At 38.8% G+C, this 131596-nt stretch overlaps 2 protein-coding genes across 3 annotated transcripts; both read right to left on the minus strand.

Moving 5' to 3' along the window:
• Positions 1 to 31967: 31967 nt before the first annotated feature.
• Positions 31968 to 61456, minus strand: sertad4 (SERTA domain containing 4). Its single transcript, XM_088087727.1, has 4 exons — positions 60953 to 61456; positions 37012 to 37184; positions 36219 to 36337; positions 31968 to 35282 (listed from the first exon to the last, which is right to left on the minus strand). Exons 2-4 carry the CDS (start codon positions 37163 to 37165, stop codon positions 34380 to 34382), a joined length of 1176 nt encoding a protein of 391 aa, XP_087943853.1. The 5' UTR covers positions 37166 to 37184; positions 60953 to 61456; the 3' UTR covers positions 31968 to 34379.
• Positions 61457 to 65484: 4028 nt separating this feature from the next.
• Positions 65485 to 110677, minus strand: syt14a (synaptotagmin XIVa). Of its 2 annotated transcripts, XM_088087515.1 has the most exons (8): positions 110542 to 110677; positions 101714 to 101866; positions 97511 to 97738; positions 86219 to 86490; positions 85685 to 86134; positions 84288 to 84477; positions 80755 to 80811; positions 65485 to 73648 (listed from the first exon to the last, which is right to left on the minus strand). In XM_088087515.1, exons 1-8 carry the CDS (start codon positions 110645 to 110647, stop codon positions 73335 to 73337), a joined length of 1770 nt encoding a protein of 589 aa, XP_087943641.1. In that variant the 5' UTR covers positions 110648 to 110677; the 3' UTR covers positions 65485 to 73334. The 2 variants fall into 2 exon arrangements, with proteins under 2 accessions (XP_087943641.1, XP_087943643.1); XM_088087517.1 differs by lacking the exon at positions 80755 to 80811.
• Between the last annotated feature and the right edge of the window lie 20919 nt (positions 110678 to 131596).

Consider the following 131596-nt stretch of genomic DNA (forward strand, 5'->3'; position numbering starts at 1 on the left):
AGAATGAAGTTCTTATATTATTATATAGAAATATATTCATGGGATGTTGGGCAAAATCTAAGTTTATCTCCTGTGTAAGAGATATATCTCTTATTTGAGGGATGTTATCTTCAAGTATGGGATGTTGTCTCTAAAGTATGGGATGTTATCTCCTCAGTAGGAGATAACATCTCTTACACAGGAGATAAGGTTTTAGGCTTTATTAGGCTGTTTTGTGAATGAGAAGATATGCAAAATGAAGCGCTTATTAAGAGACATCAAAGTAACTAAAAGTTCAACCAAAGGCGACATTAACATAAGGTTTTACCTTCTCAGTCACTGCAAATGTCAAGTGTAAAACGTAATGGGACTGCACAACTGCAGTCTATTTAGCCATTAAGTGTGCAAGCAAAAGAAAGAAAAGTTGATTCATGTTTTTTTCTCACTAGCATTACCCATGCAACAACACTGACTAGCCTATCACAGACATTTCAATATCAGCCAACAGTCCAGGTTTTGCTTAACTGTTGTTTCAGCACCATGATAATATCTCCTGCATATGAAATAACATACTGTATGTAGGAGATAAGGTCCCTTTCAAAGGCAATAAAGTCTGGCCAACTTTTTCCACTGAACAATGTTTTCCACCTTGCCTTTTAGGGCTTCTGTATCTATGTAATGTAATGATGTCAGAATTCAAGTTTGTTGATTCACAATGAGAGCAAGCAAGCAATGCTGGCTAGGTTTCCAATACTTCAATATTCAGACTGTGGAGGCTGGACAAGGTTATCTTTCCAATTGAAGGCTTGTGCTTTGAGACTGAATAACTTCCACATTAACAAAGGCTATCTTCATCTATTGGAGGGGGCAACTGCAGACAGTAGTGAATCTGTTCTTTCAGTATCAGTGAAAAGGCTTTCAGTTTGACTGACTAACGGAGTGTCGCTGGATAGCAACACGAAAATCAACTGTTTGCCTATAGTGTTAACCCAGACAAGGAGGCTTCCTCACATCTTTCTTTTTGGCTTGGAAAACATATCTGCTTCATATTTTTTTTCTATAACTGTAACAATGCACATTACCAACACACAAGTAATCTTTGTTGGTAGTGTTTAGTGTCAGTTGGTTGTGGTGTCATTAAGAATCTGCTGTATGTCTACATCTCTCTCACACTGAACAGAATAAATGTTTTCGTCTAACTGTGTGGTTGCTATGTACTTATACTACCAGAGGAAAGTTTGGTTGTGGGGCTTTTGGTATTGTTTCAACGATCATCTTCCATAAATTTAGAATTGCGGTTAGAACTTGGACTTCTTCTGTCTTAATTTGTGTTTGTTTGGACTGTGGGAAGTTATTCTGTTTGACTCTCCTCGCCAAGATGAGAAGTTCTCTTTTTATTGGAAATTAAAAGCATGATTTGTGTTCCCAGAAAGGCCAGAAACTTTGTTTTGATTTAAACAAACTGCATTTGTATTGACTGTGCAGAGGGTGCTGTCAACAAAGTCCCCTTTTTGCTGTACAACAGTTTGTTGATGTATTTTGTAAAGCCACTGGAAAATCACATTAGAGCTGTTTTTAATCTCTTTCCTCTTTTCTTTAGGTAGCATTGCTTTTTAAATGCTTTCTCACTGGTAAATTAATACGTAGGAGGTATTTTCTCCATGGCTCGAATTCAAACCCTGGTTATGAGTGGGAGTGATAACAGTGATAAGAGTAGATGGCACATGTTCCCTGCCCTTTACTTCAAATAAATTTAAAGATAGACATTTGAGTTCAGCTTAAATTAGATAAAAGCAAGGAAAAGCTGTTGCAAAATGCTGTGAAAAGAAGTCACCTAAGAAAATCAGTAACTTAAGAACTATAATGACAACTCTATGTCATAGGGTTGTTCTCCAGATTCACTTTAATGCTATCATATATGGTTCAACAATGTACTTTTGAGGTATTCTGTACAAGAGCTATACATATGTCTGGACAGTAATTGGTTACACTGGGAACCATAATTCTTAACTAAACCGCAAAAACACAGGAGACAAAGAAGCCAGCTAATAAGAATTTAGCTTGCGTGCCAATTAGAGTGTGGAGTTTCAGGTTATTTGAGGCTGAGAGGAGCAGTAGAAATGACTCATGGGGCCATCTGAGTCATAGCTTAAATATGATAAATGCTGGCAGACTGAGAGATCTGACTGAGGGTTTATTTACACTTATTTGGATACAGCCAGTGGTGACTTGGATGAATTGTGTGTGAAATTCGTCAAATGCATGTGAAAAAAAAAGAACCTTTGTGCTGTAAATAAAAGCTGAAAAATAAGCTGAGGCGCTGTTCAAGACAGAAATATGGTCTTTGAAAATCCAAGGAGCAGGAAAGTGCGGTGGGTCACTGTCTCACAGTGTGTCACTAAAAGGGAGTGCAAAATTCAGCTAACAAGCTTTATGTTAATAATGGCAAACACTGACAAAAATTAACAAAATGTGCATAATGCATGGGATAAGCCATATAAACATGCCCCTCAACATTTTGAATTCTTGAGCATTAGCCTGTAAACATTCTGATGCTAGCTGTTGTGAAAAGTTCAAACAACACGCTGCAATAAAACAGCCTGTTCTCATTTCGAGGCCGTCAAATATGGCAGCATATTTCGTAGCGTATTACGGCAGATGATTGCGGATGAGTAAAACAAACACAGGACTTTCACTCAGGAGACTGGTGTCCCTGTCTTGTTTGAAACAGTGAGTTTTTTTAGCTACATTACATAACATTATATGACATGACATCAAATGACTTTCCTCAAAGACATCTCTTCATACTTATGAACTTACTTAAGTTATGTGAAAAACATACTTAACAAAACCATGATGTTTTTTTCTAAACTCAAATTGTTGCTTAAACTTAAAATAATTTTGGTGACTAAACCTACGTTTCCTGTGAACAGAGAACTTTATTTTGAAAAGACAGTATGCATTTAACAGGCAGAAATTGATATGATGTCCCTTGGCATCCATAACTGACGCAAGAGGAGTAACCAGAGCTTCGTAGTTTGAAGTGTAGGGCCACTGACAGAGCTGCCACAGTTGACGAGTTGGTAATGAGAACATGTCAGACAAAATCGGATCAAAATCTTGCTCCTCTTCTACACAAAGTATGATTTACCATTTAGCTAAATATGCCTGTTTGCTTTCTTGTTTAGAATTTGAGGGACACTGACACCACTCTCATGTGCGGGCTATAGCTAGCAGCCATTAACCTTTAAGTATTAGCAGATTTTAGTTTTTACGCATTGTTTTTGTTTAAATTAAACAAAGGAAATAGTGAATTTTATAGGTGCTAGTATTTAGATTTATTTTACGTTTACACATAGCCAGGCTAGTTTTTAACCTGCTACCAGTTTTTGTATCAAGCTACAGAAGTGTAGATTCAAGTCACATAACTTGGACTTAAGTGAAAAACTCGACTTGGACTTTAACACCAGTGACTCCTGACTTCACTTGGACTTGTGCCTTTTGACTTGAAAATACTTGATACTGGCCGCCAAGCTTCTGCAAAGACTAACTTTGTTTGAACAAGTCCATAAGCATCCAATAAAGTAGCAGTAGAGAACCATGGAGAACTTACATTACATGACTAAACGGCAGCTGGGAAAAAAATTAAAACATAAATATGTTGCATACAAAAACTATGCATAAATCAACAAAAAACAAATTTAAATATGGAAAAGGTGAAGGGCAAAAAATCGGAGATGCAACTTAGTATTCATGATTTTTATATATTCTATTTTTTTTTTTTTTTTAACTCTAGTTCTATAATATTGTAGCGACTCACACTGACGAGGCTACCAGGCGTTCTCTCTCAAGCCCGTTCTTTATTTCTGACACAGAACACAGGTTACTGTAGCGAATTCAACGCCAAAATAACAAAACAGCCTGTCTACTGCTCCGGTAACACAACTCATCAACTCTTAGCTTTTCCGCCGTCTTTTTCCGAATCACACACCACGCCTCTCCAGGAAGAATAACAACCAACCCTCCTAACTTTCTGCCAATCACAAGTGAGTCTTCTCATGCAAATCACTGTGATAGGCAGCAACAAGAGACTGACAGGCTTAACGTCAAAGCATCTCATATTACAGGCATGGTGTGTTCACTGACCTGAAGAAAACTGTTAACTCTGAACTCTCTAACTGATCCCTTCCTTAATTAAGCATAACTGCCTTAACACTGTGAACCTGACATCACAATTAACATAAACATGTCAGTCAGTCCGTTACACTACCCCCGCCCTTCAAAGTCCCTCGCCCCCGAGGGGCTGAACAAAGTCTCTCAGATAAGCAGGGGGCCTATGGGTCCTTTGTGGCCTCTGGCGCCTCGGAGCAAAGCTAGGACAGGGGGACAGGGATGGGTTTGTGGGGCAAGTTGAAGAGAGTCCGGTCTGTACAGGGTGGGTTAGCATGGCAAGGTCACTGGATGGGATTGACTGGGGGCCCGGTGAGGGGACTGGGGAGGAGCCTGATGGGGTGTCAGGGCAGGGGGCAGGAGACAGGGCCTGGAGGGCCCCGGGGTCAGTGTTCTGCGGGCTACGTGTTCCAGTCTCCGATCCTTGTGGGGTGCCCGTGCCCCGGTATGGGGCCAGCCTATCCCGATGCAGGGCAACCCTCCGTCCTCTAGGTGGCAGCTGGACCCTGTACACCACCTCTCCAAGTCTCTCCAAGACCCTACAGGGACCCACCCACTCACTGTCCAGTTTTGGGCACCTGCCCTTCTTCCGCTGGGGGTTGTACACCCAAACCAGTTCCCCAGCCGTGAAATGTCGTCCTCTGGCTCGAATGTCATAGTTTCTCTTCTGCCTCACCCCTGCACTCAGAAGCTGATCCCTGGCAAACTCGTGCGCTGACTCCAGCCGATCCTGCAGCTTCCGGGCATAATCAGGTCCTGGAGGGTCCAGTGGGGTATCAGGGGGTCTGCCCACCACCATCTCCGCTGAGTTCGATCTCCTGCCTAGCATGAGGGCAGGGGAGCAGGAGGTGGAGTCTTGAGCAGCAGACCGATATGCCATCAGCACAAGGGGAAGATGCGCGTCCCAGTCTTTTTGGTGTTTAGCTGTCACAATGGCCAGCTGCTGCGCCAGTGTGCGGTTAAATCTTTCAACCAGACCATCACTTTGAGGGTGGAGGGGGGTGGTGCGGGTTTTGTGAGTTCCCAATTTCGCACACATGGCTGAGAACACACGGGACTCAAAGTTCCTGCCCTGGTCGGTGTGGATGATCTCAGGTACCCCAAATCTACTAAACATCCCCTCCACCAGCACATCCACAATGGTCTCTGCTTCCTGGTCGGGCAAACTATATGCTTCTGGCCACTTTGTAAAATAGTCCATGGCTGTAAGGATGTACCGTTTCCCTCTCCCGTGGGAAACGCCCCAGGACATCGATCCCCACCCTTTCCATGGGAAACCCTGCTGGGAACTGTTGGAGCTGGGCATGGGATCTGTCTGTAGGGCCTTTGCGGGCAGTACAACTGTCACAGCAACGACAGTAGTCCTCCACATCTCGCCTCTGTTGGCCCCAATAGAACCCTTGCCGCAGCCGTCGAAGCGTCTTAGTGACTCCAAAGTGTCCAGATCCTGGGGCCCCATGCACTGCCTGGAGAACTGTCCCCCTCAGGGTCCTCGGCACCACCACCTGCCACCGTGTCTCTCCTGTCGCTGGTTCTTTCCACCCTCTTTGGAGCACACCGTCACATAGCCGCAGGGCCTCAAACATGGACCAGAGGCCCTTCGTGGCTCGAGAGTGCATGGCAACCTCCTCCCACGGGGGCCGGCACTGTGTCTCCACCCATGTGAGCACTGGTCTGATGTCCGAATCCTGCCCCTGTTGGAGAGCCCACTCAGCTGCATCCACGATCATAAGTTCCAGTCCGGTGCACTGTCTCTCTACATTTGCCGTTGCACACTTCACATCAGCTCTCCGCCCTCCTCCTGCGTCTCCTTTCTCTCACAGTAGTTACAGCCCTCCGCGTAGCAGGGGCGGCGCGAGAGGGCATCAGCATTACCATGATGTGTCCCAGGCCTGTGGAGCACAGTGAAGTCATAGCCCTGCAGCTCCTCAATCCAGCGTGCCAGCTGGCCTTCTGGCTCTTTGAATGACATGAGCCACTGCAGAGCTGAGTGGTCAGTTCTGACTGTGAAGTGAAGACCCCCAAGGTAATACTTGAAATGTCGGATGGCGCTGACCACAGCAAGCAGCTCCCGCCTGGTGACACAGTAGCGGCGCTCTGCTTTATTGAATGTCCTGCTGTAGTACGCCACCACTTTCTCCCCTTCCGGTGTAACTTGAGCCAACACAGCGCCTGAGCCGACACTGCTGGCATCTGTGTCAAGAGTGAAGGGCAGGCTGGGGTCAGGTGGTGAGAGGACTGGGGCCTCCATGAGGGCTCTTTGCAGCGTGGTGAATGCTGTGTGACACTTTTCTGTCCAAACAAACATCTCCCCCTTTTTCAACAGGTGGAACAGGGGTGCAGCTATGCAGGAGAACCCCCTGACAAACCTCCTGTAGTATGAGGCCAGTCCCAGGAAGCTCTTCAGTTCCAGCACAGACCCGGGGGTGGGCCAGTCCTTAACAGCCTGCACCTTCTCATCCATGGTGCTGACACCACCGCCCCCCAGCCGGTGACCCAGGAATGTGACTTCACGCCTCATAAAACAGCACTTCTGGGGGTGTAGTTTCAAACCTGCCAACGCCACCCGCTCCAGCACACGCCTAAGGGCCCCCAAAGCAGTTTTGAAGGACCCACCATGGACAAGAATGTCATCCAGGTACACAACACACTCACTTTTGGGGATGTTGGCGAGCACCTTGTCCATCAGTCTCTCGAAAGTGGCAGGGGCATTGCAGAGTCCAAATGGCAGGACTTTGAACTGCCACAAGCCCCCGCTGGTGATGAAGGCAGTTTTAGGTCTGGCTTCTGGGGCAAGAGGGACCTGCCAGTAACCACTGCGCAGGTCCAGGGAGGAGAACCAGGAAGACCCAGCCACAGTGTCCAGAGTCTCATCAATCCGCGGTAGTGGGTAGGGGTCTTTCTTGGTCACTTTGTTGAGTGGCCTGAAATCCACACAGAACCGCCAATCGTCTTTCAGTTTTTTTGGGACCATGACAACAGGGGAGGCCCAAGAGCTGGTGGAGGGTTCAATCAGCCCTGCCTGTTGCATCTCTCTTAGTGCTTTGTCTGCTGCTGTCTGTCTTGCCAGGGGGAGGCGACGAGGTCTCATCCTAATGGGCTGTGCATCTCCAGTCTCTATGTTGTGCTGGATGAGATCTGTCCGCCCAACGTCGTCCTCTGACAGTGAGAAACAGTCTCTGAACTCCAGTAGGAGCTGCCACAGTAGACCCTGTTCCTCTGGAGAAAGTCCATCGCAGTTTTTCTGCCAAACTTCTCTTACTGCCAGAACTCTCTCACACATGGCAGGTGGTGAATAGAAGGCAGATTGTGGGCATGGGTCGGTGGTGGGTGGAGTAGAGGGTTGCATTGTAAAGACTGGTTGCACATGGAGGTCAGCATGAGAGGGGGAAGTGTGCAATGATGTAGAAGCTGGGTCTTCACATGCACTAGCCGCTGGAGGGCCAGAGGGTGAGGTACTGGGGACTGATGGTTGGTGCTGGCCAGTGGGGGGCAGGTCCGGGGGTGGTGGGCTGAAGGGTGGCTGCGGGTGGGGATCAGCAACAGGTAAGGTGCAGGTAAGTGCAGGCAGCTCGTAGGGCAGGGTGGGGTGAGTGGTTACTTCAGATGTGGTCTCAGCTGCCAGCAGTGACACCGTGTGGGCCATGGGCCACTGTGGTAGAGGCTGCCGCTTGTACATCTGAATGACATGGCCATCTGGAAAGGTGAGAGTCCCCCTCCTCGTGTTGATAACACAGTCCAGTGCCCCGAGAATATCCAACCCCAGTATACAGTCATCTATGGCTGCGACCCACACTGGGCAGCGAACTGACCTCTTCCCCACTCTAAATGTCACTGATGTTTCCCCTATCATGGGGGCCCGCTCACCGGTGACTGTCTGAAGCTTACACAAGGTGGGGAAAATGGTTGCTCTGCCGTCCAGCACCTCGGGTCTTACCAGGGTCGCTGAGGAGCCAGTGTCCACCAATGCAGAGCAGCCCGTTGTACCAACAGAAACAGGGGCGTACCAACAGTCTCCAACCCAAGTTCGACCCAGCACCACCACCCGCTCCAGCTGTCCATCCAAATCATCTGGGAAAGGCCGGGACATGGTGTCAGGGTTCCGCAATGTCCCGGTCATGCGGTCCCTTCCCCGTTTCCCTGTGTTGTGGGGACGTGAGGGCACTGACGGACCAGGTGGCCAGGCTGTCCACACCCCCAACATAACCGTTGACGGGGCCTGGACCGCTGTTCCTCCTTCAAAGTGGCGGCCCGAACCAGTTGTGTCAGTTCACTCACCCAGGCAGGCTTCGCTGTGTCCAACTCAGCCACACTTGCAGCTCTCACCTTGGTTGGTTCCCCCAGCAGGGCCCCCGAGGAGCCAGCACACAGCATTTCTCTTTCTGTTGCCAGCTCCAATGCTTCCTGAAGCGATCTGGGGTGAGCCAGTAATGTCTGGATACGCAGGTCAGCTGGTAACAGGGCTTGGAGGAAATAGTCCCGGGCTAACTCTCTCTGGATGGCAGGTGGCATGTGTGCATAGGTACGGTGAACTAATCCCTCAATGTCATTTGCAAGCTCCCTAAGATGCTCCCCAGTTCGCCGCTGACAGCTACACAGTTCAGAGCGGAGCAGGCTGGCTGTTGAGCATAGTCCAAAACGCCTTCTCAAAGCTCCCACCAGAGCATCATAGTCTTTTCGATCATCAGGGCTCAGTAACAGCAGGCTTGAAAGAGCATCACCGGTCAGGCACATGGCTAACTGGAGGGCTTTCTCTCCCTTTTCCCACTTAGCTGCAGAGGCCAACAGTTCAAACTGGGCGTGAAAAGCTTCCCAGTCCGTTTTCCCATCATACCTGGGGGTCTTTAATGCAGCTGCAGGAGCTCCACCACGCGGCCCAACATTGCCGATCACATCCGTGAGTGAAGCCGCAATGCCTCCTTCATCTGAGCGGCGCGCCGCGCCCAGGCCGGCGTCGGCAGCTAACTTCAAAGTCATTTCTCTCACCCGCTCTCTGTGGGCTGCAGTCGATGGAGCCGCGGCGGCGGCGGCATAGAAGTCCCGCCCGTCAATGTCGGCCTCCTGTTTAACCTTCGGTAAAGCCCCCGGCAGCATGTCGCTCTCTTGTCCCGGCAGAACACAGCCGAAGTCAGCCGACCAATTGTGGTGATACCAGGAGTCACACAGGCGAAAATGTTCGTCACTTCTGACACCAAATGTAGCGACTCACACTGACGAGGCTACCAGGCGTTCTCTCGTTTCTCCGTTCTTTATTTCTGACACAGAACACAGGTTACTGTAGGCCGTAACCAACGCCAAAATAACAAAACAGCCTGTCTACTGCTCCGGTAACACAACTCATCAACTCTTAGCTTTTCCGCCGTCTTTTTCCGAATCACACACACCACGCTCTCTCCAGGAAGAATAACAACCAACCCTCCTAACTTTCTGCCAATCACAAGTGAGTCTTCTCATGCAAATCACTGTGATAGGCAGCAACAAGAGACTGACAGGCTTAACGTCAAAGCATCTCATATTACAGGCATGGTGTGTTCACTGACCTGAAGAAAACTGTTAACTCTGAACTCTCTAACTGATCCCTTCCTTAATTAAGCATAACTGCCTTAACACTGTGAACCTGACATCACAATTAACATAAACATGTCAGTCAGTCCGTTACAATATTATTACATTTTATGAAGAGCACAACCTGACGTAGGGCTTGAATCTCATAGTTTAGGACTTTTCAGGACTTTTCACTTGGAAATTTACTCTGGACTTGCATGTCTTGATTCAGGACTTGCTTGTGACTAGCAAAGCAAGAACTTGTTTCCAATTTTACTAATCTAGCAGCCCTCTGGTGTAGTTTGTTGTTCAGTGTACAGACATGCCGATGTTGACCTTCTATCTCTTGGCAAGAAGGGAATAAGCATAATTGCCAAAATGTTGAAACAAAGTATGATGTTTAAACGCACTCAACTGTATACTGTCATAAGCTGCCAGAGACGAAGTAATAAGAAAACATAATTTGCCTTCTCAAAGGGAAAGTAAAGGGTGGACAATGAAATGTTTGGCAGTGATTTGACCATTGGACAGCATGTGTATCACTATCAAAAGATGTTTATAATCCAGTCATTGTTGTATGCTGTTAAAGTGCCTCGCTGAATTCCTTCTGTCTGCACCATCTTTCAGCTTGGTTGCACCACTCATACACGCTTCAAAACACAGTCGCTGGGATTCAAATCAGACCGTGCTTCGGGTCAGAGACAACAAGACGAGAGACCGGGAGAGTGGCATTAATCAGACACAGATGACCTGGCTCGCTTTATATGATAAATGTATCCAGAAAGAAAAAGAAAGGGTTGACATGTGAGAGTCAGAAGTGAAGAGGGAAAACGGTTTGTAAAAGCAGGAGACGTAAAGGGTTCGATGAAAGCTAACATCATCACACAGACACAGTTTTTCACAGTTCTATCTCTCCATCCCATCCATCCTATCTATTTTAAAATCAAACAGATCACGGTGCAGAGCAGGAAAGGACATGACTTGAGGTAATAGGACAGTGGGCCACAGTTGGAGAGATGTGAAGCTTATCAGCTGATCCCAGGGGTCGTAGAGTTGGTATAGAGGCAAAACGGGGATGCGGCAGGACAGATATAGAACAAGGTTATAAGAGGACATGTTGTAGATGCTCTCAGGCTGTTCTCTCCCTTCCTCCAATGTTTAACCTCATTCTTTCTCTCAAGTCCGTCAGGCCTCTTTGCTGCTACACGCTAAAATAAGGAGGGTGATTCAGGGCCTTGACAGGAAACTTGCGAACTGCCGCCAAAGATAACAGTCTTCAGACAGGGTGTGGTCTTCCACTTAGCCTGCTTCTTTTCATACAGCTGTAAGTCTCAAACCTCCCACCTGGATCATTGACTGCTCCCTCACAGTATAACATCTACTCACTGTTAAAAACCAAGCTGTAATGTCAACCAACAGCTATTATGAGAGGACACAGGGTCTGAATGTCAAAGTAGGTTTGTCTATATTTTCTGAAATGGTATTATGGCAGCACAAAGACTGCTAATGAGTCATGTTTAAATTTAATTATTGTTAAATCTTATAACTGTGGTCTTAAGCATGAGTTTGCATGACACTAAAAAGTCAAAAAGGGGCATAGAATGAGGAAAGTAACATACCACGCACATACTATCTCTCCAACTATAAACTTATTTGAAAGACAAAAATAAACAGGTATTAACATTTTGTGTCATTAACGGTATTAAAATAATGACGTCAATTTTCATTTCAAAGCCTTACATTTTAGCCGTCACCATCTTAGATTTTTGAAGCCAGAAGTGACCAAATTTGGATGTGAAGGTGGAGCGGTGGAAAAGTGAGGGGTGGATCTGACTGAGAAGCCAAGGACTCTATCTGCGTTCTATATAATGCTTAATTTAAAACCTTAAAAAACAGGTGTGTGGCTTCTGAGTCACTGCGCAGATCTGATGGCTGCTTAGGTTTTGGGCTCTCCAACAACAAATAACAGTGAAAACAACACTTTTCACTGTTATTTTGTTCATTTCACGCCAAACAAAACCCTCCTTTTTACTTAGTGCATGGTGACAATGTCCAGGCGCCTTGGACATCTGAAAGATGTAGATATTCAATCCATCGCTGATGTGGTGAGAGTCTTGCTACGCGAGGAGCTTGATGCTAGCCTACAGCAGCTAACTAGCTGGCTTGACACGGTGCAGTCTGAGCTGGCACCTGTATCCACCTGTGTTATATCAACAGAAGGGGGTCTAGCTGCTGTGAAAAGTGACATTAAGGAAAACTCTTCTGCCATTTCCACCATGCAAGTAAAGCTTCAGTGCTACGAGCAGAAGATGGCCATGTGGTTCCCCTCCATTAAGCATCCTGTAATTGGATGTGCCCATAGGATCTACAGAAGCGGCCCTCCGAAGGAAGGCGAATGAGCTTGAGCCTTAATTTTTTGCTGCCTGCGTTTCCCCACTTGCCAAGCCATCCTCCGTGAGGCGAGAATCTCCCGTAGACAACCAGGCGGTCAGATTTACCGCCGATTTCAGTGACTACACCACCAGACACCGCAGAGGCTTTTCACAAGCGATGGCTTCTGCAGGTGAGGGCACCGATGCTTGCCTTCTTTACCCTGCCAATCTGAAGATCAGGCTGGGACAGGCTACCAACCTCTTCGCCTCACGGGTGAAAGCAGAGAGATTCCTGGAACGCAGCAACACTGGTCGCGAAGTTGGGGCAGTGTCCTCACCAGCTACAACGGCTTCCCGAGATATTCCCTGTCCCTAAGCTGTTAGCCTGTCTATCAGAGGCTTGAATGTCTCGGCTGCCGAGGCTACCCCACAGACTACCACTAAGCTGTTTGGACTGACTGTTTCTCTTTACAGTTTAGGCGAACTTTGTTCTCTTGTCTCCATGCAGGATAACGTTACCGCTACGCCATCACCATGAGTTGATAGTTATTTCTAACAAGGTTTGTATGGTTAAAATTGTGTGGGAGGGGGGAGGGAAGGGTTGTGTTTCGCTGTTGTTTTATTTTTTCATTCTGTTGTTGCTCATTACCTCGCTTTACTCTGTTTTTTTGGTTTCTTGCGGGTGGGTGGGATTTTAAAGGACCTTAATGCAATATAGGGTTTTTCTCACGGTTTGATTGTAGACCTACTGACGGTTATACAACAGCCACTTTGATTCATGTCTGGTTTGAAAGCACTGGTCTGGAATACAGGGGGTCTTAACGCACCGCATAAATGCACAAGTGTTCTGGGTCTTTTGAAAAAGAAAAAACGTGGACCTGGCTTTACCTACCCACCTATTAAAGGCTGATACTCAAAGACTGGCTAATAGATTTTATCATGTCATAGCATCCTCTTCTTTTAGCTCCAAGAGTCGGGGTGTTGCCATAGAGGCTAAATGCAATTTAAGTATTAAATTAATTAAGTTGAATATTCTCACAGGTAAATTGCTTTGGTCTCTACATATGCCCCTAACTCATATGATGCTGTTTTTTATAATGAGCTCACTACCATAATGCTGGAGCTTACCGACCATGCATTTATTGTCGGTGCCGATTTTAATGCAGTCTGGGACCCAGCGGTAGATAAATAAAGAGCCACAGAAACATCAGACCAGAAGAAGGCCACCACTGCCCTGCAGGCATGGTCCCATGACACAGGTGTAACTGACCTGTGGCATCTGATTAACCCCTCTCTGAAAGATTTTTCTTTCTTTTCTTCTAGCCATAAGACATTTTCCAGGATTGATTATTTATTTGCAACTCCCCATCTTTTTGATAGCTTTAATGTTTCTTTTATGCCCATAGCTCTGTCCAATCATAAAGGTCTCCTTCTCACTGCGTCACTCAGTAAACTCACGTCTCGTGCCCCTCGATGGCGCTTTAACACAACACTGCTGAAAAATGACAATTTCTGTACGCAGTTTAAGACAAACTCACAGAGTTTCTGGAGTTTAATATAGGCGGTCATATGTTGGGAGATATTCATAATAACTATGGTCTCCGTTCATTCCAAGATTTATCAAGCTGGTATGATCTCCCTGGAACCTCTTTCTTCTTTTTTCTAGAAATTAGGGCAGCACTAAAGGCTCATGGGGTACCGCGGGACAGACCACTACAACATAACACATTTCCCAAATTCTTTTATGATAAAAGTACATCGAGAGGCTTTGTCTTGAATTTCTATCGTTATTTACTTGAGCCCTTTTATAAAGACCTGCCCCTGGATGCAATTTGGAGAGGGGATGTACCAGGGTTTGATATTGATTTTGACTGGGATTTGGTCTGGGATAATATTCGACTGTCCTCTCACAATCCAGGCCACCAACAAATACACTTAAATTATACCCACAGGACTTATCTGACTCCCAGAAGATTGGATTTGATGGGTCTTTTGCCTGATTGTCGATGTACCTTATGTCCACTTGCTCCTGGAATGTCCTCTAGTAGCATGTTTTTGGAAGGTTTCCTCTCAGTTATCAGACATATTTTCTTTGACTGTGCCTGTATCTCTTTCTGTTTTACTGCTGAATGACATATCTTAGTTGCCTGCTGCAGAAACTATTTGCCACACGGTGGAAATACCCTGATAGGCTCTCATTGAGCAACTGGATTCTTACATATCGCAATGTAATTTAGTTGGAGGTATCCACGGCTCACGTGATTGGGGTGAAGGAGTTCAATATTGCTATGTGGCTATCAGCTGTTGGGAAATTTAAGAAGCAAGTCTAGCCTTTAGATAATTATCATAAGTTACTTACAATTGGGGGGTCGGGGGGCAGGAGCGAGTGTGTTATTTAGTTGTTTTTTTCCTTTGCATTTATTCTCTGGTTGTTTCATTGTATGGCCCTCTTGCACACTACTATGTGCTATATGGTTTCATACATGGTAATGTCACACTGCTCTTTTCATTGCAATTAAAACATTTGACCAAAAAAAACCCCAAAAAACAGGTACGTTACATAAAAATTCAACCTCGTACAACTGTCATGAATGGGGGAATTAGCTATAAAGACCAAAACCTTTTTTTTTTGTAACAGAATGTAAATAGTTAATATCTTAAGTAAAATCAGGCACTTTAACGTGGGGATCTATGGGAATTGATTCGCCTCTGGAGCAAGCCTTCAGTGGTCATCAGAGGAACTGCAGTTTCTGGCACTTTGTGTCATTTTTCAGTTTCCCCCCCAACTGGTTGCCACTTGTGTTTTTTACAATCTGATAATTAAACAAAATCAGTTGCAGTAAAACAAATTCAGTCAAAATTCCACACTCATGCATAAATCTGCAGTCTTTCATTTTTTTTGGCCACTTAGAGGTAGCCCAACAAGCTGTAAACTTATCATTTAAATACCTAAACTCACTAGTTACCAAACAGCTGTCTGTTTACACATCTGGCAGACACAAAGCTACAAGGCAGCTATCAAAGTTTGTCAGTAAAAAAATGAAAATTAAACTCTTCTTTATGTTAAAAAAAATAAAACTATCTAAGACAGTTGGCAGGTGGGTTGTTTGCACTTAGTACAGCCTTTTCTAATGCTTATTATTTGCCATATAACAGCAAAATTCATAGTGAGGCCAATAAGACTATTTATTTTTCAATCCAGTTTTTAGTTGAGGATACCCAAAACCTTCAAATTCAGTTGTCATTGCAAATAACATACATCTCTTTCATCTACAGTCACAGTTTATGCAGCTTTGTCTTGGTCCTGTGAAAGATTCAACGGTGGGGAAAAGGAGTGTGCTTCGCAGTCAAGGATTGAGGACATCCTCCACATTGCAAGTGTTTATCAAATACCAACAGCTTCTTTCTGCACTGAAAAAAACAGGCGCATTATGCTGGAGGGAGAGACCCAGAAACATCAACAACAGCCACAGAGCTGTGGTTGTTATGTAAGCTGAATCAAATTGATCCTATGGGGATCGACTTGTTGGGCTTGAGCTGCAGTGACATGGATGAAAACTCAGGCATCATAATCAGTAAGCACTTGCAGAGGGCAAATCATCACTGTAGTCCTTGTTGTTTAACACCGCCGTGCATTGTGGATGTATCAAATCCTCTCTGATACCATCTGTTCTTTAATCTGATCCTCTGATATCACCCTGGATCTTCAGTTTTCTGATGACTGCAGTCATTTCTGCTTTTAATTCTAACAACAGGGCATGTAACTGTCACTCATCTTCACTCACCAGAAGTTAGCAACAATAGAGCTTGTTCCCAAAGATCTGCAGTATTCGCATATGCCATATCCTAAAGCAACATATCTCATAAAATGGTTTGCATAAAATCTGACAAATTGGCGGCCCATACATTACAGCCCCTACCAATTAGGTTAGGTTTAGGAGCAGAATCCTGTTTGGGTGCCATCATGTTATGTACTTCACATAAAGCTACATACATGATGTTTAAAAAACATGTGTTTTGTTTAGGAAAGTAGAGTTACATAGGTTAGGTATAGGAAAAGAGTTAGTGTTGGGCACTGTCAAGTTATATACTTACAGTAAACCTACTTATATAACGTAAAGTTACATTCCTTATGTTAAAAAAAAACATAGGTTAGGTTTAGGAAAGTAAAGTTATGCAGGATTGGTACAGGAAAAGAATTTTTGCTTGGCGCTTTCACGTTATGTACTTAAAGTAAACCTACTTATATCATGTAAAGTTACTTACCTAACATTTAGTTACGTAAGTTTAGGAAAATGCAGTTTTGTAGGTTAGGTTTAAGAAAATAATCATGGTTAGGCGCTGTTATATTACATATTTAATGTTTAGTTACGTAGGATAGGTTTAGGAAAGTATGGTTACGTAGTTTAGGTGAAGGAAAAGAATCCTGGTTAGGTGCTGTCATGTTATGTACTTAACACAAAGTTATTTAGTTAATGTAAAGTTACTTTAAGTTTAGTTTAGAAGAGTTAAGTTACATGGATAAGATAGATGTCGTCATATTACATACTTAACATAACGCTGCATACTTAATGCAAAGTTACATCGGTTAGGTTTAGGAAAAGAAACCCAGTTGGGTATCATCACATTACATTCTTAATGTAACATAACAACATAGCTTAAAATAACTAACTATAACTATCAGAAATGCCACAAAACATGGTTCACATACATGAAGTACTACCAGTGCCAGGATCATTGATGCTGCAGCTTTTTGCATTTACAGCTGCTAATATATCATAATGTACAATACTACAGAGCTATTTGTCATTATTCATGTGGCACCTCATTAACAGGCTTCTGAACACATTTTCATTAGCACGCAACAATTTAACAAACATTCTACATTTCCAATTTGTGATGAAAAAATAACATTTGCTAATTGTATACATTTTCTGAATATTGTTATCTCTGTGCCCATGTGCACAACAGCAGCAAAAATGTGCAGAGTTTAGCTCTAAGCAGAATAATTATGTGCCTAGAGTTTAATCAAACATTTTTATTTTGATATCAATTCTATCTCTTAACTTAGTATTGGAAATATTAAAACTGAGGGTGGGATCCAGCCTCTAGATTCTACTTTCTGGTGAAAACAACGATGCCAATTCTCAACTTAAGAGCTGGAGCTACTGCTCAGTTAACATAAAAAACTAATTGGTAACTATTTTTCAATTTTTAATCCTTTGATTTTCCAAGCAAAAAATGCCAAAAAATGTTTTGCTTAAGCATCTCTGATGTAGAGGTTTGCTGCTTTTCTCTGCTTCGTATCCTTTTAAATTAAATTATTGGTTACAGACTGTTGGATAGACAAAAGAAGACTTCTGTAGATGTCACCTTGGGCTCTTGGAAACTGTGATAAGATTGCCAAACCGACTGATCAACGAACTGAGAAAATCTGAAAGAATCTATCTATCTATCTATCTGAGGTGTAAGACAGCAGAACAGAGAAATAAAAAGGGGGGGGGGGGTGCTCTTTATTAAGAAAAATATGTTTGATGGCTGTGTGAGATGGAGGTGAGGCGGGTGGAGGAGGGGTGGGACCTCCGAGGCTTTGGAGCCAATTCGAGGACCTTGTGATGCAAAACCAGTCCTCAGCAACAGACAGTTCCCATGGCAACGGTGAGCTGCCAAAGTTCCTTGTTGACAAATGACAGCTCCCCTCTCCTCAGCACTCACCCGCCGATGTGTGTGTGCATGTTTGTGTGTGTGTGTGTCTTTGTGTGTCTGTGTGTGTGGTATTTGGCAAGTCCCCATCTTTGCCTTAGGCGTGGGGTGAAAAAGGGGTGAAGGGACAGGGAGAGAAAGAGCATTGTATTATGTATGCAGACATGCATACAGTATACAAACACACACACACATTCAGAGTTTCTATAACGGCCAACATGCCCTCAGTGGATTCAGAATAATTTGCTACATGTTAGTTTTATAACTACTAACGGTACAATTGTATATGTCTATTCACATAATAATGTATGATATTAAAGGTATTATTCATAGTGATGATGCATTGTGTGATTAAATAATTCCCAACCAGGTGTGCAAGCACCCCAGGAGTACTTGTGCTGTTGTCAGGGGAAACATGGAAAGATATATAATTGATTGTACATGATAGCTGGTTAATGAATGGGGTTGGGCCAATGGTTTCGTTGGTTGGATTGGTCAAGTTTAGGCAACAGGAGTGGGATTGATTAGGGTAGGAATGTCAGGTGAGCCAATCAAAGGCAGAGTAAGGGCCAGTTTATAGTATCTGTGTTCATGTGAGAGTACGGGTCTGTTTTGGTTCGTGTGACGTAAAATGTTGTCATCCATCCAAGTCCATGAGGGTCTGTTCAGACCTTATGCGGACGTCTGCGTGCAGCCCATTTTTTGTGACTTTTGGCATAACAAGAGTGCCAACCGAGCATGCTCCAGTCTCAGTAGACACTTAAGTCCAGTCCAAACATAAAGACATTCAGTACATTTACATGATATTAAAAAGAGTCAAATAATGGGGTTAGTCCGATTAAAACTGGACATATATCATACTAAATTGAATTTCTCAAAGTCTGATTGAAACACCGAGATATACCGTTGGCGGTTGATTTACTCTTTCATGTATACGTTTCAACCGGACCTGAACTGGCCGAGGCATTCTGCTCCTGCTTCAGTGTCCTCGCGCTGGGCTTTGACCCAGAAGTCAAGCAGCAAAAATTTGTAGAAGAAAGCCGAGAAAAACAAAAGAAGAAGGAGCGAAGAAAACAAACCAGGATGAAGGTACCAAGTAAAGCATAGAGTATGTACAAAAAGTACAGCGCCGACAAGCGCTGTACTTCCTGTTCAACATGCAAACTGTTTGCCACTTGCTAAATTGTTTGATATGTGACTTAATAGGTCAACCTGAAGAAGGTCCAATAGCAACTAGCTGAAAGGTGGCATATTGTTAATGACCATGGTGGACTCAGACATACTACTGTCCATAAATGGATTCTCCCCCGGTGCTTGTATACTGGGACAAGGACAGTATTCCAATTAAATAGCCTAATTGAGCTATAACCGTAGCTCCTCTTAACTGTGCTTTTAAACATACCGATCCAGCAGCATCATTAAGTTTCACTTTTACCCAACGGACCGTCAACTGTCAACCCCATAAAGAACCAATGTTAACATCAACATGGATATTTTACTGTGCTAATTCAGTAGACATTGCCCAACCCTACGAATGAAAAAGTTTGAATAGTGAGGTTAATGAAAAATTATTGGTACAATATCGACTTTTATATAATCAACAAACAGTAAATTAACTCTTTCAACTGTGGGTCTTTGCCTAATGAAACCACCTGAAACTAACAGCACTTTCAGACATCGATTCAAAAGAGTCCCTTTAAATCTGCATCTCAATATGTTGTAATATAGATATACATTTAAGATGATTTAAGGAAAACTGACATTCTGTCTGTTGTTCTTGCATTCAGTCCAGTAACAGTAAGTGCAGTGCAATGCCAGACGGTGATAGTGAGGAATGTGAAGTAGCAGCAGAGGGAGGTGGGGGCAGGCTGAGCAGCAGGATACACACACACACACACACACACACACGCACGCACGCACGCACGCACGCACGCACGCACGCACACACACACACACACACACACACACACACACACACACACACACACACACACATACATGCGAACATGAATAATAGGGGACTATCTAAGTGTACTATCCAAGAGGGAACCTTTATTAGCAGTCATTTTAAAATACAAAACTAGAATTGAAAAATTTACTTTTGAGGTCTTCTTTCACAATATTACTGCAATGTGATTTTTACAATTTTTAAAGAAATTGCCAAGAGTGGACCTGAAGCCTTGAGCGACGTCTGCCTATCAAAGGGGGGACATCCATATACTGCAGTCAAACTGGTTTATCCTGGTTCTCTCACCTATAGAGTGCTTCTTTTTCACTAAAACTTCATTTGTATCTTTAAAAATGGGTATGTAAACTTTATTGCTTGCAATATATCAACATTTTTTGTGATAATAAATATTACAGAAATAATACTTGCCAAAGCAAAGTATATCTTTTAAAGAAGGCTCCCATAATCCTGTGAATTCAGTTTTATCTTACTATTTACTGTTAATATCTTTATTGTTGTCTTTTTTTTATATATGTATATATATATATATATATATATATATATATGTATATTTAGACCAGGCCAATTGTAACTACCAATGTATCACCAAAAATTCAGAAAAATAAATCTATAAACGAGTAACATTATACATAAAATGATCAGCAATATAATTACTTATTTTAATAAATAATATATTTATTTTAATTAGTTAATCACTATAAAATGATTTAACACAAGTCTGTGACTAATCCTTAAAAGCTGTTTGCTTCCAAAAGAAAGAAATCAAACTGTGACATGACAGATGAGCTCAGGTCCAGAGAAGTCAGTGGCGTTTCTGGATTTTGTTGAATCTGGCTTTCACTTAGCATAGTAGAGTCTTAAATTGCATTTATAGATGCAGTGATGAACTGTGTTCACTGTCAGTGGTTTTCAGTGTCCCCAAGCTCATTTTGTGATATCATGTTGGTATTTAATGCAGTGCAGCTTTATGGGTCAAAGGTCATGGCCATTCATTTTGGTTTTAGCCTTGTCCCTTTTATGCAGAGATTTCTCAAGGTTCTCTAAATCTTTTCATGCTATTACGGCAGATAGTTAATGGATTTGAACAGCAAATATCTTGTTTTGTAATGTATTCCTTTGTGTTCACAATAGTTTTTCAGTGATGGATGAAACACCTGTGTTTGTTAGTGTATTTTAGCATTATCTAATCTAGACCCCATTCAAAGATGTTTGTTTTTTTTAATGACTACAGTCTGTAACACATACTACACACACTGGCATGCAGCATTGTCACAGTGCACAAAGAGTGTGCGTGAAGTGAAAGCACATAATAAATGTTACGATAAGTTCACAATGACACTCAGCTTTACAGGACTTTACATTCCAGTATTGTAAACTGAAACTTTTCTTTAGCACTTAAAGTTTAACTGGTATGTTAGTGTTTTTGATGGGCATTGAAATGGTGATGAGCCACCAACAACATCATCTCAAAACCATCACAACAGGATACACATCTATGAATGGGCCTTCATAAGTCGACTTCTGTTTGTACTCTTTGAACTTTGCACTCTAAAAGAAAAAAAATGTCCACACTCCATTTCCTTTTGTAAGAAAACTAAAAAGGAGTTTTAAATTAAAATTATGTAACATCAAACTTTGACTTGACCTTTAAAATTGTTCAATTTCCAAAATACTTACTCTGACCAGTTTTCACAAGTAGTGAATGTCAATCAAGTTTTCAATATACTTGTGTTCTCAGTCTGTACTTAAAGAAATGCAACTTGTTTGTTGGTGCACATTACAGAAGAAGGTCCACCCTTGAGTAGGATATAATGACATGAGTCCACTGTTGGCTGGTACATAATGTCACAAGTTCCTTCTTAGATAGCACGGAGTGACATTCACACTCAACCATGTAAAGCACATACAAACATATTTAATAATACTTGTGAAAAAAAATCTCATCTGAATAATGTTACATTTCTTCTTCAAATATGATTTGTTAGTATGTTTGTGTAACAGAATATAAAGGCTCAACTTTAGTGGCTGGCTTAACCTTTTTATGGCTTGATACTGTATTAATGGGAAATTATGCCCATTTCTAAAATACATACATATTATTTCTATGATCTAAGGCAGTCTAAAAACATTAGTAAACATGGGCAACTCTCCCATATCCAAAAAACTGGAGTGCTTGTGATGTCATGTGATATAAAGTGTAGAGTTGCTCCATTGATATGAAATTGTGAAAGATTTTCTAGATGACACTGAGAACAGCCAGAACAATGTTATAAGTATATGGGAACATTTTCTGTTACAGAACTGACAACACCAATATAATAAAGTTCATTTGGGTTTAAGGGATAACAAACATTCTGTTGGTCCCCCAAAATTAGGGCTCTCGATGAGCAGAAGGAGCAGCTCCAGACTTTATACTTCTATGACATTACAAGTCTGAGACTTCTTTCTCTAGTGTCTAGATCAGAGATATTATCACATACTGGCTGATCCCTTGGCCATTGAAAAAACATACTTGAATTCCTACTTTAGATGTTCACCTTTACAATGAAGGGTTTCCCAGAAAGGACCAAAACGATATAAAGGTCAGCAACAGTATTTGCTGATTAATCATAAAAATAGATTTATTATCAGACTTTTACTGGAAATTCCCATTAAGAGTTATTACAAGCACAGGATCTCTTTTACAATGTATAAAGGCAGCTTTCAATTTATATGCATAAGAATGCATTTTCTTTGTTGATCAACATTACAGAAAAAAGGGCCACACATATAGAATAAAGCTTATCGTGGTCCCAAGTTGGCTGGTACATAATGACACAAGTTCCTTTTGATAGGACAGAGTGATATTCACACTCCACCATAGATTAATGAAAAGAAATAGAAAGGTGCATTTTGTAAAGAGAAAAATATCTAATACAAAAATGTATCTATTCAGTAAAGCTTCTCATTGTTTAGTAAATTGGCACCAGAAAATGTTGCCATTGTAGCTTTTTAAAATAAAGGCTATAATGTGAACACAATTATAACTTGTCTTAATATTCACTGTGACGTGACAGATGAGCTCAGGTCCCAAGGAAGTTGGCAGTGTTTCTGGATTTTGCTGATATCTGGCTTTCACTTTGCATAGTTAAGTCTTAATTTGCATTTATAGATACAGTGATAAACTGTGTCCACTGTCAGTGGTTTTAGTGTCCCCTAGCTCATTTTGTGATATCCTTCAGTCATGTTGGTATTTAATGCAGTGCAGCTTTATGGGTCAAAGGTCATGGCCCATTCATTTTTGGTTTTAGCCTTGTCTCTTTTATGTATTTCTCAAGGCCTTTTCATGCCATTATGATAGGTAATGGATTTGAACACCAAATATCTTGTTTTGTAATGTGTTCCATTGTGTTCAAAATGAATAGTTTTTAGTGATGGATGAAACACCTGTGTTTGTAAGTGTATTTAGCATTATCTAATCTAGACCCCATTCAAAGATGTTTGTTTTTTAATGACTACAGTCTATAACATATACTACACACACTGGCATGCAGCATTGTCACAGTGCACAAAGAGTGTGCATGAAGTGAAAAGGCACAATAATAAATAATATAATAATACGATAAGTTCACAATGACTCAGCTTTACAGGACTTTAAATTCCAGTATTGTGAACTAAAACCTTTCTTAGCACTTAAAGTTTAACTGGTAGGTTAGTGTTTTGATGGGCATTGAAATGGTGATGAGCCACCAACACCTCATCTCAAAACCATCACAGCAGGGATACACATCTATGAATGGGCCTTCACTAGTTATCTTCTGTTGACCCCATTCAAACAGGTTTGTGCAACCCAGAACTAAGTTTTATTATTGTTATATCTATTTTTTGGTTGTTTTTGATAACTATAGTTGGTAACACATAGAGTTGTAAATTAGTTGGCAAACACAGGCTGGTATACAGCATTGTCACTGGCACAGAGAGTGTGCATGAAGGCATGTGAGATTGCTAAAATAAGTTTACATTGACACTCAGCTTTACAGGTCTTTACATTCCAGTGTTGTCAACTGAAACAACTCTTTAGCACTTAAAGTTTAACTAATGTTAATGTGTTTGTGATGGCCATTATGCTAAAAATTCAGGACAAACAGAGCCACTGAGAGCCAAGATGCCCTACTGCTTTAGAGGGCCACTTAATAAATAATTACCTTTCAATTATTTCAGTGATATTACATACATGTGGTTATTATGTCACTTCCCAGCAGATGTTTCTTCATGTGAAAACATGTTTAACTCCTTTTTTTGAATAGCTTGTAGTCAATTGTGCAATTGACTCTACAAATGTGGAATTCTGCTTGTATTTCTACTTACAGTTTAACATTATCTTACCCAACATCCACTTGTTTAACACAGGAAAGAGGAAAAAGCCATGTTTCAGTCAGATACAACATCTAGGATATGAGAAGTAAGCAACCCTGAAGCCCAATGTGTAATGTCCTCATGACCATAACGACTCATCGCAGCTAGAAGAAACCATCCCCCGCACTGCAGGGAATCAAGGCCTGACAGATTTTCACAGGCTGACTTACAGAGAATCAAACCCTCACTCACTGCAGGTCACTCACTTCTTAGTGGCAGCAGTCTCCACTGTTCAACACTCAAAGTTAGGATCTGAGAATCATATGGGTGCTGGTCACTCCACCTCTTCAGTGTAGAAGAAATTACATATTTTGTCCACTTCATCAACTGAAGGCCAAGTAAATATAAAATATATCTATAAAACTGTGTGTGAATGTAATAAAGACAGATTGCTTTCAAAGAATGCACAAAGCCATTGAATCAAATGTACATAGATCATACAGAGATGAATAACATTTTTTTCACATATGAATACTCAGCCTCTTTAGGGATGCATCTTACTCCATAAATGTGGTAATTTTACGTGGTCGGTATCATCTTTCTGAAGCTGGCATTACTGTATTATAGGCATCATTAATAATTTGTTAACTGACTGTTAATTATACTTTTGTCAATACTCCTTGATAACCAATGAAGAAATGATAACTAATTAACTTTACCCATTATAAGTAATGTTATAGATTGTTATTTTATTAGTCAAATACCAAGACTTATACAGTCTTGTATAAATACATAAACTAAGTATTAATGGTTTCTAACTAATTTGTAAACCTTTGTAAAAACAAAAAAGTAAATTATACAATATAAATATCTCTTGATAGATAGACCAAATATTTATAACACTTTGTTAACTATTAATAGTTGGTTTGAAAACTGTTTATAAACATTGTTTGGATGGTTTCTATAAAGTTGCAACTGCTAATGGTAATAAACTGTTAAACTGTTAACAAATACCATGTAGCAGATCTTGAAATACTATTTGGAAGACCATTATAAAGTTGCAGTTGCTATTTAAATCTTTTGAGTCACTTAATAAATAATGTCTTTCTAAGCACTTTGTAAGGTATACATACATGTTTGCCCTTCATTAAATTTTTAATTAGGTTACAAAAGTTGCAAAACAACAATAACCCACTACATTTATCTTCGGCTCAAAGTTGCATGTCAACATTGACTTTCTGTTCATATATGTGTTTAAAATGATAATCACACAATCAGGACACAAACATGTACTCTTTATGTAGCTCACCTATAAAACATTTAAAAGGGCCAAATTAGTTTTACTCCATACAATCAATAACCATTGACAACATTTTAACTATCTAAATAATGTTTGTAGATGCTTTTACAGAGTATCTAATTCTGTAGTATTGTTTTACCTCTTTAGTTAAAACAGAACCTTTATTATAATTAGAATAATGAAATGTAAACTTGAGGCAAATAACCAGCAACATCAAAATGGTATGTCATGAAATAACAGATGTAATCATTAGGTAACTGAATATGTTCAACTACTTAAATATCCATAATAGTACAAGTTTTGAAAAAAAAAAAAAAACAGTATTTAAAATGGGAATTAAAGTGGAGAATTGTATGCCTACCCCGGACAATTTCAGGGTGTTCTTCCCAATAATCCAGGGATGTTGTACTAACCAAGATAAGCAGTGTGCTACTTGTTAAACCCAGGATGGGGAATAAGCCACGTTTCAGTCAGCCTAAATCAGATACAGCATCTTGATATGAGAAGAAGCAACCCCTTAGCTCATCGTGTCATGTGCTAAGCACCCACTCGCCAGCTAGAAGAAACCATCCCCCGCACTGCAGGGAATCAAGGCCTGACAGATTTTCACAGACTGACTTGCACAGAGTCAAACCCCTCACTCACTGCAGGTCACTCACTTCAGTGGCAGCAGTCTCCACTGTTCAACATTCAAAGTTAGGATCTGAGAATCATATGGGTGCTGGTCACTCCACCTCTTCAGTGTAGAGGAAATTACATATTTTGTCAGCTTCATCAACTGAAGCTCATAAATCTAATAATATATCTATAACACCATGTGATTGCTTACTTAATAATGCAGAGCACCACTGAATCAAATGTTTAACATCTTAGAGAGATGAACAACAATTTTTTCACAAACAAATGAATATTTAACCTCCTTTAGGGATGCATTTCGCTCCATAAATGTGCTGGTAATTTTACATGTCAGTGTCATCTTTCCTAAGCTGGCTGTTAACAGACTGTTAATTTCACTTTGTCAATACTACTTGATAACTAATAAATAAATTGCAACTACTGATGGTACGCTTGATACACTGATACACTACTGATGGTATATTGTTAAACTGTTAAAAATACCATGTAGTGGATCTTGACATATTATTTGGGAGGCCATTTTAAAGTTGCATTTGCTGTTTTAAATCTACAGTCACTTAAAAATGCTTTGTTTCTCAGCGCTGTGTTAAGCATGCATACACGCTTGCCCCCATTAAATGTTTTATAGGTTAGAAAACTATTTATTTTCATATATAAGTTCAAACTGATTTATGACCAAACCTTTTAAATTTATATCACTGCAGCTCAAATGAAAAGGGTTCAGGAGGTGAAAATGGACTACATAAATTCAACATTACAGATCAATAACAAAACCTATGTTACAAAACTACAATAATCCACCATGTTTTTTCTTTTGGCTCAATGTTGCATTCTGACATTTTATTTCTGTTTCCTGAATATGTTTAACATGATGATCAGACCATCACTCTTACTCTTTAGTTTTGTTTTACTCCTATAGTTGAAACCAAACCTTTTATTATGATTAGAACAATTAAATGTTAACTTGGCACAATAAACTATGTAACATCACAATGGTTTGCCATGAAATTCATGTAATTATTAGTGATTAAATATGTTCAAATATTTAACTATCCAGTAAAAAAAGTACTACTTTTGTATCAGTATTCAAGCTAGTGGGAATTTGAGTGGAGAATTATATGCCCAATCTGTAAACTTTTAGGATGTTCTCTTCCCAATAATCCAGAGATGTTGTACTACTAAAATAAGCACTGTGTGCCACTTGTTTAACCCAGGACAGGGGGACAGACCCATGTCTCTCAGGCAGTCAGAGTTGGATGTAACATTCTAGCTAATATAAATTAGCATCTCTGAAGCTTAATGTGGAATGGCCTATTGACCATCAGCCAACAACAAAGAAACCAACCCCACACTGCAGAGAATCAAGGCCTGGCACAGAGCTGCACACGCTGACCCTCACCCTCCAAGTCACTCATTTCTCAGAGGCAACCTTAAAGGCACATGGGTGCTGGACACTCCACTCAGTCAATGTGGAGGATTGTTTAATGCTTACATCATAAACTAAAAACCCTTTTAAGGAATTTGAAATTCTTCATATAAACCAAAACTGTGTTGAATAATAATAAGTCCCTCTGGTCACTGCAGCATGCACACAGAGAGATGGCAAATCATTTAATCCAATACAAAATGAGTAGTCAGCCTCTGTTAAAGACAATAATCCATAAATGTGCTGGTAATTTTGCATGCCAATACACCCATTTAAAACTCTCAGTTCCCTCTCCTACAACAGAAGACTTCAAAGGTCGCACAGCAGACAATCCAATCCAAATCTCTCAGCTGCTATTTTTTATTTTACTTGAAAGTGAACTATTTTGATCCTAGTTCTGCAGTTTTTGTATTGTTGGCTGTTTTATATTTCTTTAGTTGTTTTAGTAGTTGTAGTTGTTTTGGTTTTCTTGAGATCTAGTAATGTGTATATACATTTATCTGTCTAATGGAGATTTAAGATTAATTTAAAACATTGGAGAAAATATAAAACAAAAAACAAAACAAAACAAAACAAGAAGTGTCATTTGTACAGGCCAAGAGGGGACAAAGTGTGGACTGACTTTCCTTTTTAGAATTTAAAGTTAAAGTACAGCCAAAAGTACAGCCAAAACCTATAGAATTTGAAATAGTTCATCTCAGCAGTTGAACAGAGGGTTTCAGAGGTTAATCATTCCCTCTAACTGACTTATCCCTGTAACTGAGACAAACTGATTGCTCACAAAACCTCCCATATTATAAATACCATTAAAGATTGCTCTAGTCATTTATATATCATGATGGTTGTCAATGTGTTTTCAACACAAGGTAAAAAAGGAGCACACACTCTTTTAAACAGCAACTCAAAAACTTATTCAGGTGCACGATTCAAAAAAAGCAATGTACTCTAAAAACTAAAATGATATTTCTATCTCCAATTTCCTAAAAAATAAATAATTTTATTATTACATTTTGTAAGATTATTTTCTTTGAACAATAATGCATCTAACTTCTTTTTTCCTATTCTTTGTCATTTATCCATGTTGAAATGGGAATGTCACTCTACTATATATCTAAGATGGAACTTGTGTCATTATATACCAGCCAACAGTGGACTCATGTCACTTTATACAACTCAAGTGTGGACCTCTTTTCTGTAATGTGGAGCGACAAATAAAATGGATTCTATAGATGGGCACACATACATTGGATTTCAACCATAACAATAAATGCCAAATTCAGCTGATTCCTGTGAATTTGGGAGACCCTGTACAATTTTGTCAAATCACTGCAACTATACAGAATTCTTAACTATTTAAACCGTTAAAATCTGATTTTCACTGTATGTCTGCCCACAACTAATCCACTCAGTTCCTCAGTTGCCCTCTAAGTATTTCTGAGTGGCTCTGATGTTTTACAAAGAAGACTTTGGGACCAGCAAAGCTATTTTTTAAATTATTTGCTTCATTTTATGCAAATATTGGCTCTGAAAAGGCATCATTCAATGATGATGAAACTTTATTCCTTTTTTTAAAAAAATAACATTTTTGTTTTAATATTCTTTCCCAATAGAAAAAAACTTTAAATCCTCAAAATAAAACCTAAAACTTGCATGCATTTTTTTTGCTTGTAAAACTGATAAATGGAAGTTTTGAGTACGTCCATCCATATTCTCAAGTGATGCTAGCTACAAGATGTATGCAGATGTGCCTCGTGTTGTCTGGCTGTCTACTGGACGATAATAACAATGTCATTGGCTCTGTCCGCTATGTTCTCATCTCACATCATCCTGCCATGATCCAGATTGATGCAGGTATGCCAAAAGCACTGACAGAGGGAATGTATTTGAAAAGTTAACAATGAGAATGGACTGGGGTAGCTCCTTTTTAAACACAGTGTCAAGCTATAAAATGGTAAAGACATCCACAACGCTGAGCCTTTTATATTCAGTTACAAAATACATACTTACAGATCCTTTTAGAAGCAAAAAAAAATTACATGATTTAGTTTAGATATATTTACAAGTAACTTGTGTCATTATGTACCAGCCAACTGTGGACCCCTGTTGCTTTATACTACACAAGTGTGGACTCTTTGCCTGTAGAGTAGATCAGCAAATAAAATGCATCCCTGTCATTATAGAGAAAAAAAACATATGTACATTGTAAGATTGACAGAAATCTAGTGCATCTAGTACATCTAAAAACTAAAAGGAGTTTTGGAGGATTGAGCTAATCTCAAGGTTAAGTTAAATTCTGATAATAAACTAATTTAAGCAATTCATTAAAATTAGTAAAGATCTTGCTGGTATTTTCTCTCCACATTTTCTTCCTACCCTTATTATTATTATTATTATTATTATTATTATTATTGTTGTTATTGTTATTTCTCCTTTCTTTAGATTTAAAATATTTCCTTGCCCTCTGGGGAAGTCAGATAAAACAGTGTCAAGCTAGATGGTTGCCATCCACTAAAACTGAGCCTTATAGTTTGTTATAAAATATTAGTTATAATTATAATAATCAGTCATTGTAATCATAGTTGAGGAATAATTTTGAATTATTTAGGTGAGATTCTTTTGTGTAAGTCTTATCTATCTCATTTTATTTATTCTTTACATGGTGGAGTGTGAACGTCACTCCATGCTATCCAAGAGGGAACTAATTGTCATTATGTACCAGCCAACAGTGGACTCATGTTGCATTATCCTATGTTTGGACATGTTTTCTATAATGTGCACCCACAAACAAATTACATTTCTATGCGTACAGACTGAGAGTGTATATTGAAGTATATTGAAAAACTGATTGACATTCAGTGCTCGTGAAAACTGGTCAGGTCAGTATCGTCAGGGACTGAACAACTTTAAAGGTCTAGTCAAGGTCTGATGTTACATCATTTTACATAATTAAACCTAAAAAGAAAAAAACTTACTGCTGATCATTTTATGTAAAGGTTTATTCTGCTTGGATTATAGTTTTCTTGCTTTTTTTAAGGCTCTAAAATACTGATTTCTCTCCTGCCTTCTGGGTAGCCCTTTATTTTAATACAGTATAGAGCTTAAAACTTATGAAATCACCTAAAGCCAAGCCTTGAATTTTAATGCAAAGACTAATAACAAATCACTTTTCAGGAGACTGGTGTCTTTATTAACCCTATCATGCTATTTGTATCATATTTGATACATTACATTCTGTGGCCTTCATGTCACCCACATTAACATTACTAAAGCCTGTTTAACGGCCCATCTGCAGTCTGAAAGGCTGCTGGGGAGAGGAGTGTTAAAAGCGACGTGTGTGAATGGGTCGTTCAAATACCAGCTCCAACCAGGAGGGAGAGCTCTGAATATGGATATAAACACTCACACACACTTTGGTCCCCTCTTGGCAAAATCTGAAAAATTTCACCAGAGGCCATAACACATGATTTTATGATGATTTAGAGCATGTCCAAGTGGGGACTTAAAAAATGTCCCCTTTTAGTTTTGCCGTTCCCTGTTGGTGACTGTGTAACGATGAGTATGTTCCCTGTTATATATATGCGCGAGTGCACACACACACACACACACACACACACACACACACACACACACCCCTGTGGCATAAGTGTCGTGAAAACATGATCTGCGATCCTCACCTCGCAACAGAGCTGTCAAGATGTTCAGACCCGTGATTTAACCCCCCCACTGTTGCATCTCTACACACACACACACAGTACAGTGTGCACCACAATGGCTTAGCTGCTTTCAAGCAATCCAGAGCAATGTCATAGAAACCCTGCACAGTATTAGAAATAATCCAGTAATTAGAGTGCACATGGCATACACTATTACTGGATCAAAGGAACATTTAAGTTAAAGCCCAGTGATGTCAGTGGATGACAGCACTGTGTATGCATATGCAGCATTATAGCAGTATATACAGTATTTTGAACAATCACAATAACAACTAAGCATGAGTGAGGACGTGTATTTTTTTAATGTGACTGGATTATCTTTATGGGATGCAGGTAGAAGTTTGTGTGTGTGTGTGTTTTATGAGTACTGCAGGAACAATAGATATGACAGCGAGTGCAGGGAGGAGTGTGGAGGTGACTGCTCTCAGCATCATGTCAAAAAGATTAACAAGAATTGAGCGGCAAAGTGACACCTGAGAGACATTTTGGCGAGTGCAATAAGCTGTGGCTCCGCACACCACTGAACAGCAGACAGGAAGGGAAGCAGGCGTTCACACACGCACACGCACACACACACACACACACGCACACACACACACACACACACACACATACTGTATGTCACGTGCTGTAATGTAAAGGAAAACAGGAGGAAGCACGATTTTTTTAAGCGTTTCTTTTACTTATCTTTACACTTGTCACAGAACATCACATAAAATTATCAGAGCAGACCTGCTCTTGTTTTTTTTTAATAACAGACAATGCAGTTACATTGTCATTGTTACAACAAACACTGCTTTGTCAATTTTTTTTTTTCATCTTTAAAAAATACCACCAATAATCACTGGGTTTTGTCGTTCAGGGTTTGGTGAAATTAAATTGAAATAGGCTGGTGCTCCGCTTGTCTAGTTGTAGATATGTCACTCACCGATGCCAAAACAGTCTGAGGGATGCAAACTGTTATTTTGTACATCCGCAAAAAAAAAAAAAAATCTGGGCTGAGTGGCGAGGCAGGAATAATGGCACCTAACAAACCAACTGAGACCAACCGATTCTTGTACCTTTAGGTACGTCACACAAAAGGAAAACACCACTGACTGATATAATCTTTACATTTTTTAACAACTTTGGCTTGGGGTTGTTATCAGTGTGAGGAGCCTAATCTGTAAAGGCGCCTAATGAGACACTGACAGACAAGAAACCATTGATCATGCCATTGTGACAGAGAGGCTCATAAATGGAGATTGGAACTGGTTTTGTGTTGAATCTGCCCATGATTAGTTTATCTTAGTTTAGGAGAAAATGTCTTGTGTGGTCTGTCTGCTCCTCCACAGTGTGGCATACATGTATATCTATACATGTATTACATGGTTCAATTTTATTTTAAAATGACACCGATTTATACCTCAACAGGCTGAGTTCAGTGTTCTGTATCCTCTGTGATTTCGCTCTATCACGCTCCGATCTAGACTATGAGGCAGGTCATACTGTTAAAAGGAGAAACTATTTTCATTCCCTTTCCTGTTCAAAGTGAGAGAGAGGATTATCAATATAGATCAAAGATTGTTTTTCTTTAACACTGAGCTCTTTAACAGAAACATTTCCTGATGGGTTGTGTTGTTGTTCACTGGTGCACAGTAAATATTCTTTGTTTTGTGAAGATTAGATTGTGTTGTTGATGTGCTAACTGGCTAGCTAGCATCAAGACGCTTCCTTTTTGGAATGATGACCACAGACAGCCACCATCTGCTGGTGAGGTGAGTTGTTACCTCTTAAGCAGGCACAGGAGGTATGCACTGGCTGGCTGTTGGTTTGGTCCGCTCCTGTGCAACGTTTTGGCTGAGACATGCAACATGAGGTGACACAACAGGGGGCTTTCGTCGCTGCTAGTTCTCTGGTGTTAGTTTGTTGTATCTGGCCCTTCGGGTAACAAAAACACAACAATTCTTAGCTTCAGGTTATTATAAATACATTTCAGTATTCCATTTGTGCCTTACATGCCCCTAAATCCTAACAGAAAATGACATTTATCAGTCTGACTTGTCCCATTGTGTTTGCTACACATGTAGATCTATGACGATGGTGGGAAAAGGAGCATTTTGATTTCATGGTGCCACATGCAGACGTAAAATCTCTTTTGGTAAGACCTCATCAATGGACAGACCAACCAAACCATAACAAGCCTTCTGTGGTTGTATCTAACTAAGGTAATGGAGGTTTTGAAAACTCTCTGCTTTTTCAAGGTTTACACAGCTGTCCTCAAAAGTTGGCTTTAAGTTTGTGCATTGTCAAGACAGGTAGTGCTAGAAAACATGCATTTTGAAGTAAAAACAAACAGAACACATTCTGGGTGTGGAGACTGAGTCTGAACCTTTGATAAACATTTGAAAAGAATCCCTGCATTGAGCTCCATGCCTGTGTCCTGTTTGAGTCGAGCGCAGTCGCTTGGAATGCAAGATACTTATTAACAAGAACAATTACATTAACACGCAATATACATGGATCTATAAAAACACTAAGGCACTTGAACTCGTGATTGAACATTTCCAACGTTTATGATCGTTGTCTCTTGGAACCGTCTGAAGGATACACGTGGTGCCGCCACTGCAGCACAGTCGCTCGCCATTGCCTGAGACAGCGTCACAATCAACAGGCACACATGATTATGCGTAACCCCTGTTTCATTAACACAACAGCTTGAAATCAAGTTTTAAGATGCTACATCATATCTTCCAAACACGCACACACATACACACACACACAGACGGTACACTCCCAAATCCACAACCCCTGCTTTCATAGGCTTGTTTAGGGTCCTGAAATGAGACCGTTGCACCAATACGAAGCCCCACTTGAGACCTTTTAGTTTTGTGCTGTGGGGCTTGAAAATGGTCTTGGAGACCCTTTGCTTCACCTCTGAGATTTAAGATCCCACCATATGTGACCTCAGCCTACATCATTCTTTGACTTTTTGTTTTTTTCCAGTGCCAACAGCGGCCAAGAACTATCTGTATTTTCTTTTGTTATTTGACCATAACACTAACAATAGAATTGAACTGTGTGCGAACCTGGAGTATATTTGACCATTAAAATAAAGCTGACTTGGCATTATTATAGTATAGGTAGCTAACACCTTCATCTGCTCTGAGGAGAAATTATCAACTGATGTCAGTCGTCGTTACATTTCCATTCTGACAGACTTAGAACGGAAGTCGTTTCTCAGAAAGCACAATCATTGTCTGTGAGCCCTGCGGTGCCAGAAGCTCACCTTGTGGAGCTCCCGTTCTGTAGAGTCCCACTGACAAGGTCTCACCTGACCCTCCTCTTCCTCCTCCTCCTCCTCCTCCTCTTCCTCCTCCTGCTCTCCCTCCTCCTCCTCCTCCTCCTCCTCCTCTACTCTCTCTGTCATGCAGCTGTCCTCCTCTGTCCTTGTATGTGCGTGACCCAGCAAGCTCCTAGTCCTACTTTTCAGGCTTGACTTATCTTTAACATCAAGGGAAGTCCCAGCTTCTCTTCTATCATCCTCCTCTTCCTCCTCCTCCTCCTCCTCCTCTTCCCTCTCTTCTTCCTCTTCATTTTCCTCCTCCTCCTCAACATCCTCATCCTCATCATCATGTTCTTCTATGGCCACTGTCAGCCCTAACTTACTATGGCTAGCTAGCTGAAAGAAAGAGGAGGAGTGTGGTGTGGACGGGCAGGTTGAGAGTGCAGCGTCGTACATGGAGAACGGGAGGTGGAGGTAGTGTCCCGCTGCGGCCGCTGCCGCGTAGATGCAGCAGCATGTCTGCGCACAGTCAGGCCGCAAATCTCCCTGTCCTCCGCGGACCATTCGGAAGCGCTTACGGAAGGGCGGTCCGGCTTGGGGTGCTAAGCAGATGCGGGTGGGTACTGCTCCGTGGAGTGCCTGGTGAGCCGGGTTAGCGCTGGGGGCCGGGACGCAGGGGCCAGTGGTAAATGCCGGGCTGGGTGGGAAGCACCAATCAGTGCTCTGCAGCAGAATCTCAGCCCGCAGGCGCCGCAGGAGGTTGTTGACGAGAACGGAGCGTCGGAGGAAGGCCTCAGGGTCGTCAATGAAGCGCATCTTCTCCAGGGAGAGGCGCAGCACATGGGCACGCTCCTCCAACACTGGTGCAACCTGAAGGACATGACATCCCATCAGATCTGTGTAACCTTACTCAAAAATTAAAAATACAGATTTTTACTCTAACCTGTAGTGCTATAGATCAGTCTACATAGTTTTGGTGTAAGTTGCAGTGTTGGAGATATTGGCTGTAGAGATCTTATTTATTTTATTTAACCAGAAAAACCTCTTGAGATTAAAAATCTCTTTTTCCAGAGTGTCCTGGCCAAAAATCTAATGCACAGAATGCATAACATAAGATAGAAAACAATACCCATTGAGATAATCATCAAAAATAAAGATTAAAATCGAGTGTATAAAATGCATAACATTAAGGAAAATACAACATTTTAAAGAGGTCCAGCTATAAATAAACCATAAAAACAAGACAATTAATGTAGGTATAAGATGCACCCTGATGTTAGCATGTACAAGATGACATACATAAGTCCTGAGACAGTGCTTTGAAACAGCCTAGAGGAACCAATGAGTGCAGCTTTAAGTCTGAGCGACGTCTGCATTATCTCCAATATAATGAAACTGAATGGAACTCGACTTGTGGTGCTTAAATTACCAAAAATTATATTTGAAAAACTCAACAGCAATGTCTTTTTTTTCTAGAAATCATGACCCGGTTCCTCTACTTCACTCTTCCTTAGATAAGCCACTGAAATTGTTGTGAGCAGTTTTATATAGAAATTAGATTCTTTCTACGAAACTATACTTGCAAACTATATTACTGTGCAGACGGAAGCGTGCATCTACGTTCATGGCGTCCTTGGCTGATCTGTAACATTAGCTTGCTCAGTGGTTCTTTCTTTCTTCTGCCTGGTAGTCTAGTATCAGCTCAGTTTGCACAAAACCTCAACCAAGGGTGATATGAAAAAAAAACTGGTACTATCAGCATCTTTTGCCAATGAAAGACCAAAAAACAGATGCATCAATACTTACAGTCTGGCAGTATGTCCTGAAGCTGAAGGGAGGCTCATCATCATCATCAACAAACTTTCTCTTGAAGTATGCAATCCTTGAAACTGAAACATGATCAGGAACTCGCCTGCAGGGAGGTTCTGCAGACAGAATGCATATTTAAAATTAAAAATGTGTGAAAAGTATTGCAAAAACAACATTAATACAGTATAAAATTCAAATGCACATCAGCATCCACAAAATTTGAAAGCATTAATAAAGAATTCAAAAAGCAGAGCACCTATTAGTCAGGGATAAATGTTGAAGTAAACACAGAGTTTCAGTCTAAATCAGTTAACTGTCACTTTGGTTGAACTTGAGTTGAACCAAAAGTCACCCAAACAGCAGCAGGCTATTCTGGAGAAACAGGCTTCTTTAGTAACTCAGTTGATACCGGAATGACTGTTCAACTAGCAAATTAATTTAATTAATCCTTAAATTGCAGCGACCATGTAATGAAAGCAAGGACACATACTGCTAATGTTAATTAGTTGATTGCTCTACATCATTAGCATCTGCTGCAGCCTAGATGCAGTAGCGCTGCATGCTTAACTAAGCGGTGCACCGAGAAAACTATAACAGCAGGGCCATGACAGAGAAGTACTGATGGATGGGTCAGAGTTTAATTGCCTGGTCTGAAGACTAAGGACCACTGGTTGTGTTGCAAAATTTTGAGTAAGCTTTATCGCGTAACTTTGTGGACCAGCATCTGATTAAACCAAGCTTACACAAATGATTCAATGGATACATGAACAGGTGTTTTTGGTGTGTGTACCTTGTGTAAATTGCTCCTCAGAGCTGCACGGTGGGGCAGGGCTCGACAGGCAGGTCTTAGTGCAACGCTCTGACTCCCAAATGGGCTGGTATGTGGAGAGTGGCGGGTCTCCCTCTGGGTCCAGGAAAGGATTCATGGACAAAACTAGGGTCATCTCTCTCTCTTATTCAGGTCTGGAAAAACAGAAAAGCAAATTAGTATGATAAACCCTTGTAAACCTGCAGCAGCATCACTCTTCTGATGATTTAAATGCCTTTCACCAGTATTTAAACCTTTCAACAAAGCAAACGGGTGTAATTACTTTCAAAAACATGGTAAAAAGGCAATGGGCAGCTTGGTAAAAACGGTTGCACAAAAACTATTTTAAAAATAAGAAAGAAGCACATCCGCTCCAAATCCATGCAAAAAACATTTTTTGTTTAAATGATTTTTGCATGGATTTGAATGTGAGATGTGCTTTTTTCACTGTTAATGATTCAGCTCCAGCACCTCAGTCTAAGTCCAAAAACCAGGTGAACAGTGTTTTTCCAAAAATAACATATTTAAGATTTTTTTTGAAAAAAAGAAGGAACTTAAAACCCACCGTGGTATAAAAGGTCCAGGTCCAGGCACTCAGGATGGTTTGAAAAGTATAAAAGGCCTTTAACTCATAGGTCTTAGGAAACATTAAAAATACACCAACACATTGTGCCTTCTTTAGTGGGTGTAGGTGTACTGCATTAGTGTAGGCCTTTCATACTTTTCAAACCATCCCGAGTGCCTGGACTTGGATCTTTTATACCACAGTTTTTTGGTCATTAGTTCCTTCTTTTTTTTTAAATTATTCCCTTCCATGAGCATTGGTGGTTTGAGGGACAACAGAAGTGCTCCGGCAGTCTCTCTTTTAATATTTAAAAAATGTTACAAAATTATTCTTAAAGCACTTCTTTTTGTTTTATTTTTTATTTCATTTCTTCTTTTTTTAAATTTTCAGGTAATTTTCTTGTATTTTTTTACTCATTCCTTGCTAATTTTTGGGTCATTTCTTTTTTCATTGCCTTCTTACCACGTTTTTAAAAGAAATCAAGCCAATTTTCTCAGGTTTTAAAGGGTTGAGTAAACAACAAAGCCAGTCAAAACCCTAATAAGTTGTAATAATAAAAAAAAAATAATCCTATAATATTAGTCATCTGTGCACCAGTTTATGCACATTAACACACATTATCTGCATAAATCTAACAAGCATTGTGCATATGTTCTCCTAATGATGTGGTAAATGTTAACAAGATGTTTGTCTATGATACTGGAAAATACATCGGTGTTGCGTGGAGGAGTAACCAGCTTCTGAGCAAGCTGCATGACAAATCTGAACGACAATAACTGCGGAGCCCTGAAAAAATTGGCAGATGGCTGGCAACTCTGCGATAACGCGTAGTACTGTTACAAGCGGGACACAGATGGAGAGATGACACCCACTCACACCATGAATTCCCTATTGATTAGTTGGTAGGAGAGTTAGCGAGATGTTTGACATGTGCTTGTTCGCTGAAATGGATCCCACACATCAGATCGCACGGGGAAGCTGTGTCAACAGTGTGGTGATCTACAAAGCAAAGGTGTGCACGGTGCCAGGAGGTCCAGAACAACTTGAGAAAAGGTATTAAACAGACTCAGTGTGGTTTTGATTTGAAGTCATGTTGATTTTTGTCAGTTTACAAATCAGACAGACAATAATGTATCACCTTGTGTTTTAAATGAAAGCGATACAGATAAGGGGAAACATGAGGAGGGCACATTGCTTGGCAGCGAGTAGTGTTAGCCAGCCAAGTGAGCTTTTTTTCAGTCTGAAAACAGAGCCCCACTGTGAAGACACAGAGAGCTAAAGTCTGTCTGTGATTCTTTGAGTCTGCAGAGAGAAACTCCATCTTCCTTTTGATCACGGTGAATGGCTGTCATTTGGTTCGCTGTTGAATCCTCCCCCTTCATGCAGAATGCAAAGCCAGCTGTTTGAGGCATCAGCCTCGGACCTCCTTGTCACCGCCTCTCCTCCTCAGAGCGTCTAACACCTCCCCTACCTGCCCACACGAACAGATACCATCGCCCACAACCCAGCTTGACAGACCAAACTGAGGCGACACCATCTCAGCCTCACCCCTGTTGGGTAGCTGATTAAAATGTCTGCCTCAATAAGCTCCCTGCTTTGCTTGGATGAACAGTTTTATTTCTGTGTGCTGCTTTTCTAGTGTTTGCTTTTAACTGACTAATCAGACACACCTAAAGCCACTGAAACATCACCTCAGGCGCTGCTGCTCCTGCAAAACCTATCTAGCCAGCCCCGGGGAGTAATGGATTACAGAGAACCGCATTACGTTTGATATTCTTAAGGGTTCAGCGAGCATGCTTTAATATCAACTCCAACAGCGCAGCACAATGCCTGTACCACTGCAAATGCTGCACCAATACATCTGTCAATGTTATGCTCCATCTTATAAGAACACGACCTCCTGTGAATTCCCACTTTATGGTGGTGGAGGGGTTGGCTTGCACTTGTGGGTTGTAGGGTCTCCAAAGACAAACTGCCCAAGGGACAGACAAAGAGTGGCTCAAGAATCAACAAAGTTAAACGAAATACACCCTATGGTTGTCCAAATCATGCTATGTTGCAAAAGATAAACGGTAGCACAGTTGCACGCAGGTCACTGGAGGACTGAAAATGCTTAGCGCCATTTCTTAAATCCAGTTTCAGATTGATGCAGTTGTCATTTTCGCAGCCAGTCTCGATAATGGTATTAATAACAATAACAATTTACGATCCCCATCCCTACCAAAATCCGTGGAATGACTAACATTAACAAGAATATAAAAAAGGAATAAAAACATCTGTGTCGGTATCGGCTAAAATGTATCGGCCCAAATTTCAGGATTGGTGCATCCAAAGTATTAACCTATAACGGGTGAAAAGAAGCAGCTGGTGACTCAGAGGAGACACAAGATTGTCTACATTTGCCTCAGGCTAACAGAGTGTGTCAACAGAGAGAGGGACTGTGGCACGAAATTCTAAATTTGAGGGGGAATGACTCTATTGTTTACTTCCAAAATTCACCAACATATTCTGATTCAAATGCACATGAGAGAAGTGGAGGAAGAATCTAGCTGACAGACATTAGCTTTTCTTCTGTCTGACCGTTGGAGCCCGACACTCAGCTGTTCCAGTTTTGGTTCTAATCCGTCGTGTTGCATTATGTATTCTCCACATTTTCAAACGTGTTGTCAGAGTCAGAGCATACTTGTGTGAGCTAGACTTCGCTGCCGAGGCCTCCCCCACCAAGGACCACCAACTAGGGCCAATTATGTCACTGTTATTGAGCGCTAGTGCCATGGTTAATTAGCAGCTTTAGCCCTTCTCATTTCCCCCCTGAGCTGCTTTTTTACCCTCAGCTATTTTCCTCTCCATCACCTCCCCTCGCTGCTGCTGTTGCTACGTTTGCTCGGGCACAAAGAAACAAGCATGCCATCACTCCCCCTGCCCTCTTTAGGGACCTCCATCTCAACATCCCTCCCTCCCTCCTTCACTGACTCTTTCATCCGCCGGTCTCCCTCTCTCTTTCTCGCTGACATCCTTTCAACAGCGGTCACAGTCGACAGCTCTCTGAACCAGGGGGGTGAAGAAAAAAAAAAACAAACAAAAAAAACAAAACAATGAGAATACAGACGGAGCAGCTTGCCTACATGTACAGCAATACTTCTTGTTCTTCAAAGACGAGGAGAAGGAGGAGGAGGAGGAGGGGAGACGGAGTGAATAAGTGTGTGTGCGTCTGTGAGAAGGAGAAACGGAGGGTTGAGAAATAAAAACAAGGAGCGAGGAGAGGAAAAATCTCCTGGGGGGGATATCATACCCCCTCTTTCTCCCTTTCTCTGTTTCTGTCTGCATCTCGCAGGAATGTGAGAGTGATTGAGTGTAGGCTGCGTGTGTGATTGTGTTTAACAGAGTGTGCATTTCAGGGGGAAAAAAAAGAACCTGTGCACATGTAAGTGTGTGTGCGAGACACTGCTTCACCTCCGTTCGCTCTCCTCTCATCCTCCCTCTCTCACAGCTTCCCTGCCTCTGTCTGACTCTCTATCTCGCCTTCTTTTTCATTACACCCTTTGATGATGAGAAGTTAATTGCAGTGCCAGGGCACAAGACAAAACAGTGGGAGGGAGACACAGAGTGATGGAGAATAAGAAGAGGTGGAGATGGAGGGATGGATGGATGGATAGATGGAGTGAGTCAAGGAAGGAAAGATAAGTGCCTTAGGAGCCTTGTCATGAGTGGAGACAGATCGCCCGCGGGGATGATTTCTGCCGCTGTGATTGACTCACTCCCTCCAGCGCCGAGATAGACACGCGCACACACTCTCAGACACACACGGCTTGTAGTGTCCTGAAATATTTTGGTAGGAAAGTCAACTGAGGCTACAGCAGTCAACTGAGGTGCTCCAGCTCCACATTACTCCTGTCAGAATCTGGATTCTCACGCTGTACACTTGGTGTTCAAAGATCTTCCTCAAACAAGGCTATTTTTGACATTCACGGTCTAATGTTAAAGGTCTAGTGTGTAGAATTTAGGGAATATATTGGCACAAATGGAATATAATACAGTAAGTATGATTTCTTTAGTGTATAGTCTTCTGAAAATAGCAATTGTTGTGTTTGCGTTACCTGAGGAGCTGTTTATATTTACATAAGGAGCGGGTCCTCCTCTACAGACATCGCCATGTGGCAGCGCCATCTTTTTACAGTAGCCCAGAACAGACAAACCAAACACTGACTCTAGGTAGGGTCATACATGTTTTCCTGTGAGTCACCATAGTTAGAAACCCATCTGCAACGAGCAGCAGCAGAATTACACTGCTTTGTGACGTGAAAATGCTTCATTCAGTATTTAGCAGTTTAAATTAGGGGTCGACCGATACCGGTTTTTCAGGGTCGATACCGATTATTAGTATTTAATGAGACAGATAAACTGCATTTGGAACAGATACATTTACAATAAAAATGAAAATCTTTCTGTCAAAATTTTGAATTTGTAATATAACAAACTCAAATGCAAAACTGTTCAAATGCCTTCAGCAAATGTTTTATCTAAACTGAAAAATTTAACATCATATACAGCAAGTTCCCATTGACTTTTTTATAAAGTCAAGTGAAAATTAAAATAGAAATGAATAAATAAAAATAGCTCCCATGCTGACACTTTCTTTGCACTTTTGCATCATTAAAATAAAATGCAGATACAGATAATCGGCAAAATGCCAAATATTGGCCTCAATAACCGTGCAGGCTGATAATCTGTCGACCTCTAGTTAAAATCACCTGGTCCGTTTGTTTTGAGGTGGAAGATACCTCTGCGGATAATTTGGCCACAAACTAAAGTGAGCACACATGAAGTTACCAGAGAAAAAGGGTGAGCACATACTAACGTGTTGGGAGAGCTGCCCGTATCCAACATGCCAAACAGCATAGGAGAAACACTTCTTTGTGGCATGAAACGGCTTCATTTAGCATTAAGTCACCTGCTCTGTTTGTTTTGGTGATGAAGAGATCTCTGAGGATAATTCAACTCACATAAAAAACAGAGAAGGAATTCTAACCAGGAGAAGCTTCAGCTGGTTGCAATCTGCGATTCACCACTCGACCCCACTAAATCCCCCAAAATCTTTCACAGTGGACCTTTAACTGGTGTCTTTCACAACTCTGAAGATTGTCCATTTTCTATCAAATTTGGGTGTTGATAAAGTACAGGTGCTGACATCTGCATATAAACAAAAGAAAATTTTGGCCTTGATTCTACAAGAAAAACATCACCTACACACACAAACACAGTACACAGTAGAGGAGGGACGATGAATGCAAACTTAAATGGATCTTGAGGAACTCCATTTTAGTTTTCCTCAGCTAAATTAACAGTGGAAACAGCCTAAATCCTGAATTCCCACACATTATGAAAATCATTGTGTCAGCTTATGCACGTTAGCTTTAGTCTCAGTCTGTTAGCATGTTGTCAAGTGCATGCTTAAAATTCCTTTTCAGGGTCTAAAATTTATTTTATATATTCGCTCCCTGTCACTGTGGCAGGCAAATATTATTTTAACTGCCTTTTTAGAATTTTATCTGCCACTTTTGAAATCTATGTGCTAAATGATGGAATAACATTTAGATCAGGGGTCGACAACCTTGGGCATAAAGCTTAACTAATGACACAATAGCAAGAGTTTTTTTCTAAATGAAATTCAGGGTTTCCCACACATTTATTTATTTGTGGCGTCTTGCCTCGATAACATCTGCACCAACGTATTGATTTTCTATTTTTGACCCTGAAGCATTCATTAGGAGCATTGTTGGAATATGTAAAGCCTTCAGTTTGGTTATTTAATGTACATGTACTCATCTGTGATATGACTGTAGGGGAGGAGCTATGCTGCTTAAAACCAATACCTCAAACAACAGAAGTTGAGGACACAGCCAAAGTTTTATAGAGCATTTTTAGGAGTGAGGGATTGAAACTATATTGATATGTCACACCAATTAACAAGACTATTTAAAAATGGCACTTCATGTCAAAAAAGGTTGCTTACCCCTGATTAAATTATTTAGACACCATTTATTGTAAAAAATGTTTGTCCTTCAATGTTCAATGTATTTATACAAACGCATTACATGCATGCTGAAATCCAGTGTCCATAAAGCTTATGGGAACACTGTTTCATGGGGTTTCACAAGCATGCATGCACTGGTCTGTGTACAACAACACAATATCAATACATTTCCATTCATACATAGAATTCTCTCTCTGTCTCGACCACACACTGAACTGAACTTTTCCCTGACACGAAACTGACACATGACGTAACCAGTGAAGATTATACAGCAACAAATAAAATGATAATAAATGTCAACGGGTGAGTAAAATTCTGCTGTAAAGTTTGGCACTTTTACATGGCTCTATGAAGTGCCCCGGGGATGATGTTTTTCTGTTAGCATTAGCCTTTTGATTATTGCAGAAAATAAGCTCTGTGGTAAACAAATGTTTCTGGTGCTAACATGTTTGATCCAGCCAGATAAACTAAATCCCTGCTGTCGCTCTTGCAAAAAATGTTTGGGAAGCCTGAATGCATTTGCCAAAAGTAAAAAGCTACTGTTTTGCTATAAACAAACTACTCCATGGTCACATGACTTAACATAGTCACAAGAATGTACCGCCGTGTTCAGCGCAGCATGGCATGCTGACATTCTGCAGTACCATGTAGCCACCGCCTTTTTTAAGAAACTTTAAGAAGCTTCAAAGTTCATGAGTGTGGTATTTTGTCTTAATGTTAGTCATGTTTACCTTGTTAATTGCTGGCCAACGTTCCTGTCTGTCCGAGGCTGTAATGGGCTGAGTTTACAGTAATGATATTGGTAACAAATCAAACTAGAGGACCAGTGGCACCAACCATGTCATGCCAGCTGCTCAGGAAGCCAGCTCAATAATGCTCCAAAGTTGGGCTGAATTTTGGCAATGGAAAAATGGCATGGCCATTTCACTGAGATCCCTTGACCTCTGACCTTAAAATATCTGAATGAAAATAAGTTCTATGGGTACCCATGAGTCTCTTTGCAGATATGCCCACTTTATGCTAGTCCCATGCAGTTTTTTGCTTTTATTTGATTCCTATCAAGACAATCTGGTCAGAATTGCTTCACCTTGTCAATAAGGACTTGGTATCTGTTTTGTAATGCAAAATAATGGAATTGAAAAAGTAATTTAAAAATGCAATTAATCTGGATTAACTACTGAAATTCTGCTATTAATCACAATTTAAAAGGATTATGTCTTTGCCAGCCTTAGTGTTTACTGATGTATTTTATGCTGCAAAAAGAAGAAAAAGTTACATTTTTTTGAGCTGGTGTTAACCACAGACCTTCTCTAACCAAAAACCCATTTAAACCTATTTAGTTCCATACGAGGGAACCGGAGGTGCTGAAATTTTTAGAACTCATTCTGGGGTAATCTATGGGGACTGATTTGCTCACACAAGTGGCCTGACATGAACTGCAGTTTTTGGCATCTTCACGTTGGTTTAATATTTTCAGCCTCCAAAGTTTCATGTTGGCCAACATTAACACTGGTACCAAAATATCTGCAATGAGCTAATATCAGCCGATATTAAGTGCAACACTACAATAAATCTGTCAGTAGACTTCGTCTTGTGCTCTCCAGTTCAACTTTAGCAAGTTTTCAGGTTTTCCAGAGAAGACATTTTGAAATTTTATGCACAAACATCCAACTGCTGCATGTTGTATCCTCAGAACCAACTACTTGTTTTCACATTTTGTAGCCCAGATTGCTTCAAAATATCCACAGCAGGTTGTTGTTGTTGTTGTTTTAATGAAAATGGTGCTTACTGTTGTTGTGGGAATTTATATTACAATATCAAGGTGGGATAAATATGACCTTAGTATGCTCTGCAAACCACCACCTGTGTTACCACCTGTGTTAAAAATCTATCTGAAAAACAAACAGCCCGTCAGGAGACGGTGACGGATATATTGGGGAGATTTTAGTTTATATGCTCATTATCTTCATTCCGTCAGTTGTGGCTTTTAAGGAGTGTTTAGAGGCTCCAATTACTTTGCTCTCTCCCTACGTTCAATAAAAAGCAAAAGCAAAGTAAAAAGTGGGAGGAAATTCGTTTGTTCAGTGATTCTGGGGAAGTATGAAACATGCCTCTAATAAACTTTGTGCTCTCTTTTTTTTTCTCTGCAGCCTCAAAAATGCTAATCGATCCAGCATGTGTTTGACAGAGTGTATGCTGTATCACTGTGTGTGTGTGCGTGCGTATGTGTGTGTGTTTGAAGTGTTTACTCCCTGTTCTTTTGGCCAGGTTTTTGCTAAGTGTTTCCGACCCTTGGGGGAAAAGATAGCAGTGAAAAGAGTTCATGTCTGTGGTTTTCACATCAAAACAGATCCCAGCCCGCCTGAGAGGGTCTTCACAGGCATGCAATGTGTCACGACTTAACTGCACAGAATCAACCGGAGAAATAGTGGAAGAGGGAATTCATGAGCGTGTTGGTAAGACTTTGTTCCGCCATATTCCATTACCACAAATGACATGAGCCCACACCCAGTGCATCAGCAACACACATTAAATCAAGACTAACAAGGTGCATACCCACACTGCATTTTTGTTTGTGCAACAATTTACACACACACACACACACACACACACACACACACACACACACACGCACGCGCACACAAAAACTGCTGTTGAAGCAACATATGGCTGCACAATTATTACAAAAACCTGCATGGCTTAACTGCGATTGCCATAATGAATTACAGTTGTGTCTCTGGGCAGAGTGAGTTTATGTCTTTTCCTCTCATATGTTGCAGTAAAATTAGCAACAGCTTGGAAGAATATGTACCCGTCATCTGGTTTAACCCTTTGAAACCTGAGCAAATTGGCTTGATTTCTCTCAAAAGCATAGAAAGAAGAAATGATCCAAAAATTTGCAAGAAATTAATATGAAGTAAAATGACCTGATTAGTTCAAAAAACAAAAGTTAAAAAAAAGGAAATTAACCTAAAAAAGTGCTTAAAAAATATAAGAATTCTGCAACATAATTTTAGATATGTAATAAAGATAATAATTAGTTTTTTTCCTAGCTTTTTTAAAACTATTTTCTAAATCTTCTTATTTTCTTGCAATTTATAGAACATAAAACATAACATAAAAGTCAATGTCAAGTCAAGTCAATTTTATTTATAAAGCTCATTATCACAAAACAGAGTTTGCCTCAGAGGGCTTTACAGCATACAACATCCCTCTGCCCTGACCCTCACTTCGCCTAAGGAAAAACTCCCCAAAAAGAACCCCTGGAATGGGGAAAAAAATGGGAGAAACCTCAGGAAGAGCAGCAGAGGAAGATGAAGGATCCCTCTTCCAGGACGGACAGATGTGCAATAGATGTCGTAAATAACAAAAAGAATTAAATACTTGTAAAAGGAATCTGAAAGCAGCACGAGAAAAGTGACCTCGCTCCAGGTTTCTAAGGGTTAACTGGAAAATCGTCAATCACTGATTGCAGTTTCCCAACTTATTTTGAGACAATTATTTTCCAACTTTGCACATTCTCCCAACGTTGGGCAGCGTAACATTTCTCTGGCAGATTCTCTCTCAACATTTGTCCTGGTTAAACTGATGCACATGAATCATTATTGAAGATTAATGGAACAAATACAGTTAAATAATGATATAGTATAGAGTAGCATTAACTGTGATTATATATGATTAACTGTCAAGTTAGACCAAATAAAAAGAAAGTAATACCAGCTGAATTTTGGTATGTAACCCATTTAACAAAAGGAACCCATAACTTAGGGTTCCTTTTGTCTTAGCAGAGAAACATATGGTTTCTCTGCTCATTTTAACATCAAATGCAGTTCCCTAATCCTGTAGAAGACTATGTGCATCAACTTTGACTTCAGGGTTTCCCACACATTCATTTATTTATGGTGGCTTGCCACGATCAAAACATTTCTATTTTTGGAGCTGGACCATCATTAGGAGCACTGTTGATGTATATATACCGTTTGATTATTAGGATGCTGATGCTGCCATCGATAAGCTACCAAATAAAACACAGCTTAAACATATCCAGAATAAAACGAGATTTCTTTAAGTCTGAACATTGTTGGAAATATTTGGAATAATGTTAGTATGTAACTCGACTGGGGTTGCAGCAATATACAAATTTAAATGTAAACCGTGTTGAAATTTGACTATTATCATACTGTGTGCCTTTGCTTATCTACAGTATCTCACTTATGGTTTTAAGCTTCAATTTATAGTAATAAATAGTTTGTTTAACTAAAAACTCTCTCCTGTTTTCATTCCTTAACGTGCGATTGTAACTGATAATAATGGTTCTATAATGCCTTGATACCATGATACCGTGACACTGCAAAATTTTCATACTATTACAACTTAAACTCGATAAAATATCTAACTTTTGTCCAGTTGTTTTTAGACAATTAATTTAGTACATGCTATATGCTTAGAATTTGTTTCTGGGAGATTTTTTTTTCCTCTCACACATTCAGACTACGAACAAAATGGGTCTTGAGAGACATCTGTACAGTCAAATGTTGAAGAAAACAACAAACAAGACAATAAACATATATCATTATGAAAGTATCTTAATTAGTGTTTTGTTTACTGACAGAAGTGGTGAATTTCTGGCATTTCTGGACGGTTTTCGAAGCCATTTTCTGTTTCTCAATCTGCATGCGAGACTCCACTAATTGGATTCCCATCGTGACGAGTTCAAGAAAAGGAATTTATTAAATTATTTAACTTAACTTATTTATTAACTTATTTATTTTTTTAAAAAATAGACGTTATCAATTATTTTGAAACTTTACAATGCAACATCATAAAAATAAGGATTCATGAAATCTTAAATCGCATGTTTGAGCATTTTTGAAAGATAAACTTAAAGACAATTTAATACCATATACGGCCTTATTTATGTTTAATGAATTCAATGACTTTCAAGACTTTTTAAAGATCTGAGGGGACCCTGTTGAAGGTAGAAACTGGCAGAAGTCAACTGGAATGTGTTGTATATGTACTAAACCCTGGGGAGGGCATCAACAGTAACCGTGTGCTTTTGTACAAAGTGAGACAAATCCTTTTTCTAAGTCACTCTTGACAATGTCAGCTCTTGAGAGAGTCAGCCTTTGTGCATGTCACTACTTATCCCTGTGCAGAATACAGACAGGTGTGTGTGTGTGTGTGTACAGTGACAGTTTGTGTGTGGTGGACCAAATCTAAGCAACACATCTCCACAGTGAGAGGAGCAGTGGGCGTAGCTGCCTGTGGTTGCCTTGACAGGAGCTTCAGCAGCGAGCTTCCTCGGCGCTCTGTGATCTCACTGCAGGCACTTTGAATCTCGCTGGAAGAGAGAAAACTTGAGTGCTGGCAGTGCCTTCCCTGCTCCCCTGCATTTCTTTTTTAGCTTGATGCCTGCTGCCTGTGCTCACGCAGAGACTGAGTGGTGATGTGATGTGACAGGGACAGGGCTACTGAAATGTGTCACATGTGGAGTACCTGTTGGACCTGTATAGTGCTACCTGGTCACCTGCATCACTTTGCTGACTAGCCTAAAAAATCCCTGTTTTCGCTCTTGCATTGCATCCAGCACCAGGGTCTAGGGTGGGCAGGAAAAATTGATACAGCATAGCATCGCATTATTTTGTGTGTCAACAGTGTCTCGATACAAGGACACCAAGTATTGATCAAATCATTAAAATTACAAAAAAAAATAAACATTTGGTAGCCTGTGAGAATAAAATCAATTGTTTTTTCAAACAATTAAGGCTGCAGGTATCGATTATTTTAATAATCAATTATTCTGTAGAATATTCTGAGATTCATTTAGTAAGCAATTTTTTATTTACTTTTTTATTATACTGGCATAAAACAAAACAAATACAAAGAAAATCTTGGTCCTCAAGACCTTGGTCAGGAAGATTTAGAAACGATGAAATCTACAATATGAAACTGGCCAACCTGATTGTAAAGACAGTGATTGACAGGAAAAATAGGCTACTTTACAGATGACGCAGATACATTTTAAGTTGAAATATAAATCCCTCCTCGGTGATTAAATATTTTTTTTGAAGTGTCTTTGCCGTTTTCTCATAAATAACCAACAGTCCCTTACGTTTCAGTAGGGAGAAACATATACAGTATCACTTGGGGAAAGTTTTCGACACAACACCAGATCCCAACCCCCAACAGCATCGGTGTCAGGTGAGACAGAGACACCGTGCGCCTGTCAACAGTTTGCTTTCAGTGCTGCACACCAACATCGAAATGGCTCGACTTAGTTAATAAAGTGTTAATAAATGCCAGGTAAAATTAGCCTTAACAGTTCTCTGTGTCCCCTGCACTGTGACTGTGACAGGCGCAGCAGTAGTCTCATTATAAACAGAGGGACAGAGAGACGGGTTGAGCAATCAATACTCCGAGCGCAGCTGTACAACGAAATGAGTCAAATTTACAGTAAAGTTGAGGTGATTTGAGAAAATTGCAAGGCCACGATGAATTCACGGGGATTGCCTGAATTCGCGTAAATTGTTGCAATCATAACATCAGGAAATCCTGGAGTGACTGATGTACAGGAGGAACATAATGCCAGAGAGCATCTCTCTCTGCAAAACATGTGAGACAGGAGAGGAGGGGAAGAACGAAGGGAGATTGTCTCAATTCAAGGCATCAGTGTCTCACAAAACTATTATAAGAATTACAAAAATGGGTTACCTTATGTACTTTAATGGCCACTGATACACCTGAGCCATCTACCTGTTTGGCGAAGAAGTTGTATGTACGCGAAAGACGAAGATGGAGGGAGGGGAAAAATCTGCGCAGTCCCAATATCTGTATATTTGGAAATCAATATGTGGTGGTGAATGGGGAACCCTGCCCTCGCTTTTCTGTCTTCCTTCATTATTCTACAATCCTCGCCTCGCTTCAGAAGCAAGCGCAATGTGAAACTGAAATAACCATTAGTGCAAACACAGTGAGCTGTATAGTTTTCACTGTATAGATGGATTAAACGCAGCCTGGAGGATTTTTTGTAATCAAGTTACTGGAGGAATTGTTTCAGCTGTAGATACAATTTCTGCAACTGCAATGACTGAAGTGGGGGGCTTTATCTTTAAAACTTTATCTAATTAGATAAAATGGATGTTATCCTTTTGGGACATGATTTACAGTTGGAAAAAAAACTAAAAAAAAAAGCCAATACATGTGATTGCAATACTCGGCTTATCACAAAGCCTTTAAACTCACAATAATATTGCATCATGACTCGAATGTCATGATAATATCGAATTGTTGGGACTTCTGATGAATTCTAACCCCTGATGAATTCTACTTGATATGTGACAAAACATTAAGTGTGGGTGTAATTGTGATAAAATCAACAAAAAATCAAATCAAATATGGCACAAAAACCTTTGCACCTTTTCGTATGATATCCTACAATAAATGCACACACAACAGTTTGTATGAAATTAACTAAAAGTTCACTCAGAGTTCACACAACACCCGTTTCAAGTCCCGAAGAAAAATATTATGTTTTACGACCCATCTACCGCCTCAACCTGCCTCCTTATAGTTTGTGACTGCTTCCTTGTTCCCTGCAGTAAGCGCATTGGTCACATGTTCACTGCCTTCCATTAAAACTCACTTATGCACAAATTTACTGGCTCATGATTACTTCAGATTTGTATGGATTCGGGTGCATTACTTTTCGAAGGGCAATGTATGAACAGTTTAAGAACACCCTGCAGATAAAGACGCACAGCGCTGAGCTGCTGCTCATGCAGGCTGTGCAGCCCGGGCTTAATAGACAAAAATTTACAGAAATAACAACGGTCAGATTTAAGAAACATAATTCAGCCTCACGAAGAGCACTTACAAGTTTTTTTCAATTGAAACAAATTGGCTTGATTGGCTTGATCTAAAAAATGGGAGAAAGGCAATTAGCAACAAAAGAAATGAACCAAGAATTATCAAAAAAAAAAAACCTGTACCTAAGTACCAAAAAAACCTACCTGAAAATCAGATTAAAAAAAAGATAAGAAAAAAGTTTTTAAAAAATCAAGTAAAGGGTGATTAAATTAAAACTAAAAAATAAATCTGTAACATAATTTCAAATATGTAATTATAGTAATTATAAATATAAATTTCCCTTGCTTTTTTTTCACTAGCTTTTTAAAAGTACATTTTTCTAATCTACTTATTCTTGCAATTTGTGGAACATTTACAACCAAGTTGCTCATTGCCTTTTTTCCATGAAATTTTATCAATTTGCTCATGGCAAAAGAAAAGTAATATTGCTCCGGGTTTCAAAGGGTTAATGTGCGTTCAATCACAAGAGTGCAACTGCTAGTTCAGTATCCTCTTCAAGTTTATGAAGCACAAAACTTCAAGTCCTGGAACTTTTTTGTGGAGTATTAACAAAATAGTCCCATACTGTGTCCATTTATACTGCTCCCTAACAATCAGTTTTTACTTGAGAATTTTCACTAATTCATATATAATTCAGTGAAAGGTACAGCACTATTGAAAACATGCAGCCTTCTCTATATTCCATGTTTACACCAAACCTCACTATGTGTCTATGTATCTTTATGGCCTACAAATCAGTGACTGCATTTCCTCCTCATAAAATATTTGCAGAGCTCTTTTCCGATGTTTTAAAATCTGCATTATTTACACCAACTTTCTGTCTTCTCTTCCACTTCTTCTGCTTTAGTGATGCTTTACAGTCAAAAACTGTCCATATGCATTAATGCCCTCCAGTTGGCAGTGATGTCTATCACACCAGCCCTCCCACGCCTGCAACATGTAGAGTATGTCCTTATGCAAATATCACTGGATGTGCTGTATGTCTTTATCATGGCTCAAAAGGCTCAGTTAAGGCTAACTATGTTTTTAGATGGAAAACACACTCAAAAAATGAACTATTTTAATATACTACACGTGAAGTAGATGATTATTTTTTGATTTTCATAGCTAATGTCAATGAATTACCGCAACACTGATTTTGACAGTGCACCTCATGGAAATAGCATGTATTTTTTCCATATGCCAAATATGGTAGAAATGACATCATCAGGTGGAAAATAGTAAAAAAAAAATATTACAAATTACAAGGCAAAAGCCCAGAATGACAACCAAAAATAATACAATGCTTTGGATGGCTGATTCAGTGGCGCACTGTTTGCACTTAACAGTATGAATGTAACTATTTAGTTTACACAATGTATTTTAGATTTATTATAGGAGCTAAGCTGGAAATTCCGAGATTTAACAAAAATACACAATGTTGCCAAAATTTATGATGAACAAAAATGAAAAATAAAAAGTGTGTAAAAAGTGCCAAACAGTCCCTAAGGGTTAATATTGACAGAATACTGCTGTATGATGAAAACTGCAGGTACAATCTAACCAAAAAGGCGGCTAATGACAGAGAGTAGATGACACAACATCTTTAGTTACCTAGAACTCAATGCCAAGATACAGCCCACTTGTTCTCAATATGGAGAAGCTACATCCCATCAATATGCCTGTTGGCGTGGGGGTGGAGAGTGTGCAAGTGCTGGCATAAGAGGGTGAAGCACACAGCAAGAGAGAACAGACAGAAAATAGATAATAGGTGTCATGACATCAAGTTCTCCCTCAGAGTAGCAACAACAAGGCACTGTTCGCCATGAATCAAAACTGAGACACTCAAATAGCAAGCAATTAGCCCCCTGCTAGTAGAGTGGACCACAGCTACGCAGAAACACTGAGAATAGCCATGCTGGGAAAATTAGTCCCAAAAGGCTAAAAAATGCTTTGTAGAGGCATTTTCACAAAAATCAATCAATGCAAAAACACACAAAAAAAATCTATGTTTTTTTTTTTTTTTAACTTTCACAAAAACCTTCATGCACTGACAGCCTCTTTGATATCAACAGCAGGATCAATGGAAGTCTCATTTACATATTTATGTGACATAAGCTCCTAAGAATTTGTGTAGGATCAGAAACACTAAAAAAAATTACAGTAGTAAACACATCCTCAATGTGAGAAGAGCAAGACTTAAACACCTTTATAGGATGCCAACAGAGCTACAAGTCTGGTTAAGTAAATGTGGCACTTGCCTTGTTGTGCACGGTAGCCATGAATATGTGCAAAACATGTTACAGGCTGAAACCTGAGCAAGCTGGTTTGATTTCTTTGTAAAACGTGGGGAGGAAGCAACAAGCAACATGGCCTAATAATTAGCAAAAAAAAAACAAAAAAATTACAAGAAAATTACCTGAAAATAAGCACACAAAAAAAATTAAAAATTAAAAAAAACAACTAAACAAGAAAATACATAAAAAGTGCTGAAATAAAAAGATATGTGTATTTATTTTAATGTGTAATTACTGTAATTATATAGTTTTTGTGACATTCTTCACTTTTTTTTTTATAATTTTCAAATAAACCTCCCCTCTTTTTTCAAACAAATTTATAGGTAATCTTGTCACATTTTACCAATTCATTACAATTTGTGGGACTTTTCTTGCCAAGTTGGTTATTGCCTCTTTTCCTACTATGTTTTAGAAAGAAATGTTACCAGCTCAGATTTCAAAGAGTTACTAATTACTAGCCTCATTATTTATCACTTATTCTACCTCTGCTAATACATTTATTTGTTTGAGCAAAGAACATTAAGGATGTGATGTATAATACCAAAGCTTTGCGCCACAATGTGAGGTATTCATAACAAAGCCCAAATTCAAACATGCAACTAGACTGTAAGAGGACGTAGGTGGTGCTGCAATACGTTGGCTTCTTACTGCCCTGTTTGGACAGGAAATGGATGAGTCAGTCCCAAATGGGGCTAGGCCAATTATACAGTACATGATTCAAAGGAGTGATGCATACAAGTTACTTATTTAGGTTTTCTGTTGCAGATCACATAATTTAAAGTCAGTTATTTAACAGTATGAATCTACTACTAGGACATTTTAAGCTTAAGGGGATGTTAAGCTCAACAGAAATAGTGGTTTCATGGAAATCATGATAAATATCAATATGGACTGATACAGTTTTTTTCCTTTTTACATACTGCACAGGCCTATAATTAATAAAGGCATGTATCCTTTATAGAATAACAATACCAGTACCAATACTAGGACCCTTAGCGTGCAGTTGATTGTACTACAAAAAATGAATGCCAGAATTCTACTGCAATCATGTGACTGATGCACTGATGGGAGTAAAGAAGAAAGTAGTATCAAAAGTGAAAGTCCATGAAAGGAGGTTTGTTGTTTCTTTTCCAAAACTTAACTTAACTTAACTTACTTGCTTAAACCTAAACTACCTAACTTTACACTAAGCATGGAACTTTATGTTAAGTACATATCGTGACAACACAAGAAACACAGGACTTCACCCCAGGAAACAAGTGCTCGTGTACCCTGTGAAACCAAGGCAACTTCTGAGTTATTTTAGGGTACGTCGTCACCATGTTCCCTTAAAATAAATACCTGAAAATACAAAAAGGGTAGGGTGTTGGAAAATTATCGAAAAGAAAAAAGAATAGGGAAAAATTTCCTGAAGACTATATTTTTGATCACTATAATTTTATATCTAAAGTTATATTACAGACAAAAAAATGTCTTTTTATTTTCAGAACTTTTTTCAGGATTCTTCTGTTTTTATGTTCGTTTGTTTTATTCTACTTATTTTCAAGTCATTTTCTTGTTCTCATCTTGCTAAGTTACTCATTACGTTCTCACCATATTTTTGAATGAACTCAAACCAATTTGCTTGGATTTCAAAGGGTTAAGTATGTAAGTATACATAATACGTATATATAAGTATAATTAGGAAGTATATATCATTTTATGTTAAGTAAACCATTCGTGGGGCATCACAATTAATCAATGTTTCTGCTAATCATTGAATTATACCAGGCTGTGATAATATTCAAAAAATCTACTTTGCATGTAGTATATTGAATATAATTCATTATTTTTGTTTGTTTTCTGCATCTAAAAACATAGTGGCATCGTGACAGAAACCTGGCATTTAAAGGGTTAAAATTCTAAAAATAAATGAATATTTGATATTTATGATTTGGACTGATGTTAGTTTAAAAACATTCAATGGAGGTAGAAAATTATATTAATGTAAAATATTTTTTAAAGCTTAATTTTGAAAAGTGCATTTTGTGCACAGAGCGATTCAAGTGTGTGTAATATTAAAGCGGGTCCAAAGGGTTAATACAGAGTGATTTGTCAACACCTGACTTCTCCTTTTAATTTGGGCATCCTGGATGTGAATCAAAATTTGTAAGAATGATAGAAACAAAACAAAAATTAACAGCTAACCAAGAGGCATCCTCCCCTGCCCTTTCACTCGGATGCTGTGTTGTGTCGGTATTTTCTTTGGGTTGCATCTGAGATTGTGTTTGTGCCAGCTTGCAGCCTGTCAGGAGTCGTCAGAGCAGCTTGCAGTTGGTGGAGGGCCGTCTTGGCCGCGGTGGCGTGACTAAGCCGGGCTCAGGGCCCCGGGGTTTTCGCCCAGCGCTCTTCTTGCTGAGTGGTGACACATGTGTTGTGGCAGGGCGGCAGCACGGGGCTGCATTATGGACTATCTGGGGACAGCTTGTCGTGGCTCTGAGGGTTAACGGGCCAGGGGTCTGTGGGTGCGTCACTGCCAGAGGTGGATGCAGCACATTAGAGACAGACAAGGGCATCGTTATGTGTTTATAAAAGCGAGCCTTGTTCGTGTCATTACAGCATGATGTAAATCCATTTCACAGACATTGTTAAAGGGATGTTTTTATATGAGAGTATGAAAGTGAAGGTCATTTTCAACGCTAATGAAAGGGGTCTGAAATCCACCACAAATATGTTACCACTTATGAAAAGTAATAAACTTTTTACTTTCTGGAATGTGGGGCGTTTTGAACATTTGTACATGTTGCATTAATTCTGTCTCGTCTAAATGATGTTCTTATGCAGGCCTAAATTCATCACAGACTGAGTGAAGAAGTGAAAGGATTCTATGAGGAAACATTTCTTTGGACGGGATAAAAAAGTAGGATCTCAGGTTGTAAACGCTGTTTTTTTTTTTTGGTGAAGGTGAAGTCATAAGCTCTCAGCTATAAATAAATGTCATGTCACACCTCTAGTTTTGCACTTGTGCAGAAACAAATTCGGCTTTCCCTGTCGAGTTGTCCACCTAAGCTGTGTGTCTTTCTGGAGCACAAAGGCGTATTCATGATGGGGAAGCGGTGCCTGAGGGGAAAAAAGAAGTCTGGGGCTACACCCTGCAGTCCACACACACACACACACACGCGCACACACACACACACACACACACACACACACACACACACAGAAGCAGCTCAACTTGTCTTGGCTGAGACCTCTTATACAAAACAGAGCAGAGAAAGAGCGGGACAAAGGGAAGGAGACGTAAAGCCGTTGCCAACTGTCATCACCAATGACACGCATTAGCATTTTGTCTTTCACTGGTTAACTTTCCTTTGTGCTGAAATATAGCACTGCATGATTATTTGAAAAATAATCTCAATCTCGATTCACAACTCTATGCAATCTAATTTCTAAATGACCACGATGGACTCCGCTCCCATTTACGTATGCATTTGTCACTGCAGATGAAAACCCAGTATTTCCTGTTTTGGCTGCTTCACTGCTTCAATAGAAACTATGAAATTTTAAAAAAAAAGTGGAACTTTTATTGTAAAGAATTTCTGGGAAATTAAATTGTCCACTGATTTACAGCTGCTAAATCTCAACTAGCCACTAGGCTAAAATGCCAAATGACTAAGACTGTCAGCATGTTGGTTTTTGTGTCGAAAACGTGTCCAGTATGAGACAAAAGTTTTGTCTGGTAACTGTGCGAGTTATAATGAAGCCGATATGTGTACTTGTATTGCATGTTGTCGCTATTAAGCCACCTCACAGAATCTCCACCACTCCACTGACTAGTGTTTCAGACGAGTAACTGCAGAGCGACACAGACACACACGTATAAATCGTATAAATGCTCATTGCTCACAGCAGTGTAGGCCATGTTGGTAGCTTCAATGTGTCATAACTGTCAGCGTATGTGTTATTTATTCTAAAGCTGGAACTTTACGTTCTATTTTTTACATTCAGCAGCATTTAAGTTCATCAGTTTCATTTTCTAAACTAAGAGACGAAAACAGACTTGAGGGTTGTTTTTTTGTTACAGGAGACTTTAAAGTTTGAGTCCAGCACTTAAATATATGTTAAGTCAATCACTTTGATATGTCTTATGTTAGTCTGTTTGAAGCTCTGTCTGAACACCACACACACACTCTAAAAACATTTTTTTTGGCTCAACATCAAAAAATTAACCTAACAGTTTGCATAAATATTTTTAAGTTACAACAACTTCTACTAAAAATCACGCGCAACAAGCACACTACATTGAGTTTGGGGAATTAGCTTCTCATCTATTATCAAAGGCACTTTTAGGTATAGTACTCATTTAATAACTGATAGCAAAACACAAGTTTTCAAGGAAGAATTGTCCTTTTTGTCATAGCTGTTTGGCCTGCAGGTGCCTAACACAGTCTGAACTGTCCGAGGATACGGATACAGATCATTAGTAGTTAATGAGACCGATATTTGGAACCGACATGCATTTACAATAACAATGAAAATATTTCTTTCAAGGTTTAGAATTTGGAATTTTGAATATGACAAATGTTTAATCAAAACTGAAACTTTCAACATTAAATACAGAAACCTCCCAGCAACTCTTTGTTACAGTCAAGTGAAAATTTTAGAAAATAAAAAAATTAAAAAGATCTCTTTGGTTTTTCAAAGTAAAAGTTCCTCCCATTCTTTGCACTTGTTAATTGATTAATTTTATCAGTTATCATTAAAGAAGATGCAGATACAGATAATGGGCAAAATGCCAAATATCTTCCCCAATTATCGGTCAGGCCAATAATCTGTCAACCCCTAATTTTTATCCTGCAACCATGCATTTCATTAGGCAGTGGTGATAGGTCCCCTGAATTACATTTAAGACATATTTTTGCACTTGAGCATCTAAGAGTGCAATAAATGTTTTTGGTTGAAAAAAACTAAGAATTGTGTGAGAGAATTGTGATCTCAATTCTTAGGGAGAAAAATTCACATTCTAGCAAGAGTCATGCAGCCCTTCAGTAAAATATATTATCCACTTCACCTGCTTTTTGCCTATTTTAGCAAATTACAAACCGTTACGTGTCTGTGTACGAACAACGCACTTCAAGTTCTGTTAATTTTATGCTTGGAACCACATCTGCTGAGAGGTAGCCTTTAAAAATGTATTGGATTTCCTTCAGCATGCATGTCTGCTAAGAGCTATGTTTTGAAATGCTGCTCCAGATGTGAGTCTGTGCGCCCCACTGAGAGAGATGAATGGCTAGGGGGGCTGCAGGCTACCTACAGGTTCACATCCTTAATGAGCAGAGGAGTCTGCTGAGAGCAAGATATGATTGATAGCGCCGCGACAGAACTGGAAGAGGGGGAATCGCAGCGAGGGCTTTTGATAAAGACGACGTGGTGGAGGGCTTTGGCAGGCGGCAAAGGGAAGGAATCTGGCATTGGACTCAGCCTGAGCTGGATGCCAGGAACCTGTCCGCCGTGCCGCAAAAGCCGGAGCGCTTCCTCTTGTTATGGCCTCTTTTTTTTCTGCTGTCTGTTAGTTTAATCTGAGCTGGATGTTCCTCCCTGTTGCGTGCCTCGCTTATATTCCACGTAACACACTATTCCCCTCCAAGGGAAACAAAAAGCAAAGGTGGAATTCCTGGCAAGTGACTCCGGATGTTGTTGGCAGTGAGTGGAGGTGAAGCGCATCTAACCCTGTTACTCTGCACTTGAAGCCTTTCTTTTCCCAAAACAGCAGATAAAAAAAGAAGTATATTTATCGCCCTTACTCCTTAAGATTTTCTGTGCGTCTTATAATCCTCTCTGTGGCTAACAGGGTCCACTCTGAGTGAGTCCATGCTTGTGACACTAAGCATAAGACAGCACAGACATGACATCAAGGAGAGAATTACAACAGAAGCACAGAATTCAGCTAAATCGTCTAAAACCCGCTTCCTTTCAGAAGGCAGTCATAATACAGGCAACCACCACTTCAGGATTTGCAGCCAAGAGCGGTCCCCACAAAATAATGAAGTGAGGCTGGATGGATGCCAGGAGGGTGGCTGGTTATGTCAGCCTGCATAATGTGTTAGATCAGGGTCTCTGTCATGTCATACCAGTGAGCTATTGACTACCCTGATTCTCATAAATCCTACAGTATTACGTCTAATCACCCTACCACACGTTTATCAAAAAATATGTACTCAGTTGAGTTAAAATTGCATTTACCAAAGCCATTTTGTTCAATAAACAGCATTACCTTAAGCGAATGTTTAATTTCAGGCAGCTTATGTTCTACACGTCAATGTTCACTTTGTTTAACCCCTCGAAACCTGGATCGACATCAGTTTACTTGTGCTGTGTTGTGCTGCCTTTCACAAGCCAGTTGACTGTTGAAACCGAAGTGGTTTGTTTTCTTTCGAAAAACATGAGGGAAAAAAAGGCAGTGAGCAAGAAATGTCTCCTAAACTGACAGAAAACAGCAAAAGCTGACAAGAAAATGACCTGTTTTTTTCAGTATAGGAAGATGTAAAAATCAGAGGTAAAATGTTCAGAAAACTATTTTTTCAACATATATTTTAAAAATATATATGTATTTTTTTTATTTTTAGGATTATCACCTGTCATCATTTTCTTGTTTGCTTTTCGCCTTTCTTTTTTAGCTTATTTTCAGGAAATTTCCTTTTTTTAAAATGTTTTTTTGTGTTCTAATTTCCTGCTAATTTTTGGGCTATGACTTGTCAAATTGCTCGTTGCTTTCTATCCATGTTTTTGAAAAACTATTTTCACAGCTTTTAAAGGGTTAATTGAAATTTTTAATTACACATGACTACTCTGGAAATAATTCTGTATTAAGTCAATTTTTCAAAGTATCCTTAACTTAATAAGTTACTGTTTACCTCTCCGTGTAACCTCACGGACTGTTAAGTGAAGAAGGGCGTCAACAGCGTATGTGCACAGGCCAAAATTTAGTTTTTGTCCAAGAAAGGATGCTGTATGACCTTATTAAATATTGCATAATGGAGACAAAGACACGCAAACATTTGAAGTCACGTAAACAGCCACTGTGAGAGAGCGTTTTAACTTTGAGTGCCAAAAATGATACATACTTTTACTTTTCAAAAGCCACTGAAGCCAACGCGTCTAATCATGCGGACGCACTGAGGTAAAGGAGTGATAGCTTACCTGTCTTGACTTGTTTTGACCTCGTCCTCGGCTCCACACTTGCTTTGTGACCACGACTGAAATCCAAGGTGCGTTAGTGAAAAAATGAAAAAGTCCCACTGAATAAATACTACGGTGTCCTCCGCCGGCAGCGCGTCGTTCTAATTTTAGCCTACTAGCAGACACGCGAACCACACTGGCGGTTTAAACACCACTTATGCAATTACAAGCTAATTAGCTACTTGTCTAAATACTTATCATTAAGCGCGCGCGTTTCGCTCACTAGACCGGCGCGAAGCATGCCCACGCGCTCTCCTCGCTGGCAAACACAGACAGCTGTTGTTTTTCGCGTCCTCGGTGATGTAAAGCGGTGGTGTGGCGTTGTTTCGGCGGTGTGGTAGTCCATTCACGGCGGTTTCCTCGCTGGCAGAGAGCTCCGAGCAGCAGCGTCGCTCGACAGTTCACATGAATGTGCGGCGGAGAAAACAACAGCAGCGTCGCAGCTCCATCCTCTCAACTACTGCTGCCGAGTTCACGGACCGCTCGGAATTTTCACTATTCTCTTGGATCTCGAGTTGAAAGTGAATGGTGACTAATTTTAGGCATTTTGTATTAACCCTTTATGTGTTGCATTTGACTCAACACATCTCTATCACACGGTTTGAGCTTGTTCCAAATCCACAGTGTCTGTAAAAAGTCTGCCTTGTCAGTTCACCTCCTACAGGAAGTTTAGCAAGAAATGATCTTACTATGATTTGTTTTTCAACATTTCTGAGATGTTTTCAAAGCACTGAAATGGTAAATATGCCTGGAAATAATATTGCCATTAGTAATAGTACCAATAATTCTATACAAATTATTTAACTGTATTAATGCTTGTAAATTACAGGCATTAATACAGTTAAATAATTTGTAATATTGATTTTGTCTCTCTGCTTTGCTATTGCCATGAATGGCCACCACAACCATCTGGTAAAGATCTATATTTTTAAAAAATACATTTTTTTTCATATATATATATATATATATATATATATATATATATATATATATATATATATATATATATATATATATATATATATATATATATATATTCATATTTTCCACATAAATTGAGTAAATTATGAATGATATGGTCTGAATTATTTAAAGTGTTGTTTTATCCAACCTTTAGCCCCACACTGAAAATTTCATTTAGTTATGCAGGACCAAGAAAATGAGTAAATTATCTTATCTGAGAACCTGGAACCATCAAATGTTTGGCATTTTTGATTGAAAAATGTTTTGAACAGTTAACTTTTACAATTAAAACCAAGGGCTGCAACTAACATCATTTTTAAATTAAATATTTCCTTCATTAATTAAGTAAATTATTAATAATATTATAATAACCTTAGCACATGGCCCATGATTAAAAAAATCAATGTAAAGTATGTAATTGAAAGAAGCAAATTCTCATTTCTGAGAACCTGGAACCATTAAATGTTCTGCATTTTTTGCCAACATCAGTCAATTATAGAATTATTGTTGCTCATAGCTTGACTACTCATTGCAGCTCAAATCACAATTAATAATCATGTTTCATTACTATGAGCAATTATTATTATCATTGTTCATTATTAATGGGGGGGTTGCAAAACAGGGGAAGGCAAATTATTTTTTCAACACTGAGGAGGGACTTCTGTTTAATTTATTTATTTATTTTAACAAACAGCATTTAAAAAAATTCTAATGTTTTAAAATCTGTTCTAAATTTATTTTCAATTCCCTTTCAACCCTCAACCCCACTGACGTGTTTCTTTAAAAATCGCCAAAATCACTCCCTTTATCCCAGCCAGACGCTAGAAAAACTGAAATCGTCAAGTTTTCACATTCTGTGTCTTTTAACACCTCGTGTTTAAAGAGGATCTGCATTTTGATCAAGAAATGTGGTGATGACTAATTCTTGTGCTGATTGCTCGTTGCATTGGCTGCAACATTACCTATGTGGTGTGTATGTAAAAAAAAAATAAAAAAATGTTATTTATGGTAGGTCTTTCATTTTCCTCAAGTCACTCAGAAAGGCCCAAGAAAAATATTTGTTGTTTCAGAAAGAGTCAAGATAAAAAAAAAGAATAAAAAACAAAAAAATCACACTCCAGCCAACCCCCTTTTCTGATAATCTGATAAATTAAGTACAATTCCTGACAGTATAGGCTTCTTGTATTTTTATAGACCCACCTAATATTTCTCAACAATCACATATATCACCAATTCTACAGTGACTTGATTCTCAATATTTGTTTTTACCTTTGTGGTCATTTTCATATTTTATCCTAAATATCTCTTTAATACCCATTTGTTTTGACCTGTGCACTGAATTGGTATTTGTTTTTCCGACAGCACTTGAAGGCAATCTAACACTTTTTTTTAGAGGGGTTGTGTGTTGGAGATCTGCTCTGCAGGGATGTGACCGACAAAAAGAGGGGAGGGAGCAAGCCCCTCTCATCTGTCATGCATTTCCCCTTTGATTCAGCAGCAGCCACTGAATCTTATTTTCCAGCATTTCTCCCCCTGAGCGCTTTGTTCTGCGTTCAGCCGGAGAATGTGCTGCAGAACACAGTTAATTGTAAAAACCTACATCCCTGATCTTGTTTTCTCTCTGCTGTAACATTCAGGTTCGTGCCAAGATCACAAAAAAGCGAGCAGGGGCGTCGATTCAGTCAGTCTGAGCAAAGTCTCTGCAGAGTGGAACAAAAACCTTTGGCATGAAAGCTATTATCTGTCTGCGTGATCAAACACAGCTCGAGAAATCATCAGCCAAGAGGAAACACTTCTCATAAGTGCTCCCTTTTGATTTGGATGCTTTAAGAAAACAAACAAGATCCAATTAGGACTCAAATAAGAAATGTGTAATGTATAACTATAACCTGGTGACATACAAGTGCATTCGTGGCATTTTCATTATAAACCCACAATTCTACCAAAACGTTTTCTTTTAGAAATATTTGTTGGCCTTGTATTTCTTTTTTGTTTGTTTGTTTCATTTTTGCTTTCACCAGAATTAAAAAGCTCCTTCTACCCACAGCACAAAAATATTTTTCTTTTTTTTACACCCAACCTACCGTGCAAGTCAGCCACTCCTAGTAAGAAGAGAACCTCCTTTTAAACAAGAAAAATGAAAAGTTCAGGAAATTACTGAAGGTCAGATTTGCAAAAGAATGCCAAATAAGCAGTAAAATGCAATACTTGCTCCACCTGTTGGTTCTTTTGTGGCAATGTGACTATTTTTGTAGACTTAAAGGACTAGTTCTGATTTTTTTAAATTATTTTTTGAAGTTGTGTTTTATGCGGTACTTATCCAGACAGTTAAGAACGGACAACAGATTTGAGTCAGCACACCCCCAGTTTGGAGAAGCAGGCAGGAGTCTAACATGGAAATTACACAATGTAATGCTGTAGATGGGGGCCAGCACTAAAATACATTTTAGCTTACTAAAAACGTACAGGAAAATATTTCATAATTATTTTTGCTCTCTTCAAAGCCGGATTCCATTAAGAAAAATTATCATTTAACATTGCTGAATGCAGGAGCTAATGGCCTACTGCTGCCTTGATTGGTTAGCTGTAGTAGTTGGCTTTTAAAAGGGTTAGTTCAGATTCACCAAAGTCACAAAATCACACAAACTTAACTATCTAACTGAAGGTGCCGTAAACCAGCAGCACCTGTGTTCATAGAGCTAAAATTACTCATTTTCTCAATAGAGTTTGGTGGCTTTGATGTGAGAAAACACAAGTTGTTCACGCTGCTTTACTATTGGAATAGGCTGTCTGATGGAGAGGTAAAGGAGTGGAAAATACTCTCAATGTAGCGTACACTTAAACTGATTTTGATATTTTATTTTTGTGGTGGGACTTTGTAGGTGGCTAAAATACATTTTGTTAGTCCCCATCCACAGTAGTACATTGCTTAGCTGCTGTGTCGAACTCCAGTCTGCTTCTCTGAACTGGGGACGTGCCGACTGACATCCACTGTATCTAATACAATGACTATGTTGACTATGACTATGTTTAAAGACCACATCCGACCCCACTTCAAAAGATGTGAACTATCCCTTTAAAAAGCTGTATCTAGGCAGAGTTGTGTATAAAACTCAAATTAACCAAAAGCTAACATTTCAAGAGCGTGAGAAGAGTCAACACTTGTACAATGTGAAAAGGTTAAACACTGTGTACAGAATACAAAGTTGATGTTTGCTCACATCAACATTTGTGTAGTCGCTTTAGGGTAAGACACACATAAAAAATGATGAAATACAAACACAAAAAACTGCCCCCACACAAATTAGTTTTTTTTTTTTTTTTTAAATTTTGCTCTTTCTTAAACAATAATATCATCACATATAAATTCTATCATAAATCATTTTGTAAGACATTTTACAAATCAAAACCCAGCCTGAAGTACAGAAGAAAAGTACATTTACAAGTACATTAAGACACTGTGACACAAAGTCTCTGAGTGAAAAACAGTAAGGCACCGATGCCGTCTGTGGCATGGGTAGTTTACAAACTAGAAAAAAAAAAATCAGCAATTAAAACAGCATTCAAAATCAGGAGACTGTTCAAAATGTATCAAGAAAATGAAAGCAAAGGAACCCAAAGTGCAAAGCATAAACATTTTGTTTTGAAACCGTATTAGTGAAACAAATCTTGTAAAAGATTACCAGAACAAAGAGCCTGAAGATTGTTCTACTGATCCTTTGAGTTATTTTGTACAAAGCAATAAAGGCCATAAAAAGCCTGAATTTTGAATGCAGTTGAGTACCAAATTGTAAAAATAACTACTGCTGAATACTTGTTGTTGAAACTGAAATTAATAACATTTAAATTTAGTATTTCACTTTGAAAACCATCTGTTTCAGTTTGTGTGGTTTGAATTTAAATTATTTTTTACAAATTCAAACATAAAATTCAAATCCAGGGTTTCAAAGAAGAGGTACAAAATTTACAAGGTTAAAATTTTTCATTTGTTTCTTGAATTTTGGCCTCTTTACCAATCTCTTTTTGTATCAACTTGAAATTTTAGATTTGACATGAACAGCATAGAGTGCTGCAGAAATGAGTCCTAAAACCTAGAAATGAGTTAGCATTTAAGCACTCTAGGTTCCCTTATCTTAAAGTCAATGTTTTTTTTAATGGGTTTTTAAATTAGATGCCTAAAATAAGGTCTGTGGTTAACACAAGCTAAAGAGACTCTCTATGACATAAAATGCATCAGTAAATACACAACTCATACATTTTGAAGCCTGTATATGTTTAAAAAAGACAGTTGTCGCTACCAAGTGGCTACAGAACGTCAACACGCCAAACACGGCTCCTCAGCTTGGTGGTAGTGGTGACGTTAAGTAATGCAACCGTGGTGTAGTATTTTGATTACATCCAAACATTAGCTTTTTACTTCTGGTGATTTCATTTTTTTTTACCATTTTCTGCAATACTTCATAATCCAATACAAAAAACTCCTAGTTTTTTGGGGTTTTTTTTGAGAAGGGAACCAGGGTGAAGCTAACTGCTTCGACTTACAAAAAAACGTCATCCCCACACCACTCTATGCAGTTTTTCTTTCATCTAATCATAATTTTCTATTTGAATTTGAAACCCAAGTCAAATGTATGGCATGGCTCACTGCAAATATTTTATAGGGGAATTTAAATTAATGTGAACTAACATTCATGTTTCGATGCTTTAAATTCAGTCCTTCTGGCCTTTTTTAGCTTCCGTACGTTGGGAGCAATATCTAGTTTTAACAGAACTAATAACTGGATGTGTGGTGCTCTAAGAAAAGTGTATGTGTTACATACAGATTCAGTTTTCAGTTGTTAATTCTTTGTACCATTATTTTGTAGTCCAAGATGCACAAAAAAAAAATCTTCACTGAGGATTTACATTCCTGCACACCTTCTGTTGATTCAACAACAAACTCTCCTTTTTCCGCAGGTTGTTAAATGGCTAGTTAATTAATTTACTGAAGTCAAATCAAATGATCCTGGCTGATCACAAATATTGTAGATTTTTACTTTTGGTGAATTTGTGTTTGAAACAATATGATGTGTATGTGTACATGTACTGCCAGAGCTATCTATTATTACACGGTGTGTTTCACTGTTGTGCTGTAAAGGCTGTGCTTCTGTTTCACACTGTTAAAAAGCATCAAAGCTGAGAAGTCTTGACAGATTGTTTGGAGACGAGCTCTGCTGGTCTCCGACACATTCCCTTTCTGGTTTTAGAGCAGGGGATGTGAAGAGGACCAGAGCTATGAGGCATAGCTCCTCTAAAACACAAAGAAGAAACAATACCAATCCAGAACAGTATTGCTCGCAGAATGGGTTAAAATGCGACTCACTATTAAGCACAATCTCCTCCCAGTTATTGATACAAAAATAGATAAGAAAACATTTACCGTATATAAAGTATATGGCCGACAATCAAGAATTGGGTTACTTTGTTCTAATTAAAGTCAGAAATTGTCACGAGAAAATGCAACAACTACCTATATCACGACCCCCCACGCTCCCCTTTACTGTACCATTCCAGTCAACACACGCACGCACGCACACACACACTTGGTAAACACTGCACAAAGCTAGCTTTCACCACAACCACAGGCACAGTAAAGAGTATATGTATTTTCTGTTGTCTGTAAATGAAATGAAGTGAGAAAGTGGCCGCGGCTAAAAATACAACCCGCTCACTCGCTCGTTCGCCTGTAGACATTCTGCAAGTTTGTCAATGCACACTGTGGCTCCTGTGAAAACAGTCTGAATTCCCTCCAGTGAGGCTGAGTGCTGCTGTGTGTGTGCTTTCTGTAATTATGGATGCAGGTCTGTGTGCTCTGAGGGCGTGTACGTATCTGTTTTTCTGCAGAAATTTATGAACTGACTGAACCCATATAAGGCAAGGGATTGTGTGCGTGCAGCCGCAGCACTTATTAGCACCAGAGCAGGTCAAAGAGAGGAACAGGTACGTTTTTCTTCTCACCTGTTCGCTTCACTGCTGTGATGTGTGACCAAGTTACTTTTGTTTAAGAGATAAAAAGTGTCTTTGAATATGCCTTTGACATTCTGTGTGACTTTTGAATAGTGGATGGAAACTCGAGATCACACCACTGCCACAGTAACACGTGTCTATACAAAACATATCTCAGACTGTCAGTTTTCTAGAAAATATCTAATGAAATGCCTCTCGGAGATCACTATTGAACTGCATCTCAACATCAACTGTGACACTTCCTCTGTCGGTGATGTCAGGTTAAATGTCACACATTTTTATTTGCCTGACAAAAATACCTCGATTTATTTTAGTTGATGGTTTGTTGTTTTTTTTAACTTCGGTTCAGACAAAGGTGAAATGTTTTGCCTCGGCAGTGTCGACTGAGAGGGATTCAAGAAAGTGTAGCTCAAGTCTCCAAATAATTTCTTCATAATTTCTCTGGAAGCCGATCCAAAATGGCCAACGCTACCTTGGCTATTATAAAATATCTTTCCTTTCAGCCCAGAGACCCCTGCACGTGTGAATGCAACAAATAAGGACAATGAATTTGCAGTAGACACATTGGAATGTAGCGATTACACTTCAGCAAAGTAATAATCAGCAACAGTCAGTACGTTTACATGATGTCAGAAAATAGTCGAATTCTTGTCCTAGTCTGAATAAAACATTACTTCAAAAATACATGTAAGTACATTAGTCCGACTGAAATCGTACTAAGTCGAATTTCTCAAAGCTGGACTAACACACCGAGATATTGCAGTTGGAGGGTGATTAAATATTTCATGTATACGCCTCAGTCGGACTGGAACTTGCTTAAATGTTCTCCTTATGATCCATAGTCCCTGCGCCAGACTTTGACCCGTAAGTCGAATTGCATAAATTCGTAAAAGAAGGCCGGAAAACACAAATGAAAATGAAGAAAAGACAAAAACAAAACAAGATGAAGGTACAAAGTAAAGCTTAGAGTACGTATGAAATGAACAGCGCCCTAAAGTTATCCACGTTTTCACCGTTCACTCCGTTTGCTAAGTTGTTTGGAATGTGATGTAACAGGTCAACCGGACATACTTCCCTCAATAAATCAGTTCCTTCCCGGTGCTTATATACTGTGACAAGGACAGTAGTCCAATTAAATGACCTAAGTGAACTATAACTGTAGCACAGCGTAACTGTCATGTAAACGTACTGAGTAACAACATGGTGATTTAAACTAAATTGTATCCATATTCAATTTATGAAACTTGTTTCACTACTTCCCCAGTGACTATATATAAAGATAGACAATGCCTCTCCACTTCTTACGGTACAAAAATGAAGCCAAATACCCCAGTTACAGGTGCTACAATAATGCGTTAATTATGTCATTTGAAACCAGTCTGTTCAGTAGCAATCACCACGTTATCGAGTTCCCGCTGTCCGACAAATTTTAAGCAGCACCAATGATTGGCAAAAACAGCTGTCAGTCATGTCATGAAGTTGCACCCCCTTTTTATATGATCAAATAACTAATTAAAACAAAATGTTTCAGAGCTAGAATTACTGCCTTACAATTGTAAGCCCCCATGATCCTGTTATAAGTAACATATCAATTCTACAGTTCTGGCCACAGAGATGTTTTGTAAGGTCACAGTGACCTTGAACTTTGACCACCAAATTCAAAGGTCATTCTTAAGTCCAAGTGGAAAATTTAGCAAATTTGAGGAAAGTTCCTCAAGGCCTTCTTGAGCTCTTGCTTTCATGAAATGAGACACATACACAAGGCTACAGTGACCTTGACCTTTGACCACCTAATTCTAATCATTTCGTCCGTGACACAAAGTGGACATTTGTGCCAAATTTGAAGAAATACCGCAATGGCCTTCTTGAGATGCACAATAATGAGATGGATGCAAGGTTGCAGTAACCTTGACCTTTTGACCACCAAAATCTAATCACTTCATCGTTGATTCCACGTGGACGTTTGTGCCGAATTTTAAGAAATCCCCCATGGCCTTCTTGAGATATTCCATTCATGAGATCAATGCAAGGTCATAGTGAACTTGACCTTTAACTACCAAAATCTAATCCCGTCATCATTGAGCTGAATTGGAGAGAAATTCCATCTGGCTGTCCTTCATATATTGTGTTTACAAGAATGCTATGGATATATGGATGGAAAACTTAATGCCTCTGGCCTCAACTATTGCCAGCCAACAGGCATAAAGTTTAACAGATAAAGAAGCATCAGCATGATAAAAACTACCTAAAATTATAGAAACAATCTATCGAAAAAAAAAACCTAAAGTTTTGACTTCAATTCAGCCTATGTTCCATCTGCTAACATGAAGCATTTGGGGTTTATGATCTATACTGCAGCAAGCCAGCAGTGGGCGATCAGGATGTTTTGGCTTCACTTTTGGAGAGCTGTTGTATCATTCATATTTATTATTCAGTGTACAGTCTTTCCCTGAATGTAAGAAGTGGCGTGTTTCATAATTTTAGCCCAAAAGTAAAGATTTGATTGTGATTAATACATGATAAAGAGGTAAGCTAGCATAAGCAGTGATGGTAACCTCATGTAACCACACCTCTGGCTCAAACAACAGACATATGAAGAAATTTGAACATAAGAGCTAAGAAGAAAGTACACAGGTAGTGTTTTTTTTTTTTTTATTTTATCTCAGGCAGAGCATGCCACTGGTGCTGCCCTGTTTACTGGGCAAACAAGAAGGTAATTAGCTAGGTAGCCAAGGGGAATGTGGTTTCCTTTATGATGGAAATCGCATTAAGTCCATGACACCTTGGTTTCAAAGTGCTTTATTATCACATTAAATGGTCATTAATTACTTAAAAACTGTTTGTGAAAATGACTAATTTTGACTTAATATTTACTAAGAGTAAGTCACTCAAAAAATATGGGTGTGGTTTTTGTTTGAGGTAAGATAAGCAAACAATTCCATAAGTAAGATTTCGTTTCAGCTGTTGCCTGTCTAACTCTGCCTGTTGCATGGTAATACATAACATCACCTATTTCCAAGTAAGCCACTCCTTGGAATGGGAATCAAGAACTGGTTTCCAAATTGCCTCCAAGCTTATCAGTTTCTTCTTTCTGTTATTTTTTTTTTTTTTGTTTGTTTGTTTTGTATTGTTTTTTTTTAAATGCTGCCATGTTTTCCTAACAGTTATTCGTTGTTTTGTCCAAAGCATAACTTCATTTTACAATGAAAGATTACAACAGTAATGCTTGTAAAGTTTGCAAAATGATCATTCCAAATAAGAACAACATGCTGAAAGCATTTTTCTACGCAACGCAGCTTTAAATTCCATGAATGCCATGTGTTTGACAATCTACGCATGAATGCCACTGCTTCCCAACCCAGCAGTACCTCTTCTACTGAGGGTATACATCCTGTTAAAACATTTGCACCATGCACAGGGCCCAAGCAGATTTTTCTTTGACTAAGAAAGACATTAAAACGAATGCTGTACAAATGTTTCCTCATTTCATCTAATTTAAAAGATGACAGACTGTTGCTTACAGCGTGCTCTCAACCATCTCAACCTTCCCATCCCTAGGTAGCCAAAATGTCCTGGCCCAGCATCAGCCCAAATGCGGCATGCCAGAGAATGGTCGGGCCACATCCGATTACCCAACAAAGCTGAGACTCGGGATAAGTGACTCCTCAGAACCAGGCCAAATAAACTGTAAATGTCTGCCAACGTTGCCATCTCTGGGTTGTCAGAAATGACCTGGCCCAAAAACAGCCAAAACTCAGCATGCTTGAAGAAAGAAGTTGGGCCGCTTGCTGCACAGCGAGGGGAAAAAAACAAAGATAGAGGGGAAAGACCTACTTTTTTTCCACAAAGAATATTGATTAGATATCAATAAAAATTTGACAACAAATTGGACCCATAAGCAGAGCTCATAATGACATCGTTAGCAATAACAACTTCTCAATCCCCATCCCTAGCCACACCCACTTTAAACCAATAAGGAAAAACAAGAGCACAAATGTAGAAATCTCTTAACAAAAAAATTACCAAAGCTGTTCTAACTTTAATGGAATATTTTGTGTTTCTGTGGGACCAAGTGCAAATTCCACAAAAAGACACTGACTTAGAAAGTGTGTTTTTGAGGCCTTTAACGGTGGTGGTGCAAAGTCCAAATCAAAAATAACCAACTACTACTAATTTGAAAAGTGTACGTGCCTGTCATGTTCTGGCCTCTAAACTGAAAACTATTTCCTTGGACAAAGACTCTATTCATGACATGAACTTAATGTGCAAAGGCAGAAAAACAAAAAGAGAGGGGCCATGTTTTATGTTGTAAACCTTTTTGGTGAGATTAGAGATAATCCTGATGTCAGCTGTTTGAGCTGGAGGTGTGGATACACAAAATTATCAGACGATGATGTGCTTAACAATAGGCAGGTTTCCATTACAGATTTGCCCAAAACTTAAACATTATTTTTTAAATGTCATTAGAAAAACAACTGACTGCATTTCCGTCGAGTGATGTTCTGCGACTTTTCCTCTGGCGATACCATTCCCAGAAGCATGGTGATGGATGTTCAAAACATTAGCAGCTTTATTTCTATTGCAGCCACCACACTAGACGTCATTATTTCCAATCAAAGGCCACATAGGCGTGTTATGGAGCCGTAATGGAAAGGCGAGCCCCATATATGTGGGAGTGGCCGACTATGAGGGATTTCTGGGAGGTGATAGGCCATGATTTCATGGTTATGCGATGCATTAACAGCTCTTGTAGCTCCTGCTGCATCATGCCTGAGGGAGCCAGTTCCTACTGACAGGCACAAAGCCTAGCATCATGTGACCTAAAAAAGCCAAAAAATTGTTTCCATTGCAGTTTTGAAAAATATGGCTTTTTTGATATGGCCTGAAATACCACCTCATGCAAGCGTAAAAACTTTTTTACAGTAAATTGAGGGTTTTTTTTTCTAATTTGACCCATTTCAATTGGGCGTATTTTATATTTGCAATTAAATTTGTGCAATTTGAGGGTTAATGGAAACCCACCTATGTTATCCAGGACCTGATTCTTGGAACAGTTCCCAGTTCGACCAGTTCAAAAGATAAAAACAAAGTGCCATCTACAAAAACTTCAAGGTCATTACAAGGCAAAAAAAGACATCACATTACTCACTGCATAACTGTTTAACGAATCAATGGCTGCCAGTGATTTTACAAACAGTGCCATGGAAATGCTTCTACTGTGCAAAGTGTATTTTCCCTTACCTCCACTGACCCTGCTTCCCTGGACGTCTGTCACATTCCTCTACCCCAGCTGAGCATTTCTCGCCCATCTGGGTCGACAACTGCTCTGCGCAGTTATTCTCATGCACACTCCTCACTTACTGTTCTCTGGCCATTATGACTCCAACAAACTGTGCCAGCGGCAAACCTGCTGTCCTTTGGACTCTTTCATCTGAGTCCAGTGGGTGAGTTCCTCCTCTCCGGAGCTGTTGAGGCCGAGCGAGATCCAGCCGATCATCTCCTTGCGCTTCATGCTGCGCTTGTTGTAGACGGAGAGGATGAGCGTGACGTCCGATAGCTGGAAAAGAGCTACCTGGAAGACAAACGTCTCTTTGTAGGTGGGGTTGGGCTGACCTCGACAGATGGACGTCTTACACTTGGACATCTCGTGGCCCATGGAGTTCAGTAGGGTCAGCTTAACATATGTATCTGAGCAAGAAACAGGCGGAGGAGACAATCAGAGGGGAAATGATAAAAACTTATACAACTATTTTTAATTTACAGCAGACTTGAGTGCTGAATCATTTGTGCATGGTCCTTGTGTTTCTCTGGTGGATTTGCTTTAGAATATAGCATTGTAACACTCAACAACGTAATAACAGCCCACAAACATAATACAAATCTGCTTGTAAAAATATAAAATAACATTTAAAAAAAACGAAACAAAATAAAATAAAAGCAAAACAAAACAAAATAAAATACAATTAAAAAAAATTGACAGGTTTTGACCCGCTCTGCCCAGATATTTTCTAATGAGATGATTCATTATGGCAGGTGTATGAGTAAATAAACAAACAACGACCAGAGATTGTTTTTCATTTTCCTGTTACATTTGTGGGAAGTTATTACAATTTTGAAAGCTGAAGATTTTTTACCTTCCCATAAACGTAACAAATCTGTATTGTGTTTGTGGGAAATGTATGACATTTGTGGGGTTATTACATTAAAAGCTGCAGATTTGTATTATGTTTGTGGTTTATTACATTTGTGGGTTGTTATGACGCTGGCGGATGTTACAAGCATTGCTACCTGCTGCAGCTGTTTCCTCTGGCACAAAGTGTGACCCATTTTTCCAACAAAGCATTTGTTCCTGTAATAATGTCACTGCCGTCGATGTATAAGATCATGACCACATAGGATGCGTTTTTTTTTTTCTCCTGATCAAACACAAAGCACAGCTGCGAGTCTGATAACACAGAGCGACACCTCAAAGGGTGCGACGAGCGTTACTTCTGTCTTGTTGCTATGCAACTACTGTATGTCTAACCTGAAGGAGGGGATAATGTTGAAGATAAAAATGGACTAGAAAAAGTTAGTAATATGTCTGCCTATGCTCAGAGGCTGAGGAGCTTCTGCTAAAACAGATGGAGCTAAATTTAATGTTCGTAATCAGCAAAGCCCTAAATGGAGCTGCTATTATTTTCTCTGCCCCTAATACATGGAGTATCTTATAATCCACTCGAAAACTCACTTGTATCCATTGGTCATTTCAGAGCTCTCATCACCAATAATTCTGTCACAGTCTGCAACTGTCTTAAATGATTTTTTTTTAGCTTTTCTAATCTCACTTTAAATTGTAAATATTTTAATTTAAGCATTATGTTTTAATTGCTTTTCATTGGCTAGATTATTTAATTACTCTTCTTGTTGTGCACTTTTATTTTTGTATTTTTCTTGTCATCGTTGTAGATTGAAGCTTGCTCTCAATGATCCATTGGGACTAATAGATAATGTTAGCATCATAACATAACGTGTACAGTTTGAGAGAACAGTATTGCATCTCAAAACTTGCTCTGCCCAAAACATGATGCATGCCTGCTGCAGCAGCCCAGTGTCAAGAAGAAAATGTTGGCATTGTTCATTTCAGCAAACCACACATACATTACATTTCTACCTTTTATACAAATCATATTGGTATTTCTGATGTGTCATATTATAAGAGCTAACTTTGTCATCTGGAGGTGGATGGGATGGTGGATAGTGTGACACCTAGGGACCATTTACACAGCAAGAGTTCTTACATGCAACGTAAAACTTTTTTTTCCATTTGGCTTTTTGTTGACACGACAACAGCATTTGGGGGGCCTGAAAACGCAAACTTTTAAAACCAGGCTCCAGAGTGTAATTTTTTTAATCTCCTGTCACCGTGTAAACTGGCAATCTGCGGATCCTGTAAGAACAGTGACGTCACAGCCACATTTGACGCATGGCTGTGGTTTTCTTCTATAGTGTGTTATTACAAAGTTACACCGCCAACTACTGGCCTGACATGCATACTGTTTGTTTTTGTGGATCCATGTTCACAAGGATCGTTCCTACAATGTCATCATATGACTTTTTTTTTTTTTTAAACACAAAGGAAAGACTTTTCAGTTTGCAGTAGGGCCGTTCTCATTTTAATGTGGGCCAAGGCAAGACACCTGCCAAGCTGCAGACCAAAGTTTTTATTTTTTCTGTTTTTGTTTCAAGCAATGTTTTTTTGGCCACTAAATGTTAGTGGTTTGTAGCAACACATTGCGGCATCTCCAGCTGGGATTTTGCCAAAAAAGCAGTTGAATTTTACCAAAACATTGTTGTTGTTCCTGCCTGGATAGAACGATTAAAAGTTAAAAATGCCGTCCAGCAGTATTTTAATGGACACACGGGAGGTGCCTTTTGTCCATTCTTACACCAAAAGTACTGACTAAACAGAGCTATTTGACAAGTTTGGAATGAAAACTGGCTGGGATTGTGGCACAAAATACGGTGGTGTTTTTTTAATGAGACATTGCTGTGTTACCTGATGGATAAGTGGCATTAGGAACCTTATGGAGAAATTGCTTCTAGCTGAGATAGTAGCAGGAAAAGCACTTATATTTACCTGAGACATTGCTGCGTTTCCAGCCAGGATGGAGCCATAAAAAGCGTGTCTTGTTTTGTTTTTTGTTTTTTTTACCAAGACATAACTACATTTTCAGACAAGATACTGCTGAAAGAGGCAGTCATTTTATATCAAGACATCGCTACATTTCCAGCTTGATTAGCGCCACAAAAAGCCATTGTTAACTAAGACGTTGCCACTTTCCAATTGAATAGTGCCACAAAAGCGGTTGTTGTTTCCCAAGACATCACTGCCTTTCCTGCTAAGTTCATGCCACAAAATGCAGGTACTTAAAGCTGAAACTTGATCTTTGACTAACTACAACCAGTGTTTTTTTGTGCTGAAATCTGACTAAACTAACTTTGTAACTATAGTGTTTTTGAAAAAAAAGAAATCTAAAGTTTAAACCTATCCACTACATCATATAGCGCAAATGTAACATATTCATGGTTCACAAAAATGTTCAGCTCGAACATTTATTCTGGTGATTGAGTTGGCTGCTAACAAATAAGAATTTTTAAAAGCAGGTACAAAATGACTAGTGCAGATTTCTACAATGTAAAGTGACAAGTTGATTTTGCTTAAAGTAATCTTGGAAACCAGTTGCCTTGCCGAAGGTGTTGCAACTAAAAAATGACAATTGATATCTTGTTCTTTCTAAGCGTTAGCAACTTCAGCAAACCAAGTTAGTCTCATTTATACTACTACTACTGTTACTACCACTACTACAATTGATGCTCCTGCGACTGCTTGAAGATTTTTGATTGACTACGACTTCTGTATATCTTTAGCGACAGAAACCATTCAAAATGTTTTGCTTTTTAAGGATATTTAAATTTCTGTTATTTTCTTCTGCTTTATTGCTTTTCTAAAATATAATGCATTCATCTTAAAACCTTTTCTAATCATTTCAACTTCCTCCTATAACACTATTACTGTTTAGCCTCCAGGTTCTCTATTGTTGTATTTTAACTCTTCTTTCTTTATGTAACATAGTTCTGCTTCCATTTGTTTGACATTTCTGCATTTTTAGTTTGGGTTTAGAATTCATTTTAGCTGTCAGCATTTACAGCACTTTCTGCAAATGCATTTACACAAAATTTTGAGTAAATTTAACAACTTGATATAAAGTAAACATAAGTTAACATTAATAGTTACGTTTACTTACATTTTCAAGGTAATCGGTTTCATACATTTAAGTAAAATCAACTTTTCAGAATTTACTACGTAAGGCATCCAAACAATGAGATTAACCTTGCAGACACGAAAAAATACATTTAGCTCAAGAGCCAAAGATCCTTCTAATCAAATAGAGATCCTAATCTTTGGACAAGTTTCATTAGCAGTATTCAAGAGTTGACTGTACATCTAGTGCAGAGCAAGTGTGTTACTGATAATCTTCCAGCTGATTTGCTCCGATGTTATTGTAAATCAGTGCATATTCTAAAACACATTCCCAATAAATCTCATTCACTGAGCCACAAAGAGGAGAAAAAGGAAAAACACTGGCATTATCAAGTGATTCCGCATTCACCGCTTCCTTTTTCACCCCTCATTTCCATGCCAGAGATCATGATATAAACTGAAGCCACAAAATCCAACGGAAAAGTAAACGAGGCAAGACTGGCAATCACAATGGGTCTTTGAGAGTGTTTCGCCCCTCGTCTACAACCATACTCCATAATAATGCTGTGTATTATGTTCCTGTCTGAGAGGGAGTAGAAGGAATGAATTGCCGAGGCTTTCATGCTGTCGAGTGCCAGCTGCCTTCCAACGCCGAGCTCACCGCCTTGAATCACACATTCAGTTGCTCTCTTTGACATAAAAGCACAGTGAAAAAAATAGCCTTGATTTCTTTTTTGACTGCCGCTGAATGGGCTCTGTAGAGCTGTGGATGTCTTAAGTGGTCAGCAGCAGTGATGCATGGCTCTTTGGTATTGTTGCTGAATGAGAGGGGCTGCGACTGATGATTAACTTGACTTGTTGGCTTGGTACTGTTTTGAAATGATAGAGGAAAAAAGGAGCCCTGAAATTGCTCGGCATCTTTCACCGACGCTCTTTCCACTTTGTGAGACGCACAAAGTCAATCAAGGCCTCCGTAAGGATTTTGCACAAAGATTTTTTTTTTCCAGTGTTACCAGATGTGACTATTTTCTAAATGCAATTTGTATACAGTATACGCTTTTCAGGAGAGCACAAACAATATTGAAAATCTGGCAGCTAGTTATTAGTTACAGACATTCAGAAATACAAGGAGCACAGTAATTAATGGGAGGGCAGTGCGGTGTGTCTTTCAGATGAATATTTATGCTCTGTTCGGTCACAGAAGTCCTGTTTCTGTTCCGTATGCTGTGAGCAGAATTTAAAAAATGTAAAATTAAAGCATGCCGTAGTGTTTGAATAAAGTCAGCAGCGGATGCTGCGCAGCGTTTCCTTCAAGCTGGCCGTCAGCCACCGAGCAAACTGGATTGACTTAGCATGAAAAGTGTTACTTTGGAGTGAAAACATGAAAGACTTGCAGGCATCACGGGCACGAACACAGGAGTGACACGGCAAAGGTCGAGGAGAGCGGTTGCACGGCTGCATGCACACGACTGTACATTCCAAAAGGGAGGGAACAGCATTTACAACAAGCAGCTATCTTCATGGAAAAGTGTTTCACATTTAAAGTGTGTGTGAAGGAGCAACATTGAAATAATAAATGTGTAAAAGTTATTGCTTTAGTTAGTTCTTGTTGCTCTTTTTTGCAAGTAATGTTGATTTTGCACCAGATTTTACATTAGGGAAACAAAGCTAATCACCTTTTGAGAGAGACGTGATGCCTGAGTTGGATGAGAAGATCGCTATGATGCTCAAAGCGTTCTGCTAAACTGTTTGGTAGAGTGTATTTTGAGTCACTAGGTGGGTTTCCATTGTAGATTTGTGCAAAACTTTAGCAATATTTTTGAAATGTCAAGATGACTACGTTTCCACTGAGTGATGTTGTGTGACTTCTCCTCTGACAATAACATTCAAAGAAGCATGGCAATGGATGTTCAAAACATTAGCAGCTTTATCTCTATTGCAGCCACCGCACTAGCTGTCATTAGCTCCCACATATTAGCCTTATACATGTGAGGGGTCAGGTATGAGGGATTTCTGGGAGGTGATAGGCTAAGATTTCACAGAGGAATTGTGGATTCAAACTTCTGGATGATCCGCTCAACTTTTGAAGAGTTATGTGATGCAATAAGACCTCTGGTAACTCCTGCCATGACGGAGCCAGTTCCTGCTGACAAGCACATAGCCATAGCATCATGTGACCAAGAAAAGCCAAAAAAGTGTTTCCATTACAGTTTTGTGAAATATGGCTTTTTGGAATCACCTAAAATACCACCTCAGGTGAGCATAAAAACTTTTTTGTGATATGTGGGAGATTTTTCAAAATGTATGTGTTTCCATTAGACTTATTTTATATTTGCAATTTTAATTTGCGCAATTTGACGGTTATTGGAAACCCGTCTAGTGTTTCGTAATGAAAAATGTGTTTAGCCTAACTCAACCTGACTGAGCTTTCACAAGCTTTTTAACAATTCTCTTTAGGTATGTTATGCTAAATACAATTCACTAGATGGCGCTGTGCCTAAATAGAATGCCTTTTTAGTTTGCCTCCCACAAGAAGTTGGTGACAAAAAGTCATTCCAGCAGGCTGTTCTCACAAACCGTTTTCCTTTGATAAGTCATGCACCCAAATTTGTACATATCTGTTGATATTAGTACAGTATGATTTTCTTACAATTCCTGGAGTCAGTACTAGTACTAGTCATACCACTAGCTCCATATTGACACGAAGTGTGTATGTGTTGGTACACTAAAATATCACAGGCATTATAACAGTACTTGGTTTTTAATTTTGTTTTTTGTTTTTTTCAGTTTTCGGAATACCGCGAAGCAACGATTCATAGAGGCCTTTGTTTAAAAAACTATGGGGTCTGTTAAAAAAAAAGTAAAATCTACTTGTTTTTTTGATATTGCTTGAAGGCAATAAATGATGCAAAGAAAAAAAATCCAGTGTGGAGAAGTGTGAACATCAAATTATTACGAGGCAACAGCCAGGCGACCATCAGCTTAGCTAAAGGTTACGTGCTGCACTATTTACATATTACAGACACAGTACGAGCGAGGCAATAAGCGGAGCTGGAGCGGAGGGATTTTGTTACGTCTTTATGCTGAGCTAACCGGCTGCTGGCTTCAGCTTCTTATTTACCGTGCAGATATGAAAGTGGTGTTGATCTTCTCATCCAACTCTCAGACGGTTAAGTGAATGTGCTCATTTCCCAAAGTGTCAAACTGTTTGTCTAAGTTAAATAAACAAATCCCAGTTAGAAATAAAAGTGCCTGACAGTACAGTTAAGCAATGGCTCTTGTGCTTGTAAATTTCATGGTTGTCACATTCTTCTCATTCCCCAAAAATCAAAATTTTTATTTCTGTTTCTGTCTCTTGTGAAAGATGGTTTTCTGATATCACCCGGACAACCTGGTAACTAGAGTAAAATAGAGAGGTTAAAAAGGTAAATTGCAAATAGTGACCAATGGAAAATGTGTTGCGTTTGACCAAAATCCATGAAGATAGTACAAAAAGGTCCGGAATACAACTGCGATCACACGCTACTTTGCGGCAGGGACTGACACTCACCTCTGATAATATAAACCTGTCCACCTATCAAGTGTTTTAGACAACAGAACAGCCCATCTGACAACAAGGGTTGGACAGCAGTAAGAGAAAACAGCAGACCAAGATGTCAAAAAGGATAGTATAGGGTGAGAGAGTTTCAGGTGCAGACAGAACAAAAGGTGCGAGGAAAGAGAAACAGGGTCAGAAGACCAACAACATTCACACAAAGTTCAACAACGGGCAATTTTTGTTTGAACTTGCCACTCAGACCCCAGGGGGCTCATGTACAAAGGGTGCATACGCACAAAAAGGAGGCGTACGGCCTTTTCCACGCTCACGTTCAGATGTATCAAGAGTGAAATGACCGTGGAAATGTGCGGTGCTCCACGCCAACTTCATGGCTGGCGTACGCACATTTTTACTGCTTTTGATCCATTGGCGACACACGGGTGATGCTGGGAAACTGTTTATAATGTCAACACAATTCCTCCTCCTGACGTGCACATCACAGACACACTGATGAACTTTGAACACATCCACCTGTAGGCATTTATCTGAGTGTATATAAAGGCGTGCCCAAAATGGTGCAGACAATAACAACAATGGCAGCTATAGCATTATAAGAAGATATTGCAAATTGCGCAGCGCCTCTGCACATGGGGCGCTGCTCTATCCACTGAGCCACCAGCACCCCAAGAATGCAGGTTTAGAGACCAAGAGGATGTTATGACAACACGATGACAACTGATGGTCGGATTAACTGGCGATAGAGACAGACGTGTTTGTAGGCGCGGCCTCTGAGAACAGGCCGACAAACCAGGAAATAAACATTTTAAAAGTTTCGCCTCACTATCTCATTCATTTGACAGTGTCTGCTGAAACATCATGACATGAATCTATTGCTGGGCGATATTTTTGTTCCCAACAAATCCCAACATGAACCTATCAGCCGTCTTTAGTACGAAAATATCATTACTTGTCCAGAGACGACATGAACAAAAGATCCCCGCCTGGATTCAAACAGGTGATCGATAATATGAACAGATGACACGCACGATTCCATTAAGCCACCAGAGGTAATGGACAATAAAGCCAGCCAGGTGCTTACAATCCTCAGTACCAGTGTGATATCCTCATGAGGAAACGTTTTATATGATACAACTTTAATGCATCTAAAATGTGAGCGTATTTAAGTATACTGTGGCTATACATATAGCCTAACACTTTATAAAAACCCTTTTAACATTATCTTTGCCCCCGATCATTTCACTTTTCAAAACTCGCGCGAAAAAGTATAAATGAATACTGTAGAATGTAAATGGGATGAAATACATACATGTCTGTAGCCATTAATATAAGACATGATCAGTGATAGTACCCCAGATCACGTTACCCACAGAGAGCGTCACATTACACGGCAACACGTCTGTCTGTATGTGTAACTGTATGAAAGCAAATAGGGAAAATTGAAATGAATAATTCTTTCTCTTCCCAGTTTTACTCATCACTTATGTTTGTGTTATGTGATGGTGCAGAGAGGGGAATCCTACGTGCAGGGCCTATATACATTGATCTGCATATGTAAATGGGGACGTGGAGAGGGAGGAGTCTGGTACTGATAGACGTGCGCTCAATTCCATGTTGAGTGGGATGTACAAAGGAAATGTGCTTGGATTCATGCGTGCACACCGTTTCATACATCTTGACTTTTTGTGCGTATGACGTTTTCTGGATTTCAGCGTACGTCATGTTTCAGTAGCAAATTCACGCAAGCCTTTGTACATGAGGCCCCTGGAAACTGAGCATTCAGCAAGGGAAACCGAAGAACAGACCAGAAACTGAAAAGCAGAGCGCAGCTGAAACACATCAGATGATCTCATTTAGCAAAAAGTGCTGTTTTGTTGGCAACTGGACTAGTTTCAGTTTCTTAAAGACGTTTCACCTCTCATCCAAGAAACCTCTTCAGTTTGAACCAACTGGAAGGGAGCGCAGGCGTTAAACTCTTTGTAGGTGTGTGCTGCAGTTCAAAGATGGTCGTTCCAGTTTGGCATAGATGGCTTCAAGAGATAGAGGAGGCGACCAACAACACTACTTATTATCACCCACTTCCCTCCCCAGAAGGATCAACACTCATTTACACACCTAGACACATCGAGACCCATCAACCCACACTATCCGATTTGGGCCAATGACTCACAAGTGGCCTTTTTGACTCTGTAGCACACACCTACACAGGGTTTAACGCCTGTACTCCCTTCCAGTTGGTTGGAACTGAAGAGGCATCTTGGATGAGACGCGAAACGTCTTCAAGAAACTGAAGAGAGCTGAAGAGAAACTGAAACTAGTCTACTTGCCAACGAAACAGAACTTATGGATACCATGACCTGGATGACTGAGAACCTTCATCAACATCTCTCATTAAGAGAAGATTCAAGCTGTGCAAAGTTTCTCCCTGGTTCAGTCGGATTTATTAAAGCAAATATCATATATTTAACCCTTTGAAACCTGGTCAAATTGGCTTTATTTATTTCAAAAGCACAGGAAGAAGGCAATGAGCAACTTAGGAAGAAATTACAAAGTAAAAAAAAAAAAAAAAACAAAAACAAAAAAAACAAAAACAAATAACAAAATGGTTAAGTAATGAAACACAACAAACAAAAAACAATTACCCCAAAAGTGCTCAATAATAATAATAATTCTGGAAAATAATTTATATAATAATAATAATATATAATATATAATTATGGAACATTTCTTATCAAGTTTCTCAGTATTCAGGGTTCAGAGGGTTAAATAGTTGTGAAAGGTGTCTCAATGCAGCACAAGAAAAGTGATGTCACTCCAGGTTTTAAAGGGTTAACTAAGGTCTTTCAAGTCAGTTTTGATCACACATTTTTACAAGAATGACTCCAGATCTCATTTTCTTTAAGTATTTAAGTACCATTTACAATTTACACCTATTTAACCTTTTGAAACCTGAGAAAATTGACTTGATTTCTTCAAAAAAAATATGGAAAGAAGGCAACTTGAGAAGAAATGACTGCCAAATTACCAAGAAATTTGTAAAAAATAAATAAATAAATAAATAAAATGAGCAAAGAAATAAAATAAACAAACAAAAAATGAATAATTAAAACAATTACAGGAGATTTCTCGTTTCTGATTGCCCTTTTCCTGCCCCTTGTTTTTGAAAGAAATCACACCAATTTGTTCAGGGCTCAAAGGTTTACTTGTGAAAGCCATCAGAACGCAACACAAGAAAAGTGATGTTGATCCAGGTTTTAAAGGGTTAAAAGGACTGAATGAGCTGTATGTACGAAATGACTTAGCCTTAACACAAAAAAACCTGTAAAAGGCTTGTTTGGTGCGAAAAAAGATAACATACATTTGCTATAGAAACAGATCAGAGTGGCACTATCACATGGTACAGATTGTGTGACTCTGCCTCACACGCTCAACTTGTCCTTTTCCCATCCGAAATAGGCCGAGAAATTGTTCACACTCTTCACTGCTCTGTCTGCAAAGACTCAAAATAAACCTTTTAGAGTACTTACTGGGTGGCTTGTTGGCTGCCAGGTTTTTAAAATGGATGCCTTTGATGATCTCCACGGAGAGGCGTCCTGTTGTGGCGTTGTACACCAGGCCAACGAGGATCTCTGGTGTGGAAGTCTGACTGACTGACTGGAATGATGAGGCGCTTTCACTGCATGTCATATCTGAGAGGCTGACCTGGGATTCACCACCCTGAAAAACGTTTGCAGACATTCAGAAAAATCTTGACTGGTATATGTATGATAAACATTAGAGACAAAATCCTGCTCCAAAGAAAGACTTATTGGATACATCACCTTGACAACCTCAATCCTAATGGGTTGAATGAGGAAATTCCATTACTATCATTATGATTATTATTTTAAATCTGCAACCCACAAGAACAGACAATCTTTCCAACCACCATAGCTTCAAGGACACCCAAGATTAGTGTCGCCAACTAAGTATCTCACCAAATGACTCCCCCTCTGTCCCTGAGTTCTTGTACTGAATAATGGCCAACAAAGTGTGTTTTTTTGGTTATAAAATGTCACCATTTCATCATTTTATCCCATTAGACATTTTTGTTAAATTTTGTCATAATTAGCATATGAGTCATGGCCAAAAAAACATGTTTTGTGAGGTCAGTGTAACTCGACCTTTGACCCCAGCATTTAATCAGTTCATCCTTGAGTCCAAGTGGATGTTTGTGCCAAATTTGAAGGGATGTCTCAAGGTGTTCCTTAGATATTGTATTGACATGAATGGGACAGACATGAGGTCACAGTGACATTTGACCACTAAATTCTAGTCAGGTCATTCTTGAGTGCAAGTGGACGTTTGTGCCAAATTTGAGGAAACTCCCTCAAGGTCTGCTTGAGATATCAAATTTGCGAGAATGGGACAAACGAAGAGACGCATAGATGGAAAACCCAGAAACATAACGCTTCCAGCTGTGTCTGTTTTGGGTGCCGAAACATAAAAACAGAGTTCTGAGAAACAATAAAAAGGCGTGTAAACTTATATGTGACAAAATCGCTGAATATGTTAATTGTACCTTGTGGTTTGAGAATTGCATTAGCTGCTATTTTTAGGCTGCTTTTCCTCTTTGTAATGTATAATGTATTTAAATTGATGCAACATTTTAAATTCTAGCTAAGGAAAACAAACCACTACAACTCAACTGATTGTTGTTCCATTCCCTGTGTGAAATGAATGCAGTGTAACACCCTGAGATACATTAAAGCAACAAGGCAAACAGTCATAGCTGGTTAGATGATAATATTCTCTCAAACTAAAAGATATAACCTCGCTCTGAAAATGTTATCCAAACACATAAAAGCTTGATCAATGTAGGGGAGCAATTAGTGAGGTGCTGGGGGAGCGCTTGAATGCCAACATCTGCTTTGATCCTACTTACCGGGAGAGCACAGCATGGGTCTAATATGACCGGCACAGACATTTTGCCCTGAAGGTTGAGCTTGGTGAGGTAGAACACCTTTTCCCCGAGCACCTTCTCCTTCTTCATCCGCCGCATACTGTAAAGGCGGAATCTGATGGCGTAATTGCTGATCATCTCTGACTCTACATGGCTAAAGCGGAAGGTCTCGGTAAAGATTGGGCACGGGCCTCTCTGGATCCCCGTCTTGGCCCTCTGCTTCTTCGTGGGCAGCAGCACCAGGTGGACCTGCCAGGAGATGTTGCCAGTGCGTTTTAGAGCGGGGAGATCGGATACTGCCATGATGGTGATGGCCAACTGCTGGTCCTCTGAGTCGTAGTCAAAAACCACGTCCAGAGTTCCGTATTTTGCAATTGGATCTGGTTCATAACCTTTAGGGAGCTGAGCTGCTGATCCACGGGCTGACATGTCCTAAAGAAACCAATGAAATGTTTAACGTGCAATAAAAACCCTTAATGTAAGTTTCTAGTCCAATTTTGCATTGCTGACATTTACCTCTGGGCTGAGGACAGCTGTACTGTCACTGGGTACGTCCTCCTCGTAGCCCTTGTTGAGATAACTCTCAGTCTCGTGGCCGTCGCTGCACTCACTGGGGCATTTGCCAAAGGACAGATGGGGACTGCCACTGGTATGGGACAGATCACACTTGGCGTCTCCCAGGTCAGACAGCGTACAGGACATCCTTGGAGAGCCATTCTCATCCTGATAAGGAGGCGGCTGAAGCTCATCCAGCGGCGGCGTTCGTCTCATCCTCTGGATGCAGTTAGCTGGTTGGGAGGACATAAAGAGAGAGATCAACAATCACCATAATGTACATGTTTTATGTATTATATATATATATATATTTTAAAACCATGAAAAGAAAGTTAACAGATGTTAACATTCTTCTTTAATGACTAGCTACCTGACAAAAAAAAGTGGTCACTTTAATCGCAAATGGTCTCATTTGCTTATGTGTGTGTTTATATTTCATACTGTATTAGGTTGTACATTAAAAGGTAAAATTGGGTATTGGGACACACTGAGACAATTGTGTATTGGGTTGTAGATATAAATGGGATAGTTGTATTGGGTTTTGTATATTGTATAAGTGGGATAGTTGTTTATATTGTATTCGGTTGTTTAAGTAACTGGGATGTTTTATTGGTTGTATATATAACTGGGATAGTTGTCAATATTGTATTGTATTGTATGTATCTATTGGGGTAATAATAAATATGCTTGTACTTCTTCCTACTCCTTTTGGAACATGTGATAAGTTAAGTTTAATTGGGTTGAGTATTTGTAATTGAGATTGATGTATAGGCCTTTTTTTGTCTTTTTGTTTTTGTTCATTGCACTTGGCCATAAGGCTTATTTACTTTTACGTGTGTGTTGTGTTTTGTTTTATTTGTTCAAAATAAAGATTCATTCATTCAAAATTTTTCATCAGATGGACTGCCATAAAAACTGATCCAGACATACATGGTCCCCAGATAATGAAGCCCACTGACTTTGGCAATCCCTTGACTTTTCAGCAATAGCGATCGCAAGTCAAAGCTAACTCTTATCCTGTGAAATATCTCAGCCTATCACTGATAGACTGGCACAAACACTCATAGTTCCTACACTATGGATCGCTTTTGGTTGAGAATGTAATGTCCTGACAATTAGTGGACAAACTTTTTCTCATAAAAAGCTGGCTCGATAGCCGACATCAAATAAAGCAGAATGGCAAAGCAATGCACTCATAACTCGGATGCTTTTATGTAAAAAGATTTCACATTTCAGCAAACTGCCTTTCTTAGGATCAGAGTTCTTATTCATCCTAAACAAGGCAATTTGCCAAAACATAGATCTCTGTGGTGAAGTGAAATAAATGCATCAGAGTGAGGCTTTCCTCTTCTCCTTTTTAAATGGAATGTCATACTTAACATTTAGTTCAAAGGACACTGCATAAGTACAGCCTCACAGAGCTGCCGACACCTCAACTGCAGTTTTTACTCCAAGGCAAGGTGATTTTATTTGTATAGTGTAGTTTATACACAGGGTTACTCACAGTTATTTACATAGGACATGGACACAAAAAGAGCTGGCTAAGGAATACTGATAAGAAAGACTATGTATTGTGCAGATATAAACTCTAAGATACCCTGAATCTGAAGTAAAACTAATGGAAAGCAAATATTTTAGCTTTAATTTTATAAAAAATATCTCACTGCTGGGCAGGTCTTATCTTAATCCACCTTTAACAACAATGGAGAGAAGAGAGAAGAGGAGAGAAAGTGGAGAGAGCAATCATGTCATAACAAGTTTACAGAACTGACACTAGATTATAACACACCAAAGGCTGAAATTACTGATGGTGAAGTAGTCATTACTAAAGGTCACTAATGCATATGTACTTAGTCGTGTCATATGATATTTTATTCACTGAGGTTATATTAAATGTTTAATCTGTGGCTGCACCTCAATGCTGGAGTATAATGTAGGTTCTTATTTTCTGCTGAATGTGTATTGTTCATTCTATAGCACTGAAACACTTATTGCAATTTATTGTACATTTCATTCTCTGACAAATGGAGCTCATTCGGCCCGTCCTTGTGAGCATAATGTGCTCTGTGAGGGGGAATCTTTTGAATGCACAGCCTAAATAAAACATCAGATATGCACCATTAAAGGGATGAACAGAATACTTCTTAATCTGCCACAGATTTCATGCCTCTCACCTTTCTAAATGATTCAGTTTGCCTGCAAGACAGAGAATGAGGCTACAGCAAGAGTCTCTGTGGCACTTATAAAGAACCTTGAATAGTGTTGTCAGCTGCATTCTCAAAATCTGCCTCCCTTGTCCAATTTGGATTCACGAAAAAAAATTGAGCAGCCGATGATAATACTCCCATAGGGACACTGGCGAAGAGTGCTTTAAACCTCGGTCTCTAGCAAAAAAAAAGGAAAAAAAAGAAAGAAAACAAAAGATGAAGAAGAAAATAACTTGGAGGGGGAAAAAAACCCTCTTCTTTTTCTGTCTCCGTAACTTTTGGAAAAAGCCAACATTGTGATGACGTAATCCTCTCCGAGTCATTGTTCCAGCTTTCTCCCGACTTCTTGAAACTTTCACTCTTAATAATGTCAGTGAGACACCAGCTCAAAGTGGCACATAACAGTGGCAGGATGGAGGCAAAGGAGTCTTAACTAAGTGTCATGGAGGGCTTGATAAAAGGAGCAAATCCATTTCGAGCAGCTTTTTTCCTGCTGAGCCGGGGGCGGTTGATTTGATGGAAGCTGCTGTGTAAAAGCACTACTCTTTTCTCCAGCCCGCTAATTGGGATGGTTACCATTCCTCCTCTCGTCTCACCCACCCTTCCTTCACAGAGTTTCATCCCCTCTGTGCTGCCAGTCGCCTTGTTTTGCCTTCTTGTACCTCTGTGAGTAGGGAAACACTTTCTGATTTGTGAATCTTGACTGTGAAACTCAGGTATAAATATCTTAGGTGACAAGTGATTTACATGGCTACAAGGAGGGGGGTTGGAGGGGGGGCAGCTGCCCCCTCGCTGACTGACACCTTCCAGTTTTACCTCCAAACACTTCAAAGGAAAGGCCAGTTTCAGGTTATGTCTAAGCTACTGTCTAATGAATGTAACAAAATTGCCCTGATTTAAACACATCAATGTATGACTGAGGTAAATTCCAACAAGTAATAAGGTATAATACACACACTGTGAAATCTGACAAATTGATTTTATTTAAAAACATCTAAGAAACCAACTGCCTGGAAGAATGTAAGTAAATATAACTACTAATCTTAATTTAATTTAGTCTTGTTGAATTTACTAAATGTTGTGAAATTATATATTATATAATATCTCAAACTAGTCAATCAAATTTTTATTTTCCTGAACAGGTTAAAACAGAACTCGCAGATCTCCCAACTTCATCACTGGCCAAATCTCGACTAATTAGTTTACTAAAGTTGCTAATACTTAGAAAAATAAGGTAATTACAGTTTTGGTTTTTAAGTTGCAACAACTTCACAAGCTTCAGTAAATACAGCGGAATTTTGGGAAAACTTTTTTCACTAGGGAAGACCTAATTGTTATAATTACATATTTAAAATTATGTGACAGAATTAATTATGAGAAATAAGAATAATTTTCTGGTAAATTTCTTGTAATTTTTACCAACAAATTGCTGAGTTAATTTCTTCTTTTACTGCTCATTGCATAATTCCCACGTTTTTGACAGAAATTAAGCAAATTGGCCAGGTTTCAAAGCATTAAGATTAATTAATGTGGCACCCGGTCGCTCAGTTGGTAGAGCAGGCACCCCATGTACAGAGGCTGCGTCCTCGCCACAGCAGCCACAGGTTGGAGTCCGGCCTTGGCCCTTTACTGCATGTCATCCATTCTCTCCCCCCGTTTCTACATCTCTCCTATCTAATAAAGGCAATATAAAGATATCAAAAAATATAAATATAAAAATATAAGATATAAAAATATCTTTAAAAAAAGATTAATAATCATAATAACTAATTTTAAGGCAATCATTTTCCAAGATTATTTCAAGTAACATACGATTTTATAGTGTATTATAGTAATTTGATATGGATCTGTACATGGCAACGAAGTAATACATGCTGTGGAAATGAATTTAAAAGGTGGTACGAGATATGTTTCTCTGTGTGTGCCTTTGAGTAGTGGGAAAACACACTTGTTTGAAAATAATGGGAGCTTTGTGGCTCCCTTTATATCCATGGGCTTTATTTCTTATAGAAATATCCGACATTGAGGAATGTGCTCGTTATTTTAAGAGTGAAATGAGAAGGGTATTGCATGGAGCTGGAGTCAAGATGTAATTAGCTTAGCTTAGCATGGAGACCGGTGGCAAGAATAGGGGACATGCTGGAGTGACTGATGTGTTGAACCTTAACTAGCACCGCTAAATCTGGCAGTTGTATACCTATGACACTGTAATGAAGACTTTCATCAGTAAAGACATCGGCAAAGGCAGTGAAGACTTCCTTTCAGTTTTCTACTGCCCACAGTGAGAAATTAAGCTAAATCATGGCGCAACCGCAAAAGTCACTCAAGTGTCCCATAATGTTCCGACAATAAGCCAAGGTGTTTTAAAATATGGGCCAAGAGAAATAAAGTTAAAACTGATACCTGTTTACCTGTTTTCTGATTTGGAAACACACATCTCAAACACATCTCACTGACCGATAATCTCCTAATTACGCAAAGCAAAGCTGACACTAACTTGGTAAGAGAGAAATTGGAGTCCTGGAATTCAGATAGATGTTGACAAGTGGTGGTCGTAGTCTTTGACAGTTGTGAAAACTCCTTGTGAAAATAATTTTTATCCTCTATTGTCGACATTTTTCACACCTGCTGGCAAGTAGACGCTTGGCTACATCTGTTTTCAGAACGCACAGCATGGAAAGCCCCCTGGCTAGCTGGAGCCAGCAGCAGTTTGTCTGATCAGGCAGCACAGAACTTGGAACCTTAAAATGCACTCTTTTTATGTAGCTAATTTTAGAAAGAAAAGTCGTCACTAATTACTCTTTGGGAGCATTAATGTGCTGTATCCTTAAAATTCAGGATAAGTGTGTTTCCTCTCCTGAAAATGACCCCATATTCAGCAAGTATTCTACCTTATCTCTGTGAACTGGCATTAACAATTCATGAGGAATATTCAACTTTTAAGGACATAACCTTTTTCACTTTCTTGTGAGAAATACATGGGAAGATAGATACCACTCTCATGTCTGTCCATTATACATGAAGCTACAGCCGGGAGACTGTTAGCTTAGCTTAGCAGCAAGAGTGGAAGCAGGCAGAAGCACCTAAAGTAAAAACATCCACCTACCAGTACCTTGAAAAGTCACTTATTAACATGTTAAAATGTCCTTCTTTAATGACAGGTTATGATTATATGCTGTTATATTATATGATATATGTTAGTGAGTACCAAGTATTAGATCATTTTCTCCATGACTAAAAGTATTGAGATTTACAGTATTTCTGGACCAGTTGTCAGCTGGTGAGCTCAAAATCAGCAAAACTTCCTTACAATTTGTCATCTGCAGTAGTTGTCTGAATCCTTACTTTTAAATCCATAAACTCCACTGAGTTTGATTTGACTGATTTGTCTGACGTTGTGACACGAAACAGCGTTTTCTTGGTCAAAAAAAACAAAAAAACAACTGGATTAGCTAAACAGTGCCCCGGGGGAGTCTAACACTGTTGTCAAGCAGTATGCCGCAACCGATGCGGAGTAATTACAACATTGGCGAACACTATAGACAACTCAGCTGGCAGCTGACATCAATATGATGTCAGAAAGTCGGACACTTAAGTTGGACTTAAGTTAAATTTTGGTTGGAACAGAAATCCAGTTGGCGATATTTAAAATGTCTAACCATGTTAGAATTTCACGTTGCATAAACATTGACATCATAACATTTTGCAGATGTTGGGTTTTGTTCTCCATTCCTCAAGACTAAATGTTGTTATTTGAGGTCAAGGTTGATGCTGTCATGAGACTTTTGGAAGACGCTGAATTTTGGCTACTTTACACATCTTAAAAGCAATATAATTTCAATGTAATTTAAATTTAAATTTTAAGTCAAGTCAATTTCATTAATTTCATATAAAGCCTATTATCAAAACTAACAATTTTCCTCAGAGGGCTTTAAAGCATATGACATCCGCCTGTCCTTAGACCCTTTCGACAACTAAAGAGAGACTCAAAAAACCCTATAATGGGGAAAAAACTGGAAGAAACCTCAGGATTGAGGAGTGAGACGGATGTGAAATATATGTCGTAAAGAAAGGTAAAACTACAGTAGATTGTGTAATCTATAAAAGCAAAAAAAAAGTGTTTCTATCGCAGTTTTGTGAATTATGGCTTTTTCGAATCGCCTGAAATACCACCCCATGCAAGCATAGAAACGTTTTTGTGATAAATGGGATTTTATTTAAAAATTGACTTGTCTACATTAGGTGTAATTTTATATTCACAATTTCATTGTGTGCAATTTGGGGGTTCATGGAAACTCACCTATTGGGGATTTAAAATGATGTTAGATTTAGATTGATACATTGGTCTCTACTACTTGGTTAGGAAAAATCGTCTCCAGTGGACACAATGTCAAACTGAAGATGGAAACAAAGTGTAACCAGTTGACAATTCTATCTGATATCAAGCAACTAAAGTATTATTGGACAAAGCAGAGGATTAGTTTGAATCATTTTGACTGACACTGAAATAATTTATATGTATTGAGCCGTGTTGCCACGCAACAGTGTCCTCATGGAGCAGTCATGGCAGCACGCTAACCTCAAAGAAGACAGCAGAAGTTGGACCAGATAAACCTCTGATCATCTCTCTCTCACTGCTTACTTCCTTTTTTGGGAGTGTGTGCGGTGCCACCGGGGCGCCCACCCTGCCTGATTCTGCAGCCTCTGCACAATCCTCCTCATGTATAATACATATGTCCCGGGGATAAAGCTCTTCGTACTCACAGACAAACACGCAGCAGTGGGAGTCGAGAGAAAATAACACAGGCGCCTCAGAACTTTTACGACAGCTTGTTTGAGATGAAGTGTACTCTCTCAGCTATATCATGGAAACGACATTTCTAATGTTTTCTGTTGAGGAGGGAAAGAGTGGCCTTAACCCTTTGGAACCTGAGCAATTTGGCTGGATTTCTGTTAAAAATTAAAAAAAAGAAAACACTGAAAGAAGGCAATGAGGAACTTAACAAGAAATGACGCAAAATTTAGTAAAAGAAAAATAATGGGAAATAAAAAATTTAAAATTTAAAATAATTATAATAAATTGTTTTTTTTTCTGATATAGATTTATTGATATTTCCCCCAGTTATTTGATAATATTCTTTTGATTCTCTCTTTCTTTGCTAATTTTCAGGTCATTTTTTATTGTCACCTTTTACATAATTTTTTTGCAATTTGCGGGACCTTTCATGGCAAGTTGCTAATTGCTTTTTTTTTCTCATATTTTTGAAAGAAATGAAACCAATTATCAAGGCTTAAATGCTTGTGAATAATATATATATATATATATATATATCTATATATATATATATATATATGTATATGTATATATATATATATATATATATATATATATATATATATATATATATATATATGTGTGTATATATATATATATATATGTGTGTGTGTGTGTGTGTATATATATATATATATTATGTATTTATTTATTTAAAATTATGCTACATGAAAAAAATACATCTCTCTCTATATATATTTGTATATAAATACATACATGTTTTTTTTTATATTCAGGTCATTTTTGTTGACTTTTTATTGATTTCCTGCTATTTTCTTAGGCCGTGTGTTGCTAAGTTGCCCATTGCCTTTTCCCGATGTTTTTGGAAAAAATCCAACCATTTCTCTCTGGTTTCAAAGGGTAAACTACATTGCTGATTATGTAAATTAAGAGTCAGTTGTTCTATTACAAAAGCTTAATTGTCTTCAGGAATTTCTGTGTATGCGACCAAAATCACCTGAAAATGTTTTAACGTGTTTTCACTAAACATCGTGTCTGGCTCCATGTCTCAGAGCCCACTCTGACGAGGACAGGGACCTTCTAGTGGTTCTGAGGAGACGTACAGCTCTCACAGCACTTGCATAACGACAACCTTGTTCAGCGTGTTGCTTCTTTACTAATGGAGTCAGAAGCATGTCATGCGCTATTTATCCCTCAGCTACACATTCAAACATTGCTTTAAATAGATTGTGCCAGACACTCTGCCTTGGAACCCACTGTCTTATATAACACAAAGCTGGTTCAGACATGATTCACCAATTGAGGACCCTGGCAAAGATGAGATTGTTTTTGTCTCTGAGAGACGCTGTCAGACATCCACACGGCTGATTTGTGTCTGAGGATGTTGAACACGAGCGTGTCAGATGTGAATCTCTGCATGTGTCCAAACAAAACTGCAATCTTTCAGTCTGTTGCATTTCTGCAGGATATTCAAATCAGTCGCCAGAATAAGTGCTGACATTATACGTTTCAGCAAACCAGGGACTTGTAATGTTGTACAATTTATATGTAGCAAATATGTATGTTGAAACTTCATATTTCTTTATATTTTCATTTTTAATTTTCTGTTATGACAATTGTATTGTTAACCTATGCTTAGCTTTAGGTAAAGCAACCACTTTAGGAAAGCATCATGTTTTGATTTAAAAAAAAAAAAGGTTTGGTTGCCACAAACAGGGCAAGAAATGTCCCTGTGTCTAGTTAAAAATAATTGGTTTAGTCTCCTAAAATGTAGCTGGAACTGTCCTGGCGTGTCATTAAAAAATATGTGCCTTGGGCACCACAAACCTGGCTATGAATGACGTGATGTGTCATTAAAAAAACACATGGATTTTTCACCAAAAACATGGCTAGAAATGTCTTGAGATGTCATTAAAAAATACACAGTTGTCTTGCCACAAAAACAGCTGGTAATGACAAGATGTGTCATTAAAAAACACAAAGATTTGTCACCACAAACATGACTCAAAATATCCTGACATGTTGAAAAACACCTCTGTCGCCACAAACAACTGGAAGAGTTCAAAAATAGTTTTGTTGCCACAAACACGGCTTCAAAATATCCCGACCTGTCGCTAAAAAATACACTCAAACAAAACTGGACAAGTCCTGACTTGTCATCCAAAAATGCCTGCTTTTAAACAGCTGGAAATATCCCGACCTGTTGTTAAAAATACAGTTTAGTCACCACAATCAAGGTTGGAAATGTCCTGACCTGTCGTTCTTATCACCTCAGACACTGCTGAAAATGTGGTGCCACATCAAAAACAACACCCCTACGTCATTAAATAATACCTGGTTTTGTTGCCAAAACACAGCTAGAAATGTCTGCTGCTTGGTATCCACCACTCCTCCACATGATGAGAAACATGTAATCTGAACTATGTCACTTTATAAATGTTGATATGTATGAAACGTACAAATTTAACATACCTATGATTTGCGATCAGCGACTGGAATGAGGATATCACCAACTTTACAATTTTAACCCTTTGACTTCTGAAAAGAAAAAAAAACATGGAAAGAAGGGAATGTGCAACGAAAAAGAAAATGACCCAAAATTAACAAGAAATACGTTTTTTTTTTAAAGAAAAGAAGAAGAAGAAGGGGGACAAGTAGCAAATACAAAAAATACAAATTAAATAAATAAAAAACAAAAAAAGAAAAAGAAAGTTAAAAATAAAATATTTAAATAATTCTGTAACATAAATATAGATTTTGTATATCTTTTTCTTTTTTACTTAGACTTTTTAAGAATAATTTTATAAATAATCTACTTATTTTGTATAATATGTGGAATGCCATCACTGCCTTGTTTTGCAATATTTTTGGAGGTATTGCACTCATTTGCTCAGTGTTCAAAGGTTGAAATACCCGTGAAAGGCGTCTGAAAGCAAAAAAATTGCAGTGATGTTACTCCAGGTTTCGAAAGGTTAAATAAACAGGTGTATCTTAAATAAAAATCGACATCATCCCTGCTTATTTCCTTCCTTCAAAGGAACAGCTCTACATCTTGGGACACACTTTGCAATCGTGCTCTTGATGAAAACTAGGTGATATGTGTGGTATGTGTGATAAATACCTTAGAAAGGTGCAGCTAGCAGCTAGCTATCTTAGCTTAGCATTAAGACTGGAAACAGCTCACCTGTACCTCTATTGCTTTTGACTCAAGGGCTGCTAGTAGTCTGATTTTGCTACATTTGGACAGTCATGAATAATCCCCAAAATTTAAACTATCCCATGAAATACTAGATCTGGAATTATGTTTTTTTTTCATTCGGGAAACATTAAGGAAAACTTTTTTTTTTGACTTTGAGAATAAAGTCGGAATATGATGAAAAAAAAGTCAGAATACTAAGAGGATAAAGTCGAAGTTTTCCAAGAAAAATAGTCAGTAATTTTACGAGAACAGGGACGAGCTTTTTCTCGTAAAACTATGACTTTATTCCCGTAAAACTATGAGTTCATTCTCCAAATTAAATTATTAATTAAATAACTGTCGTACTTCTTATATGTTGTAGTGCCATCCCAACCGAATACATGAATTCAGCATATCAGTAATAACTGCAGTACATCACATGAAGTCAAATATGTTACACTCTAAATGATTGATTCATGTTCAGGGTGCAAATGAAGTGCGTTTGTCAAATAAAAGACGGATCCAAATAGGTCAGTGCCGGTGTTCTCCTGTGACTTGGTCTGCCTTGAAATAAAAGAGAAACCTGCCTTCCATCCAGCGCAGTAAACGCCATGTGATGGTGAGTCGGGCAGATGGGAAAAAGAGATGCATCAAAAAGAAAAAAAAATAAAAGAAAGTGTGAGGCTGCGGCTGAACAGATTATGCAGACAGTTGACTGTTTCACAACCCTCCCACGGAGAGTGTGCTGAACGGGAGCTTCGCTTTGATCACCTCTCTGGATTAACTGACAGTGTGTATCAGTGTGTGTGTGCTGCATGTGTGTGTGTGTTGCAGGGGAGTCTGTGCGTTTGGCTCAAGCTAACTGCAGTGACAAGGGGGGAAAATATCTGTGTTAATCTATTAAACAAGTGAAACTCCTCGTTGTGGAGGAATCCTTTGTGTATGTTTTTGGAAAAATAAACAAAGAATCAGAGTGATTATGAATGCAATGACCTCAAACCTGCAGCGTCTCAGTGTGAATATCAGCAGGAGGGAATATTAGTTTTTCTGTTGGGTTCACAGACAGAACATACCGTCGTCAGCCGAGGCTTCGCTGCTGTAGCCATCATAATCGTTTGTCAGAGGGCTGTACTTCTGCCGGCTCTCCCAGCTGAACCCTCCTGCATGTTTGATGTTGGCGGCCGCCTTGGCTCCTCCCCGGAGGCCTTGTGAGCGGCTGACCGCTTCCTGATACTGACCCATCAGTTCATCCTCGCTGTCCGATGACGAGCCCTGCAGGTCGGCGTCAGAGTACGCCTTGTCTGTTTGGGGTAAAGAAGACACAGTGTGGTTACTGTGGATGAGACTGAGAGGCAGAAGATGAGGTGAAGTGGCAGCCTCTGCTGGCCCCTGTCCTGTACTTCACACCAAATCTCATTCATCAACTGCTGTGTGAAAGAGAATAGAAAAATGATTTCAAGAACTATTCCAGATTTTTTTTTCACTTTCAGATCATATTTTTTCATTTTTAGAGTTCTGGCCCCAGTCTGGGGTGGGGGGCGTGACATCAACTGAGAGGGGCGTGGGATTGTGAGTGAAAGCATAATAAAGAAGGCTCAGGGCCCTCCCCAATTATGTTGCCTTCAGGAAATGTGGGCACTTTAAGAGATATTACTCAACAATTTCTATACACTGTTCCCACCTTATTAGCAGTGAATTAAGGATGTTACATTTAAGAAGCTGTTTCAGACCATATATACAAACATATGTATAAATATATAAAATTATCTGAAAAATAGGGGAATTTTCCAGAAAACTATAATTCTAATTATAACAATTCTATATTTACTTCTATATTTTTTTATATTTACAATTCACAGGGCATATTATATATACACACACACATATATACATATAATATGTCCTGTGACATAAATTTAATTGTCATAATTAGAATTATATTGGAAATATTAGAATTATAGTTTTCTGGAAAATTTCCCTATTTTTTGGATAATTATAATCTTAGAATCCTGCCTTCTTTTTCTTGACACCTTTTTCTAATTTTTTGCTTATTTTTGGGTCATTTCTCATTCATTTACTTGTTGCCTTCTTCCATGTTTTTGTGAGAAATTAAGCCAATTTGCTCACCTTTCAAAGGGTTAAAGTGTAAATTTGGAGTCACAGATATTTTCACATATCAACCACGAAAAATAAACATTAAAAGCAGAGTCACAGGTAATAAGTCACCATAGAGGAGGAGCAGACTGACTACAGGTTTGAGGTCATTTCTTTTCACTTTCAGACCATATTGTTAGATGACAAGTTGTTAGGTAACTATAACAACGTACAACAGAAAATTGATATATTTGTGAAACCTTAATATATTCAGAGTCTCTGTGGTGATTTTTGAGGCTATAGTTATATAAAGTTGTGGCCGTGATTTGGACTGCTACTGAGACAGATTTTTTTAATGTATGGCCAACTCACTCACTCTGGGAATCATTTGGGGGAAAAAAGTATGAAAAAATCTGAAAAACAGGGGATAAGCTGTTATTTTAATAACAATCTAATTATAATTAAAATAAAAAATCCAAAACACCATTAACGTGTCAATAAGAAAGTCACATCATCATCCTTGTTCTCACATTGAGCAGCCACTAAAACACCAGCTGTAGCTTCAGATTTGTTCCAGCAGGGTGCAGCAGAGCTTTAAAAACTGACTCCAGCCACAGCTCCGCTGCAACACCTTCCTAAAATTTCTCCAAACTGTATTTGCAAAGTGAGTTTAGATTCAGGGCATAAAGAAGGAAAGATTGAGTATCTCTTAAAAGTGTGAAAAATTAATAGATTTGTTTCAATTTTTACATACATTTTACAATACCAATATAATTTAACGAAATCTATTAAAATCTATTTTAAAAAAACAACAAAAAAAAAACACTTAACATCTTCTTACATAATTCCTTATATTATTTTCATCGTCTTTCATTGCATTTATTCTCATATTTTCCAAAACTTTACTCATTTAGTTCTTTAACTGTCTGTTTTATCACTTTTATTCCTTTTATTTGCTTTTTTTCTTGTTGACCTTTTGTATACGCATGTTGTTTCTGGCTTTTTGTTTGACTTTTCGAGACTGCTCTGTTTGGCATGTTTGTTGGAGTGTATGTTATTATTTAATTAATACCTGAGTTCCTAACTTTGCTTTGTCTGTTAAAGCATTTTGTGAACATCTGTTTTTTAAAAAGTGCTATATGAATGAAGATATTATTATCATTATTATTATTATTATTATTATTATTATCCCACATTGTTGTTGAAACATCAAAAAGATCCCCAGGAACAGACACGTGATCACCTCTGCTCTTCACACCGCCTCCCTTTGTTTTGAACTGAATGTTTACCAGGTGGCTCCTCAGGGCGGAGGCAGCTCCCTGTGCGGGCTCCCTGGGGCCACCAACCTTTAACACTTGTGAAGCCCTGTGGACGCATGACGGGTACACAGGCCTACATGTGTCAGCCACAGTAATCCCTCATGTGCTGAGAAAGGCCAGAGCTGGTGGAAGTGTCCCCTTGAGGTCAGGCTCCAGCTCCAGCTGCAGCCGCCTGCACGGCTCCATCACTTTATGGAGCAGCTGGACGCAGGGGAGTAATTACAGTGGGGACACAGGGGACATGTCCCCGCAACCTTTTTTATTAGTAGTAGCAGTGTCTCTACAGCAGAGATTGTCTTGTCTGGTTTAAATATTGTAAGAAGAGAGACATGAAATCTTGAATCTCTTTTTTTTCTTGTGAATTTTTGCATTTTTTTCTTTACATATTAACATGAAACATTTCATTTTATTCCTTACCTTACACATTTTGCTTCACTGCACCACGTTTACTGTCTGTTTGGGTTTTTCTTTTTTAGTTTTTTAATTAATATGATGGCCTGAACTGTGCCAATATACCATCATATATGACCTGATCAGATAATACGATTTCTTTTAAAAACATGGGGAGAAGGCAACAAGTAATGCACGGACCTTAAAATTGCAAGAAGTTAGTGAAAAGAAAAGAAAAAAAGTTACAAGAATATCACATGAAAATGAGCAAAAAAAGTAAAAAACAAAAACAAACAAGAACATGACCCAAAAAAGTACAGAACATTTAAAAAAATATATTTGTTTTTTAAATGTATAATTATTATGTTTACAAGTATAGTTTTCTGGAAATTTTCCCTAATTTTTTCTAATTTTGGTTTCCTTTTAAAACTGATTTTCAACTAACTGTCTCCTTCATCTTTTACTAATTTCTTGCAATTTGTGGAACATTTCTTGCCAAATTGGTTGTTGCATTTTTTCCCCTGCATTTTTAAAAGGCATCAAACTAATTTGCTTAATTTCAAAGGGTAAAGTAAAAGTTAATTTCTTTTATTTCTATTTGTTCTATCTCTGGCAACCTCTAGGCTCTAGTTTTGTAGTAAATACTTATTTTCATTTTCATATTGTTTTGAGATGTAAGACATATCAGGCCACTATGAGTGCAAATTTGAACTAAAGCAAACCAACAAGGAGAAAACCTGTATTTATGATTATCATATTTACATGTTTAAAATTATGCTACACAATTCTTATCATTTTTGTGCTTTTGTCTAATTTCTATCTTCTTTTTGTTTGTTTTTTTTCCCTTCTTTTGTGCTCATTTCCTTGTTTCCATGTTTTTGAGAAAAATCAAGCCAATTTGCTCAGGTTGCCTTTCTATTTATTTGGTATGTTACATAAAATGTAATATTTTTGTTGCATATCAGTGTATCTATTTTTGGTTATTTGCTGTCAGATGAAAGGGGGAAAATATTTGAACTTACATAATCTCAAATATAATATGTCCAAAAAGCCTGTTTTTTATTTTCTTTGCAGATTGCTGGTCGCCTAAAGTAACCCAAAACAGAGTCAAATGATGTAGGCCTAAAGCCCAAATGGCACACTTGTGTTTTGTAGCATCAGTTAAACCATGCAGTCCAACTTTTATAAGCAGTACAAACAGAAGAAACAGAAGTTGAGGGAACCAATACTAAACCAATTCAGCATTATAAACACAGAACACACAGTTCTATTGGACTATTGAACTACTATTTGAGTCCCAAATGGTTGTCAGTGCACTTAGACATTTTAAAATACTTTTTTCTATAACTGTCAAAATGTGTTCATTATGTCATCTATGTGTTTCTAAAGTTTTAACATGAAAAAGTCAAACAAAGTGGGCACAAAGTGTGGTCAGTTTTGTTCTGGCTGTCCTGTAAAGTTGGTCACACTCACCTTGCAGCTCGTTTTTTTTCCTGAAGTCATCAAGGCACTGAAGGCTCCCTGGGTTCTCGAGTGCCAGCTTGTTGTTGAGGTACCAGAACAGGAGGGTCATGAGGATGATGAAGAGCCCGATGGCGGTCAGAAAGCCCAGCACCTCTGGAGAGACTGAGACACACAGAGACGAGTTCAAGCTGCTACTGAGAATATTGGCACTCAATAGTAAAATGAAACAACACAAAAAAAATGTCAGAATTGTGGGAGACAAATGAAACCATGGATAAGTGTATTTCTCAAAATGTTGTAACAATCTTTTATTTTTGTAGGACAAAGGTTTGCTAACATAAAACTCATTGAGACCTGAGCAAATTGGCTTGATTAAAAAAAAATTTAAAAAAATAATACGACTAAAGAAATGGTCAAAAAATTAACAAGATATGAGTAAGAAGCGAGAAATGACTTTAGTAACTGATAAATTACCTGAAAATAAGACAAGAGAGAGCACATTTTAAAAAAATAATTGAATACATACATAAAAAGAAATATTTAAATTTAATTTAAAAAGTATAAAAAGAAGAGAATAAATTAAGAATGAACTTTCAAAAAGAAAAGTTAAAACAAATATCAAAAAATAAACAGGAAAATCACTTGAAAGAAAAACTTAAATGAAATTGTAGGGTTAAAGGGTTAAAGTAACCCCTTGAAGCTAGAGAAAAACAGTATTTATAAGTAAAATATTATCAGAATTAAAAAGAATTATTGGGATTTTTTAACACTTTTTCAGGTTGTTATTGTTTTTTTTAACTTTCTTTGTTTCCTTTTTGTTTTCTTTTTCTTCTTCTTTTTTTAAACTAATTTTGAGGTAATTTTTGTATTTTTTTTGTATCTAATTTCTGGGAAATTTTCTTCATAAGTTGTACTTTGCCTTTTTCCTATGTTTTTATTAAAGATATTAAGACAATTTGCCAAGGTTTCAAAGGATTAAAAAACACTTATCCCATTTTCTATAAACACCAGGTCAAGACAGATGAGAGAGAAAGAGTGGGTAGATTTAAAGAGGCCAGGAGAGGAAAAAAAACAAGTGGAGGAGAGCAATGAGAGAGAGAGAGCTAGAGAGAGACAGAGAAGTTGTGTCACTGTGGAGACACAACCAGTTTGTTGCCATAGCAACAGGTTCAGGTGCAGCGTCACTCCAGACTCCAGACACACAGGCAAGCCATAACTCATTAAACACAGCAGCGACTGCCACACATGAGTAGACACAGGTGGGTTTAAACCAAAAATCATCAGATTCGCAGACAGGAAGTATAAATCCGGCTGATGAAGATAACTGGAGAGATTTATTGACAAAAGAAAGTCATCTGTGTGACCTTCAACGTCATGTTTGACCTTTAACACATTCATAGAGGTGCTACTAGCTATATGTCATCATCAGGTGTGATCACAGGGGACGATTCCTGTCTTCGATCTGTCTTTGGTCTTTTTTTCTGGTCAACCTTGTGACACCAAAATGAGCTTAACGTCTTTATCCTAAACTGCCGCACACTATTTAACCTCCCCCTTTCACACTTCAAATGCTAAACCACAATAATTGAGTTTTCAGTTCACAGACCTCTGCAAAAGTTCAGCAGCAATCAACCTTTAATTCTGGTGATTGACTGTCACCTTCTGCAGGGGGGTTCAGGAAATTAATTTGACATTTTACACGGGCAAAAGTATGTGCTGTGATCAGGGAACTAGAGGATGAATGAGAGGGTCACCGAGAAGAAAAAAACACTCCATAGAGCCAATGTGAGACTCTATTTTCCCAGTATAATGAGAATGGGCTGCAGCGAATAATGCTAAGAGGAAACACGGAGAACAACATGTTAGCCAGCGGTGCAAAACGCTGTGTGTCTGAGTGTGAAAGGAGCGTAGCATCAGTGCTAACAGCTGTCATGTAAGAGCCGCGATACACACGCTGGATCTTGTCTCATGCTGTCAGTGGAATTTGACGGATAATTTTAATAGCTTAATAGATGAGGCACTGTCCATAATTCAGGCAGGGAAGTGGACCCATGCAGATCAGACACTGCTAAGGACTATGAGGCAATTACCAGTCTGTTGTTTTAGAAAATGCATCGTCATTAAATCCGTTTCTGTTGAGTTGTGACTCATTGCAGACTCTTCCAGAGTGAGTCTGTCAAAAAAATAAAATGCAATGGAAAATAGAAAATCTAAAGCATGTGGTTAGGTTAAAAAAATCATGATTTGGCTCAACATTCATACTGGAAGCCGTCAAAGTCATCAAATACCACCACTCTGATGGTGCATTTGTCAACTGATCCCAACACCAAAAGCCACCTTTCGCGTCCACATGATACGCCCTTGGACGGCATCTGCTGAGATCGCAGCCGGACAGAACCGGTCGTGGTGTTATGATACAGCACTGAACAGCTGGACGGCACCTGCCACTGCAGCCTGAAAGCTCCAAAATACTGGATCCTATAACTAAAGGCATCATTTTTTCTGACTCTCCCTGTCTGGGTGTCATGTTGTCTTTTATACGTGACATCATCAGGGTCATTTTCTCAGACTTTGAGAGCTCCCTCCAGAACAGGTGATTTAGTTTGACCCCCTAATCATTAATAATTTACATATATCAGGTCTTTAAATAAAAAACAAAATAATTTGCCTTTATATTGTTCTAAATCCTAGACACAACCAACAGTCAATGGTTAAATATGTCTTAAATAGGGGTCGACAGATTATCATCCTGGACGATTATTGGGGCCAATATTTGGCATTTTGCAGACTATCTGTAACGGTATTTTAATGATTGCAAATAAAATTACTTAATTAAAAAGTATATGCTGTATATGATGTTGAAAGTTTCAGTTTTGATAAACATTTTTCTTGTAAATGCATATCAATTCCAAATATCAGTTATGGTTCTCATTAACTATTAATAATTGGTATCAGCCCTGAAAAAAACAATATCAGGCAACCCCTAGTCTTAAACATTTACTTTGCAGTACAATAAACTACTGAGGGGTCATACAGAAGATAAAAGATAAAAGAGATACTTTAAAAGCAAAGGATTTTTAGTGCAATTAGGAAGAATACCCTGTTGAATCCTCAAATTATTGCCGAGCTCGTTTCAGATGAGGAATTCGGCTCTGTGCAACACCAAAATCACTATATAAAGTCCATTTTGCTCAATTATAGCTAATGACTGCCTCGCTACAAATGGAAGATAATGAGCTCATTTGGCTACAAAGTGTACTCGGATGGGATCTTACTTAGCGATCAATAACGGTGATGATGTTTTCTGTTATTTATAATGCTCATATAATGTCTGCAACTATTCAGTAGACTCAGCCAACAGTGTCACTGCAAACCACTTCACTGCCTGCACTTTTGTTTCAGACTGAAACACACTGTGACAGCCAGACTGAGTCTTTCACACGTTAGCAACTAAAGGAACTGCTTTTATTTCCAGCTCCTGTTTTTGACTTTTTAGCTGCGTTTTAGCAAACAAAAAAAAAGCTAGTTTGAGTAATTGTCTGTTAAAGGCTCTGGGCTATAATGGGAGTGTGTTATTGTTGTATGTGTGGTCACATGGTGAGGTGGGAACAGGAGGCGTTATCCCGCGGGAATGCCCGTCTGCTTCTCGCTGCTGACTAAATTATTCACAGCACAGATGGAGCGGGATCCTGCTCTGTATAATTCCCCAACTAGCTCTAAGAGGGAAAAGATAATTCAATCACAGAAATCTACGACACGTTATCTCTTTACTTTTGGCTTCCTGACTTAAGACTACAATTTTTTTTTGTTTTGTTTTACTCTATGATCAGAGTTTGTATTCAGGCTTCATTCTCCACTTTGACTCCTTTTACTGAACTGAATGATGCCAAAACTGATTAAGAAGTGCTGTAAAAGTGTCTTTTTTGAATTTTGAGACAAAAACATGTCTGGCCATGTGAAAAATTTATTTGACTTTTCAGTTTAAATGAAGAATTATGAGAATTTTGACTTTATTCTCAGAATTCTGAAAATACATTTTTTCACATGTGGCCCAAATCCTCTTCCATTCTAACCTACACAGGTCATGTTGCTGCTTATTTACAATTCAAACCTGCAGCCACTAAATGGAAGTGTGACTGCAAATCATTCTGATTTTAAAAAGTAAAATAAAAAGTAAAAGTGAAATAATATTTAAAATTAGCCATAGTAAAATGTCTTGACAATAAACTATGAAAAAAAAAGTAATGGGGCAATTTATATACTGAGAGTAAAGCACAGCAAAGAAAAATGGCAGAGGTTATTGTTAAGAACACACATACAAACACAAACAGCCTATGTTCAGTCTTAGCTAATAGACTTATTAAACCAAATGTATTCCATTAAAAGACAGACAATAGGCCTTAGATAATGTGCGGGGGACTGAATGATGACTCACAGGAAGATTAAATAATAACAGACTTTGTTATGCAAGAAGCTAGGAGCCCAATAATGTGGGAAAGCAACCTTGTAGTGGTTACAGGATGTACCACACACTTTTGCAAAAGTATTAAAAGTCAGTGCCAGGAGTGGATTTGGAAATGAATTCATCAAACTCTATTTCCAAGACAGAGATATTTGGAAAGAGCTCCTCTTTTAATAATATACTGCATGATTTGAACACATGAAAACTTGCAGCCTGCATAGTTTTGCTGACTGATAACCTGAAAGGGTTTGTGATGGAAGTAAGAAAATTGTGTTTCAGTTTCTGCCCCCATGTGCAGTACATCATTGCACATGTGCTGCACCACAAATGTGTGATGTCATTTGAGACAGCGACTTCTTGTGACCTGAGGAAAACAAGACCTAGGCAAAGTTACATCAGCAACCAAAATTACATGTTTCCCTGACGTTAGCGTGTGACTACATGTAGCCATGTATTTTCAACCATGGAATGACTGAGACAGAGAATAGCCACACTTTCCACTGTGAAATGGAAACATGGAACATGTTCCATTAGGAATATAAAATGAAATCAGGTAGAAATTAGCAATATCATCAACCTAGATTACATTTTTCCCTGATGTTAGCATTCAGCTACATGTAGCTATGTACTTGCAGCTGGGGAAAGACTGTAACTAAGTATAGCAGCACTTAACACTGTGAATGATCAAATCCAAATACTTAGAAATCGGCCATGCTCCAGCAGGAAATTAACAACCAAGTTTGCAGGTATTCTTGATATTAGCATGCAGCTACATGTAGCAGTAGACTTGCAGCTGAAGAATGACTGTAAGAGATTATAAGCATGAAAAAAATTAAAACGACATCCTCAAAACTACCCAAATTCCAGCAGGGACTTGATCCAAAATCGGGGCAAAGTAAAGATCAGCATCCAAGGTTACTTGTTTCCCCTGATATTAGCATGTAGCTGCATGTATCAGTGTACTTGAAGCCAGGGAATGACTGTAACAATGAGCTGAACGGCCGATCAGAGCAATTTCATGAACTGACAGCCTCCACAGCAATCGGCAGCCAATTCCACATGCTGAATGCCAAAAAGGCAGATAAGGGTCGACGAAGGCCAACGGTGCGGGACACACTGTGGCGACTAGGTACATGGGCACTTGCTGTCAGCCCAACCTGGGCAGAAGACCCACCGTTGGCTTGGTGTGTCATGGCCTTAGAGGGAATGATTGTTACCTGAAGTTAGCAAGAGATTTACTGAGTGGATTTACTGAACCCTTTCTCATTCAGTTCTACAGTAAAAATTAAAAATCAAAAAGAACTTTTAATCTGACATGGCTAAATGACAGGAAGAGGTGTAATCAGTTTTATAGAGCAATTACAAGACCGTCCAATCCACAGCTGCTGTCCAAGGACATAATGACCCTTCCCCATGTTTAACAAATGGAAGGTGTGTAAGTCATAAAAAGGTTTTTGCACTGCTCGCCATGAAAATGACATCGTGACCAAACCAAACAGAAGGAGCAGGTGCAGGCTGATTCCTTAAACTGCGTAACTTTGGCTGGGTCTGACGGTCATCATGTTGCTCCTAAATGAAACTGCATCTTTAAATGGAGCCAACAAAGAGCATAATTATAGCATCGCTATCATAATCCACACAGGGAAAACCACATTTCCAACAATGCTGTGAGCACTTAGAGATCCCCCAGGAGGGAAGAGGGGATGTTGCTGGGGAAAAGGACATCTGGGCTGCTTAGAATGACCCTGTTGCTATGGCGACCTGACTCAGGTATGTGGCTAAAGGAAATAGATGGATGGGCGACTGCTGATGCTGCGCTGATGCTGTGCTCAGAAAATTGTTTTGGTTTAGCTGTTAACCCTTTGAAACCCGGATTGACATCACTTTTCTTGTAGTGCGTTCAGACGCCTTCACAAGTATTTAAACCTTTAAACGCTGAGCAAATTTGTTTTCTTTCAAAAACTTGGGACAAGAAATGTCCCGCAAACTGCAATTGCAATTGGTAGAAAGAAAAAGCTAGAGTAAAATGTCCAGAGAACTATATATTTCTAGATATCATTATATATATTTTTAATTATTTTACTAAATTAACTTTTTGCAGTTTTTCAGGTCATTCACTTCATTTATTTATTTTTTTTACTTTTCCTTTTTATAATGTTTGTTTGTTTGTTTGCTTTCTTGTAATATCCGGGTAATTTTTATGTACTACGAATTTCTGCTATTTCTGGGCATTTTTCTTCTTAAAATCACCACTGCCTTAAAAAGAAATCATTGAAATCATTGAAAAAAAATCAAGTCAGTTAGCCCAGGTTTTAAAGGATCACTAGAGGTATCTGACAGTATTTGCACATACATATACTTTAAATAAAAACTAATGTAAATGTGATTTACTCTGAAGTGCTTTATTGTCAATGTTGACACTGTCACTGTTGGTATTTTGGTTCCTTGTTGCATGTCTCTATTGTCTTTGTTGGGTTCTGTCCGCATGGAAACTGTTGCCATGTTGAATGTCAAAAAGCACAAAACCATCTCAAAACCACAAAGTCACCCACACACTCCACAGGCAGCCCATAAGCACTTTCAACAGCACTCCTGTACACACTCCTACGCTTGTTCATACATTGCCCCGAAGCCAAACCTGTCCACACACACACATGCATACACGCGCACATGTGCACACACACACACACACATACACACGCCTCTGGAATCTCAACAACCACAAAACAAATAGGAGAACCAAAATTATTCATCATGCACAGCCTTACACAAGCAGACCACTCAGCGGGCTCACACACTGTGATGAGCCCCCTCTGGATCTACTTGTGCATTTATTTGCTTTAAAAGAGTCATCTCCATCCAGAGAATAAATCCTGCTGAGGCACTGAGTGCTCTGACTCAACATGAAAAATTATGCTTATTCTAACCTGCCTGATTAGTTAAAAGCTTGTCATTACAGAACTCTACCTCTACCTTTAATAGATGCAGTTACATAAGTCTATCACGTCTGCTCACTTTTGTGGCAGCATGTACTTAAATGTAAATGTAGCAAGGTTTAACTTCAGAGTTTACCATGTAGTGACATGTGGGTTACCCATTTAGGTATTTTTTAATGGGTTAATTAACATTAACCCATAATAATGCCACAGTTACAGAGCAGATTACAGTCTGCAAATTAGATTATTTACTAAAACAGGGCAAAAAGAAAAGAAAAGATAAACCACTTTGTATTTATTGCCTTGTGCAATAAATGCATGTGGTTATGTTTAGGCCACAAAAGCACATGGTTAGGTTTAGAAAAAAATAACATTATAATTTGACTTTACATTCATATGGGACGTGACCTGCGGACTCCCAGGTTTAAGTCCTGTGTTTGTTGGACCATTCCACCACCCTTGCTGCCCACCTTACACAGACTTTCTAGCTTCTTAAGTAACATTGTTGTGTGGCTGCATTTTCAAATTGAAGCCGTCCGTGGTGCATCATAGTGCTGTGAAAGGTGTCTGAAGTGAAAATCACTGACAAAAAAAAAACTGTATTTGACCACTTCAGAATAGAGACCCAACAGATAACTGTAATAGGTGACCAAAAAAAGGGAAAATGGGTAAAACAGTTTCACAGTAATACAGCTGGTAGGTGTGCTTCGGTTGAGAGAAAATAGTTCCTACTTCAAACTGCTTACAACAGCGTCTGTGGAATCCTGAGTAAGTGGGTCATAATTTCTGGATAGACATAGCTGATGAGTTTTTCAAAAGTACGATTTTGACAGTTTGAGCACCACAAGCCGAGTGCCATCTTGTTCCATTATATTGGAGGGAAAGCAGACATCTCTACGGGCGATATCCTCAACACTGCAACTCACAGCAACCATCTAGACTGATGAATAGCACTACAAGTAAAAAGAAAAATACAGATATTTGACTTTGGTGTGCAACTGCGCCTTTAACTTTATAATACGTTTTTTTTTTTAAATGCCTTTGCTTTTGTTAAAGGTATACGCTGTTATTCCTATCTGTTCCCTTAAAGACACCAAAATAACCTGTCTCCCTGACAACAACAAACTAAACAATCTACCAATCTTTCAAGCCTTAAAGTTTTTTTCTTTCATTTTGTCCAATTTGAGAGAATATGACTCAAATGTAAGCGCTTGTGAAGTTAATTAAAACATGATCAGTTGACAGTTGTAGAGAAACAATGAACAGAAGCGGTGAGCGCACACAAACACAAACACAAAGGCACGGCTCAAACAGACAGCACAGGCAGACAGCAGTGAGGGCGGTGAGCATATAGGAGAACGAGGACGAGTGTCAGCGGCTGCAGTCTAACAGTGATAAATGCTGATGGGGAGGGTGGAGTGTGGGGGTCAGAGGTCTACCTTTTCTGACGCAGATCAGCTCATGTACTCCACAGTTACGCTCGCCACCTGGAAAGACAATGCAGTCACAATGAGACACACCGTGATGGGGGGGAAGACAGAGCATGGAAACATCCAAATATGTCGGAGCATACAGACAATTTTTCAGAAAAGGACGAGAACAGCACAGATAAAAGACAGAGACTAGATGGCAACAGTCTGATGTGGGTGTACAAGCTGCTCCAGAATAAAATAACAAACACTACAGACATTAAAGATTTCTACAGCCTGGACATGCTGTAAACGCCCAGAGAAAGAGGCGAGAATACCGATATCTGCATATATCCCTCACTACACCACCGATCCCTGCTACCTACAATATTTGGTACATATAAGCATAGATTTTCATGACTTTAATCTGAATTTCATTAAAGACTTTGATGTGAGTTAAATAACAAGACCGATACAACTCTCACATCTGTCCATTAAATATGATGCTTCAGCGAGCGGCCGTTAGGCTTAGCTAAGCACAAACACTGGAATCCTGGAGAACAGCTCCTCCTCAAATGCTGTTTGTCACTCTGCAGCATCTCTGACATTTAGAAACCTCACAGCATGATTAAATCGCCATGCTTGATTGAGCATCTTTGTGTCCCTGTTTGCAGAGTTTGCTGATCACCATTAGGAGCTGCAGCAGCCAGTTGGAGATAAAGGCCTGACATCCTCTGATGCTATTTGCATGCAACCCGCTGGCCTGCTGATGAAACTGCCGGAGTGAGATGAGAAGGAGAAACAGAAATCTGTGTGTGATCTGACTCCACAAAACATTGTTCTGAAGTCGATACAGCTCAGCGATCATGAACCAGGGGACAATTCTGGATGCAGAGGGTGTCTTCAAATCTTCAACAATTTTTGGCATCCATGCAATCTTGCATCACTGTTTCATTGACAATTACATAAAAAAAAAGCAAACACAGGAGGGGAGTGATGACTGAATTTTGGAACAACATCAAAGTGTAAAGACTCCTTATTATTCAAAGATCTATTAACAGAACTGAGCAGCCTAATTAACAAAATTAACTTCAGGTCTTATCTAATATTGAAGCTCATGTTTGTACTGTATGGTGATATTTTATTACATTAAAGGAACACTTTACCCACAAAATGTTCATTTATATTTCAATAACTCACCCCATGTTACATTACATTTTTAAAGAGAATTGTTTTTCTCAAATGCCTTCACAATGAACAAAGAATCCAAAAAACCCAGCAAATATTCTGATGAATTGAAGTGGATGGGGTCCACGTTAAATAACAATAAAACTATATCTGTTTACAAACTCTCACACAACTTGTGCAGTATAAGCCAAGTCACACTTAATGATTTGTATGTTCAGTACTTCACAAAGCCAAAACGCTCTTCCTCAGTCAGTCTGAGGAAAAGAGTTTTGGCTCAAAACGTCACTTATTTCGCAGAATAACATCCTCTAAGGGGAGCTCCCCGGTGCGGACCTCTATCTTGTCACATTTTGGTTTATCTTGGATCCAGGACCCACTACGAGATGTGCGTGTCTTATTTTTGAATCTCAGTACTTCACAAACACACGCATTTTCACAAAAATCTTATTATTTAAGGAACTTTTGAATGAAGAAGGAAAGAATGCATGAACAGTTTAACACCCACAGTATGCATAAGTGTTTAATTGCAAAAGCTGTGTGAGAGTTTGTTAAAGGACAAAATGATATAGTTCCTATTGTTAAATACAGACATTCATCATTTTGGTCTTCCTGTTCACTATGAGGCCTGAAAAAAACTCTCTTCATGATTTCAACATATCACAGCGTGAGTAACTGATATACAAACACTAATTATTGGTTGAAATATTTCTATAGGAGCATAAAGAGCCCCCTCACACAGGAAACAATTGTTTGCTGTAGCATACAGCCAATATAGACAGATTAATAGATAGATACATAGATAGATACATAGATAGATAGATAGATATCACTCCATCCATACCTTTTTGCTGATGTGAAAATCATTTAGGGGAAACGTAAGGTATGAATTTGGCCTTCTGTAAATTGCCAGCAGAGCTTAAAGTGAGCTAACCCCACTGCTGTCTCATCTAAAAGGAAATGGGATTTAAAGGCTTTAACTGTGTTTACTGTAACAGTTTACTGTCATTAAACTGTCCAGTTACTGCTCATATTAGAACCATTTCTAAACTTAACAACATGGACTGACTTGAACATGGGACCTGCCAGGACTTTAGCCCATGTCTTTAGCCCACTTACTGTGTTTGAAATCAGCATGACATAATCATATGAACCTGAACTTGATGGGAATTTCTTTTCAATGCAAACAGACAATATACCCTTTTAATCCCAATAAACTCAACTAGAGAACTACAATGCAAGAGAAGCTGTATAATACCACTAAATGGAAACATAGTCATCTCACAATTGCTTTTTATCCTAATTTTGAAAATATTGCTTAAGTTTTGCACAAATCTGTAATAGAAACACGCCTAATTCCATTCACAGAGCCACTAAAGACAAAGACAGCTTAAATACAAAAATAATGTTTGACTATAAATTAGGTTAGTTAAATAAAGACAGTTATCAATACACATTAAAATGTGCTATGTATCACTAATAATTGTCTTTCTATTGTTTAAAAATCCAGCATCAACACCAATGAGAGCATATTTCTACCAGGTTTCTTCACTGATGTCGCTCTGAATTCTTATCAAGCACTGTGTCAACTGATTGGCCGAGACCCAACGGGCGGCAGCTGCAGGGGTGTGACCGTCTATCAGAGCATCAGGACATCATGAGGCAACTATACATATTATTATTCAGACTGAGAACATTTACAAAGAGCTTGCTCTTCAGCAGACAGGCTTCTAGGCAGACTGTAATTCAGATCTATTACTCACAGTTGCGCGGGCCTCCCAGTCTGAGCTCTGCCTCTGGGATCTGCCTACAGGTTGAGGTTTCTAATAGCTCCGGCTGCCTTCAACTGTGACACTTGTAAGATTTGCACAGCTCTGTAGCAAAGCCACAGAGGGCTGAGAGCACTGAGAATGAGGTGGTGTCGCCGTGGTGTAATGGTCGTCAGGAGACATGACTTTTACCTCGTGTCATTTTTCATACTGAGCTGACATTTGAACTATATGACATTTCTATAAAAGAATCAGTAATATCAGGAAACGTGTTTTTTTATTGGGCTGTTGGCAGAAACACATATCTACAGACTGAAAAACATTTAATTGGCAGCAAAAAAACACATTAAACCAGAAATTTAAAAAAAAAAAAAAAAACTGAAACAAAATGAATTGTATATGCTGTATGGAGCAAACAAAACGTAGACATTATCTATTATTAAATAGTTTAACCTTGTATATATTAACACACCCTGCACACAAATTAATTGATAATGAGAATAATTATTAGTTGCAGCCCTAAAGAAAAAAATGTTTAAATGTTTATGGGTGGATCTACAACCACTGACTGATTAACTGTTGAAAACTAACTTTTATTACATATAAGCTTTAAAGTAATGCCTCCAGCTCTGAGTAACCTCGACTGAATCCTGTGTTCTACTTTGCCGTTTCTATAATTTATTTTTAATGACAAGCTAAATATTTTAGATTTTTTAGGATACTGGAAGGTTAATTCAAACCTTGTGGGTATCTGGCCATGAGAAAGAATAAAATTCATCATGTTAAAAAACAAGGAGGCTAAAAGTACCACAAAAGAAGCAACCAGGCTGCATGTACGACACAAAAAATTAATGTCTGCCTGTGTTTTACACAGTCTGAGTTCAGGTAAAACCAATTACTCGTCTCAGTCTTATATTGTGTTTGTAAAAAGAGCACATTGTTCTTAGTCACATATTAATCCTTTGGGCCCAATTTAATATTACACACTCATATCACTCTGCATACAAAATGCACCTTTGAAAATCAGGCTTTAAAAAACATTATACATTACTATGATTTTCAGCTTTCATTTAGTCCATTTTTTAACCAATATCAGTCCTAGTCATAAATATCAAATATTAATTGAAGGGTAGAATTTTAACCCTTTAAATGCAGATTTTCTGTCATGATGCCACTATGTTTTTAGATGAAAAAACACAAAAAAAGGAATTATTTTCAATATACTACATGTAAAAAAGATTATTATTATTATTTTGATGATCAAAGACTGGTATGTGTCAGGGATTTGCAGCAACATTGATTGTTATAGTGAAACTAGTGGAAATAGCATGTATTTTCTCCAAATAACAACTATGGTAAAAATTACGTCATCAGGTGGAAAATGGTAAAAATGACAAATTCCAAGGCAAAAGCCCAAAATGACACCCAGAAATAAAACAATGCATTTTTTATGCTTTGATGGCTGTAGGATTAAAAATTGCATTTGAATGGATTTCAGTGACAAACAAAAACACACAATCTTGCCAAAAATGTATGTCATATACATGAACACAGCCAAAATTATCAAAAAATGAAAAATTAAAAGTGCATAATGTGCCAAACAATCCCTTAAATAGGTTTTGTGGCACATTTACATCTGTTTTAGAGTTGCAGTTACTGCTTTCCTCATACTGCTGGCAAGGAATCTGTTTTTTTCAGTAAAAAGTGTTATAAGACATCAAAGGTTCATGAACTGTATATATAAACCTCTGTAAGACACTAACACTGTGTAGCTGATAGCCATGTTTCTGCGTGTAAACACAGCGATTAGAGGAAGCTGAGCCGCTACATGAAGCCTGTCTGAAATCCATCCTGCACATCGAGAGCTGAGTTGTTGCTGCTGTCCAGCAGATCGATACAGCAGCTGTGTGTGGGAGGAAGCTCCCCGCGCTTCTTCACTCCTCTTTTACTCACCACACACACCATACTTGTCGAAAATAACATTTCCTTGCAAGTGCTCTTGTATACACAGCGCCGGTTGCTCATATCACACCACAAGCAATCTCTATCCAGTCGTTTTTAATGTTTTGGGGATATTTAATCAACACTTAAGTTTTCTATGTAACTTTGACAGGACTTTCTACAGAATTTCATACTTTCTTCTTTTTGAAACAATGAAAAAGTATTTTCCCCCTGTAATGTCTCGACTTTATTACCTACAAACAAACAGTTTATCAAAATGCATTCACTGATGCTAATTAGACTGTCAAATAGGCAAATGAAAGCATTAATGGGAAAATATGTGCATGAATATACTTGTCATAAACACATGGAGAAAATGAGTATGAACAGACAAATTATACTCATTAATACATAATGTAGGCAGCAAGTTGTTGCAAAATCCAATTAACTGGCTCTTTGCATGGAAACCCTCCAAACACAGAGTCAGACAAATGTTTTTAACGCCCAGTCTCATCCTTAAAGGGGGACTCATTGCACACGTTGCAATCTGTAAATGTGTGTGGAGGATTTTTACTGCACATGTAAAAAGAGGGGGGAAAAAAGTTGTTTAAGGAGTTGTTTGGAGATTAAGAGAATTTGGGTGGACTGAATTATGTCAGTCACATTGGATTTGGCTATTCAGTACTGACTATTACTTTATTCCCCATATAGACTTTGAGAGTTTGAACAGAGTTTTTCGGGATGTTCACGAAGACAGCGACATACACGTAATGTAGTAACCAAGCCAAGTTGGCCCTCCAAGGCAATGCATGCAACATTTTTTGCAAACACTAGAAATCAAAAACAAATAAGTAAACAGACTATATTGTTTTAAATAGCTGTGAGCTGTAAATTCATCACTTCTAAGCAGAAGGTCCAAGATAACGTTATCTCAGAGAAAATCTCTCTTCCTCCAGGCAGCAGCCTCCACCTCACACTGTAACATCCGACAATGTGATTTTACTTTTTAAAAAATTGGTGGCACCCCTCCCCCCAAACGAGCAACCACCCCCTGAAAAGTCAAATCAATTTTATTTTATTTCATACACTGTATATGCCAAATCACAATAAAAGTTATCTAAGGTCACTTTTCATATAGAACAGGTCCAGACCGTGTTTTTTTTTAATTAGCAAATTTATGTTTCAGACTCGGCTACGTATGAGGAATTTCTGGGAGGTGATCGTCCACAATTTTGCAGAGGAATTGTGGATTTAGAACTTCCGGATGTTATGTTAATGCAATAAGACCTCTTGTAGCTGTTGCATCATCACTAACAAGCACATAACTACAGCATCATGTGACCTAGAAAAGTGACAAAAATGTTTCCATTGCAGTTTTGCGAAATAGGACTTTTCTCAAATCGCCTGTAATACCACCTCATACGAGCATAAACATTTTTTCAAAATAAATGTTTTTTTTCTCAAATTTTCGTGTTTCCATAAGGCGTATTTTATATTCGCAGTTTCAATTTTTTGCAATTTGAGCGTTAATGGAAACCCACCTTGTTACAGCAACACTTAAACATTACCAATGCAACAAATATGAACAATTTAATTATTATGGCATACTCACTTTGTTGTCCCTTTTTCATATGTTAAAAAGTGATTTTAGCCACCAAAGGCCAAAATTTGATGCCAGTTTCTAGAAATGACTGCAAATTTAAACCTGGCAACCCTTACTGTCGAGGCTTGCAACCTCAAAAAATAAAAAGCCTGTCTCATATCAAGTTCAAACAACACCACAAATAAAGTCCATCCATGGAAATAAGAGTCTGAAAGCGAGCATCTACAGCAACATCCTCAGAACCAATCCACAGTTACATTCACACCAACTCAACAAGGCAGAACAAATATTTGGCCAAACTCAAATTCCTCGTTGCAGGATGCCAGAGATTATAATTATTTTGAGACAGTTTGATGATGACACATATGTGGTGACAGTATCAGGTGCTGCAACTGTGATGAAATCATCCTGCACAACAGTGTTTGTAAAAGAGCTGCCACTCAGACTGCCATGTGCTGGATTATCTGCTTTCCAACTCTTAAATGTCTTTTCCAATTATGACGACGCTCATACCAGCACACAAAACTCATAACTAACACACAGCAACAAGTGAGTGACACCCATGAGACATATGAAAAGATTGTGAAGAGCGTCTCAGTGCACTTCATGTCCACCTGTGAATGTCAGAACATGGAGAGGTTCAACATGATCTCTTGAGTCTGACACAAATCAATCTGAAGCACCACTCGTGATCGATAAGTGCAGGTTCACACTTCTTGTTTCTCACCCTTGGCTTCAGCTGGGGGGAACGTGTCTCACTTCTGCGAGCTAAATCAAGGTGAAGTCTGCAGCCTCACAGTCTTCCCTCATGCTGACATCTGGGGCCGTGCCGGCGGCATTTTTAGGATCTGTCCCAGTTCCTTTAAGGAATCTCCTCTACCTGCCCCTTCTAATCAGGCTGCCGAGGCCAACCCGTCTGAGTTTAAGGAGAGCAAGATGGACTTAGGCTGTGACACAGAAAGTCGGGCTGAAGAAATTGACCTGACAGATATTTGGTTGTTTGAGGACAGCGGAGAGAACACGCTGTGAGAGGAAGGAAACAAACTTGTGGTGTTGCCCCCATTAACTTTCAAACTCTAATCTAAGTCTAATATTCACTCTCTTTCAAATTCCTCAAGGAAATATGTGACCCTTTAGCTGCTACCTGTTCATGTTTTTCACCAAAAAGTCACTAACTTCGCAAGTAAACATTTTGTTGTTGTGCAGGTCGAACATAGAGAGTGAATCAAAACAGTAAAGTTGCAGCCTGTAAACCAAAACAATGAGCTGAAAGAAGCTAAAGTTTACATGAATCTGAAGTGGACTGAAGAGTTGAGTAAAAAATATCAGTTTCTCACTGAGTGTCTACTGTGACATAAGGGTGGGTGATATATCGAATAATTCGACTCGAGGTATTGCAACTTGTTCCATATGTTGCATACTTGTTGCATACTTGTTGCATACTTGTTGCATACTTGTTGCAACTTGTTCCATATGTTGCATACTTGTTGCAACTTGTTCCATATGTTGCATACTTGTTGCAACTTGTTCCATATGTTGCATACTTGTTGCAACTTGTTCCATATGTTGCATACTTGTTGCAACATGTTCCACTTGTTGCATACATGTTGCAACTTGTTACACTCGTTGAATTATTCAGTATATAAAATGGCAACATCATGTACATCGAGTATTAACCGTTACATCATTTTATAAGCGACTGGTGTTTGGGTTCCCTGACTCTCTTCTATGGCTCTCTGCCTCTCGCAGACACACACACAAAGCAAGGCTTTTGCAGAGCTCCAGACCGTGACTATTTAATCACATTTTGCGACCACGGAGCACTACTGCAATTTGTCAACACTGTTAATACATGAAATGCAGAGCTGTTAGTTTGTTTCCAGCTCACAGAAAATAAATCATAATGTTGAACTGCGCTTTGGTAACAGTCTGACTTAATGATTGGTAGTGGCGGTAGTAGTGTAACCAGGTGAGGCATTTGTTTCTATCTGCAGAGCTCCGATCGTGACTATTTAGACACTTTTGTGACCACAGAGCACCAGTGTGACGTACAGATATTAGTAATATATGGACTAGAAAGCTGTTGGCTTGTAACTGTCTGTCGATGCTAACATCCCACTGTTGACTTGAAGCTTAAAGTCCACAACAAAAACATCAACACTTCCTGCCTAAGATGAGCCAGGTCCTTCAGAGTAAAAGCGTCATGGGTCCCGCTTTGATGTATTTAATGATAACTAAACTTAAAGGGAAAAAAATGTTATTATAACAGTACTTTATTTAACTTCCTTATAATCACATTTTATTAAATTATTTTATATATAACAGTAGTGTATTCAACTTAAATATATGACAGTATCTATTTTATTTAACTTTATTCTAACTGCAGTTCATTCAATTATTTTTAACATTAGTTTAAAGGACATTTAAAAATATTGAGATACATATTGTTTATTCCAATATAGCCTTCAAATTTGTAAAATATTTTAAAGCCATATCGCTGCGCCTTAGTCTGTCTTATTCCCGTAAATGCAAGATTGCAAGAATGCCTTAACTGAATTTACTTAAATTTGGCACAAACATCCACTAGGACTCAAGGATGAACTGATTACATTTTGGCTGTCAAAGGTCAAGGTCACTGCAACCTCCCAAAACATGTTTTTGGCCATAACTCAAGAATTCATACACTAAAGCAAAATTTCACACAAATGTCTAACAGGATAAAATGAGAAAGTGATACCAGAGGTAGAGCAGGTCGTCCTCTAATCGGAAGGTCAGCGGTTCGATCCCCGGCTCCTCCGGGCAACATGTCTAAGTATCCTATGGCAAGATACTGAGCCCCAAATTGCTCCCGATGCCACGTCATCGGAGTGTGAGTGCGTGCAAATGATTACTGAGTAGCAGGTGGCACCTCGTGCAGTAGCCACGGCCACCAGTGTGTGAATGTGAGTATGAATGGGTGAATATGACAATGTAGTGTGAAAGTGCTTTGAGTGGTCAATAAGACTAGAAAAGCACTATACAAGTACAGTCCATTTACCATTTATATTTTAAAGGTCAAAGGTCTATTTCGCTGTGCTATCATAGTGTTCTGCAGAGAGTGTAAAGCATCACAGCACCATGTTTTTCACAGACATGGATATAATCTGTACCTGCAGCTTGACTGGTTCCCAGAGGCATACAGTACAGGGGTAATCCTAGTTTACTTCTGCATTGTTGTGTTTTGTGTGCAGGCTCAATCTATTATTTTTACTTCACAGTATTTGTGAAATGAATCTCCTGGCTCTAAATTGGGTATATGTGGCTTTGTCTGTTCTAAAAATAAGGTATCAACTGCGCTACTTTGAGAGTGTGTTTCCATTGCCCCCGGCTAAGGAGAGTGCTGGTGCTACAGAGCAGTGTTAGCTGTGACTTCCTCTAAAGAAAAGCCTCTGCACCATGTCGTACAGCTGTAGTGTGAGGAAATCATTGCTGCTTTATGAACTTAGAGCCGAACTGTCGGGTAAGCTGGCTAATCTTTGACGTGCTGTATCCTCCATTGGCTAATTGGTTTAGTTGGAGCTTATCCTGAAGTCGCTCCCCCTCGCCTTTCATTATGACAACAGCAGCACGTTTCATGAACAACCTGATGAAACACAAACCTTCAGTCTGCCGCTTTCAGTAAAGACAGAGTGATTTACATGGAAATGGACGCTGACAAGAACTCTGTCTTATAAATCCGTCATTGCTGTTACTAAGAGGATATGAAGAAACACAAGCTGATCCTCTGTTTATTAATATTGATGCACAAAGATTTGTTTGTTTTCAGTGTTACCTTAATCCTCCTGCTGGGGACCAATGTAACATTTTGCCCACTGGCAACTTTGGCAACTTTTGTAGAAACAAGGAACATTTGAAACACTCTTGTAATTGTTAACATGGAAGCAGAAGACAGCAAACTTCTGGGTTCTGCTCAGAGTTGACCAGATTAGATTGATGGATGAGAGGAGCTGCTACAGAGGCGAGTGAAAGCAATTTTTTTTTTCCCGTCAGAACTCGCGCTTGTGAACTTCTCAAATTACATACATCAATCTACATACTATGTATTTTGGGTACGGCTGCGTGCACCGAACCCCTGTACAATGATGGTTTTTAATTTTTAACTTTTCTCTTCGGTTATTAAGATTATTAAGATCAGTATATTAATTGGTTATTCTCCAAATAAACTCAAATCTAAGTGTCATATGCACTTTCACCCTTTTTCTGTATAACTCTTATTCTGAATGATCCAAGCTCAGGTCTCAGTGTTTTCTTCTATTCACCTCCTTTAACATAATCTTGTTGCCCTTTAGTGCTGCGCAGGTGTACAGTGGGTTTACCTGAACTTTTCACTGCCGCTGGAAACAATTCTAATAGGAGAGCTAAGACTGTATAAAAACAGCAGCAAAGCTGATGGTAGCAAATCCAAAAGAATGAGCTGAAAGATGCTAAAATGCTGTGTCAGGCTGAGAGGGATATTTGAGGAACACCTTTTACATTATACATTCAGCTCATTTTAATGTACAAATATTAAAGAGAACACCTATTTTTATAACGCTCATAAATAATCAAGACTGTCACTGTACACACTGGAAGCCTCTTCACTGCCTTGCACTTTAACCCTTTGAAACCTGAGTAAATTGGCTTGATGTATTTAAAAACATGGATAAAAGGCAAAAGCAACTTAAGGAGAAATTACCCAAAAATTTGCAAAAAATAAATTGTAAAAATGTAAAAGAGAATTATCTGAAAATAAGAAAAAAACAAGATCAATAAAGTTATTACATGACAAAAATGCTTAAAATGATATTAATTCTGTAAATAAATAAATACATAATTACAATCATAAATAAAAGGCTTTTTTTAGGCATTTTCCTTTTTTATAGCTTTTTATTTGATTTTATTTTATAGAAATCTCATTTCTCATCATAGTCATAGTTTTCAGAAGAAAGCAAACCAATTTGGTCAAATTTCAAGAGTTAAACCCTTTAAAACACCAAGGTCACACAATAATACAAAAAACAAACTGACTGAGGCTTCAGTGGGCCAGCAGCTCCCGTGTTCTCAATGGAGTGTGGCTTGGAAGAATGCATCAATAAATTTCCATCTAAGTTCAGTTCCCCATCAAAAAGGGCAGCCTGTTCGCGATGTATTCAGCATACAACTAGATAAATGGGACTTGCATTATTCTGCACGAGTTGTCTGAGAGTTTTGTATACTAATGTTTTGATAGTTTTGCTCTTGTTAAATGTGGCCCCCTATTACCTCAATTCAACAAGACTTTTGGCATTAGTTTTTTAGTTTTACATTCACAGTGGAGGCCTGTGAGAAAAACAAAAATTTCTTTACAAATTTAACATAACGGGAAGTTATTGATACATTATTAGTTATTTGGGGGGAAAAGAATTCCTTTAAATTAGAAAATGCTAAATACTTGTTGGTGTCTGAATGCAGCACAAGAAACCAGATGTTAGTCCAGCTTTTCAGGGGTTACATTTATGTGACAGTGAAATCTCCTGGTTTACGGCCCACAACAGGAGAAGCTTCACTTTAGAAGTAATGTATCACTTTATTCCAGTATCTCATAGCAGACATTAGCTCAAAATGGTCTGAAGACATATAGGCTATTATCGCCTCATATCCTGTTTCTCGCTCTCCAAAACAAACAGCTTTGCCAGATAGGAGGAGGGGGAGTGGAGGTGGGGAGTGTTGACGAAGAAGCAACAGGGTTCAAGGAAAAACAGGGACTTAATGTTTCGAGAAAACGGTGCAGTCTAAATAACATATGTGATCCAGCGCATATCCTCATTGGATTTAGCTCAGCTGGTTGACAAAGGCACCAGAGGACAAATGACATGGCAGGCGTCTCACTAAGATTTAAAAGACGCTGTCAGAATGTCAGCATGAGGAGCTTCTCTGTTGCTGTCATTTCAACACATAATATTTCCACAGCTAAACACCTCCTGCTGCCTACTCTGTTGGCTCCAGCTCAGGACCAAGCGCTGCTTCATCCACTCCGCACACATCGAGAATACCAAGCGCACGAGTCAGGGCTGTTTTCGATCTGCCGGACACAGGGCCAGACTTAACCAGGATATGTGAAATCCATTTGGGCCAGCAGTCGATCCGTCTGCAGCTTGTCACAGTAGCTGATGGAGCTCAGTCCGGGCGGCGGAGCCCAGCAGCCACACACACAATACACCAAGCATGTGCGGATAACGTGTACAAAAAAATCCTACGTCTTACTTATTACGATATGTTGTTTCTGAAAGTCAGCGAATTTTCATAAAACCTGTCAAACCTTTGATTGATATCACTTTCCTTGTGCTGCATTCAGATGCTTTTTACAAGAATCAAAAGCTTTGGACACTGAGCAAATTAGTTTTATTTCTTTAAAATAAGTAAAAAACTGTGGGGGGGGGGGCAACTTGACAAGAAATGCTCCAAAAAATTTCAAGAAATTAGTAGATTTAGAAAATTATTATTTAAAAAAAAAAGTATCTGCGTTTTATTTTAATGACTACTGATGATTGATTTAATGATTTAATAAAAATTCTGTTTATGATGTCAAATGATGATGATGTTTTACTTTTGATTAAACATTTGTTAAAGGCATTTAAACAAAGTTTTGTGTTTGAGTTTGTTATGTTACAAATTCAAAATTTTGACAGAAAGATTTTCATTTTTATTGTAAATGCATATCGGTTCCAAATATCTGTTATCGGTCTCATTAATTACTAATAATCTGTATTCGTGTCGGCCCTAAAAAAACAACCCCTAATCATAGGTATATATTTGAAAGTATTCTGAATTGTTATAATTTTTAAGCCATTTTCTGTGTAATTTTTTGTTTGTTTTTATTTTGTTTTTTGTTTGCTATATTTCTATTTTTTTGCTTTGTTTTTGCTAATTTTTAAGTAATTTTCCTGTTATTTTTGCTAATTTCTTGTTAATTTCAGGGTCATTTTCTCTCAAATTGTTAAATGCCTTCTTCTCTCACAGTGACTTAATTAACCAAAAAAGCTTGCATATACACATGCTCGGTTAAGTCACTCAGTGATCTTTTCACAGAGAGCATGCTGTTCACATCCAATTAATAAGCTCATGGAGCTCTGATATATTTAGTATTTAAGGCTTTGATAATGGCAGTTTTAAGACGATGATTCAGACATAAGCTCAGCCAGAATTATCAAAATGATCGCATGGCTGAATGTCAGTTAATACATTAATAAGTCCTAAAACAGCTGCCAAAAATGAGCCCAGAGGCATAAAAAAAGCTGAAATTTGTGAGTCATACCTGAAGCTGTAGCCTAAAACTACAGTAAAAGGAAAGAGTTTATAAAAAGTATGCAATGCATGCAATACCATATGATATTTTTGTATAGTTTTTATTATAACAAACAACTTGAAGACACGACTTTGGATCCTGAGACAAGTTTTTACATTTCACGCACTCACTGCAGGGCCGTAGCAATAGTGTCAACATTGAGGGGCACTAAATCTGCTAGGGCAGCCTGGGATCCTCCATCCCCTCAGAAAAAAATCAACATTTTTAAAACTAATTTCTAAGTTTAACTAATTCACTTTTGCAAAATATCCGGAGACCAGATCTTCCACTGACACAGTTGGGGTTTTTTTGTAAGCCCTATTTTATGCTTTTATTTTACACTCTGGCACCTTATGTATACTGAAAGTACAAAAACAATTCCTAGTTTGAATTACTTTATTTTTATGGTGAAGTAGAAAGTGGTTTGGGGGCCACCTGCGACCCTGTTGGGAGCCAGATTCAGTCTACAGGCTGTAAGTTGAGTGTCCCTGCAGTAACACCATTTTTTTTAATATTTTACATCAGTATAATTGTAATATAATATAAATAATCAGTATAATAAAATGTGTGGGAGGATCCCCTCCCAATTATTAATTGTGTAATTGATTAATTTAAAGAATTATTGTCGCCTTAATCAGAAATGAAAATTATTGTTGATTGTTGATACAGTGCTGGCACAGAACACCTCTGCAGCTGTACTTACTCAAACGTGAACTTTAAATGAGATGGAAAGTTGCACTCCTTCTGAACAACATCATTACCGGCTCACACTGACTCACGCTGCCACAATAAAACACCACAACATCTGAATTCATTCTCTGCTCTTAAATGTCAGGCCGAAACAATATGTTCCTCTTTTTTTTTGTGATACCTAATCCAACCTAACATCACAGGTACAGACAGAGTGGCAGCCTCCCACTGGTGAGGAGCACCCAGCCTCTGGATGCTGCAGGTGTCAGTCAGCCCCACAGCTGCTGCATAAATCTCAGTGGCGCCAACCAGCTCTGGTGAAATATATCTGACAGGGGCCGCTATAATGCTGGCCCCTCAGGAAATGGCACTTTGCTGACTAATGTGGTGGAAAGTTCAGGTCAGTGGGCGGGGTACAATAAGCATCTAACATGTCTAAGGTGTGGCTGTGTGATGAAGAGGAGGGGGGCTGATGGTGGTGAGGCTGCAGCAGATGAGACAGAGAGATTTAGTTATGCGGGGGGGAGAGAGCTGCCTCTTATGGTGGTGAATTTATGCTCCTGTTGAGCTATTTCTTCATGTGCTCCTCCCTAATATGCAAATAAATGCTCAATTTTAGCAAAAAATACAGCAAAAAGTCCACTATGCTCAGATAAAACTGAAAAGATGGGGATTAGATCTCTTTCTGATAACTTGATCCAACAGTAGAATGTCAAATATGAGCAAAACTATCCAATTAACATGTTCCAGATGTGTGTTAGAACCTGGATCACTTGATAAAACAACACAAAAATGCAACTTTCTTACCAGTCCCAGTTATCATGATAAAATGTTTTAATCGTACGTTTCTACAAACCACAGATACATTTGAATGTTTCATATGTATATCATCAACATTTCTACAGTTAATGTTTATGAGCTGAGTCTCACATCTGGATGAAGGGATGGTGGATGACCTGACACCTAGCAACGACAGCTGCTAAAGAGCTGACAGCAGACCAAAACAAAAACAAAAACAGGTATTTTGTAACGACTTCGGGACATTTCCAGCCATGTTTGTAATGACCAAACCGGAATTGTTAATTAAGTTCCAGATCTTTCCAGCCATGTGGGTGGCAACCAAACCAGGTATATTAAGCCAATATATGATTTACTTTTCTCAAGCCCAGCCAAGTTTTGGGGCTTACACCTGGAACAAACTGCTGCGTCTGTCATGCTTGTAGTGTTCACACTGACATTGTTGCTGCGATGCTTCTGCAGGGCTGCCAAGCAGCAGACAACCATTGTAAACTAACAGACAACAAAAGTGGGTAATTTGTGGTGAGTGCTCTAGTACCCCCATGGGACCTCAGAGGGTGACTAGGGGTGCCAATTCCTCTGTCCTTTTATTTACCCCATTAGTTAATACAACTGATGGGATTCTGACCACAGAAAGGTTGTCAGAGGACTTTTACTTTAAAACAGGAACAGGAAAGTTTAAAGAGAAAATGGATATATTAGTATATCCTCATGTCTGTGATGCGTAAAAACAAACTGTAATAAAAGGTGGAATAGAGCAGCAGAGCAGCAGCAGAGCAGCAGCAGAGCAGCAGCAGAGCAGCAGCAGAGCAGCAGCAGAGCAGCGCTGCTCACGCAGGCAGTGTAGCTGCTCTTATCTGTTGACATGGGTGCCAAAAACAGAGAAAAAAAACAGGCTCCGCACTGCTCACGCATGCAGTTAAACCTTTTTTTTTTTTTAAAAAAAGTCAACATATTGACTACATTTGAAATGTTTTGCATTTATTCGGCCAACTTTGTTCCTCTTAGCTATGGTTCATACTAGGGATGATAACAATTAATCGATTGATTAATCGGTCATTGAGAACTTAACTGAACATGTGAAATTAAATCGATCAAAAAGCTATAACATGCTGTCAAAATATGTTACAATATATGTTGCTGTGAGCTTTTATGGTTTTTCCAAATAAGGACTGATAAGGATTGATCGATGGTTAATTTTACTGATCAATCTATTAAGGAAAGCACTTACAATTTGCAGCCTTAGTTCACACCAAAGAAATCAAACTCTTGGTGTTTTTGAGTCTCACTGAGAACAATGATGTGTTTCTGAATTTCTTGAATGTTATTATGAGAGCCCAAATGCCTCGAGGCTGCTGCTTGTTCTAGTTGCCTAGTTTACAAAAGTAACTGTATAGTTCACATCACTGTGCTGCTGTCTGAACCCAAGTGTCCTGTATTCCTCATGACCTATTATTTTCCTCTTTCGAAAAAAGGCCGATACCCATCTCTGACTTTTAGAGGTTCGTGGCTGGCCACTGGCCTACTGGTTTAAATGTACACTGAAGAATATACCATGATGACAGCATTCCCTGTTCAACGCAACAAAAATTTGTTTGTGTCACTTTTTCAAATCTCTCTTCCCCTCATGTCCTGTCAACTCTCCACTGTCTGCTTATACCAGAGATGCATGATAATATTAGCATGTCATGGGTATTGGCACATAATAAGCTTAAAATAAAAGACTGATATTGGTCTAAAATGAACATTTCCACCAATATGACAGATGCTAAGATGACACTAAAATTATGCGACCTCAATAGGTTAAAATAGGTCAGATTTTCCCTGGTTTTGGCTCTTGTCAGGATTGTCTCAGGGAAAGCATCATCCTGTTGACCTTTTACAAGCATTTACACCTCTAAGACTCGAGAAAATTGGTTTGATTTCTTTTGAAAACATGGGGAAAAGGCAATGAGCAACATGGCAAAAAACGTCCCGCAAATTGCAAAAAAAATGTTGTAAAAGGGGAAAAGAAGTTGACTTTAAAAATTGACTGCAGGAAGATTAGATTTTATCAAAAAAACAGGGAAAAATGTCCAAAAAATTATTTTAATTCAATGTTTAAAATTACGCTGCAGAAAAATAATTGTCTTAGTTTATTTTTAGCACTTTCTTAATGTAATTGTTTTTGTTTGGGTTTTTTTGGAATGGGGGGTTGATTATTTTCAGGTAATTTTTTTTGTAACATTTTACTAATTTCTTGCTAATTTTTTGAGCCATTTCTTGTTGGTCATTGCTTAATGACTGCCACCTTCCTGTATTTTTGGAAGAAATCAAGCCAAGTTCAAGTTTCAAGGGGTTAGTGTGAGAGGAATTTTAAAGTGATGGAACTGGTTACTTAAGAATATGGCATGTTTTACATGTTACGTGTAGGTTAAAGTAGCAGTAGGAGAGACTTGATGTTGATGTGCAATTAGGTGGAAAAGCATATGTGCATAAATCGTAGCCTGGCAAGACCATCCTGACCACGTGAACGTTCTAAACATTCTGTTTTTCTCCCTGTCTCGGTCTGGACTCTCTGCCTGCCCCAAATGATTTTAGCCATATCAGCATCAGCAATTTGATAAAATTATTTAGAAAATATCGACAGATGAGATACTGGTATAAATCCAATATCACGCATCCCTACTTATAAATAAAACCATAATACACACCTATAAAAAACAAATCTTTCACAGCTTTGACTTAAAATATATCACTTCAGTCTACGTGAAAAACCTGCTGAAATCTTGTAGAAAAAAATGAAAATGAAATAAAAAATTTCAAACTCTACAGAGAACAGACCAGTTAAAGCAGAGAAACTGACTTATTTTGGGAAACATCTCAAAAAAGCGTACAGTAAGACATCAGCAATCTGCATAAGGCACTCAGATATGTGTGTTCATTTCATACTTTATTCACTGTTCTTTATTTGTGAGAGGGTAGGTTGACGGTGCAAAATGGAGAAGGCACTTCAAATATGCTTTTAAGCACTGGGGAGCTTTGTTTTTGATTTGCCTTTGGGAAGGGACAGTCCACTTTAAATGTTTTCTTTTTATAGGCCTACAGATTTTTTTAAATGTCCTCAGAACCCCAAAATCTGCAAGAGGGTTTTAACCCTTTTACACCTAAATAGTTATCAGTTCTCTTGCAGTGCATCCAAATGCCTTTCACAATCATTTTAACCTACCTGACAATATTGATATCTTTCAAAAACACAGAAAAAAACATAATGAATAACTTGGCAAGAAATCTCACATAAACTGCAAAAAAAATTAAAAGGTAGGAAGATAATTTTTTTCTTCCAGAAAACTTTATTTGTTATTCTTAGAAATATATATTTAAGATTATGTTACAGAAAAAAGAAAAAAAAATCTTTTTTTTGCACTGAGGCAGTGAGGTCATTTTCTTCTTTTTGTTTTTCTGTTGTTTTTTTTTAACTTATTTTTTTTGTTAATATCCAGTAATTATCTTGTAACATTTTACAAAATTATTGCTAATATTTGGGCTATTTCTGGCCAAGTTGCTCGTCCTCCTTCCATGTTTCTGAAAGATATCAAGCCAATTTGCGCATGTTTAAAATGGTTACACATCTCCAAAATCACAATGTTTTCACAACCATAGTCTGTGAATTTTGGTTATTTATGGTGGAGGGTCATGCATTTTCCCACAGTCACTTGGGGAAGCTCAAGGGAAAGTATTTGTGGTCTCGAAAAAAAAGAAGTGAAGTAAAGAAAGTAAGAAAGTAAAAGAAGTCAAACCACTCTGATAAATAATGTACAGTCCCTAAAATTAACTATATTATATTTCACACAATCCAGTTATATGATTCAGAACACAGCTTTATATTGTGATTAAGAGGCTTCCACTCTCGGTGATTACAAAACAGCCCATGTATCATTGAGCTGTGTGATGTTCTCTTTCCAGTGACATTTAAAGTATTCCACAGCTGCAAGCATTATGATATTACTAAAATATATCACTGATTAAATAAACAGCAGAGCAGCTTAAAAAGCTGTAAAGTTACATAAGCACAGGAAGGTGTAAAAGCACATATGTGTTCACTGTGCTGCCGGGGGAGAACCGCACAAGCCGATGCACACAGGACATGATTTATGAGAAGCTAAAGTTAGTATTTTGGGATGGAAAGACTCACACCTAATTCTAGTCAGTGGATTAAAGCAATGGCCGGTAATCTTGCTTTAGAAAATCTAACATATGTAGTAAGAGGCAAAATTGAGGATGTTTATGAGATGTGGATATCTTTCTTAGATTTTAGACTGACAGTGGTTAGATTAATACACGCTATCATCATTACCCCGAGATAGCTTTTGACTTATAGTACTGCTAAAGTGGTTAGTCAAAGATACAATGAGTGCTTAGGACATTCCTGATTTTTTTTTATTTATTCAAGGATTATGTTTATTTGATTTTTGTTTCAAATGTATTAGCTAGGGATCAACAGATTATCAGCCTGGATGATTATTGGGCCGATTATCTGTATCAGCATTTTAATGATTGCTGATCAAATTAATAAAGGAAATAGTGTGCATATAACACTCAACCAGCACCTGGGAAGGCAGTCTGCAATACATGCAAACAAAGTGCCAGCATGGGAGCAACTTTTACTTTGTAACACAACAGGGAGCTATTTTTACTTATTTATTTTAAATTTAAATTTTCACTGAACTTCATAAATAAGGTTGCGAGGAACTTGCTGTATTTGATATAGAACGTTTTAATATTGATTAAACATTTGCTAAAGGTATTTGCTCAAAGTTTTGTGTTGCAGTTTGTTATATTCCAAATTCTAAATATTGACAGAAAGATTTTCATTTATACAGTAAATGCATACCAGTGCCAAATATCGGTTACTGGTCTAATTAACTTCTAATAATCACTATCTGCATCGGCCTTGAAAAAAACAATATGGGTCAACCTCTAATATTAAGGAATGCATGCGAATATTGCTCTGTAAGTAGATGTGGTTTTTTCAAGTACTGCTATTATTATATTTGTTATTATCATTTATTTATTTTTACCCCTTAACCGAGATTTTGTTATGAGAGATGGAGTTTGAGGATGTTGTTCTGTTTATTTTAAATTTAAAAAAAAAAGCCAATAAACATAATTTCTTTTTTGGGGGGGAAGGTGGGCTGGGTTCAAAACACAACCAGAGCTTTCCAGAGCACACTGTCCTGGGTTAAAACTTGGCACGGTTTCACACTCTGTCCTCACATTTGCAGCCACTGACAGAGAGCTGAAATCTGTGACAGGTTTGCTCTCTGTAAGTTGTAAAGTAGCAGCATTCAGCGAGGCTGCTGCTGCTGCTGCTGCTGCTTCGATAGGAAGACAGAGTTCCGTTAAATGAACGCTACAAACACGACGAACACACGCACAGCAGCGTTTCCGCTCTGCCCGGTTAAACCTCAGTACAGCAGAAAGACCGGAGCTGTCCGTTCAGCACCGCCGGTACAACATCCATCTGTCTCTACTCTCACTCACAGCAGAGCAAAACCTCCGCTCCAAACAAATAACAACAACTTTCTCCAGTTAAACAAAGCTAGTACCGTGCTCCTCACACCGTTAGCTCTTTAAAGTTTGGACATTTCAGCTGTGACATGTCTTATCTTCAGCTAAAGTTCATTAGGAGAGAAGCGCAGCCGTTATTGGCCTACTTACCATCAATCGCCATGATGTTCTGTTTGGGCTTCCACCGGAGCGGGCGGTGAAGAAGGG

The sequence above is a fragment of the Plectropomus leopardus genome, chromosome 14, assembly GCF_026936395.1.
Source record: "Plectropomus leopardus strain MGB_pleo_1.0 chromosome 14, ASM2693639v1, whole genome shotgun sequence".
Taxonomy (NCBI): domain Eukaryota; kingdom Metazoa; phylum Chordata; class Actinopteri; order Perciformes; family Serranidae; genus Plectropomus; species Plectropomus leopardus.

What these genes read in the sequence shown, in the direction of transcription:
- sertad4 (XM_088087727.1), bottom strand. Translation starts at nt 37,165, where the DNA reads ATGACCCTAGTTTTGTCCATGAATCCTTTCCTGGACCCAGAGGGAGAC. An exon ending in TGAGGAGCAATTTACACAAG is followed by an intron (nt 36,338 to 37,011) that starts GTACACACACCA and finishes TTCTGTCTGCAG; the next exon opens with AACCTCCCTGCAGGCGAGTT. An exon ending in TCAGGACATACTGCCAGACT is followed by an intron (nt 35,283 to 36,218) that starts GTAAGTATTGAT and finishes CATGTCCTTCAG; the next exon opens with GTTGCACCAGTGTTGGAGGA.
- syt14a (XM_088087515.1), bottom strand. Translation starts at nt 110,647, where the DNA reads ATGCTCTGTCTTCCCCCCCATCACGGTGTGTCTCATTGTGACTGCATT. An exon ending in GCTGATCTGCGTCAGAAAAG is followed by an intron (nt 101,867 to 110,541) that starts GTAGACCTCTGA and finishes TGTGTGTCTCAG; the next exon opens with TCTCTCCAGAGGTGCTGGGC. An exon ending in ACCCATGCTGTGCTCTCCCG is followed by an intron (nt 84,478 to 85,684) that starts GTAAGTAGGATC and finishes AACGTTTTTCAG; the next exon opens with GGTGGTGAATCCCAGGTCAG.